General features: G+C 40.1%; 3 protein-coding genes across 10 annotated transcripts; 2 read left to right on the forward strand and 1 right to left on the reverse strand.

Annotated features, from left to right (window-relative positions):
* Positions 1-18,166: 18,166 nt before the first annotated feature.
* Positions 18,167-51,442, reverse strand: mpp7a (MAGUK p55 scaffold protein 7a). 5 transcript variants are annotated; one of them, XM_061666502.1, is made up of 20 exons: positions 51,217-51,442; positions 32,890-33,051; positions 32,605-32,723; positions 31,238-31,315; positions 30,029-30,109; positions 29,462-29,593; positions 28,775-28,856; positions 28,414-28,499; positions 28,036-28,110; positions 27,135-27,331; positions 26,773-26,837; positions 26,027-26,047; positions 25,886-25,900; positions 25,030-25,062; positions 23,723-23,893; positions 23,547-23,627; positions 22,412-22,505; positions 21,704-21,812; positions 21,407-21,550; positions 18,167-20,002 (listed from the first exon to the last, which is right to left on the reverse strand). In XM_061666502.1, the coding sequence occupies exons 2-20, from the start codon at positions 32,924-32,926 to the stop codon at positions 19,823-19,825; spliced, it is 1,800 nt and encodes a 599-aa protein (XP_061522486.1). In that variant the 5' UTR covers positions 32,927-33,051; positions 51,217-51,442; the 3' UTR covers positions 18,167-19,822. The 5 variants fall into 5 exon arrangements, with proteins under 5 accessions (XP_061522486.1, XP_061522487.1, XP_061522488.1 ...); XM_061666503.1 differs by lacking the exon at positions 51,217-51,442 and adding an exon at positions 36,776-36,813; XM_061666504.1 differs by lacking the exon at positions 25,886-25,900 and having other exon boundaries at positions 51,217-51,441.
* Positions 51,443-53,550: 2,108 nt separating this feature from the next.
* Positions 53,551-78,541, forward strand: waca (WW domain containing adaptor with coiled-coil a). Of its 4 annotated transcripts, XR_009767346.1 has the most exons (14): positions 53,551-53,826; positions 54,008-54,038; positions 54,698-54,890; positions 60,129-60,220; positions 60,770-60,885; positions 60,991-61,106; positions 67,322-67,570; positions 69,581-69,703; positions 69,861-70,012; positions 71,631-71,755; positions 74,879-75,077; positions 76,379-76,552; positions 77,662-77,814; positions 77,973-78,061. XR_009767346.1 is itself a non-coding variant. In XM_061665929.1 (13 exons), the coding sequence occupies exons 1-13, from the start codon at positions 53,786-53,788 to the stop codon at positions 78,256-78,258; spliced, it is 1,632 nt and encodes a 543-aa protein (XP_061521913.1). In that variant the 5' UTR covers positions 53,551-53,785; the 3' UTR covers positions 78,259-78,541. The 4 variants fall into 4 exon arrangements, 3 of the variants coding, with proteins under 3 accessions (XP_061521913.1, XP_061521914.1, XP_061521912.1); XM_061665929.1 differs by lacking the exons at positions 76,379-76,552; positions 77,662-77,814 and adding an exon at positions 78,189-78,541 and having other exon boundaries at positions 69,864-70,012; positions 77,973-78,100; XM_061665928.1 differs by lacking the exons at positions 76,379-76,552; positions 77,662-77,814 and adding an exon at positions 78,189-78,541 and having other exon boundaries at positions 53,552-53,826; positions 77,973-78,100.
* Positions 78,542-85,472: 6,931 nt separating this feature from the next.
* Positions 85,473-91,162, forward strand: bambia (BMP and activin membrane-bound inhibitor (Xenopus laevis) homolog a). The gene is made up of 3 exons (XM_061666326.1): positions 85,473-86,065; positions 88,370-88,648; positions 90,133-91,162. Exons 1-3 carry the CDS (start codon positions 85,990-85,992, stop codon positions 90,549-90,551), a joined length of 774 nt encoding a protein of 257 aa, XP_061522310.1. The 5' UTR covers positions 85,473-85,989; the 3' UTR covers positions 90,552-91,162.
* Positions 91,163-144,179: the final 53,017 nt, after the last annotated feature.

A 144,179-nucleotide genomic window follows, 5' to 3' on the forward strand; every position in this document is an offset into this window, starting at 1 on the left:
GCAATGACAGCCTTCAGACTGCTGTCAAGTCTCATTACAGAATAGACAGGGACAACCGGCAAGGCTATAGGTCTGAATGATAGCTGGGCTTTGGGCCTAAACTTTAGCTTGATGTCCCAGTAAGCATTCCAAAACAATGGTGGTGGAAGGCCCTCTGGCTGAGGAAAGGAGACACACACGCAGCATGAAAATGTTGCACATAAAACAAATATGTTAACATAGGATAATCATGTCTATTGATAAAAATATAACAGAGCTGTTTGTTCAATATTTCTTCATATGCATAAAATCAAGTACTTACACGCTACTTTAATAAATCCTGGCCTTGTGGCCTGTGTGTTGCCCAATAATGCTGTTGTGAGTATAGTGGTTACTCAATACTTTGATGATGTACCTTACATGATTCCTCAAGCTTGGCACACATATCTTTGGGCAGTGTTGCCCTTTCCTCTTTACGGCTCCTTCCTAGCATCAAGTTGCGTCGGTGTACAGCCAATTTCAGCTCTCTCCAGTCGGATTCAAGTCTGTGCCCTGTGTGGTGCACTCGAGGACCTTCACAAAATGCCCTGAAGCCACTCCTTTGATATCTTGGTTTTGTGCTTAAGGTCACTGCATTGCTAAAAGATAAACCATCCCCACAGTCTGAGGTCAAGCATGCTCTGGAGCAGGTTTTCATGCAGGATGTCTCTGTACATTGCTGCATTAATCTTTTCCTCAGTCCTGACTAGTCTTCCAGTTCCTGCTGCTGAAGCATATTCCCTCAGCTGCCACCATCATGCTTCACTGTAGGGATGGTATTGGCCAGGTGATGAGTGGTGCCAGGTTTCCTCCAAATGTCTGGCATTGACGCCAAAGAGTTCATTCTATGTCTAGTCAGACCAGAGAAGGTAGTCTCATTGCATAGGGGTCCTTCAGGTGCCCTTTTGGCAAACTCCAGCTGGCTGCCATGTGCCCTTTACAAACGATTGGCTTCCTTCTGGCCACTTTACCATTTAGGCCTGGTTGAAGGATTGCTGCGGAGATGGTTGTGCTTCTTACTAAAGCCCTGCCATTTACAGATGATGGAGGTCACTGTGTTCATTGAGACCTTCAAAGGAGTAGAAATATTTCTGTACCCTTCCCCAGACCTCTGTATTTAAGACAATCCTGCCTTAGATGTATCCAGACAATTCTTTTGACATTTGTGTTTCATACCTTTCATACCTGGTGAACCTTGTGTGCAACATATAGAGGCCTACAGGCTGATTGAAAAGTCCATCTATCCATCCATCTTCTATACCGTTTATCTTCAGTATGGGATGCGGGTGTGATGGAGCCTAACCCAGCTGACTTTGAGTGCGAAGCTGGTTACACCCTGGACTGGTTGCCAGGTGACTTTGAAGAGGATTGTGGGTCCACTAACTCTTCCCAATGCCATGAATATTGAGCGATGGATGAGTCGCCGTGGTCCATATGAGAGACGAGCTCGGAGTCTAGATTTAACACCCTTTGACTTTTTTCTGACTGGTCTATGGTGAAAGGACCAAGTCTCCTGTAGCAATCCAAATCCATGGACGAACTTGAATGGCACATACAAGAATCTATGTTTTCCATCCCACAAATGTTCCTGGTGAAATTGTTTGACGCAATTCTTGAGTGGCGCGAAGAGCTTGTGGAGAATTCTGGTGTCTATATCAAATGGGGAAAGAAAAAAAACTTTTGCCATATGCTAACTTTCTGATCAAATTTATTTGTTGTTTAAAAAAAAAACATGAATATGTCCGACATTTAATGGGGAAAAAAAATCAATAAATAAACAATTTACAAGAACTTTTAAAATTTTGAGTTTCTTTTCAATCACCCTGTAGACAGGTGTGTACCTTTCCAAATCCTGTCAACTGGATTCACCACAGCATGCAGCTGACCTCAATTCTGAGCTATAGTACTGTTATCAGTTAAGTCATAGTACTGTAAGTGGACTCACAGTACATTCAAAGCAGTAAAACTCGAGCATGCTAAATTGATGTGTCCAGCTATACAGAGTAGTTCAGTGCCATGCCAACAGGAAAGGATGTGACATTGTGCCAGGAGGTGAACGACATTAAATTTGGAGATCAGAGAGTTTACCACTACTGTACTTTACATTAGTGATTCGCTAGTTTTTGCTCCCACAATAAGTTAAGCAATAACGTGTGAATCGCATCTGCGATCCAAATTGTGCCTCCTCATTCGTCATTAACGTGTGTTCAGAGGTTGTTTAATTTAAACTTTGTTTTTTATATCGGGAGGACTTAAGAATGTTTAAATTTTACTTACAATATTGCCTGTGAAGTTCAAGGTTTTATGATTTTTATTATTTCCTAATGGAAACAATTTCTTAGGAATCCCAGCATTCAGCAGTCAACCAGTTTACCGGGAATAGATTGTGTTCCATGTTGTATTTTTTTTTTTTATGTTTTATTTTATTCATTTCTGTATTAATGCAAATATACTGTACCCCTTACATGCTTATGCTGCATTATAGTCAAGATGAAGAACTATTGAGGACATGAGAGGGGTGATGGTTTTTCAGTTTGTCAGTAAAATCTACTTGAGGACCCTGCAATACAATGCTAGCAATGGTCTTGGAAGAAACAGGAACTTGCACAAAAGGTGGCGATGGAGCCAGAAATGAAGATCAACACTAGACAGAGCGTGAAGGCGTGTTGACATGGGATTCCAAGATTGGACTCCGACATTGAAGTGGTGCTGGGTTTTGTTCCTCTCTGTATGTTTCATGTTTTATGGCATCAAATTTAAAACTGCCAGTCGATAGCGATTCTTGGAAAATTTCATCATCGTCTGTTTAATTTCACATTGCTACGACAAAATTCAATAGTTACTCTCTACTATTCATGAAGTCCCAAAACCTCCACCCAGCGCTCCAAGTCTTTTCTTCAATAACATATTGGTGTAAAAGGACAGGCAGGCAGTGCTGGTTAGTTCATCTTTGTAAGAAAACATCAGAAACAAAGGAGAACATACCATGTGGCACATCTGCTTTGGTAGTTGTAGTTGCACACAGCTTACTTAGAAACTGTGGAATTTATCTGGTGCTCAATGAGCAAACCCACCATTTGAATTACTTTTATTTACAGTTCAGGACATTTTCCAAGAGTGGGTCCATGGCGTAGTAATGCACTTTTAATGTATTTCTCCTCATTTTGCATAGAAAGTTCTTTGTGCTTTAGGTGAACAAAGTAGTGCTACTGGAACGTATACAGTAGCAGAAGTGGCCTTGTGGAACTAAAATTGAACGGGCAAAAAAAATTGCATGAAGTTGTGAGCCCCAGCCAGTGAGTGCTTAGTCCTAATCAGAACATGACTTCAGGAGGCATGACCATATCAAAAACTGGAATACTGATAGCGCTCTAAATTAAAAATTTTAGCATTTTAAGGATTTGACTGTAAAGAATTAGCAAAAAATGTACAACAAGAGCATGTATGAATATGGAACTTTGCTAAGAGTTGGGGGAAAATCATGCTTACAACAAAGAAGCAGTGTGTGTTCTGTCTCCACAAGGCCTCCGTGTGCGTTATGTTTGCTTCCAGAAATACCCTACTGACATAAAATACACAGAACACTGTGAGGAAATATGTGAAAAACATCACTAACATGGGTAAAGACTGAAAAAAAAATTGAAAGGACAGAAAGAAAAACATAACATCCATCTTAATCCTCTTCAGACACAACTAATAAGAATCACACCGAAAGCTGGGAGGCTGCAAGTGCTCACTAAATGCACTCAGGAAATTCAATTCTGTCTTTGATTTTGTTTCTGATCACAGACAAAAAGTAGTAACAACAAAAGTACAATGATATTCTTGAGCTTTGATTAACAAGAAAAAAAAGTAGGATATACAAATCATAATCCGCACAAATCCAGACACACATGAGGAAGCACAGTCTGGCAAAGAGCGAAGGAGAGTGTGTGCTAGTGACTAAACACTTGATAGATGGAGCGGTGTCCTGATGGAGGGAGAATGAATGGTTTGGATATCACAGGGTTGGATAGTGTTTCTGTGTCTGACTCCTGAAAGGAGGCTTAAGGCATCTGCTCACTGTCCACCACCCAGAAAACATCACGTCAAATGAGTTACAGTATGTCTGTTGCTCCTTTGTCTACCCACTGCATCAGATCCAGTGTCAGACCTTGGTTAATCCAACCGGGTGTACTTTGTCTCTTGGTCTGATCCTGTATAACTTGTAGACTGGCAGGGAGGGAAAGCATTTAAATTTGGTTTTATTTTATTTATGTATTTTAAAGGTAAGTCAAGTAAGTTATTGTGTAGCTCTAGTTACATTTTGGCCCTTTATCTGATTAGAATAATAAAATATGGAGCATCTAAAGCCCTGGAGTACAGCCGTCGGTGGCCTTGGATGTTATGACCTTTCAAACAAACAAGTCTGTTGGATTTGTCTGACTGGACTTTGGGTGCCTTTGGTTTCTACTTTCTCCCTCAGGGGTAGGTCCACACTCAGTTAGGCATGCGTCCTCTCTGCTCTGGGTGGATCTGCATTTTGGGGTTCCCTGTGGTACTGTGGATCCGGTGTCCTGCAGACTGGGTGCCTCGGAGATAGCTTAGGCTCTCGAGTCTAGCATGTTGGTATATGGAGGTTTCTCTGTACCAGATACGGTTGTGCTGCATAATCCAGGCCAAAAGCATCAGCAAACTAGATGAACCATAGTCAGTTGGACACAGTGGCCAGTGTTGGTGGCCAGTGTTTCACACCGACTCATCAGGCTGACAGGGGCTTCAAGCATGAAATATACAATAAGTTAATTCACAGACTAATTATGCATGTTTTATTACTGCCTATTCTGTTTTTGTCTCGACTTATGTCATGTTCTACAAAAGTTGCATCACACACTTTGAACAAGATTCTTGAATAAAATAAGATTTAGGTTCAAAGAGGGCTGGTGTAAGTCATGGACACATGTTCACATGGACTTAAATGACAGGAAAAAAAAAAAGTTAAAAAAAAAAAAAAAGACAGATATTCACGATCTTTAGACCTTGGTTTACTGTAGATGTCTTCTCTTGTGAGTGTACATTTTGTATGGTAGGTTTTATTGTGACATCATGCTAAATCACACTACAACAGCATGGTAAGGCTTCAAACAACTTGATTTATCATTTTAGTCCAGTACCCTGTGGCCGAAGAGGATAAAAGTCTGAAACCGTTACTGTGATTCATAAACCTAGAATGCTACATAGACTGCTTGCAGTTTTTCCAGACAAGTTTAGTACACAGCGAATGTCGGCCAGTTTGTCCAAAAATGAACTCATTCATTAAATACGTTCCATTAAAGCACAAGTGTTGGATGCACCACCTTTAGATGTAGTAGTACAAACTGGCAGGTCCACGTCGTAATTGCAGTGTAACTATGCAGTGCCAAGCCTATTAGCTGCTAACAGGAGCAGACAGGAAAACTGACTAACCACAAAATGAGTGATCTTGGGGACTGGGTAAAGGCCTGCTGACAGAAACTTGGTCTTCAAGCAGAGTCCCACCTGAGGCAGGTGGAAATTGAATATTGGATTCAATTTCCTGCGGCTTTTTTTAGTGCAGGAAATTGGCAGGGTAACAGTGACAGCAGTGGAAGTTACATAAAGAACACTAGCGCAAACGCCTTTAATTTAATAGAGAGTAATTGTTGCGTTTAAACTCTGACGGGACTGAGTTTGCTTCCCAGTCCCTGCTGGAAGATTATATTTGAACCTATTTGTGAACGTCTGCTAACGTTGTGATGAATTCAAATGATTAGAGACATACAGACAAGAAGTCTGGTTTAAATCTTCAAGCAAGTCTGAACTCTTCTTTCCCTTTTGTCTGTCATTCAGTCCCGGACACCTCCATTGCGGTTCCTGTCAGATTAACATGATATTTGTGCTTGATGTGTCTATTTTCACTGGGACGTATCCTGTGGAATGGTATGGTCTGTGTATTAAAACGGATTCTATTGGGAATTTGTGGTGAGACATTGGAGGAAGGAGATGACAAACGTATTAATAATGATGTGCCACTGATGGTAGCCATGTTTGTCTGAATGTGCATGCACATTGCTTTGCAGTAAGGTGAGATGGTTGTTGTATACTCTTGTGGATTTGCCAGTCGCTCCATTTGGCTCACAATGCGACAGGCTGCCTCATGTCTCTGTATCAAGTAAAAACTAGAGGAAACGTTGTTCTGCTTGTTTGGACCAAGGGACCCTATTTATGGCAATAGTAATAACAGACGCTCAAGAAACTAATACAATGATATAATACATTAAGATGACTAGCATAAAAATCTGGTCAATAAAGTGCTTTTTAAAAAATAAAATCTCTCTGAGATTAAGTTATTGACATTTTAAGTGAGACACATGATGGGAGTTTGATCTCGAAGCTTAGTTTTACTGTAGAGGCATATTTTTCCAGTTAAATTTGACTGAACTCCAAATTGTATGACTGCTAACCCGTTTTACTTTAGGTTTCACTATAGTTTACAATTCTGCAGTTGTGCATGTAGCCACTGTGACATGATCCATAAATACCCAGAGCCTAGGTGACTTAAAAAAAATTATCCATTATTTTCTGTACCGCTTATCCTCACTAGGGTCACGGGTGAGCTTGCATCTATTAAATAAAATTAGGTTTTTGTGATATAAAAACAAGACCAAGATAAATCATTTCAAAACGTTTTCCACTATTAATGTGACCTCTAACCTACAACTCAATAAAAAAAAGTTAAGCTTATCAATAGGGAAAGTAAAAATAAACGAGTGAGCTAATGTAATTGCACAAGTGTGCACACCTTTTCTGACTGGAGATGTGCGTTCAGAATTAAACAATTACATTCAAACTCATTTACAGTAAATGGAAATCAGCAGAACTCTGCCACCATTTAAAATGTCTCTAATTAACCCCAAATAAAGTTTAGTTGTTCTTGTAGGCTTTTTCTGACTTTTTTTTTCTTGGCTTAGAGCAGAAGCCTGAAACTTTTGTGCTAACACTAACAACTATTTGGAACTAAGGCCCCAGTTCCAGCAGAGGAAAAAGAACCCCAAAGCATGATGACGCTACCACACCATTTCAGTGGTGGTATGGCATTCTTTTGGTGATGAGCAGCGTTTTCCATCCATCCATTTTCTGAGCCGCTTCTCCTCACTAGGGCCGCGGGCGTGCTGGAGCCTATCCCAAGTATCATCGGGCAGGAGGCGGGGTACACCCTGAACTGGATGCCAGCCAATCGCAGGGCACATACAAACAAACAACCATTTGCACACACAGTCACACCTGCGGGCAATTTAGAGTCTCCAATTAATGCATGTTTTTGGGATGTGGGAGGAAACCGGAGTGCCCGGAGAAAACCCACGCAGGCACGGGGAGAACATGCAAACTCCACACAGGCGGGGCCGGGGATTGAACCCCGATCCTCAGAACTGTGAGGCTGACGCTCTAATCAGTCGGCCACCGTGCCGCCGAGCAGTGTTGTGTTTACGCTAAACATACCTTTTGCAGTTATGGTCAAAAACCTCATGAGATCAAAAAGGTTTTTTTTTTGCACCCGGTCCCTCCCACCTCTTCCTGACTCGATTTTGAGGTCGCTGTCTGCACAGAGCATTATGCTGTTTTTCAGTGATATACAGTTGTGGTGTAAGCACCTGCCTTAAACCACAATATGTCAAACATTTCGTTTTCTTCCACCCTGGGCTAATCATCGATACACTACCCACTTGATGACCCCAATGAAGCCAATGTTCCTCAAATTCAGCACGAAGTCCCTCTCAGCGAGAGATTTGTATGAGAGAAGCTAGCTGCTGTGTCATGTTATATTTTATTAATATGCTTTACATGTTGTGCATTGCATTTCATATAAAAGTTCATAAAAATACATAAACGGTAATTGTTTTGTTAGGACTCACTATAGGAGGCTAGTTTGCACACACACAGAAAAATCTAACTGTTAATGTGTTCGTATGTAGAGGTGCTGCTGCATCAAAATGGTTGTCTTCTCCAAGAAATTAGTTAGGTTACAATATGTTTGTTTGATAAATCCAACCTGTTCCTGTTTTCCAGTGAAATTTATCTTGCCTGGCTGGGAGCTCAACACTCCTAAATCTCTGATCTTAGAATCGTTCCTGGGATATGGTATCAATGCGTTTACTGTGTGGATACTGATATTTATTCACATTTGGAAGAGATCAGACTCCGATCTGATGCTATCTGATTCCATGTGTTTTTTGTTTTTTTTTCTATTTATGCTATGACACATATCCGAACTGTGCCACTTTAGAGCAAAAAATAAATAAATAAATAAAATTGGAATCGTGACACTTGAACCATGCTTACACATTTCGAGATGACCCATGTTGCTGACACATTTTCTTTCCACATCTACACCCTATAAGTGTATCGGTAAAGACAGGAGTGAACAGCAAATACACACACTCCACTTAAAGATTAGTTAGGTGCAATTAGGGTGGTGTCCAGCCAAACCCTGAGGATCTCTCTCAAATGGTTTTCTATGCAGCATAGAAATACGATGCCGCCATCATTACTACAATTTTGTCTGCCCCATGCTATGTGCAGTTTTCTTTATGGGGCCAACAAGGACAAGAGCCTGAACATGCACAGACTCTGAACATCATTATCCATGTTCAAAATGTTTCCTTGGCCTTTCATAACATCCCAAGCAGCAAATGAAAGCTGTCAGGTTTCCAGCAGTAGGCTTTTACTTCAGCATCTGAAGTATACCATAATTCAAACACTTGCACACAACACACTTGATCCTAAACAAACACAAGTACGCAGACACTATTACCGTAAAGGGAGAGGTTGAAAATTACAATATTTATTTTCTTTCGCTCTCAATCACTTCAGTGATACATGGATTTTGTCCAAAAACAGACCACCAAAGGAGCAAATATATTGAGAACATGAGAACGTAGTTAGGTACATTTAAAGATTTTTGCCTTTAGTAAATTGATTTATGAACTGTTTTTTCACACAATCAATGACTAACTTTCTCAGATATATACTGTATAAATGATGAGCAAACAATCTGATTTATATCAGGAAGTGGGGGAAGTTGGCTACACATTGCGGAGATTCCCTTGTGAAGATGAGGCCAGACAGACAGAATGTGTTTCCTCCATTATCTCTGTCTGTCTGTAAACAAATAAAAATATCAGGTGTTCATCTCAGCATTCAATCTGCCTTGGCATAGATTGTCAAAGACTCTGGGACTCTAACGGGGAGATGGAATACCCTCGAGAAATCACAGAAAATGTCCATCAGGTGCTAGATTGAATAAAGACATGGTGAGTTTGAGAGTAAAAATTCTCATTATTATCATGAATCATCACCATCAAGTGACCCCTTGTGCCTTATTTTAGACAAAATTTGAAATACGCTATTTACAGCACATCATTCCTACCTGTCTACATGTATCAATTCAAACTTTGTTTTTAAATTATTGAATTAAATGTTTTATTTCTAGATTTTTAGTTATTAACATCAATATTACAAATACAGCAGTATATATTGAAACATTGGAAATATAAAGGCTTGTAGAACAACAACTTCACATCAACAAGGTGAAGAAAAGAAAGAAAAATAAACATTTTAATAACAATAGTAACAACAATTATGAGGGAGCATACTCGCATATCTCTGGATTTATGTTCTAACATGTGCACACATACAGACAATCAAGGTCTGATTGTCCAATGTCCGAAAGATTATCATGAACAAGTAACCTGTGGTTTGGAGAGTTTCGTTCCTGATCTGCTCAGAAAACAGTCAGGGCCGACAATATTTAACATTAAACTTTGCAAATACTTATTTGGGTGGTCAACACCAAACTTGGACTAACCATGGACTCAGTGATTGACGTGAAAAAGTAACAATAGCCAATTCGCAAACAACCTGAAGCTCAAACAACTGGTTTCGTGGAGTGTTTGTGTAACCTGTGTCCCCCACAGTTCTACTATGTAAATAAGCCTGGCTTCTTCTATTTCTTCTTCTACACCTCATTGTATTTTTTGGCCATCTGCATGTCCTGTGGCACCATGCTGTCCCTTACCGTACTTACACCACACACACAATGTTTGTCATAGTACCATGACTGGCATCGTTTTATTTGTGACAAGCAAGTGAGGCGCCTTGTAGTATGCTTATTTAAAAAAAAAAAAACTGAAAAAAAACACATAAAATAAGTGTTTCCTCTTTTATTCCCTGAATAGAGAATGTTTACAAATAGCAAATGCCACCAAAGCAAGAGAGTGGTTTTCCACAGAATACAAGTGCCAGTCTTATTACATCAAGCTCTGTGGTTTTACTTGAGCATAGTGATGATCTTGTCCCTATTATGTGATTATCCAGCAACTGAATCTGGGATCCTCATTAGTACTTTAAAACTGATTTTCTGGCTTACTCAAGACTGCCTGAGGTCACTTGGTCCCCTCGGTCGTTTACAGATTGCAACTCCCTATAGAACATCTCGCAAAATGTACATATTAATAAAAGATTTAAAGAAGCATAGGATATGGCTAATGTATATAGGAAGTGAGGGGGAAGATACAGGACAAGGTAATGTCATTACCATTGGGAGTGCTAATATGCTTGTAGGAGGGGTAAGAAAAAAGATCCCTGTCGGTTCTCTTTGAGCTTATAGGGTCTTCATGATGTCAGTTCCTCTCACTTTGGTGCTGGAAAAAGTTAAATAACTTTGTCCATTACAAAAAGCTTCATCGAGAAAAATAATGTATAAGCGGGAAAGAAGTGCCATTGGGGTCACACAGTTTCAAATAAAAAAGGCTGTGAGGAAACCATTGGCTAAACAAGGACTACTCTGAGTTGAAATTAAACATAAGAAAGTTTGTGCGACAAAGCGAGAAGAGGAAATTCAAACGGTCTGAGAATGAGCCAAGCAAATAACCATGTGGTAGTAACTACTGTGTGTGCACATTATAAATAGTGGACAGAGAAATAAATCCAGATTGAAATGAAGGGAAACGTGTATGGATATGTAACATCAGAAACCATGTCCAATACAGAAATAAAAAATATAAAAGGGACAAGGGAAAGAAAAAACAGGACTGGGCCAAATTCTCACCACGAAAAAGAGGGCCAACTTGTTTCGTGCTGGGTTGGTCCACGATTCAGTTGATTTGTTTTGCCTGGACTATTCTGGATCCATCGTGTGGAGGCCGTGTGAAGCGGATGGGTTGGCTTGCAGTGGACCACGATGTTTTGTTGTGGCTACAAGTGGAGCAGCCTAACCCAGTGCTCCCCATGACCGTCGCGATGTTGTACATACAAATCTTGAGAGAACTGAAAAAAACTTCCTGCACAGAGCAAGGAACCGCTTTAAATGCCAAGCAGCCCTTCCCCTTTCATGCTCAATCAGTCTGAGAAAGAAAAAGTGTTTTCCACAGATTTTTTTTTGTATGTAAAACACACACACAAAACACAAGCACAGATACAATAAAATACTTTAAACATGATTCTAATTGCTAGTTGCCGAGGTCAACAACCTCTGAGGCTTTCCTCGAGGACAGAAAGACGAAGAAATTACGGGGACTAATCGTAAAAAAAAACACATTTATAATGCAAAATTTGACCAGCGTCATGATTCATCGGCAAGTTTAGGAGTGTTCACTGACACACCACATCAAGGGCACATGGACTTGCTAGAAGATAGACTTGTCACTCTGATGTCTAATTCTATGTGGCAAATTATACATCACAAACATACACTGTCAAAAATGTGAAAATGTGAAATATATGTTTCCAGCCAATAAATGAATCAATCTCACTCATAAACCTTTCAGGAATAATCCGTGGGTGTACATTTGTGTTTTTGTGTGTGAGCATTTGGAGTACAGTGTATGAGTTTGATCATGTACACTCAACTGGCCACAACATTGGGTACATCTGTACACTCGAATGACATCCGATAAAAGAGCTGGATATTTTTTTTTTTTTAAATGTCTATCCAGAGATCAGAATACTCAGTTCTGATTGACAGTGTCCGAGAATTATGTGTCAATAAACTCCAATATGGCAGTACGGGGCGGCACGGTGACCGACTGGTTAGAGCGTCAGCCTCACAGTTCTGAGGACCCGGGTTCAATCCCCAGCCCCGCCTGTGTGGAGTTTGCATGTTCTCCCCGTGCCTGCGTGGTTACCTCCCACATCCCAAAAACATGCATGAATTGGAGACTCTAAATTGCCCGTAGGCATGACTGTGAGTGCGAATGGTTGTTTGTTCCTATGTGCCCTGCGATTGGCTGGCAACCAGTTCAGGGTGTACCCCGCCTCCTGCCCGATGACAGCTGGGATAGGCTCCAGTACGCCCGCGACCCTAGTGAGGAAAAGCGGCTCAGAAAATGGATGGATGGATGGCAGTACGGTGAACGAGTGATAAGCAGGTCTGGTTTGAATCTCAGTTCTGGCCATTGTGGGTGGAGTTTGCATGTTCTTCCTGTGCTTGGGCCCCCCCACCCCCATTCCAAAAACATACATGTTAGGTCAATTCAATACTGTAACTTGTCCACAGGCATGAACGAGAGTGTGAATGGTTGTTTGTATCTCTCTAGTTCACCCGTAATCCTAATGAGGACAAGCCCTATAGAAAATTAATGGTTGAAGTATTCCTACCTCTCTGACAGTGTCAATCAATGAAAAGCACAATATCACACATTTAATGTTAATAACATTTAATATCTGTTCATTCTAATGTACATGGGAAGAATGGGGTCGAAATAAAAAAAAATTAGAAACACCATGACAAAAACAGAGAATCATGGTTCGAACATTTCCGGTCAAATTGATTCCCACACATATGCCAAAACAGTTTTGTCAGTCTCCACAGACTGTGGGTGGGACAGATGGGATTTAACATCGCTCAGGTGTAGCACACAGAACAGAGTTCATGACAGAATATTCGATCAGTCTCTGGTCTGTGTGGGAGATCAACTGAAAATGTTTTAATGTTTTGTGCATTGGACAGCACGTGTGCTGGTCCGGATTCTCTGCAGTTTCCGCCATCATCAGTGTGCTCTCAAGAACTCAGCAGGAGATGACAATGTATGGATTAAATGACAGGGACCATTGTCCTGCTAGTAGCTCGTTAATTATTGGTGCAATGTAAAATCTCAATTAAAAGAGAACATTTTCTGTAAACGCTTATCCTGATCAGGGTTCCAGGAAGCTTGAGCCTATACCAGCTGACTAAAAAAAACAAAAAAAAGCAGACCATGTGCACCCTGTACTGGTCACCAGTCAATCACAGGGCGCATAGAGACTGACAATTATTTAGACTGAGTGAGAACTGAAGACACACTGTATGCACAGACGTTAGTTGAATGAACCACGACACCATCGGTGACAATATTAATTGTAATATCAATAATAATAATAAGAAGAAGAATACCTCTCCTAGGAATCTATACGTCACATGATATGTATTTGTAAATCAATCAGCACTACACATACTATAATACACATTTTTCGACTGCTAAATTAAAGATCACAAAATATTAACCTGTCAGTATTTTATATTGGTGACATCATCATTGCTAGGAACATACCTCTGGAAGTACAATGCAAATCACAGTCCTTAAAAACAACAATTAAAGTTAGGGATAAGTGTGTGCTGACACTTGGTGTCGGTATTGAGCCTTATTTCAAAGTAATGGATACTCGTGAAGCCTGCTGGTACGAGCCACCGATACTTGAGGCAAAACAATCTGACATCAAGTAAGTCCTCCTCGCCAGTAGTTGGCGCAACACTGTGGCAGTTTAACACATGGGAGAATCATCATGTGTGTCAGAAAGGAAGGTTTTTGGTTTTTGTTCACAATTATCAGACATTGTAATTTTAATGTATCAAAAGTGCCTGTGGTATTGGTAGTCTGTACTTCAGAGTGAATACTCGTACTGGTATCGGTCTGAAAAAATTGGTATCGAACATCCCTAATGAAAATAAGGCAAGACTATAGTAAAATTATTTTTATGACACACTGTACGTAATGCATTACATTTGACAAATGGTAAACTCTGCACTTGAACCTACCACAGAGAAAGTTAGTATTCCAGTCAATGCTAGACAATAAATGACTGAACTGTGGATGAATTCATTGTAATCCAACAAATAAAAGTCAATAATTTGTCTCTCAGTCACATATACTGCTCCTTCCATTTTTTTTTTACCTGCCACAAAACTCCAATGGAAATTTCACTCCTGAAGTTAAGTGGAAATGCGGAGCTCTTCCAATGGCAACAAATCCTTGGCTTTTTGTTCTCTATCAATGTGTCCAATACGGAGACTGTTGGCAACACCGTCCTCCAGGCTTCCCTTGAGTCTCGGACAAAACTCCAAAACATCTGGGTAAAGATGCTCGAAATTCTTGAAATCGAGATGGAAAAAAGTCACTCTGACACACTGAAAGATAAAAAATACAGGTATGTTCAGCATGTGTTAGTGCATGAATGCGACAAAGAAGTATGTGCAGTATACTGTACGCACATCTAATAGAACGCTGATTGTTTTGCCATTGTATCTCCATCTCATTAGTCGGTGTCATTGCATACTCAAGCCGACAGGAAATGGTCATGCTTCGATAGAATAAAATGGCATAAATCCTTTATGTTAGGTTAATGCACAAACATGCAGCCAGGAAGTTATTAGCAGATCTGGTGAAATCATTGTCCGATCAAAAGAGATCCATGCGTAGTGTTTCGTGTGAGCGTAGCTCATCTCCTCTGCAGCTGTGCATGGCTTAAACACTCTCCACTTTAAGTGCTGTGCAGGGGCTGTTAACTTTGATAGAACATGCAGGTCCAGCTTGGAAAAACAATGTTACTTTAACAGGGTTATTAAAAGGGCATAGATTATTTTACAAGTTTGAGGAGACGGAAGTTTGACTGTGTGGAAGTTTCAAACCCTAAACCTCCTGAGGCAAACTTGAAAACCACTACAGCACAGTCCTGCCTAGCACAAACATGCCCATCTTTAAACTTTAGAAGAATGGAAGCCCAGTGTCCAACATCTGAATCAGTCTTATAATTAACTGTCCTACATTACAGAGAGATACAGACATTCAAGCCCAGAACCTTTGACTGTGAGTCAGCTGTGCTATCCGCCTTTACCACCACCCCTCACCCCCACCACCAGACCATTTGTCAAAATATAAATGATCTTTGCACCTGCACGCAGAGCCTCACATCACCATCAAGAAAGACACACAACTCTTAACATGTTTTGTTTGGAAACACGAGCCCTTGAGGTAATTGCCTGAAAATAACTCTAATCGTAATTGGTGGTCTGGCGTTTTACTTTGGTCTTCACTCAATGTCCAGGCTTCAATAAATAGGTTTCAAATTCACGCGTAGAAACGAACACACTCTTAATCCATCAATCTCTGCCCTCTCTTTGTATTCTTGCTATCATGAGCTCTCTGCATGTGTGCATGATGATGTATGCAGCCCTGTGACCTCACTCTGATTTGGACCGTGTTAATCCCGAGGGGCGAGATGGTCATTTCGAGTTCTTCATTCTGACATCACACGTACATCAGCAGGCACACACGCACATCCATACACGCGCGTGCTCTCTCACGCACACACACATACAGTTTGGTCTGCAAGTTGTATTCTGCACTTCTATGTTGGAACTAAACACTGCAGTGGTTGAATTTTACACCTCAACTCAAATAAAATGTAGTAGATGCAGCATCGTAGATGAGAAAGAAAAAACATTATTTTTGCTGCTTAGGTCACTTTCGCAAGGCCAATATGGCATCAGTTAAAATGGCAAATAGGTGCTGACACACTTAGAAAGTAACTCCAAAAACAACACTTCAGTATTCCCCGGCATATTCCTGATTCGCTATTTATGAATTCCCCTTTTTGCATATTTTTGGGTGGAACCTATTCTCCATTATTTGCTGAAAAACTCACCTATAAGCTGTTTTTGTATTTAGGCTGAAGCCTTGGCTGTTTATTGCCCAGTATGATGAATGGTCTTTTTCCACTCGGCAAGCTTCCCAATGTCCAGTGATGAACACCTGGGACGTTTTACAAGGCCGAAAGGGATCATAAAGGACAAACCTAAAGAAACTCAAGGCTCTGTAAAAAAAATCTTCTGCCATGTCAAATTCAGATTATACAATACAGCCATGGGTCAGTGGGGACCCTTCACCAGGTGGCTACAATACAACTGCGTGGTGGCAATCAGACTATTTAAAAAGACTCTACCGCCACCTAGTGGTTACGTTTAATTGAGCAGGGAGAAGGGGCCTGGAAAAAAAACACATTCAGGCAAACGTACTGTGCGAAAATGTAGTAGTCATTCTGACATAGTAAAACAATAAATAGCAGGACAGATACAGATATTGCTATGACGTAATTGGGGTTCCGTTAAAAGACAGGTACCTAAAAAGAGTTTGTTTGTTTTTTTTCCCCCAGGCCCTGTACAGTATTATAATAAAGAGACTGGGACATACCCATCCATCAATTTTCTGTAGTGTTTGTCCTCATTTTGGAGCTTATCCTAGCTGACTCAGGGCAAGAGGCAGGGTACACCCTGGGAGCAATCCGGAATACCCAGAGGAAGCCCATGGAATCACTGGAGAAGGTGCAAACTCCACAGAAGGAGTGAGCCGAGATATGAACCTCGAACCTTAGAACTGTGAGGCAGAGCAGTGCTAGGAACTACTCCAGTGTGGTGCCTGGCTGAGAAGTACAGTAATTAAATTAATGAACATCATTTTCAATAGTGGCGTAAGCCGTGCACAGTACAGTGTTGCTGTTGTAAACCGTAGGGTGACAAATTCATTTTTGTCACAAGCCAAATCGTAATTATGTTTTTTCTCAGAGGGCCGTTATGACTGTGAAAACTATCAAATTAAAAAAGAAAATGGATGTAATATCGTGAAAGAATTAAAGAATATGTTTTGTCATGATTATTATATCCAGTACATCTGTACAAAATCCTTGTATCTTCAGGCACTAAATCATATCGACAGTAGTGAATCTAAAATAAATGTGTACCATCAGACAGAATGACACAGATACAATTACAGCCATATGCCCACAACCATAAGAATATAATTACAGTGTATTAAAGTGTGGTAACGGGGAATATTAATTTGCACATAAGCAAACAGTGGCCCTCCATTTCAGCGTTTTGTGCATAATTGCAGAATATTAAACTGTGGCCGAGGCCACTGTTCATCAACATGACACTTTTGAAATGGAAATACAAGCTTCAAGGAAAGAGAAAATTAAATATCCCCCCTAATGCCGGACATTTTTTTTGTGGGGGGTTCTCCTGTGGAAAAACACATTGTTGAATAATGTCTTCCTCCTGCCTCAACACGCCACTGCCAAAAATGTCACCACGTCCATTCCTATTAAATGGAAGGCTGCAGCGACAGGGTTGTGTTTTCAGGCGCGTGCCGTGCAGCTTCTCACTAACAGATGTCTGCATGATGATTTATGAGGGATTGTGCTGCTTCAGTCAAAAGCAGTGTCTCAGATGGCTGAAGTAGGAGGAAGAGGCTCAAAGCTAGAATTTGTTGACGAGGCAAAACTAAAGATGGTACAAGCAAGTCCCCAAAACCAATGGAAACAGATAAGGGGAGCAATGTGGAATAGGAATGAGTTATCAACAGGTGTGAATCAGGCAAACTACACAAACAGATGTGAATCAGGCAACTACACCCAAGGCAAAAGTAGTGCTTTGCCGCTATAGCATACACAGGCAACTCTAAACCGATTTAAGGGGGCGTCAGTTATTCACAGATTTTCGTTATTTGCGGCAAGGGCTCAGTCCCTATCCCCCTGCATCAGTGAGGGGGGGGGATAATAATAAAAATTGTTTATAAATTGCATTATTCGTCTCCTTTAATAGTGCTAATTTTGTAGACATTTAAATGATTATTTACCAAAAACTGTTCATGTCAATTTAATTACACATCCTTTTAAAGACTAAACCTCACTTTGTGGCTTAACACTGTCAAATTGAAAACTGCTGTATGTGAAGTTAGACAATATCTTATAGACTACTCCAGCAAAGCATGACATCTTATGTATATTGTTACACTTGTGCTCTGGCACAAAAGTCAAACAAGAAGCATTCAATGGTTGTATATTCTTTTAATATAAAATGTCACCATTACCCAGTAGAATGAGCAATCTATGTACAACAAGAAATGTTTTCTGGTGTGTGTATAGTTTCGAAGTGAAGTGACCCAGATTTAACAGGGCAATATGAAAATGTAATGACATGTTCCTTTAGTTTTAAGAGTGTGATTATTACTGAACAGCAGAAATAAAACCTCCAAAAATAAATACGTAAAAAACAAAGAAACAAAAAAATCCCTTGCACCCCCCCTTGCGGGGATAGTATGTCTTTCGTCCTCCAGCTGAGGCTGTTAAGAAACCTCGGATAATGTCAAGTTAACACAAAGCTACTATCAAAAGCTAGCTAGCTTAGCACAAAGGCTGTAAACAATCTGCAACCCTAATCATTAAAAGTTGAAAACATGAGCTGGCACATAAAACACTTTTGTTTTTCCCCTCTTAAATAAGTGAATATAAAACCTGGTTATTGTTGGAGCAAAAAAGATTAGCATTAACAACTATTCGTCATTAAGGTCACAGGTGAGCTGGAGCCTATCCCAGTTGACTTTGACCTAACATGCACGTTTTTGGGATTGTGGGAGGAAGCCCGAGTACCCGGAAAAAAAAACTTACACAAGCACGGCCTCTGTGCTTAGAAAACTAGCTGTCGACTACAGCCAGGCACAAAAGTGGTAATTGTTAAAATATCATCTTTGTAAGACAACATTTGCTTTTGCTTGTAGGAATTGTGTCGATTTCTCTTACAAGAATGAGGTTGATAGTCAACATATGGTAAGCTGCGCCACGTGTGCAATGTAAAATGCGTAAGGCATTAGAAGAAAGGGGTCGTTTAGGCGATGAAGAAAAGGAAAATTAGCAATAAACTCTAAATACAGTAGGGAGTGGCTCCAATCCCTGAAAAACAATTACTTGTGGGAGGAAAAAAGATATTTGTGAATACACATTCTAACATAATAGTTAAAGAACAGTTGAGATCAAGTCTCTCTAAAAATGTTATGTAAAATGTTAAAAAAAAAGAACCAAGAAGATATTAAAAATATATATATTAATTTTTAATAAAAATTAAACATATGCTGCCCTTTAGGAGAATGTACCAAAAAATGTTTTGAAGCGGAAATGATTTCGGAAGCATAAAAATATAGTAAGACAGAAAAGCAAAAATCTTGAATCCCCCATTTCCCTTCCTTTTGCATTCTTTTACAGACATGTGCATGTAAGTTGCCAAACCAACAAGAAATGTGACAGTTCCTTTGGTTTCAAATAGTCTCATCTTTGAAAGACACTCAAGAAAGGCTTCTGGTTGGCGGTGCTGCTGATGCGCTGGCAAGGTTGCTGGTACTGTGACGGTCCAGGCTCATTCAACATTCTGGTTTGGAACGAAGCACTTCATCTTGCATCCAAGAATCTAGATAAGTGCCCACATCCTGGAAAAAACTCCTATAACCTCAACACAAAGTGCAATCCTCTTAAACGTCAAAAGATCAGAATTGAGACCTTACTGGAAGTTGAAATTCATAATACAGATTCCACAAACTGCATTAAACTGCACTGATAGCACAGCAGCCTGTTGTCTTCTTCTCTCTCCACACAAAACACCTGCTACAGCAGAGATACTCCAAAAGCCTTCATGTTTCTTTTTCTTGTTTTACTGTCCTTGTAACTCTCAGGAGTGAGTCCAGCTCACTGGAACCCACTGTGTGTCCATCTCCACTTTCTTTAATGCCGCACGGAGTTCGCCAAAGGCGTCCAAAAGGTTATCGTTGATTATGACCTTCTCGAATAGATGTCCGTACTGATTCTCCATTGTCTGGGCAGTTGCCACCATCTCCTGAAAGTCCTCCTCCTGGGGTAGGTGTGAAAACAGTGAGAGGATTAAACAAAAGCACAGATCGGTGTACACTATACCAAAAATCGGGGCGAATTTGAACATTTCCCCCCTTCCCGATCAAAGTTAGCAAAGGTGCGATTATCGGGTCTCGCTAAAAGTTTATCCTAACTGATTATTCTGTGGTGTAGGGTGTGTTGCGAGTGATTTTTACTTGGAAAACTGTCAGGCCCGACAATCATAATTGGTAAATATGTTCAATATTTATGATCCCAAATCCTCATGTGTGTGTTCAACACCAAGTTCAGCCGAGCAACGGACTCCGTGGCTGTGACATGAAACGGAACGATAGCCAATTAGGAAGCTACCTAAAGCTGACGTTGATGTCGGACACAACTAGAGAAAGAACTGGCAGTGTTACTTGTGTCTCTCAAGTATGGTTGCCAGCTAAGCTAAGAGTTAGCCTAGTTTTTGCAATTTCTTCTGCTACCACACTTTCTTCTTCTTAGTATTTTCCAGCAGTCTGGATGCCATGTGGCAACGCAAGTCAGTTGGTACTCTGGCCGACATCCGGTTTCGGGGAGGACAAACACAATTGTTAGTGGACAATCATTCCGTGTGATTCATCTCGAATACACCAAACACTATAACAGCTGTAGGCATGTATGGCGATTTTTTTCCTTTGTCATGTGTGGGGTCTCTCACATTTTCAAAATCTTTTAAAATATTAATAAGCGATGTGTGTAGTGTACCTGTACCCAATTCAAGCAGTCATAAACTAATTGGCAATGAACATTTCACACTGGTATACACGTGTAATTTAAATTGTATACTGTACAATGTTAAAGAAAAGTTAAACATTATTAAAAATGAAGATAAAATATAAGAACAGCAATAGACATTCAAAAATGTTCCACTTCTAACATACTCCTTGCCTTGTTGGAATGTTTAAATTGAAAAGAAGTATAAATACTGAATTTATATTGTTTATATAGGTGTTTCAGGTAAGAGACATTTTGGAGTACTATTGAGGTTAGCATATTATTGTGTATTATTATATTATTATAGTATTCATATTACTTTTGAGCACGTACATAAAAGCACGTGTAACAAACTATGTGTTGTTGAAAAGAATGTGTTATGGCTAAATTAATCCTTTTACTATAGAATTTCTGTATTTTGTAATTTTATGCCCAGCACTTTTTAGGTTTCCCTTTAATTCTTACGGAATTGGATTTAATGATAATTGCATTTGAAATCTGTTTCAAAACAAAGTTAACTACCTTGTAAAAGCAAAGACTAGCTCGGTCATATTCCACACGACAGTCAAACAAGCAGTAAATTATGTTTAATTGTTGTTTGGAAAGAAAATGGAAATGAAATAAAATCACTCCTCCAGTCTGTCATGTATACTGCACTCACCGTAATTGGCTTAGCCAATCCCTTATCATCCTTGCCTGAAATGAGTTTTGCGTTCATTCTCGTCTCCCTCAGTCTCTCAATCGTAGGAGGCTTCACGAAAACTACAAATGGTTTAAACTCTGCTGTCCGCAGGTGCTTTAATGTCTGCAAGACAAAGAAAAGCTACTAAAACTGCAAGACCACAGAACTGGTGTGTAAGCATGTGTTATGTAGGGCAAAAAAAGAAGTAGAACAGGGTAGAACATAAAACCAAAAATAGAGAGGATTTTTTTGGGGGGTGGGGGGGTGGGCACTCACATGAGGCTGAACGTCCAATAGGCACACTTTGTCCTTGGAAAGGACCGACCGTATTGAGTCTAAACTTGTCCCATAGTAATTCCCTTTGTACTCGCCAAACTCAATGAACCTAAGAGGTGAGATGGAAAGAAGAAAGATAAGAATATTGCTGGGAACATCTCAGTACTAACAAACAGGAGGTCTTCGATTTACAACGGAGATCTATTCCTACGGCAGCGACGTAACGTAAATGTGTACATAAGGCAGAGCAAAGTTAGCATTTACCACTATATATATATATATTTTTTTGTTGATAAATTCAATTGAATATCCATCCATCCATTTTCTGAGCTGCTTACAAGGGTCGCGGGAGTGCTGGAGCTGATCCCAGCTATCATCGGGCAGGAGGCGGGGTACACCCTGAACTGGTTGCCAGCCAATCGCAGGGCACACATAAACAAACAACCATTCGCACTCATATTCACAACTAGGGACAATTTAGAGACTTCAATTAACCTACCATGCATGTTTTTGGGATGTGGGAGGAAACCGGAGTACCCAGAAAAAACCCACGGAGGCCCAGGGAGAACATGCAAGCTCCACACAGGCGGGGCCAGGGATTGAACCCCGCTCCTCAGAACTGTGAGGTAGACGCTCTAACCAGTCGTCCACCGTGCTGCCTCAATTGTATATGTGTTTCGTAAATGTTTCCATTGTGCAGTGATGTACTTATTGTTGTGAATATCCGTCTCAAAGAGATGTTTCGAGATGAAATGGTATTCTATGCCATCATTCTCCACGTTCTTCTTGGGCCGACTTGTGTCTAATAGAAAGAGAGAGAGACAGAGAGGGTGAGAAAGAGCGTTGATGACCTCAATCTCAGACTCTGACTCACTGGTGGGCAAGAAACCATAAGCCTCTATTAACATTGCTGGAAGTCTTAAGAAGGCTAAAGTATGGTTGTCCACGGAAAGCCCTGTATGTATTACTGTGTAATACAAGAGCAAATAGACTTTGACATTAGCTTTGTCTCTACAGGTAATATGGCTACAGAAGTTAGTGTGTTACCTGTCAGTCTTAGAGTAAGGTAAAGGATCAAATTCCATTTTTACTCTTTTCAAGTACAGTTAAGATTTTCAAGATTTTCCACCACATTACTTTTGTTCTAAATTGCATATCGACATTAGTACAACAGTACAAACAAAACACGTGGACGGAGCAGCAAAACTAATTTTCTTGAGTAAATCAGGAAAATGTGCAATTATTTGTTAATTTGTTACAGTAATTGTTGACTTTGAGATGGCGGAAAATGTTTTCTAAGTGTTTGCTTTTCAACAATCACATTTAGCCAGCATATTAGTGCCTCAAGATTTAGCAACTACAGAGTGTAACTGCACTGATACAAACATTGGACCGATCCCATTCCACATGAAAAAAAATTTTGACAAGCAAAAAAATATACTTATCAATTACATACGGCCTTCCTTACAATAATTATTTTATTTTCAACAATATTTGTGCACTCTACTTGGTCAATTTGCCTTCTTTGCTTAAACATAAAGTGCAATAAACCAAATACCATTTTAAAAAGGGTAATATGCTATGACAAAGTTTGTTTTGTCATGGCACAGGAAAGGAAATTTCAAGAAATGTTTTATGAGCAGAAATGTATTGTTTCAAAATATGCCTCAAGTCTGATCATCCCACTTCTCATACAATTGGTCAATGAACTCTGAGGAGCAGTAACAACAAGCTAGATTTCAACATTGGTCTCTTGCAGTGATTCTCTAAACGTGGTACGCAAAATCTGAAAGATTAATATTTTTCAAAAAAAAAAAAAAAAAAGTTAAAAAAGTCAATTTACGTGGGATGGTCACACTGAAGTGCTGTGGATCAGAAATCAAAAGTTTCCTCTTCAGCTCATTCAAGCCAACTCCAGTCGGTCCTGCAGAAAGGCAAACACATAGATGACCACCTTCTCATGCTCTATCACTAATGATCCCCAATTCAACTAATGCTGTCTACCACCACACTACTCACCAACTAGGATCGCCAGCCGGTGTTTAGCTCTACCCTGCCTCTGGTATTTAGTGACCTCTTCATAAGTGGGAACGTCAGCTGTGTCATAAATTTCACTCTTCTTACACTCGTACATGGACTTGTTGGTCTTCTTGTCTTTCCTGCTGAGACGGAAGCTTCTTCTGAACCCAACTAGCATCATAAAAAAAGAAGAGAAAGAAAAGGGAAAGGAGAATAAAAAAAAAAAACGTAATTATACAGCCTAGATGAATTAAATATTCATCTGTAAGGTACACAGAACAAAGTCAGTGTCTCGATCCCTGTTGGTGTGCCAAAACATACAACCACACATAAGCCTGAAGCTAAGTGGTTTCAATGTTCTGGCCAATGTCTCCATGGTTTAATGTCCAATACCACAAATTGCAATATAAAGCTCAGCTCGTGATTGTTATCGTTGGCTTCATCATGTGTGACCAATACAGTCTAAAAGTGGATAAAACCATGAACAGTGCTTTTTGTAGTGTTAAATGCAAACACCTTGGGTCGATAAAATAAGCAAATAGTTTGATTGGTCATAAAAGTAGATGAATATGGAGAAAATAGAAAATCAGTTGAGGTTCAATTGGGGAGAGGAATCTGCCGATGAGAGGAAAGATGCTAAGACGTAAGTGAACAATTTCAGGACAGGACATCCATCAATTTTCTACTGTTCTTTCCTGTTCATGGCTACGGTGATTGCCGCTGACTAGGACCCGGGTAGCCTTCACACTGGTTACACATTCACTAACAGGGCACATATAGACAAACAAGACAAATGTGAATACTGTATAACTATAGAATACTGCAATTGAATCTGTCACTGGTCATCAAAGGGTGAGTTAAAATTATTGTATTTACAGTTTACGCTAAACATGCAACGTGTGTTCAGTATTCATGGTTCCACTGTATAGAAGGACATTGTGGTAACCATTGTTGTACTTTCCCCTTTCCCCACCGTTTTTAGAAAGTGGTACCCAACAATGCCAACCACACTCCATACTGTACATCATCAAACTTATGATTTAGAAAACAGGATCAAAGTAAATTTCGACAATACACATACAATAGCTCTGACAATACCCAATTCTAAATTTTGCACATTTGTAATGAGAGGATTTCCACACTGAGCTTAAACTAACTTCAATGTCTTCTAGAGTGAAATAATACCATTAAAACATTGCAAATGGAGATGAAAACTAACATGGTCTTAGCTGCTATTTTCACTGTTGGAACAACAAAAAGTAAAAGGAGTACAGGAAGAGAAGAAGAGAAACGAATAAATCTCTCACCTAGACGACATCCGCTAATAAAGTCAGCATCCTCTGGTGATGAGAAAAGGAAAAAAGGAGGGGCCAGAGGAGAGGCATATTACCATATTGGAAGAGAAGAGTCAGAGGGGACAGAAAAAGGGACCCAGCCCTCCAAACTAAACACTGGGTTGTTCAAAGAAAAGTGTACACATTTCTTTTGGAAGGAACGCACACGACGTACTGTGTATGCAGCAAGGAAAACCAGGCTTTATGTTTAAGTTTACTTGAAAAGCAAAGTTAGAACTTTTCATCTGGTTCCAAGGTTCAAGACTACAACTGCCATATCCATGTCCATTGCTTTGGAGGTTCTGAGCTAACATGAATGAATAAGAGACAGTTCTGACATCTCAAAAAATAGAACACATCCCAATCTTAATTACAAAAACTAATAATAAAAACACTTGCTGATCTTTTTGCACAATTGTTTTTTGTCAATGTCTTTATATCCCCAAAGTGTTCTGTAAATTGACTGTCTGTTGTATTAGAGCGGCTACAACTACCGGAGACAAATTCCTTGTGTGTTTTGGACATACTTGGCAAATAAAGATGATTCTGATTCTGATTACTGTAGGTATAAATATTTGACCGAAGTGGCACAGTGTCATTCAATAAATAATGTCCAGTAAAAAATATGTTCATGAAAAATGATGGTTTGCACAACACAAGGGGCAAAATTTATGTTGTACAGTCATATTGACTCTTTCTCTGTTAATTAATAATACATTGATAAATAATTAGTTCTGAAGCAAATGTGATGTTTTTCTTATTGCACGATCATTATCATATGATTAATAATTAAAACCCTATTTAATGAGAGGTGTTAGATGAGTTGTACCTTCAATTTCCTCAACTGTGAGAATCAGTGAAAGAAGCAAGAAATGAAATTGAGTATGTTAGCGAGAAGGTTGGATTACAAGGTGAAAATATACGGTAAAAAAGAATTAAGAGGAAAAGAAAACAGGAGGAAAACACCTACCAAACTCTACAGCCACATCATCTTAAAAAAGCAAAACAATCTATTAATAGCCTGTATAAATAGTAATTTCACCAACAAAAATGGGTATATACGAGTACGTAGTCCCAAAATAATTGTTTCTACAAAATGACTTCTATATAATAACAGTATCAGCCTATGTTGCAGACACAAGAACAAACAGAGACTCACAGTCCAACACGCATGGCAGCAAGAAATGTGGGATGGGCAAAATAAGCGATTACTTAATTGTTAAGAAATTTGATCAGTTGTATGAAATTGATTGTTGTTTTATCCTTTATCCTCTTTTTGGAGCCTAATGGACGGCACTACATTGTTGCAACCAGCAACTACAGGTACATTCACACAGACCTCATTTATGGAATCTTTTCCATACGTCATTATTTTGCTCAAAACAACACAAATTTTGAAACAGAAGTTCAGAACATTCATAGCAAGATCACACAGAATAATTTTGTTAAGGGGGCACTTCTATGTAGATAAAAATCATTGAAAACAAAGTTGTCGTTTTGCATTTTACATTATAATAATTGAGAAACGTTTAAAAAAATGGCTTTCGTCATTGAAGTATTTTAACTGCATGATGTGTGTGCACAAAAAGCAAAAAAAAAAAAAAATGCATTCCATCTTTCCATGTATTTATTTTTTATTTGCGTGAGGCATACGACAACATTGAGTTCTCCCCCCCCAAGTCATACATTTTCTGATCTCATTCAATAAAAACTTACTTGATCGTCGAAGAGAAGACCTCTGGGTTGGTAGAATTGCAGCAGGACTTCGCAAAACTAATCTCCTGTAAAATAGACAATCACATGATAGGGGTCATAAACATTTCTTGCAACAAGAAATATCAAGAGTTGGGAGTAGTTATGGGGAAGAGTGGATAAAGCAGTAATGTAGTGTGGAAGTGAAACAAAACAAAACAAAGCATTTACTTCTGCTTTAATCTGACGATTATTTTTTTTCACATTATGTACGGCCACATGAGGACACGCTGATGTCCAATTTTCCATAGAGTTGTCAAATATAGATTCACTGATCATTTCAGGGCAGAGGCGTGGAGATTTTTTTTTTTTTTTTTAATTCTCACCTCTCTTGAAACTGCTTGGACGGGATTAAGCCAGCACGGGGGTTAGCGTCTCCTTCATGTTTGGCTTGCCACCAGGTTGCATCATCTTGGCTCATGATCTGAAGAATGGAGCCCTTTTTGAAGGCGAGTCCAGCCTCCTTACATGGGATGGCTTTGTCGTCTTTTGGGTCATAGTCAAAGAGTGCCTTCACAAACATCTGAATGTTATAGTACAGATGGCAAGAGAAAGAGGGAACAACAGGAAAAAATGGCTTTTTGTTACTTTCTTGAAAGTCTGAAGGCACGTATTCTAAAAAGGTAATTCCGGTCACAAACCACTGACGCATGTGAATGCAAATAATAAGATGGAGCGCCAGCTTGCTGAAAGTAAAACTGGGAAGTTACCATCCTTGTTGAGCAGGGATTGAAAACTTTCTTTTTGTAAGATGTGAAGATACTGTTCAGCATTAAGACTTCCATCAGGGTCCTCAGTATGAATTCAATTCACTGCTCTTTATTCGAACATTTATTATGGTATCGCAAATATAATGATTAAAATGTTAAAAACTACATGCATGGAAACTAATTGGACACCCTGCATAGATGTGTACTATAGACTCAACAAAGTGGCATAGTCAATTGACTTTTAATCATTCTAAACACAAATAATATGATCATATTTACATACACAAGGAACAAAGTCATGTCATAAACGGTTGTTTTGTATGTATCTGACTCTGAAGGTTTAATCCAGTATGGGAGTACGGGTAGCATGTCACATACAACCCTTGCATGATAGTAACTGGCTCACCTTTAGAAAGTAGGTTGTGGAATGACAGAAAATGTATTGTGCAAGCAACAATTTAAAAATTATTCAAATGTGAGTCAATTTACAGTAACAACTTAATCAGCTATGGCGCACCTTTGGCTCCTTGGTTAATACATCCTCCTTGACCCCAGGAATAACTTTAAAGGTAATGGCCCCTTGGGACTGGGCCTGATTATGAGGAGAGAAAAGATAGGTACAGTGGGTTATGTGACAAGTACATATCTAATTTGAAGACTGCTTTACTCGGTAAATCTACAGGACATAGCGTCACATTCCAGAGGCATGGTGTAGCTCCATGCAAGCGGTCAAAGCGCCAAGAAAGATTACATAGAGGGAGGCAAGTGTTCAGTTTAAGAACGGATATGGAAGTCACAGATTCCTGGATGAGTGGAAAGGAAGTATAATGCCTCACAAATGAGAAGTGCTATTTTGGCAAAGGAAATGGAGAATTCACAAAAAGACAAGTCGCACCAGAATACGAATAATTTCCTCAGGTTTCTTGTTATCCACGGGGATTCCATTGACCTCCTTCAGCTCATCTCCAACATGAATAAGGCCTGTTACACAAAATAAATCACAGTCCACACAAATCGACTTTTAAAATAGACAAAATCAAAAAAACAAATTCTTTTTTTTTTACATTCACTACTGTGTTGTCTTATTAGCCATAGAACTGATTTAGCTCACCTACAATTGACAAAGTACACGGTAGTTATCATGCATATCAACTGCATGTTTGTTTCCACAACATACATGGGAAAAAACATGCTGGCTGTTGTACTGTCAATGGCTGATCACAATCCATAAAAACAGATACAGTTTTGAAACAAACCACTTCTGTCTGCTGCCCCTCCTTTCATGATTCGGGCCACAAGGATGGCTCCTGTGAGATCATCTTGCTTTATCGTAGCTCCCTATATAAAGTTAATGAGGAGAATTCATATTTAGCTAACGAACATCATATCTCAGCTTTGTTGTTACTTCAGTAGTATTACAAGTATATTCCAGTTGTCAAAACAGTTCAATTTGGACCGTTCCAAAAGTCGTACCAATCAAACTTGATGGCTAAAGATGAGTAACAAAAAACATCTAACCTTTAACGGACACAAATAAGAAGTCCCATTTCCGTTGGAATAGATAAAAATAAAATAACTTAACTAATGCATGAGATTTAAAATAATAATAATAATGGGAAAAAAATGATCAAAAAGGAAAAACAGGAAAAAATAAAGTTGACTACATGGGCTTTCTAGCATAGTAACAACACATACAGTAAAACAAGCCCTTTAGAACTGTTGGCACATACAATATGCCAATATGTATGTATGAATTAGTTAAGGTAAGTAATACAGGAAGGGACCATTGAAAGTATATGTCCATCAAAGTACAAGAACACATGGCTGCCACCAGTATCTTGTAGGTTGATTTAGATGGACGCCAAGCACAGGATTTTGCATTAAATAATGTAAAGGTTTAAAATGATGAGGACAAATAATAGTACAAATAACAAGTAACTTACGAGGGGCTCCTTGTTTTTAACCAGTCTTATGATCTTCACAGAATCCTCATCATCACTGATGTCTTCAGGCATTGGCGGTAGTTCCGGGTCATAGCTTTTCTGTGCAACGATATCATGGACTGACAGAAGGCTCTAAAGAGAGGTGGAGAAAGAAGAAGAATACATAGCAAGCATTCAACGAAGACTTCACATCTCTTTATGTAAAAATCACCTCATAATGAAGACGGTGAAACTGAGTATTAAGTGGGGCGTTAACTCAAGCAGTTTAAAGCCCCAATTCATGAAACTTAGATATGTACTTTATGAAAGATGAGACCGTGCTAGGGATGGAGTGCGTTTTGTTTTAACATGTTTTAGAACAACCAGTTCCAATTGCTAGTTTGGAATATAATACAGGTGCATCACTAGCAAGGACATAATAATGATGTAATAAATACTTTTAATGCAAATGTGTCATGAGAGAGTAAAGCTGCTGCAAGCTGAGGAAGTATATTACATGTAATCGCTACAATGTAGTAAAAATTGAGTAAAAGACAACATTAAGCTACTGATCGTAAAAATGCTCACCTTCAAGTGGGGTTTGTTCAATAGCTTGAGAAGCTCATTCATTTCTCTATTAACTGGTTTGCCTTGAAACTCTTCAGACAACTGAAAAAAGAAAGTTTCTTCATTTATAGCCATTTGAGAACATACATTCAAAATTCATCAATAGTACTTAATTTTCATTTTACCCATCTACCTATCTATCCAGCTACACTATATTGCCAAAAGTATTTGCTCGCCTGGATTGACTCGCATATTAAGGGATATTCCATTCTAAATCCATATGGTTTAATATGATGTTGGACTACTTTTTGCAGCTATAACAGCTTCAAGTCTTGTAGGAAGGCTTTCAACAAGGATTAGGATTGAGTTTATGGCCTTTTTTGCCCCATTCTTCCGGGAGCATACTGTATTTATGAGGTCACACACTAATGTTGGGCGAGAAGGCCTGGCTCACTGTCCACTCTAAATCAACCCAAAGGTGTTCTATCGGGTTGAGGTTAGGACTCTGTGCATGCCAGTCAAGTTCATCCCTACCAAATTCTCTTTATGTCTTCATGGAACTTGATTTGTGCACTGGTGCACAGATATTTTGCAGAAGGAAGGGGTAATCCCCAAAATGTATGCCAAAATCTCTTGGTATGCTGAAGCATTCAGAGTTTCTTTCACTGGAGCTCAAAGGCTAATATTTTGGACATTTACAACTTTGTGGGAACAGTTTGGAGATGGCCCCTTCCTGTTCCAACATGACTGTGCATCAGTGCACATGTTAAAGTTCATAAAGACATGAATGAAAGAGTTTGATGTGGATGAACTTCAGTGGTCTGCACAATCCTGACCTCAACCCTATAGAACACTTTTGAATGAATTAGAGCGCAGACTGAGATCCAACAACAGTGTAACCTCACAAAAGCGCTTCTGAAAGAATAGTCGTTAATTCCCAAAAAACACACTCCTAAACATTGTGGAAAACCATTCCAGAAGACTTTAAACTGTTATAACTACAGAGGGGGGACCGATCTCATATTAAACCCTATGGATTAAGAATGGGATGTCACTTTAATGCATATCTGAGTCAAGGCAGTTGAGCGATCACTTTGGCAATAGTGTATTCTAAAGCTACACAAGAAATGAGTGGAGGTGCTTTTTGGAGAAGTCTGGACAAACATTTTAAAGGCATGCTACATGCATACTTGTGTGGTGTGCCTTTTCAGTTGCTTTTCAACCACTTACTTGACTGCACAGACTTGCAGCGTTGCTGAAGACAGGAGTGGGTTTGCTCTCTTCATAATGCTGCAGACGTTCATGGATCTGAAAGATTGTGTTTTTTAGTAGGTGAGAATGAAAGGGATGCAGAGTGTCTCATGGCTACAAACAACAGTGTTCTACGACAAAGTTTCAAATGGCGGCCATACACATATGCTAAATTATTCTAGTCTATATACCGGGTGATTGTAAAGTAACTCCCTATTTTTAAGTACTTGGAATTTATTTGAACTATAATTCTTTCAAGAAATGAACACGAGAAGAAAGTGTATTGCATTGAGTTTTATTTAAAATTGGATATGGGCGCCAGCATTAGCCACCAGTTTCTCAAGCTGCCTGGGAACCACATGAACTGATTTCACAAGGAACTCTTGTGGGATGTAAGACATAACTTCTCGTATTCGCCCTTCATGTTCTTCCAAAGTCGTTGGTTTGGTAGAATAGACTTGCTCCTTTAATCATGGAACAAAAACAAAAAAACTGAGAAAAATATTACAACATATGTAAATAAATTATAAGTATTTTAAAATTAAAGAAAAAAAGTTCAAGGAAAGACAACCCACAATAATCACTGAAATTGCTTTAAAGGTATAAAAGTAATACAAATTTAAATGTAGTAATTAGGAATGACCTTATCAGGCATTTTTGTTGTTGTTGTTGTTGTTGTTGTTGTTGCTCAACAGAATTATTTAAAAAAACAAGCTAATGGAAGTAGCCTGGACAAAAATCATGATATCCTTAACTTGCAATCAAATGATGCATCAATGAGTCTAATACCACTGCCAGTAGGTATTTTGGCCTATATTAGCAATGAGGAAACTACTCCAGCTGCCTTCTCCAGACTAAATGTTTCAACTACTTCCACAAATGGTCAGTACAATTTAGAGCAGGGCTCAATCAATGGCAACTTCATAATAGTTTGATATTTTGTTCTTAGCCATTCTTGGGTGTTTTTAGCTTGTTTATGTTTTGGGCAGATGTCAAACTGAAGGCCCATTTTATGTGGCCCACGAAAGCAAATCATGACTATCAATTTCCATGATTCTTGCTCATATCTGTACCAAAATTTCAAATTATCAGATTTGAACCCAGTTCCTAAGAACAGTGAGGCAGATGTGCTAAACAGTCAACCACCGTGCCGCTTCAAAACTAGTTAGCCCTCGATTTGTTGTGTGGATGTAATAATATGTATAGGCAAACATATGGTTTTACTGTCATATTGGCCCTCTGAGGGAAATTGTAACATAAATTTGGCCCACGACAAAAATGGGTTGGACACCCCTGTAAAGGTTATTTGAGAGACAAACAAAATGTTACTTAAAGGGTTGTTTTACCATGAAGAGTGAATGGAGGCTTTTCTCCCCAAACATGCCCTGGAGAAAAGCGCTCTCCTCAGGGTGGCTGCCATGGGGCTTCAGTTTTGAAGGTAATGCTGCTAGCAACTCATACAGCCCTGTAAGTAAGAGGAGCTGAGGTGAGTCTTTCATACACAGTACTTTACCACTTTAAACAAATCAGGTTCCAATAATGTCAGCTCAAGCAAAACTGTGTGACATTACAGCCAAAAAAACATTGCAGAATCGTTCAGATTTCGGTGAATCGGAATGGTTGGTTGCTACCTGGCTCGTCGCCCACTCCGGTGGTCAGGGCAGGCATGGCTTCTGCCAATTACCTCCCCTCTGGCTTTGGAAAATGGCAATGAGGCAACAGGGTTGTGAGTTCCTCAGCAGCTTTCCCCAAAGACCAATTGCATTTGCGGACAGGTTTTATGGCATGAAAACCTGCAAGAGGAGATTTTAAAGTATAATTACAGGGTGCAATAGCTGCTAACACATTTTAAATGTCTACAGTGTATCGTTTGGGTGTTTGAGTCAGCGTTATTGGATCTTATAACTATTTACAGCCCTGTAATTGACTGGCAATATGTCCAGGGGGTTCCCCAAGGCATCTACACCCTTGGTATTTGCATCATTGGTATTTCTACCAATGGCTGGGCAATGTTGGCCACATACTGTACATGCATTCCAAGTTTCCTGTAGTCTTGCCCTATGTGTGTACAAACATACTGTACTCAACTTTATTGAAATCAGCCAACTAGACAACATGCAATTGTCACAAAAAATAAACCATTTGTACCGGCATTACCAGATAACTAGCAACCCTTTATTGCTCAGTGACTGTTCTTGTCAATGTCTATATGTCTCAAAAGTGTTCTCTGTCAATTGATTGTCTATTGTCGTACTAGAGCGTCTCCAACTACCGGAGACAAATTCCTTGTGTGTTTTTTGGACATACTTGGCAAATAAAGATGATTCTGATTCTGAACTGTTGAAACATGTCGCATGTCTAGTTTAGTGCAGTTAGCAAACTTTGTGCTTATACTTGCATCAGCACATTCCAGTAGATGCCCAAGGTAAAAAAAAGTGTTTCTCCAAATGAAAGATCTGAGGTGTACACCCCAAACCCATTAGTGTTTCAGAGAGAAGGCCATGGGCAAGGCCTCATACTGTACATAGTACTTTGTAAATTGAATAACAGACAATTGAAGTGGGGCAAGCATGCTCTGTCTCATCTAAAGGTACACTGCACTGTAATATGACCAGTGTGCCTTTTGTTGCGTGGAAAGAGAAATGACTCGATACTGTTCAATATTATAAAAGGTCTTTTTTTCCATTCAGGAAGCTTTCCAATGCCCAGTGATGCTGCAGAGTAAGAACACCTGGGAAATTTTAAAAGGGCGAAAAGGGTCATAAAAGATGGACATAAAGAAAAATAGCTCAGTAAAAAAAATCTTTGACCATGTCAGTACAGATTATACAATGTTATTGGTCAGTAATACCGTGTATGGACACTTTCTCATGAGACTAAGATCCACTTCTCTGGCATGCTCCTTCAATCAGGCGTCTTAAAAATGCTCTATCACCATCTAGTGGATTTACTGCAACAGGGCCACTGCTAGGACAACTTGGAAAAGCTTTACATGCCCATTGCTACTTTCCAATATTTACATTTTTGCACACCTTAAAACACTAGTAGTACTAGTTGTAATGCTACATGAATCATATGTAAACACCTGTCTATCAGCAGAGCATTATGTATGTTTATTCAGCCCACAGGGTAATATGTCAATCACAACAGGTTGGCCAATAAAAAACACACACACCACTGATACTACCAGTCCAACCTCTGATACTCCAAATGCCAGAATACACACTATATAATTACAATAAGAAAGTAGCAACATGTCCACTTAAAGGTAAGTTAAAAGGGTTGGATGTTTTTACATGCAGTATATTTCGGTTTTAGTTCATTTTCCTTGTTTTATTGTGTGGTTTAAAAATAATGTTACTAATTAAGTATTAATTTAAAAATTGAGCTGAGCATGAGAAAACTTTGCAGGTTGATGTAAGGTTGAATGGTCAAAAGTGGGAAGAATAAAAGAGGGAAGAGTTGGCATATAGGGGTTTACTATGTTAAAGATGAAAGAAAAACGATTTACTGGACTGTTCAACTGTTTATAGAACTGAGAGCAACAAAACCATAACATATCCCTGCAGTGTTGACATCAAGGTGTTTTCTGTCCGGAATTGCTTAGTATTCTTACAAATGAAACTGATATCCTTATCACATGACAGTCCCGTTAAAGGACACCACTACTTCACTTGTTACGTCTCGATGGAGCCGTTGGCTTTAAGTAATCCACCAGCTTCAGGATCTGCAGGTACACTCAACTCTGATTGGTTTATCTATTCTGCACTAATCCTCATTGAGATTATAACCTGCACTGATAACACTTGCTCAATCACAATTAAGAAACCAATTACTGTATGTACGCTATTGTGATGTTTGCACATGCTACCATAGCGCATTTATCATTTCGTAAAGCTGCACTTGTCTTCAAAAATGTCGTTGCCGTTGTCTTACGTTTTGAGGTTCATGTAGGCATTCACCCATGTGTGTTTATTAATCATTCCACTGATCCTACCAATAAGCACATCCAGTCAGCTACTGAGCACTACCTCAAACCATCCAATTTGGAACTTGACCAGAATTTTCATTAAAAATATACCTCTGAAGTCAAATAAAACCTTTGAGTTTTAAAAGTTCCATCTCAGTGTACCTCACAAGACCTCAGTTAAGTGAGCAACAAAGGGTAAAATGCATGTGTTTTTACTTTTTCTTCATATTGTTGTCATAGCAAAAACAAATTTGTGACGCGGGACCAGCATCAAAGAGCTGTGTTCTTTGAAGAATAATGTGTGAGAAGAAGATAATACAGTGAAGCCCTAGCTATTTGCGATTCACCAGTTGGTCACCAACTCGCAATATGTTGAAAAACTCCCATGTACACGTCTATCCAAATGTATTTTTGTGCTCTTTCTGGAACACGTGATGCCCATCCTCTGTGCTGAGTGCTGCAGCACATATTAGTGTGCTGTCAGGGATCATAAGGTGTGTCGTGGGAAATTATCCTGTTTCAATTAATTGGTTCAAAAATTATTTATTAACTTACTACAATTAATGTATATGTTTTATCCTCTCTATACCAGCTATTGTACAGTATGTAAAATAACAAGCAGAAACTTTAAATGCCCCTCCACTAGATGGCAGAAGGACAAATTAACCTGTATATCCACCTGTTGCCATTCAGACACACGGTGGCGTGCCATGAGATTTTTGGGAATGTAAAAGATGTGTCTTGGTTTAACAGGTTGGGAAACACTGATATAAGATGCCACCCAAACGCCCTGCTCCTTCTAACGCTCCATGTTAGTAGAGGTTTGGTCACCAGCTTGGAGATACCAGTAGAGATCCGAGAGCCAGGCGAGGCTCCTTGTGGGTATGACACCAGAGAAAGCAGGATGGTGAACTTCTCATGCTGATGCAGAAAAAGGGCCTGATCACCATTGCAGTGGTAGAAGTTAACAGCAGATCAGCTGGTAAAAGTTAGCTCATTATTTCCCTTTATTATTTTACCTTTATTAAGCCAAGGCACCCACTTTACATTTGATTAAGAAAATAGCACAAACATTATGAATACTGAAATAATTATGATTTTGTTTCAATTTACTTAAGGAATGGACTTAATTGGACTTAAAGTAATTAACTTCTTTTCACGCTTTACAAGTAAAAATGATATTTAAAAAAAATTAAAGTGCTTTTGTGACACAAAGAACCTTTACATTAAAAAGTATCTTCAGAAGTAAGATTTTCATGTTCATGCTGAACACAATAAAATCATCCTTTTTACAAAGTCGAACATAACACACAGTAATGAATAATCAATTACACGCTGCCATAACAAGCTTCTGTGGTCACAGAAGGAGGTGTGTTACAATAACGCAATGCAAGACCAATCAGGTCAATTGTGAGAACAAAACCAAACAAGTGAGGGTGTAAACAGTCATAAACAGATGATCTCACATATTAGATTAAGGAAATTCTCAAATCCAGATATGATAACAATCAGGAAAACAAAATTGGGAGACACAAAAGAACACCAACCTGATCACGTCCTTCCTGCAACTGAAACACAGCTTGACACGCATGTGCGGGCACTCCCACTCAACTTAAGAGTGCATGAAAACAAAATCCTCCCATACAGGAAGTGGCCTGCCCACCAGGTATATCGGCTCACCTGATCAGACCTGAAACTCAAGTCTCTCTCACAAACGGCCTGCAGATCTCCACCTTCTATTTACTCTTATTATAATTTTATTAGGACCACAAATATGAACTACTAACTACTAAACCACTGGAAACTTTGGTTATTAAAGTCAAACGTAAGTTTCTGTTGTTACTCTTTAACAAACTCTGTGTTGGGGGGTATAAAACTTTTCAGATGAGTTTTCTAAAGCTAGCTAACAAAATTAAAATCCAAGCAATGACCATGTTTGTATGTTAAACATTTGACAAAAACTATGTTTGTGCACAATACCTAAAGAGGGGGACATACTGTTTAGTATGAAGTACCTAAAATTACCACTAGATAGAGCTGTCACAATAAGTAGAGAGCATGAAGCACTTGCATAGTGAATAGTGTGCTCCTCAGCAGCTTTGTGTAGTGGGGGTAGTAATAGGAGTAGTACGAGTAGTAGTAGTAAGTGTAGGAGTAGGAGTAGTTTCTTTTGTTGAACCAATATCCATATTTGTAATATGTAGGCTTAAAGTATAAACTGATGTTTTGAATGAAAACTTAATAAAAATCTGTATATCAAACTATATATAAAGTATATAAAATATCAGATTAAATGATAAACAGGAACAATTTTAATTCTTTACTGAAAAGGTGGGAAGCATTTATGACCTTATTAACCCTGAGGTGGGAAATGCAAACAGTGTGGCAAGCGACCAATGTGCCATTCAAAAAGCAATGTATTTATGATCTGTATCATCCTTGTTTAACACCTACTCTCCTGGCCCATATCCTTCTTCTGGTTTTCATACAAGAAAGCAGCTCATTGTCTCTCACTGACCCATTAACAAGGAGAGAAGGCCCCAGTCGGTGTCAGTCACCACTCACACATTCCTCTCTCAAACACATTCATTAGCATGACGGGTAGTAGTCATGAATTAAAATTTCATCCATCCCATTGGGGGGTGAGCAGGGGGGCAGGGAATTCAATATCATATGAGGACAAATACACATGGATGGTAATGCAGTGAATGAAAACAATGTTCTCATGAAAAAAAAATATGGTTTGCTCCTTTATTTAAGACATCCGCACACGGGTTGTCTATACTTATACTGTACGTATCCTGACATTAATCTGAGGATAGTGGATTTGTGCAGCAATGCAAGACAGGGAGAGAACAGCAGCGAGACATAAACTTCACTAATCTGTAGGTCTATAAAATTTCAGTGTTGCGTGGTAACCTTCATACTGTCGAGCTATTAATAGAGTGAATTATACTACCTGTGGAATGTAGAGGTAGGGATGAGATATAATATACTGTACATACATACATAGAGTGCGTATATACAGTAGATACATATTGATACACAGGCCAAGTCGAGTATACTGTACAAGGTGCATGTTTCTGCACACATGCAACAAGAATCTGTGCTTTGTATGTGTGTCAACAGCATGCTTTGTATGGAAGTCGGCTCATTAACAGATGCATAATTAATAGAGTTGAGAAAACAATAGAGAGGTGTGGCAGAAAAAAAAGAAGAGAGCAAACAAAGTAGGATAGAATTTTAATACATTGTACTATAAGGGCCAGAGAAGTTCTTCTTCTTCTTCTTCTCGGTATTTGTACAAATTTATTTCATAATGATGTTAAATGACATAATTCCCTATACTTTTTCTGGATACTAGTCAATTGTGTTTGTCCCACTTGGAATAAATCCACAGTTTATAAAAAAAAAAAAAAAAAAAAAAAAAAAAAAAAAAGTTCCACTCCTCGGCATTCCAACCAGGGTGCCAAAATTCCTCTAGTGTTTACAAATGAAAAAAGATAATTTTGCAGAAAGCAAAATACAAACCAGTATTTGGCACATACCAACATTGTGGTTCCTGGCCCATGAACAAATGCCCTCTGCACTCTTAAACCACTACCACTTTGCTCCCACCACGTGGATCCTCAAGCGAGTTATGATGAAAGCCAGTCATAATGACCCAGACCTGACCCTTTCAAGATACCCTAACGCGGATGGGCTGCAGCAGAGGGCAGCATAGATGTATAGCGCATAGGGCATACATGTAGCATGCATGAAGCAATTATACTGTATGTCCATAGCAACACACCTCATACAATTTCAACAAATACACAGATACTCTGCTAAAACAAACAAACAGTCAGACATCTGTAATGAAATGGGACATATCGAGACAATCAAGTAATCTATTACTGGACTAGGGAGAAAAAAAGAGGTAAAGTGAAATTGAACTGCAATCGAGGTCAGTGTTACTACTTGCGACATCTCGGGGCAATCGGTGTACTCTGACGAAGAAATCAACAATGACTGCATCCGTCGTGAATGTACAGTAAAAGCTCAATGAAATAATGAAATTTTATAAATTTATAAATTATAGATTATTGGTTTACCAGATACCGGGTGTACAAGACCAGTAGTTCATAAACTGGACTCCAAAGGGGTCAGCAAGCTGATAGCTTTTAGGTCTGCAAAATAATTAGCAATATATTGTGTAATGACACAGACAAAATAAATCAATTACTCCTCCTTACCTTTGCTTTCAATTACTCCTCCTTACCTTTGCTTTGATTATATTGTAATGCTATTTATCACATGCATGTGTTGTTGCGCATGCATGCATTATTACAAACTGATCTCTAACTATTATTGGCATGAATATTGCAACATTTAAGGTAATTTTTACAGGTCCATGTCAACAGGGATTGTTTCAAAAATAGAATAAACTAGAATGGAATAGAATAGAATAGAATAGCATTGGACTTTATTGTCACTATCACAGGAACAATAACAATAACAAATGTAGTCATTGTAGTGAAAACCAAAGGGGGAAAAAAAATCATTCCTGTTTTTACTAGGTCGTTGTGTTAACGTAGCCACAATGTCTCACCCTTCACAACACTGGCATTAAACCCGCAAGATTTGTGAGGCATGAGACAAGCATATTCTTTTATGGTGCTTGAGTTCATGGTTGTTGAACTTTCAACCTGATAATACCCTAATCCAATACTGTATCATGTCAAAACATGATACAGTATCAGCAAAGAGACAGAGAATAACTAAAGCTTCCAAGGGAAATGGACAGTGAAAAAAAAGAAACAGGATGAACCAATGGCATAAAAGGCAGGAAAGGGAACATTTATCTGCTCAATGTCCCCAACAGAAGGCCTCTGTCTTTGCACATCATTTAACACATTCCACCACCTTTCCATGATGTGGACATGATAAACTGAAAGCAAGGGTGTGTGTGTGTGTGTGTGTGTGTGTGTGTGTGTGTGTGTGTGTGTGTGTGTGTGTGTGTGTGTGCGTGTGTGTGTGTGCATTTCCTGGTATCCCTAATCATTTGCATGGGCTTTACATGGGTTGCTAGGAAAGTGAAATTGGCACGAAGAGGGGGTGGGAAAAACAATGCGGCAATTGTGCATCCCTGAATTACACCACAAAATCTAAATGAGTAACATTACTTAAATACCACGTGTCTTTGGGTGACTAAGGTCTAACAATGAGACGGAAAGGGCCATCAGGGGACTCAACTGCAAACACACCCAGTCACTCAAATTAATCCGATGTTGGTGGAAGTCTGTTTGTCTCTATTGTCTCTATACACTCACACACTTTAGGCACCCAATTGCAACTCACCTCTTCGTGATTCTGCTGATGTCTGGCTCCCTTTTACATTGCTTATTTACAGTAGGTGCATTCTTTTCTTCACCACATTCCACGCCTCAGAGGAAAGAATATTGAGATCACAACATATTGAATCATGATATCTCAAAGTACATAATCGATACTAATTTAAGTACGTGGAGTTCCGCATTGAAAGTCTGACTTTTAATGTGATTGGAATCTCAGTACTGTACAGCATTTTTGTCCATGCACTGTGAATGCCGAGTACCTAAAAGACCAATGGAAATGTGTTTTATTACCTTTTGTTACTTTGTTTGCTATTGTCAAAAACTGAGAAAAAAACTTGGCTTGCCCTGTTGTTTGAATTTGTTTAAAAACATAAAAAATAAATGTACACATACAACATACAGTGATGACTGTGAAATAATAATTTACATATTCAATGTTAAGTCTATCTAGGTTGTGTTGTTGTTTTATAAAATACTTTGGACCTGATTTACGAAGATCCCATATAGCGGGTACTAATTTCGTGTTTGTGCTAAGAGATTGCGTGTGCTGTTGGTGGGCATGTTGCGCATGATCTACGAAAGGTTTGTGTATGCCAAAATGGGTACAAGTTGATTGCACACACAAACAGATGTGAAAGCTGATCCACTAACCGCTAACCAGGCATGCCCAGGCATCTTCCATACGGCCAAAATTGTGAGGAGTTCCCTTTGCAGGTTGTGGAAGGAATATATGTATATAGATTAATTTAGCACGTACAACGTAATTTTTGAAACCTCCGACGAATTACACTGGTTAATATTGTGTCTTTAAATAGTGCGGTTGAAAGGCTCGTACAACCTTGGCGCAAGGCTTACCAGCGTAGCGCAGGGAAAGTGAGAAGCAGAGGGGAGACTTTTTCCACTCATGCAATCATTTTTGAAAGGCCAATTTTTAATTGCAATGTTCCACAGTATATACCGCGGCTATAACGCGGTTCCAGCCAGACCTATTTGACAAGTCCACTGTATCACCGAATCAATTATTTTAGAGTTTTGCGACTTCATGTCACGATAGCTTAGCAATTAGCTCCCATCTTTTTCCTGTTAATTATTCCTCGTCCTCCCTTTGTGATCATGATCCTTGTCAGAAATATAGCTTATTTGCTGCCATGGAGGTGATGATTAGTGACTTATGCTGTGTTGACAATGGACGCGAAGCAAACGTTCGCCTCTGCGGCTCGGCATCGTATTTAGCCAAGTTAGCTGTCGATCGTAGGTACCTGGGGTGGCGCATAATAGCGTGTAACAAGCATTCCCCTTAGTACCCATACAGCGGAAAGCAGCAAAGTTGGGCGACTATTCAATGTGGACATGCCATTATTTATTTATTCACTTTACAATATGGTGTTTGTGACCGCGCACTGGCTGCGGTTTTTGCTTGCATCATAACAAGATCCTGTTTTGGACATTTTATTTTGGTGACAAAAGACTTTCGGTCTAAAAATGAAATGCACTGTTGGCCCATTTCTGCCCGAAACATTTCAGAAGCTGCAATTTCACGGCAGCACTAGTTTCTATGGTAGTATTAGGAGATAAAATGTAGTTTTAGTATTCACTTATCTGTTTATTATGTATGCTACATGTGGCAAAAGACTGCAAAACATTTTCATTTTCAGTTAAATGGACTTTTTTGCGATATATACACTGTATTTACTGTATAGATACCGATTCCCCCAATGTTATGATTTGTATCATCACAGTCTAGTGATATCATCGTTATCGTTGTTGAAGAACACACATGCACCACTTCAGTATACAGCCTTTGTGACATGAAAATATATTCTCTGGTGGAGTTCATTTCATAATGTGTAGAGCAAAAAACAAAAAACAAAAAACCATTTTGCACACACTTTACTGTGACCTCATTTGACCCAGACTCTTAGTGACAGGGAAACTACTAATGGTAATGCAGCACTACCAGGGATACTTGTTTATTTCTGTGAATGACAGTAACACTGAGTCACTGAAGACTTCATTACACAACAACTCATTCACTGGTGAAGTTTATGGCTGCAGCTGGCTGCATCACTCTGAACTACAGATACATTTTCCACACTCTATTAAACCCAGTTGACCTAAAAGCCACCTTTGACGGTGATGGAAACATTACAAATGCTCAGAGGTAGCACGTACAGTATGATCGACACACACACAGCGCAAATGCATACAGGTGAGCACAGAGATGCACTCAGTCACACAGATGAAGGCAGCATTTCTAACACCATTGTTGAGATTTATTTGTTTGAGTTAAGTGTCTTAGTTCTACCACAGTTGAAGTGTTAGCAAGTCTGCAAAAGCCTTGAAAAGAACATAAATACGATTAGATTTACACCGATTTTATTGTTGTTTTATTGTAAACATGCCGCCGTTCTTTCGAATCATGCTCTAAAGTTTCGGTGTGGGTGAAGTAAATTAATTAAAAATAAAGTAATTTAATTACAGTAAGTTAGCATTCATTATTTCTGTCATGTTGTAATGTTGGTTTGACCAGACTGATTAGAATACACGATCTGACTAGAGCAGTGATTTCCAACCTTTATGGAGCCAAGGAACATATTTTACAATTGAAAAATCTCACGGCAAACCAACACAAAACGTGGATACTTTAATTACTGTATTTACTTCCTGCCATCTAATAGAACACCATTCATTTATTCTGTCTGTCACTATGCCTCACCGGCATAAATAGAGGAACAAAGATACATTATTTATTGTAAATGTAATTTTTTTAGCAATTCAGTACACAAGTATATACAGTAAATGAACAGGTCATTTAAATAGACACATTCCTCCATCATGTGATCGGATTGGTGATCGGTTATCGTTTTTTTAAACTTGATGCTCGGCCCCAAAAATCCTGATCGTGTAAAGCCTAAATACTATATATAATGTAGGAATAACAAATGAATCATCACAAACTGTGTTTTCTGGCACAGAAATCTAATATACTGTACTTCAGAGGCATGGATTAATGTACTCCTTATTTCTCTAAAAAGCAGCTGTAAACCAAGACATGCAAGTAGAACCTCTGCTAAGGCAGTGTGTCTTGGGGGAAAACTAAATACTGCACTGGTTTCAATTATACACTATTCAACACTGCCAAATTGGGCTCGAAACATATTGCTCCAAACAAGACTAGACAACAAATTGTCAAAATAATTTTGCAAGAGCTTTTGGAGTGAGCATGTAAAAAAAAAAAATAAAAGGCAAAATATTGGAACTGTTACGTTCCTGTGGTGGGAAACTGTCTTAAGGTTTTACAAGGCAGTGACATTCCAAGTCATCCATCCATCCATTTTCTGAGCCGCTTATCCTCACTAGGGTCGCGGGCGTGCTGGAGCCTATCCCAGCTGTCATCGGGCAGGAGGCGGGGTACACCCTGAACTGGTTGCCAGCCAATCGCAGGGCACATACAAACAGACAACCATTCGCACTCACATGCACACCTACGGGCAATTTAGAGTCTCCAATTTATGCATGTTTTTGGGATGTGGGAGGAAACCAGAGTGCCCAGAGAAAACCCACGCAGGCACAGGGAGAACATGCAAACTCCACACAGTCGGGGCCGGGGATTGAACCCGGGTCTTCAGAACTGTGAGGCTGACCCTCTTACCAGTCGGCCACCGTGCCGCTTACATTCCAAGTCAAAGATTTTAATTCCAAACCAATTGTTTAGTCTGGATTTTTTTTCAATATCAGATTTCCTTATTCTAAACAGAGTGTCTGGTCCATAAACCTGTACATTCATTGATATGTGTAAGCATTATGACGAAAAGGAGATACACCACAACATACTGCATAGACAATTGCAAAATATATAATTGTGAATCCTTGGGAATTACCTTATTTTTCGCATCAAATGGTCACACAATTGTAATCTGATCATCTAAGTAAATCACAACAATTTTCTTAAACTAATGTGCCCTGCGGCTGGCTGGCAACCAGTTCAGGGTGGATCCCGCCTCTCGCCCAAAGATAGGTGGGATAGGCTCCAACACTCCCGCGACCCTTGTGAGGTTAAGCGGCTCAGAAAATGGATGGATGGATGGATGGATGGAATACCACACAAGCACGTTTCCATGTTTTCACTGAGTATAACATGTAGACATCATAGTGTAGGTATGTGAAGCCAATACGTTTTCCAGTTTGCATGTTCTCCCCGTGCCTGCATAGGTTTTCTCTAGTAACTTCCACAAACATGCATGGTAGGTTAACTGAAGACTTTCAATGGATGGATGGATGGACAATGTAATTTGCTCTAATTGCATTCAATGAGAAGCAAAGGACAAGACTAAAGGGTAGGCCTTGAGGTAAATGATTGCCTGTCCGTGAAAAGGCTTGTCCAATGTATGCAAACACACACAGTACACTCATACTTTCAATTTCAAATAGAAGTCCATCCATCCATCCATTTTCAACACCGCTTATCCTGGTTAGGGTCGCGGGACGCTGGAGCCTATCCCAGCTGACTTCGGGCGAAAGGCAGACTACAGCCTGAACTGGTCGCCAGTCAGTCGCAGGGCACATATAGACACAGACAACCATTCACACTCACATTCACGTCACTGAGTGGGAACTGAACCCACGCTGCCTGCACCAAAGTCAGACGAGTGTACCACTACACCATCAGTGACTCCCAAATAGAAGTCTATTATGTGTATTTATGCCTATGTAAAGCATGTCTGATTTAGCTTATTGATAAAGGCAGAGTATCAACAGACAGCACCAGAAGGTCTATAGACCGTACTACAGGTCCTACATGGTGAATGACAGGCATTACTCGGTCTTCCAACATTATTGTTTTGTCTTTTGTATTATTGTCTTTTTAAATTAATTTTTTTTTTCTTATTATTTTGTGATATAGATCCCCCTGGGTCTGAAATAAAGAATAGTAAATTGTAGGAAGAAGTAACATTATCTGAGGATCTTCATTCATATAAGGTCAGAGAGCACCACAAGTCTACAGACAGTATCGGATGATCTACAGACGGATCAGAAGTTTTACACACAAAATCAGAAGGAGATTCAGTAGTGGAGGGCCTACAGACAGTATCAGGTCTACAGAATGTCTGAAACAGTACTAGAGGGTCCTGACACAAGGTCTGCATGTGCTACAAGAAAACTTTACTCCGATCTGATCGATGTTATCGGCCGATAATTAGCATGTTATGCTGATCGGCTGATCGGCTTTCATGTCATAAGTCGCCGATCCGATCAATGACGTCATCGATCGGCTCCGCACAAGACATTTAACTCCACGTCTTCATTGCGTATGAATCCAAAAGCTAGTTTATTGTTAGCCTTGTCACGTGTCTTGGTGCGCAGTACTGTAAGTATCTGACGGTCAATAATGTTTTTTCAATCTTGTGGGTGAAAAAACACTTCGTCGGTGTGGGACTATTTTACAGTGTCTCAGACAAACAACACAAGTTATTTGCAGTTTGTGCACAACTGAAGTACGTCGTGTGGAAAGTCATCTAAATGCTTCAACACAACAAATTTGATCGAGCACCTGAAGAATGTTCACGAGGAGCATGCTGCGTTCAAGCAACGCAGTGTGGGGTGTGGGGGGGAGTCAAACGGACTCGAACTCTGGACAACACCCGTCCATATAGCTGGGACAATGAGAAAGTTAGAGTTAGCATGTGATTAACAGTATTTATTAAATTAATTTAATTACAGTAAGTTAGCACCCATTACTTCTGTCATGTAATGTTGATTTGACCTAAACTTATGTCAGTGGCCAATCCTCGAATGCCCCCTAGAGGTCATTGGTGTTTTAACTTTTGTCTAAAATGCTAGAGAATAATTTGAGCTGGGACGGACTCCAGCATGCCCGCAACCCTTGTGAGGATAAGCTGTGCAGAAAATGAATGGATGGATGGATAGAGTGTACAGTACACAAGTATAAACAATAAATGAACAAGTCATATAAATAGACACATTGCGCCATCGGATCGGTGATTGGTTATCATTATTTTAAACTTGCTGATCGTTGATCGGCCCCAAAAATCCTGATCGTGTAAAGCCTAGTTACAAGATGGTCTGCAGCACAGGTGTTACACAAATTTATTTATTTTGCAGGCAATATCGTAGTTAGGGTTTCCCTCGGAGGGCCGTTATGACTTTAAGCCCATATATAGTAAACGTATGATTGCCTCATATTACATATACAGTACACAAAAAACTAAACTACTTATTTTGAAAGGGGGATTAGTAACACAAAAATGCTTACAATATATTGTTATTAAAAGTGAAGACAATTTTGGTATTTTAGCAAGAAAAATGAAGTTGGCGCACATGATTTGCTTTCCCAGGCCACATAAAATGATGTGGTGGGTCGGATCTGGCCCCCGGGCCATGACATTGACACTTGTGGTCTACAGGCAATATAGGAAGGGCAAATACCAGTAGGTCTACAGTGTGTGCAGGTCAGACATTATCAGAGGGTCTTTGACCATCAGGAAGTGTACTTGGAGACATTACCAGATGATCTACAGAAAGATCAGGAGGTTTCTAGGAGGAAATACAGTAGTGGAGGGTGTACAGACAGAATCAAATTTAAAGAAAGACTTATGGGGTACACAGACAGTAACACAGGCTCTTCAGTCAATATCACATGAGACAAAAACGGTTGTGCTGAATGTGTACAAACAGTATCAGAGGGTCAAAGAGACTATCTACACAGGAGGTGACACGACAGTCATAGTGTAAAGAGCAATACAAGACACTCCTTGAGATGCCACACATACACTACGGAATTTAGCCCATGAAGGAGTTTCTGCTGACTGACAAAACACAGGCCACTAATGAAAACGCCCTCAAACAAATGGGCACTGTTTCAAAGGGCACTTGGCCTCCATGAATGAATCATAAAGCACCCAACGTACAGAGATTGTCTGTTTTGTCCTGTTACTTTGAGCTTAGCTGTATGCTGTGGGCCGATGGCCCGGTTTTGTTCAGTACATTTCACTAAAACACTCCGATTATTAAAATATTCTGTCAGAAGAAATGCACTGCTCTTAAAGATCAGATTGAAACAAGGTGAACTGAATTATTAAATTTTAAATTTGAGACATGCCTCTTCTGACCATAAAATTTGATTAATTTCAGTACAACTATTCAAAATCAAACCATTGCATCGACAAGATAAACACAATCAATTGGCGTTCACCCACAAATGCTTCTACATAATCAAAACAAGATCAAATGTCATTAAGCAAATAACACCAATTTACTCTCAATACCCTTAGATTAATTATAGTCTATAGCTTATCTGGAATGGATATTTTACTGTCACACAAATTAATTTAAAAAGAAGGCACAAAAACATCAGCCAGAAGTCTGGGTTTAACCCAGTGGGTTATGAGGACCAAGCTTCTTTTTTTATTATTCCAGGTGCACCAGGCATTCATCACCAAAATATCATAATCCATACTGATTGGAAAATGTGCATTTTACAGAGCTACTGAATGAAATTAGAGGCTCAGGTAAAGAGGTAAGAAAAATAAATTCTTCGTTCAGCCTTGCCCTTAGCTACACCCAAACTTTTACAAAAGCGATCACAGAATCCTCACCAATGCACCAAGACCTGCAGGGTTGCTGTGATTTGCTGGATAACTAAATATCAGTGAAGTTAACCCGCTACTTGTTAAAATTATACAGCTTCAATAAAAACTTATTTAACACCTGCTAAAGTGTCATACAGACAGGTTCGTGTCCAAATTGAGTAACTTTCATTTTAAACTGTGTTGGGGGGTTTCGATCATGGGACGTCGCTTATCTTTGTCAACTATGGGCCTGTGAAGCCCTTTGAGACTTGTTTGAGATTAATGGCTATACAAATAAACTTGACGTGGTATTTTCTTATATGATTTTGTTCGCAAAAGCTTCCAAAAACAAATCAATGACAAAAATTAACAAAGTGCCATAGCTCACATTGGACTGCAGCTATTCCCAGTAGGGATACTTATTATTAGCCAAGCGGTTAACATTTGAATCTGGATTAAAGTTGTTCCAAATACATACAAAATGTATGTCTATGCTACTGATTTGCCTGAGGATACTAGACTGATTACCTATCCGATACCCCACTGATACAACATATTTTCATTCTTATACTGACAGCTTCAGGCTCGATATATTTGCAAACATAATACAAAAAGAATGTTGGTGTATTCTCTGTGAGCTCACGCTAAACAAAGTGGCGGCGTAGTGTGTACTGAGAGAAATCCTTACACCTCTTTGGGGCTGGCAAAGGCACCACAACCAGTGTTGTTCATTCACTGTGACCCCCGCCAAGAACATTACATGAATCTCTCTGTCCCACAGTGGGAGTGGGCTCACAGTTTCATTGGGGACTCGCATCGGGGATTAGTGATACCGTGGAGTAATACAGAGATTAAGCAGGATGAGTATCTGAATGGATGGATGAACAGACATGAAACACACTTACACAGGGAAATAGTGAATGATGGAATTAATTAATGAAATGTTGATGAATGGGACAGTGTGTGGTTTAACATCATTCTAACACATCCCTCTTATGTATGCTGCTCGAGCCATTTACATCATCGTAATAATAATTATAATGATCATCTGTTTTGCTTTGCCTTCCCTGGAAGAATGAAAAATAAATAAAATTTGCAAGCCCAAGTTATAACTAGATATATGATACTGTATTATTCAGCTAGTATTACTGAATTGCGTTGCTGCAACTGGATATTAGGACAGTATTCAGATTTCATATGTTGCCTAATTTAGATGGAATCAAAACACGTTCACCTTAATTTGTCTGGCATCTCAGATGTGTGAAACCCAGCAGATGATGTGAGCCAACTACAAGCTGATGCTCTTGAAAGTAAAACACAAAGTATAGCCTTGTTTCAACAAGGTTAATCACTTTTCAGTATTGATTTGTGAAGCCTGATCTGGCTTGCGTTTCCACTACAATGTATGTAAGCAGGATTGTAATTCTGTAGCTGCATCAGTTCATCCATTATGAACAAAGGCGTACCAAACCATTCAATCAACAGACAGCCATGTGTTCAGCTCATCAAGCATATCACTGTGACCAGAGAGAAAAACTGCAAAGGGGTACTGAAAAGTGGGGCAGTTTAGGCAGGCTATTTTAGAACTGTTTACAATGGAAATAAAATGCTTAGTGTACAGCTTGGTGCACACATGGCTTATTGAGAGAGGCCAAAGATGCCATCTGACAAACCCACTTTACAATCTTCTGTACCTGAATGACTACATTCCTACAGAAGCTGAAAGCTCATAGAATTCTACATTCCCACACATTGCTTGGCCAAGTTAGTGACTCTCCAAGCCAGGAATAAAACCTTTGGAATGCGAACAATGTAGGGAGCTTAGGAGACACCTGTAGAGACAACCAAAACATCAGGCAAAACTTGGGCATCGTCTGAGCCACTATATGACCTCCTCCCGAAGCTTGTCTGCACCTGCTTCTGTCTAGTGTCCTACACTAATACGAATGAGACAACAACACTCCTGCCAGGTATCCAAAACAACAACCATAGAGAGAGTAGTCACTCGGTCTGTAAAGACTTGGCTTGGAGACAGGAGAAGGGTCAGTTCAAGCCCACGGACCAAAGTATGGAAATTGGTCCTGGTTGCTGGAGGTGTCAGTCCATGCTTTTAAATGTACAATATCATGAATTGATGATGGTCTTGACGCTACTGCAAAATTAACTGGGCCGATTACTTATTTCCTGAAGGGTGATGACAAAACAATGTCAGACATTTGGATATCACTTTCTCAGTGATTGAAGTGCCGTCCTGTTTTCCCACAACCACATTTCAGTTTGTGTGATGTCATTTTGCAAGACATTTTGGCCTGATAAAATCTACTAATTTACTTTATTGTTATGATTATGAATTACTAATTTACCTCTTTATAAAGGATTATGGACAACTCTTATGTAGATACACACTATAGTTAGAACTAAAAGCTGGTTTATTCCGTATTGTACCATCAGACAAAATTGTAAAAATGGTGTAAGACAAAAACCCACATGGATCCTGTTTAATTATTATATACGAACTGAAAGTATGTAAATGACTGAGTTGGGATGTGGGGGAGGCTGACCAAGTGCTGAGTTTTCAGCACTTGTGGTTTGGCGTGTCATGCTCCAGTCACTACACTTGACTTTACTGGGCGCAGTTACTTTTTTAAGGTCCAGATCCCTTCCACAATTTACAGTTGGTCATTGTAGATGTATGTGAGTTAAGTATTATGTTACAATGTAATGTGTTTGCAGTTTTGGTCAGATAGCTTACACTGTAGGACAGGTCATTTCACATTAAAAACGGATATACATAAACACATACATGCTTTGTAAGGGGAAGTACGTCTTGTAATCTTACTAATGTTTTAGCATTCATCAATCAACTTGAAATCAACAAAATGATGGCATGAAGGCAAGCATGAAGAGCTATATTTCGTCTGTATTTAACATAAAACGATCCCAGCCTTGTCAAATGATAGCACTTCAAAAACAAAACCAACGCGAACTTATTCTCTCACCGACTTGGGAAATTAGTAAAATTTTGGAATATATCACAATACAATGTACAATACTGCTACTTACTTTCTATTTGAGGTCGGAGTCGAATGGTGCCTCGGTATGCTGTATTCCAACCATTCTTTTGATAAGAAGTTTTTAGTTTCGACTTTAAAAAAAACCTGTGCTTTGGTCTTTCAGAACTCTTTTTTCCCACAACATTCAACGCGGGTATCTGCTAAAATTCCCTTCCAAAACGTTCTGTCTTGGCAGTGGCACTCGCCAAGGATACAATTATATTTCGGTTACTGATTTGGAAGCAGTTTGTTTATTTAGATACTACAGTCTGTGTTCAAAATGGGGAAGAACTTGCTGATCTGCGGTCTGTATCGTGCAGGCGCTGGCAACAGGGACCGCCCCATCTGTTCGTTCATTGGCCTGTACCTTTAACAGGCGGGTTGTTTACTTAAATTCTTTATTTTCATTGGTGTGCTTTTATTATCCAATCCGAGCCAAGCATCTTTGACATGAATTTGAATGTCATCGCGCTTGGGTGTACATTTTGTTTTCGTGCCTGATTCATAAAAACTATGTTAATGAAGTATTAAATTCCTGCTCCCATGACAAATTATTGACATCATGTTTAACATAACTCGTGCTCTAAATACATATGGCTATGTGATATTATGTCAGTTTCAAACCGGTGTAAAGACAGTTAGATGTCTCCCCCTAAAGGCCATGGAAAGAAAAGACGAGTGTGTGTGAGGGGGGAGAACGAAGGTGGAGACAGAAATACAAGCAATAGAAGTCTTCTATATGCTAAAGCATTTGTATATAATCCTTCAACCTTTTCCATAATTAATTAATATGTAACTATGTCATAACTGGCTTAGTAAAGTGGAATGATTAGCGATATCCATGGAACTCTTGCAGCAATGGCAAATATTGACCACCAGATGGCAGTGCACAACAAGTCACTGCTGAACATCAAAACGTGTAATTATAGCTCATGCCTCTAAATTGACACTCTGGAATTATTTTAATCAATAACACAACAACAACAATATTTTAATAATTTAACAATATTTTAATAATTTAAAAACACACTCGTCTAGGTGGCCAAACCTCACATGCGAAGAGTTGTAAGGTTTTGATAGGAGTTTGACTCGAATGTGTGAGTCATGGAGCTTCTGGAAGGGGGAGGAGAGACTCTTCCGGGTAGGGTTGCCAGGTTAGGACACTTCCACTCTTTTTGTTACGTGTAAATGCTTCTCGGTTAAATTGTAGAACATGAATGGTTCACACACACACAAAACAACATTCTCTCAATAAGAGAAAGCAAAATTCACTTGTTTTGGATCTAATATGGCAAATGTCAATTTAAAAGTGTGCTGGAATATCACTGAAAATTAACGGGGTCTATGAGTTTTTGGGGATCAACATGTGGAACATGGGGATGGAAGCCAAAAATAGAAAACATTTTATATATGTATATTTACATATTTAAGTATCAAAAAAATCAATTGGTTTACTGTACAGAACAAACACAAAAAAGGGTTTACTCAATTGTGTTTATTGTTTTCAGCAACTGTATCACCCATTTGACCTACAGCTCTGAAATCTGGGGAAATCCATCTGAAACATATCTAGATCCATTAATTAAATTGCAAAAGAGGGCAAAAAAAAATAATACATAAAATGGGATTTCAGGAATCTAGTAATTAAAAAAAAAAAGCCCAAACCTTAAAACCTATGGACCTAATTAAATAAAAAATTCAGGAATTTTATATCATACAAAGAATAAGAACTTTGGGCATTCATTCTAATATATATATATATATATATGTATATATATACCTGCTGGAAGGGGGGGGGTTAGAAGTATAAATGGATACAATATTGTAATACCCTCGATGTGGTCGCACGAGCGGTAACAGTATTCATACAAGAGCTGCTATCGGCTGCAACTCACCCCCAAGCACCCTGTACACATGCAGACTCCCTGATGAGCTAACGTTCTGGTTGTTAATGTTTCCAGATGGGTGTGGAAATGTATGTTAATTTAAAATAATTTCTAGACCTTAACAAGTCATTTTATTAAAGGTACTACAATCCACTGTGATCTGAAATTTGCAGTTGCACATGCAAACACTGATTCATAATAGTGTTAAAATTACATTCATTTTTTTAAAGACATTTCAGATTGGTCATGCGACTTGCAACTGGATAATAATCAATAAATGTGAATATTTCCCCAAATGCACTTATTATTTGCACCAAAACAATTGGGAAAATGTGGAATTGTCATTATTTATAGTTTACTAGGCTATGACCCCCCCTCCCCCAGAACAGAATGAGTTTCACGCCCCATGTATCTGCTGGTGAATTTCGCCTGATGTGGCAACCCGGCTAGCACCGCACTGCTACGTTTTGTCGTGTGATCGGGAGAAACGTTGCTTGGCTGTGCGGGAGATGGACTGAGGGAGGGAGGGCGCTCTTTCCACCACTGCTGCCTATAGCATCGAAATACCTACCAGCTAGGCTCCAATTGACGATTTCAGGTCCCTGAATTCTCAAGGAAAAAAAGAAAAGAAAAAAAAGACAGTTCCGTCATTAGTCTTTCACATCCCACTCCAAACACACTAACACGGCATTGATGGTAATGTATGCGAGGAAACAACCGAGACTCGGCGATGGGTAAACATATTTTCACGTTACTTCTTCACATTTTCCTTTCGCCTATAGCTACGCTTGACAATCCGCCATTTTTACTGAAACCAAAATAAGTGTGGAAAGTTGCGCGTTGACTTTGATGTATTTCTCCAACGTTGACACTTTTAAAGGCTTCTACTCACGTCTTGTTTGTTTCTTATTGCAGGTGCGACCGAAGAGATTCTCAGCCCTATCAGGTACTTGGAAGCTAGACGTAGCTTGCTAGCAGCAAATCAGATTAAAATGGAAACTCCGGTTTAGGCTTCTGGGCAGCTCAACAGGCCCCAGTCAGTGCGGAAAAGTCAAAAGTAGATATTTGTTTCAAATTGCCCTGCAAGATTACTCTCTGGAGACTGCCGACCGATAAACATAGTGAAAAACGAGTCTAATGATTGGAGACTGTCGTTGAGGGGAATATTTAGGCGAGTCTTACACTTGTCCAGGTTGTTAGCGCGTTACCGTTAGCTCGCTTGCTAGCCAGTCTGATTAAGGCCTGACCGTAATTTCTAATCCAGCAAACGACTCGGAACGTTCAAATGAACATTCATGTGCGAATAAACATTAAAATGCCAGTGGCAACATTGAAACGTGGCATTAATTTAAACCAAACTCCCACACCGCGCGATGTTACAACGTAATCCGAATTGTTATTTTTGTCCTCTGACGTTATCAAGATGTATAATGGGATATAATATCGAATATAATTAATTGATAAGAGTCTTTGCAGAATTAGTCAGGCATAGGTTAAGTAGTGCATTTATTAAAAAAAACAAAAAAAACAGATACAGTAACGAGAGCTACTGAGAACAATTGATGCATGTCAGTAATAATGTGTACGGTGTTTATTTTATTCCAGACTCTCAAATATTCATCCAAGAGCCATCCAGGAGGGGATCACCGACATGAAAAGATGCGAGACCACTCAGATGTCACCCCTCCCTGCAAAATGCTTCGGAGGTCTGACAGCCCAGAAAACAAACACAGTGACAGCACAGGCCACAGCAGAGCAAAGGCTGTCCATGCACAGAGGGCCAGAGATCGTGATGGAGGTGAGAAACGAAGAATTAGTTTAGATTTTAAACATCATGCCGAGTGTAATCAGTTGGCAATTGTAATATTTATCAAGAACTTTTGATAGTGAAACTGCTTGCTGCCTGTATTGCTCAGCATCTTTATGCAGTGTCATCCGCTTTATAACGAAGTACAGGTACACAATTGTTATGTTTGATGAGTACATTTGTACTTGATTGAGTTGCCCCCCGCCCGCCCCACTTTACCCTCCATGTGCAAATGTTTGCTTGTATTGATATTCACTGTCGTTACATTTGAACAATGCAGAATATATTATGCTGAAAATTAAAAAGTGACAGCCGTGATGCTCAAGAGGCCTGATTCTGCAATATCTGGTGGAGAAAATAAGTACTTTTTTGATTGGGTTTATACTGGTTTTGCCTCCCTAATAGGACAGTTTGTTTCCATGGCAGAAAATCACTCGTCAATGTTTTTACTTGGCACTACATGGGTAGTTTAAAAGGAGTTACACATTTGCACTGTCTATATTTAATACAATAAGTATAACCTTACCAACAACTGGAATGTGTGCATTATAATAAAGTTCTTTATTGGTTGACGTGGCTGCCGCAGAAACTAGTCGGATTTTGTGTACAAGCAATGCTTTGACTTACTTTTCCTTTGGGCTTGTCCCATCAGGGGTTGCCACAGCGTGTCATCCTTTTCCATGTAAACCTATCTCCTGCATCCTCCTCTCGAACACCAACTGCCCTCATGTCTTCCCTCACTACATCCATCAACCTTCGCTTTGGTCTTCCTCTAGCTCTCTTGCCTGGCAGCTCCATCCTCATCACCCTTCTACCAATATACTCACTCTCTCCTCTGGACGTGTCCAAACCATCGAAGTCTGCTCTCTCTAACTTTGTCTCCAAAACATCGAACCTTGGCTGTCCCTCTGATGAGCTCGTCTAATTTTATCCAACCTGGTCACTCCAAGAGCGAGCCTCAATATCTTCATTTCCGCCACCTCCAGCTCTGCTTCCTGTTGTCTCTTCAGTCCCACTGTCTCTAATCCGTACATCATGGCTGGTCTCACCACTGTCTTATGAACTTTGCACTTCATCCTAACAGAGACTCTTCTGTCACATGTGACTAATTAATGCATATTACAGACTGCTTGACTACTAATAGTTGTCATGAAGTTCACCAAGAGGAATGGTTACATTGATTGCAAAAATGTTTTGTCCGCACCATAACGTTTTTTTTTTTTTTTAAATAAAAAAAATAATGACACCTTTTTTAGAGTAGAATATTCTATTTTAATAACACGGTACAGTGGAATATCTGTATACTTGGTGGAAGTGATTTGGAATTTCCAGGGTAAGATTAATTATAAAATATTTAATTTCAATGGCAGTGACAGGTAATATACTTAATTGTCAAACCAATGCAAAAACTTAACTGAACTGATGATATTAAGACAAAAACAGTTTTGACTTAAATGTTGAAAACAAAGCAGGGCATCTGTAATTTAATTTGGGCGTCTTGTTTTTTTTTTTTTTTTTAAACATTCTTAATTGTCACAATTGTATAGTAAAAGGTAAACTAGTGTTAATAGTAAAAAAAAAAAAAAAAACTCTTTGCTTTGGCTTTGTTTACAAGTGACTTGTGGTTAAGCGGCAGTCATTTTGATTGTCCTTCACTTACGGTCGTCTGTCAACACCCTTTTGGAGTAAGTCACAATGTCCACTTATTCAATTTACGTAATATGCGCAGACCTTCCGTGGCGTTGCGTATGATGGCGACTCAAATTCTGAATTGTATGACACAAATATAGATGGAGTAATCAACTGTGTGACATTAGAGGGATAAGTATTTATCAGTTTGAATCAAACTTAAAACTGCAGTTCTTTGGTTTACAATGGTCTTGGCATGGGACATTATGAACGACGCGCAATGAACTAGCGTATTTTCACGACCGTAGGGCGCACCGTATTAAATGGCACAGTGTCAGTTACGGGGTCTATTTCTCTATTTAACACATACATAAGGCACACCGTATTATTGGGCGCAGGCATGGTAAAACATACGCTATCTTAAAAGATACAGTAACGCGCATGCACGCTAAAATAATGTTTTTAAAAAGGCAGTGGGATCAAAACTGAGTTCGGTTGTACTTTATTGTAGTATTTAACAATGTACTCACGTTATTTTTTGATCAGTCCTCATCCACAAAACCATCAAAGTCTTCATCTTCTGTATCCGAAATGAACAGCTGGGCAAGTTCTCAATCAAACACGCCAGGTTCGAGTCAGCCTCGTTGCCGTGCGAAAGCTCGAACAAGCATCCACAATCCATTCACAAATTGTGTGCGTAACTCGCCCGGCGCTGCCTCCTAGTCTTAGTAAAGCTGTGTTCGCCATCTGTCATCCATGGCTCCCACGCCGCTCACTTCACTTTGAACGCCCTGTTTACACGGATGTCCAGCGGTTCGTCAAGCCTCCCGGAATGATGGCAGGCCCCGAGTTATTGCACTCAAGTCGAATGGTGACTTGAAACGCTTCTCCTGGCTGGTCTTTGCCCATTAATCCATTGCTCGAGTTGGTCTTCCAACTCGGGCCAACTCGCCTTGTTTTCGCGTTTTCTTTTCTTCCGCGGAAACTCAGCTTCGTCTTCTTGACTTGGCGGAGCTTGTTTTCCTGCTTCCTCTACTTGCGAACCATGGATTCATTGATCTTGAATTCTCTCGCGGCTGCTCGATTCCCATGTTCTTCCGCGTAACTGATAGCTTGCAGTTTAAACTGCGCTTCGTAAGCGTGTCTCTTCGTAGGTGACATTTTCGGGGTCCTTAGCCAAACCGATGTTGTTTTGCACAATGCACACCCCGGAAATGCTCCCAGTCAGTCAAGCGGTTAAAAAAACAAAACAAAACAAAAACACCGCGGGGGCGTGGCTTTAGAGTCTTCCTTCATGCACCCTCCCCTGTCCTCAGCCACGTCCACTTTTCCTCTGTGTAAGCAGCGTGTCGGCAGGAAATGCTCCAAAAAAATTAAATGTCAAGCGGAGCGCTCATCACACAACAACATTTATAGATGGATGGACTCGGTGCACACACAAGGCGCGCCGCATTATAAGGCGCCCCGTCCATTTTGGAGAAAATTTAAGACTTTTACGTGCGCCTTATGGTCGTGAAAATACGGTAGTTTGCAAAGCGGCATGAGGATATGTTGTGCTGCGTCACACGGCACGCTCAGTTACTGCAGGGTGCAGTGTTTTTCATTTGATTGTTTAATTTTTATGACCTAGAAGTGTTTTTCATACATTTAGTTAACATAATTATGACACTACTGCGGCATTAGCATAGGTTAGTGATAGACTATGGTATGGTGCGTTTCAATTTGCATTCAACTTTAGGTTACGCCATTGTAAACCGAGGACCCCTCATCCTTTCTTTGCCTCTTAAAATATTGTGTGTGCTTCCAAAGGAACTCTAGCACAGTTCACATGTGATGTGAAAGCAATCCAAGCTCGGTTCAATATAACCAGCATATTAGCACATCAAATTTTACCTGAAACAACTTGCGTCTTCTCTGCATTCTGAGACCTTGCATATCCGCAGTAGCACAACAACATTAGGGATAGCTTCGGCCGCTGAGAGGACGACCCGATGTGTGTGAGTCCAAATGCATCTGAAAAGTAAAGAATAATTGTATTGTGTATGAACCCATAAACAGATTGGGAACAATGACAGAAACTCCACGATGATTAGGAACAATGACAGAAACTCCAAGGTGAAAGCACCCAAAGATGCTTAATTGCTTATGTCCCTCAGTTTGCCAACTGTCTCAGTTTTGGTTAAATAATCACAGTGACTAGGAAAGTCTATAGCTGCAAGCACTGACACACACACAGCTGCTCAAGCAAGCTGGGCATCCCTGATATCTATTAACTGTTACAGTCATTTTACATATTCATTTCGCACATGCTTTTGGTGCATGGTGAGTCAGCCCACCTCAGCAGAGATAGATGCTAGAGGTTCTGTGGTGGTGATTAACAGCACTGTTCGCAGATGTCATTACCAGTCGTCATTTGATAAACATTATCAAGCAAAGTGTGAGTTTACCAACAACAGCATTTCTCAAATCAACAAAAACTGCAAGTAACATCAGCAGTAACTTCATGTTACCCAAACACCTCAAAGAAACCAGAGACTGAAAAATGGGAACATGAGGTAGAAAACAAGCATTCAATTACAATTAGTTATCCTACCAAGAGTTGAATGTGTGGACTGTCTATGGACATTTAGTTAGATTAAACTTAATTTGCTTCAAAATTGTTCTCACATTTGTAATGGGCTGCAATTATAACACACAACAAACATAACAGTTTGTACCTCAAAATATTTCCAAGTATTTTTACAGTGTTGTCTTGTTCACGTAATGATATTACCTGCCGTGGAAGGAGTTTGACCACCTGACACACTCATGATGAGGCATTTGGAGTACCTGGTCAGGTTCTCAAACATTACAAATACATAATGTTAAAAAAAAAAGTGTCAGTAATAACCCCCAATTTATTAGGATATTTATTTGTATGCACAAAATGGTTTAGACTGGCCAAGTGTAACGTCATAGTGCTCACTTAGCAGGGAATGCATTTTTGCCAATTATAATACTTCCTTTATAGCTCATATTTGTTTTGTATCTGGTAACTGGATCTTTGTTTGGTTCACTGTTGATGCACCTGTGGTGTTACTTTCTGCTGCATCACAGATGTTTTACAGTCAGTGCCAAGTGACTTTTAGCTTCACTGTAAACCACCTCTTTACATGCATTCATATGTGTATGGTTGCTAACATTTTAAAATAAGCAAAATAGCACAAGTTGTTGGCATTTTTTTTGTAATTGGCCATCAGCAAGTGGACTGAAATACAGTGGCTTCCTTGAGCCAAGGGGAGGACATCGCTTAAATAATTAGCTTTTGGGGGTGATAAATTGCATGTTCCATTGAAATTGCTCCCAAAAGTGCAGTGTGTATCTGATAGAATGAGGTTGATTTTCTATATTAAAAATGAGAGAGAAAGCTGCATGCGAACCTTTGAAAACACAAAGTATAAATGCTTGTATGAGGGCTCCACAGTGAATACAATTTTAATGGTGATCGTGATTTTAGTTTTGATCAGCATTCTTTATCAGTCAAATGAGTTCAATAAACAAAAAGCATTCATTACTTGAGGAATGTGGATTTTGTTTTTGACAAAAAAACTTGTGTTGCAGGGACCAGTTATTCGCCACATGAAAATTCTCACAACCACAGCACCCTTCAAAGCTCCAACTCTCATTCAAACCCCAGCAAAACCTCAGACACAGTAAGCCGCCTCTGACATATGTGACTGAAACAGAATGTAACTGCTTGAATTGTGTCTTGACAATAACTACTGTTGAGTGTTTCTATGTCCCATTGTCGCACTGTTGTCTTTTTCACTTGGTGGTGAATAGCTACATCTGATCCTTTCCTTGATTCTTGTTTTTCATTGACTTGTAGTCAGTGGTGTGTAAACACATTACTGTTTGCTGTTGCAACTTTTGCTACTGTTTTGAAGATAATTATTGTGGGATTCCAACTTAAGGTTTGGGCACAAGTTGAACATTTAAGATGGGATAAAATGCATGTTTGCTAGGTAAATTGTAGATACCAGTATTGATTTAAAACAAATAATAAAAAGAGGTATACAACTTGTATTTCTCATTTATTCTCAACACTGGCTAAGCCATTAATTGAATATTTATCTGCACAAACTACCCAGCTTTGCCTGTATTATAAATATTACAACCTCTTCCATCAGACCTTTTATAATCATTAATTGCACTCACTTTTGCTGTCTGATTCTGTTCCTTAATTCCATTCTTTTTCTCAGACTCACGAACCAAGTGATGACTGGTCAGAGCACATCAGCTCATCTGGGAAGAAATACTATTACAACTGCCGAACAGAGGTGTCCCAGTGGGAGAAACCCAAAGAATGGCTGGAGAGGTAGCAATTATCCAGCCACCAAAACGCTTGATTGTTTACATTTTTTTTTTTTTAATGGTCTCTCTGATCCATAACATTATGAATGTATGCACGCTTATTTGGCAGAGAACAGCGGCAAAAAGAGGCAACAAAACAGACTGCAGTTGTCAACAGTTTCCCCAAGGACAGAGACTATCGAAGGGAGGCTATGCAGACATCAGTGCCCCCTGGGTTTCCAGCAAGTAAGAACTACATAAACTATTCTAGTTTTCCTCACTTGTCTGCTGCCATTCATCATGGTGATGTCGCCATTATGCTGGACTTTTCAGTCTATGTCCTGATCAAGTTCCAGTTGTTCACTATGCCTTATTGCCTCAAATTAACCATTTACCTTTTTGCATTGAGTATTTTTATTTACCTCAGTTCATGGGTGCTATTCGTTCACACACTGACAGTTAACTGCTGAGTCCAATTGAACTCCATTGCTAATCCAGACAGCAGCACCTACTGAGGCACCTAAACATTCTCTCAGATTAAGTGTAGTCTTGCAACATCTTGCCAAAAAGTTCCCTGAAAATTATTAGGGTATTATGTTACTTGAAGATCTCTTTTCTGGTGATTAACATAGTGTCCTCTGTGCTCGCTTCACAACATTGTGTGAGTCTTATATTTATGTTCCGGGGACCTACGGTCCTTATAACACTGTTCCAAATTATGCATGTAGAATTATAGTTAAAAAAGAAAAAAACATTGGAGTTTGAGCTTTTTTGTGGAGGATATTGCATAGCATGCTTTGCCTGTGTGTTTGCATCACTAATATCAAACTTGTTTGATAATTAGTTTTCCCGCTGATCCTAATTAAACGGAAATTACTTAGGGAGGTTGATTAACTCCAGAGCTGCAGCTTTGGATATTCTTATCTATTATTTTACCAATTATCCAATTTCCAAGTATTTGCATAAAAATAGATTTTGCATTATTAAACAACAATAGCAATGCAAAAATGAACGTGAAGTGCTGGTATTATTTTTATCCATTTGGGGTCACCATCCTAGTATCTTTGAATATATATTGCTTTAAAAGATGGGGCTTGGCCTGGTGAGTAACATGGGAAACAGCGAATGAGAGCGTAGTTACCTGTTATGATGGGCCGTTAAGAGACATTATTCAGGATTAGCTCTCACATTTACTATTCAAATGCTTTCACACACACACAAACTACTGAAAGGCTCTCATAAGGACTACTCAAACACTCTCATGCGCACAAGTCTTGCTCTCATTAGCACTACTCATGCTCTCATTAACACTACTCAAATGCTCTAATTAAGACTAAACAAATGCTCTCATTTACACTAGTCAAATGCTCACATTGACACAAAGCTAGAGGCTATGAGGGGCTGTTAGGGACATTTTTCAGGATTAGCTCTCACACTTACAATTCAAATGCTTTCACACACACACAAACTACTGAAAGGCTCTCATAAGGACGACTCAAACACTGATACGCACGAGTCTTGCTCTCATTGACACTACTCAAATGCTCTCATTGACACTACTCAAATGCTCCCATGCGCACGAGTCTTGCTCTCATTAACACAAATCAAATGCTCTCATACGCACGCGTGTTGCTCTCATAAACACTACTTCACGCGAGCACGTCAATCACATTCTCGCACATGACTGGCATTCACGAGTTCATGTTCATTTAATTCACAGACAAGATATTTAATGTTCAAACTGATAAAACTTTGTTTTTAGCAAGTAAACATGACCTTAGAATTTTATGGCTGCAACACGTTCCAAAAAAGCTGGGACAGGGTCATGTTTACCACTGTGTTATATCACCTTTTCTTTTAACAATATTCAATAAACGTTTGGGGACTGAGGACACTAATTGTTGAAGCTTCGTAGGTGGAATTCTTTCCCATTCTTGCTTGATGTACAGCTGCAGCTGTTTCAACAGTCCGGGGTCTCCGTTGTCGCATTTTACGCTTAATAATGCGCCACACATTTTCTATGGGAGACAGGTCTGGACTGCAGGCAGGCCAGTCTAGTACCCGTACTATTTTACTACGAAGCCATGCTGTTGTAACACGTGCAGAATGTGATTTCGCATTGTCTTGCTGAAATAAGCAGGGGCGTCCATGAAAAAGATGTTGCTTGGATGGCAACATATGTTTCTCCAAAACCTGTGTGTACCTTTCAGCATTAATGGTGCCTTCACAGATGTGTAAGTTACCTATGCCATTGGCACTAACACAGCCCCATACCATCACAGATGCTGGCTTTTGAACTTTGCGTCCATAACAGTCCGGATGGTTCTTTTCCTCTTTGGCCCGGAGGACACGGCGTCCACAATTTCTCAAAACAATTTGAAGTGTGGACTCGTCGGACCACAAAACACTTTTCCACTTTGCATCAGTCCATCTTAGATGAGCTCGGGCCCAGAAAAGCCGGCGGCTTTTATGTGTGTTGTTGGCTTTTGTGTGTGTTGTTGATAAATGGCTTTGTCTTTGCATAGTAGAGTTTCAATTTGCACCTACGGATGTAGCGCCGAACTGTATTTACTGACATTGGTTTTCTGAAGTGTTCCTGAGCCCACGTGGTGATATCCTTTACACGTTGATGTCGGTTTTTGATGCAGTGCCGCCTGAGGGATCGAAGATCACGAGCATTCAATGTTGGTTTTCGGCCTTGCGGCTTTCTCCAGATTCTCTGAACCTTTTGATATTATGGACCGTAGATGATGAAATCCCTAAATTCCTTGCAAGTGTACGTTGAGTAACATCGTCCTAAAACTGTTCGAATATTTTCACTGGTTCACAAAGAGGTGAACCTTGCCCCATCTTTTCTTGTGAATGACTGAGCAATTCAGGGAAGCTCCTTTTATACCCAATCATGGCACCCACCTGTTCCCAATTAGCCTGTTCACCTGTGGAATGTTCCAAACAGGTGTTTGTTGACCCTTCCTCAACTTTCTCAGTCTTTTTGCCACCTGTCCCAGTTTTTTTGGAACTTGTTGCAGCCAAAAAATTATAAGTTAATGATTATTTGCTAAAAACAAAGTTTTATCAGTTTGAACATTAAATGTCTAGTCTTTTTGTATTCTATTAAATATAGGTTGAACATGATTTGCAAATCATTGTATTCTGTTTTTATTTATGTTTAACACAACGTCCCAACTTCATTGTAAATGGGGTTGTACACGTTTTTATTTTGTTACCTTTTGTTCAATTTGGAAAGTGCACCGGAGGCTGTGTCTCCCTTTTCACTACTTGTATTGTCATACGTTCACAACTTGCAGTGGCAGATTAGGTTATATTAAATTAGCTAACAATCTTTACGTTACTTTATCGTAGACCTGCTGTTGTGTAAAGGCTTCTTTATACTCGCGTGGACGGCGACCATGTTTGTCTTTGGCGATGTCCTGCACCAGAGAAGCAAACACAAATTCAACACTAGTGGTCAGACTCACCCCCTAAAACCCCATTCGCTGTTCATATTGACAGTAACAAATGACTAGTGAATCTCAATCAAATTGTTACTAATTGTACTATTCTGAAATAATAGTCCAACAAATTAAAGATACAATTTATTTGAAAACTTTATATGATATATTAACCGGTAAGAGAGTACGCTGGCACGCTTTAGCTGTTTTAAATGTAAAATGGATTACTTTAACCAGTATACCTTGGCAACAGGTAGAATCCCAGGTCTCTTTTGTGCTCGGCGGTGCTATAAATCCTTGTGGACCGGACCAAGCTGCCACCTTTCCAACTAACCTGCTGGCTACCCAGCCACTCTAGTCACCATTCCCGCTGTGTTGGATAAACCTTCTCCTCTTCAATCTGCCGCGGTCGCCCACTCCCAACGATGGCTCCTTTTCAGCTTCCATTTTGGCACTTCCATGTAGCAACTAATTGGAGCTAGGCTAAATGCAAGCGTCCTTCAGCGGGTAAGCTCCCCACTACAACAAACTTTATGTAGCTCTCAGTGGAGATACAATGCGTACATGCACAGGACTGATGGGCACTAAGTCCAAATGGCTGCATCCGTAAAACAATGAAAGTGGCAGCATTGCATCTCTCGTCAGAAAAAAAGTATGTTAATGTTTGATTCGTTTTGATACGAATGGGAAAATTCAGACTCAGGATTTTTTTTTTTCATGGTGATTCCCAAGTCAGTCGGAATCACCACTGATTAGTTTGTAGCTCAACATAACGTGCAATGTATGACTTATGCATACATTGATGCTGCTTTTTGATAAATGAATGAATGCTAGTGTTGTTGGTGTATATGTATTATTTTTGAGATCTGTCCTTATCCTGTGAGTTCACCTCAATTTCATTGTAGAGTCTCATATAATGACAGTAAAGTACTGTATATTCATCTTACTGATACATCAATTGACAGGTGTATTTCAATGGCTTTGTGATTAAATGTTGCATCCACAGGTGGTAACGTAACAAAATATCTGTCGTTTTAAGTTTGTGGGAAGGAAATGGTTAAATTAGCATTATCATAATAAAAGGCGCCTGATTGCTTTGTGAAGTTATTTGCGGGAGGGGGGGGGGGGTGTTTGACGATGTTTCCATGCGCTACAAAAATGCTTTTCTCTGTCTTAAGGAAGGGATCACTCTTTTTCCACTCTCTTGGCTCTGCTTCCATTAGTCGAAGCAAGCAACTGGCCGCCGTGAACACTTGTGGCCGACCGCGACGGAAGAGGAGACGGCCAAAAACCGTCAGGAATGCATCCGCGAGTTCCAACCCACTGGTTGTCATTCTAACAAAAGCTTGCCATTGGCCCAGCAGTATGTAGGACAGGATGAGGGCTGACTCATTGCATGAGCCAGATCCACCCCTAAAACAAGCTGATTTCACCATGGCAGGAAATATGCTGTGAAAATTAAAAACAATATCTGATGCTTTATATACTGTTTATATGGCTTGAGTTGGCACGGCGGCGCGATTAAAACCCGGAAATATATTTTCAACATGAGGGAAAGCTTCTGTGCATTGAGACGTAAGCTGTTGCTAGATGTGCAGCAGCCTTTACCTTGGCAGAGGGCAGGAATGTTTTTTTTTTTTATTAATACTTCAAACAACTGTGGCAGTAGGGCTATGCTAGCTAGCTCCTCTACTAGCCTCACCAACAGTCGGGATGACCTTTTATCCAAAATGAATAAATCATCCATACGATCAAAACAGCACGGTCCAATCTCATCGCTTTTAAACTGGCCACCTTTGGGAAGCCAGCACATACTTCAAATGGCCTGTGTCATTTTGGCCAACAACAATCTATAGGCTACATACGTTCCATTAAAGCCCATTGTTTCAATTCACCCACTTGTTAAGCTGCTGAACTCCTGAAAATGTTGCTCGGCCCAGTTTTAGTTTGTAAACGAGAGTTTATTTTGCTTCCCACAGAGTCACGTGACTAAATCATGTCTGCTGACTCTGCGAATGAGGACTTAAAGGCCTCTTTATACTCCCGCACTCGTCGACAGCGCCCGCATTCCATCACGTGACCGACGCATTGGGCCTCGCGACCCCTATGTGTCACGACGCGCACACGGCACAAATTGTCGCCGCGTGCAGAATGCCGTGAAGATCTCTCGTGATTGGTCCGTTTTAGTCACATGCTGTGATGACGTCCTCAGCGTTCCCCTTGGTTCCACATACCACCTACACCGCCGCCTTCTTGATCGATTTTGCAATATAATTTAACACATCATCTGGTCATCTAGGTCCGATTGTTCTAGCACTGTTCCGCAGTCGCCATTGTTGTTGCTTTTTCCGGAAAGGAAAGTAAAATCAGCTACCGGAATTGGCCATAAAATGCAGAGGAAACCAGCCAATACCAGCTGCCGCGACACCCCCCCAACTTGGAGGAGAACTGCAGCACATTTTCAAAACGTTGCGCGTGGGTTGGGCTCGAATATAAAGGCAAACTGCGCGCGGTCACCGCCCGCATGAGTATAAGGAAGCCTTTATGCACTTCCTCCTTTCTGTCTTCCTCCTATGACATCCATGCACCAGTTTGGTTGTTTTCTTTTAGAGACCGTATGAATACTCGATAATGTAAAATTGCAAATCGGTAAAGCAATGTTCATGATTGTATCGAAGGTGATATATATTGCCCACTCCTATTCAGTGGGAGTAATCACATTTCTGTCTTTGCTACCGCTGGTATTAGAATCTCAACAAAAAAATACAACAAAACATTTGTGAAACAAGCTTACATGGTTACTGAACAGAAGTATCACAAAATATGCCAATGTCTCACAAGATTCGCTGAGGTCTCTGACATCACCCATTATGGTGGTTCAAGCATTTGAATTTAGAAGTTTCACTGCATATTGTGAATTGGCAGTGCAGGAAGGGTAGTTAAAGCAAGACATCTTAACAAACGGACACCAAACCGTTACAATGCCAACCTCCTTTCTTTCTACTTCAGAGTCAGCACAGTCGGAGAAGCCCGCGACGACTCATGCGACGCAGTCATCTTCTGGCTCGGGCAGCTTGAACCCCTCATCAGGCACCCCGGGGACATCATCCTCTTCCACAGTCCCTGTCTCCCCAGTCCTGCAGTCCCCCGCACCTCCACTTCTCCAAGATCCTAGTTTGTTACGTCAACTTCTCCCTGCACTTCAGACTGCCCTGCAGCTCAATCATGCCAGTGTGGACATGGCAAAAATCAACGAAGGTGCGTCCACTCTTATATTTATGTCGCGCTTTCATTGGCTTGCAATCACATCAGAGGTTTTTGTGCATAAATGACTCTCCATATACACCACGTGTCAAATTCAAGGCACGGGGGCCAGATCCGGTCCGCCACATCATTTTATGTGGCCCATGAAAGCAAATCATTTGCTTGAAACGCCATGATTCTTGCTAAAATCTGTACAAAAAAATGTAATTGTCGTATGTAATAAATAATAAAGTTGTGATACTGCAACAATGGTTTTGTTACCAACACCCTTTTTACAGTACAGTAACTTGAATAATAGTTGAACAAAGTATTACCCTTGACATTTTATTTCAAAACTAGTCATCCATCGATTTGTTGTCTGTAATAATACAAGGAGGTGATTCAACATTTATATTTCACAATCATAACGGCCCTCTGAGAGAAACCGTAACTACGATGTGGCCCGCGGCAAAAATGAGTTTGACACCCCTGATCTACACTAATGTATATTGCCATATTCACTCACCTGCCTTGACTCGCATATGAACTTCATTCTTAATACAATTTTTAATCCATAAGGTTTAATATGATATCAGTAAAGTCTTTGCAACTATAAAAGGTTGAGCGCTTTTTGGAAGGCTTTCAATAAGGTTTAGGAGTCTGTTTATAAGAATTTGGCTTCCCGAAGCACGTGTGTGTTCACACACTGGCGTTGAATGAGAAGGCTTGGCTCTCATTCAATTCAGGCCCCGCTCTAATGCATCCTAAATGTGTTCAATTGTGTAGAGGTCAGGACTCTGCAAGCCAGGCAGGTTCATCTACACCAGGTGTAGTCATATTGGAACAGGAAGGGGACATCCCCAAACTGTTCCCACAAAGTTGGGAGCATAAAATTGACTGGTATGCTGAAGCATTCAAAGTTTCTTTCACTGGAACTAAAAGCCCAGTATTTTGGACAGTTCCATTGGTTCCACCGTGACTGTGCACCAGTGAAAAAAGCAAGATCCATAAAGACATGGATGACAGACTTTGGTGTGGATGAACTTGACTGACCTGCTTGAGTCCTGCAGTCACAACCTGATTGAACACCTTTGGGATGGATTAGAGCAGAGAATGAGAGCCAAGCCTACATCTCCAACATCAATGTGTGACCTCACAAATGAACTTTCGGAAGAATGGTCAAAGTTTCTCATACATTCTTAAACCTTGTGCAAAGCCTTCCCAGAAGAGCTGCTGTTTTTGAATGGGATGTCACCTAAAGTCAGTCAAGACAGGTGAGTAAATACTTTTGGCAATATAGTGTGTGTCTCTGTGCAACCTCACAATGTTGGGTGTTTATTGGCTTTGGCATTAAATTATTCTTCAGGCCATCAGAATTTGAAATATATTTTCATTAGTGTCCTCGTTTGTAATCTAAATAGTTGTACACATGCATTTGGTTTACTGAACTCTAAGTTCTCTAACTCAAAGTAAGGGAAGTGTGGTGGGAGGGGGATAATTATTATTTTCACACAGGGCCTGATGGGTTTGAATTTTTTTCCCTTAATAAAAAAAAATGTAGAATGTGTATTTTGTATATACTTAGGTTGGGTTGTTAAAATTGTTAAAATTGGTTTGATGATCTGAAACATTTCTGTGATAACTAAGCAAAGAAATCAAGAAAGGGGAAGTACTTTTTCACGGCACACTACATCATCATGCAGCACAAGAAGGCATGCTCAGTTTCTGCCGTATTTTAATGTAATTCATTGACTGTTTTATATTTGTGGCCTAGAAGTGTTTTTCTGACAAATATTTACTGTCCTGCGTTTGCATAAGTTAGTGACACACTACAGCACGTTTTGACTTGGGTACAAATTTGTTAATTTGATGCCGTAGAAATGTAACTGTCATAAACAGGTGACCCCTTGTACTCCCCCCTCCAGTACTATATTGTGCGTATACAAATCCTGCATGTGAAGCAGTGTAGGTCCTATTTTTTTCTGTGCCTGGAGGTGACTTATTTTAGAATGTTTTTCCTTTTAGTACTAACAGCTGCCGTCACACAAGCTTCATTACAGTCGATGCTTCATAAGATCCTTACTGCTGGACCATCCGCTTTCAATATTACTACTATTCTGTCTCAAGCAGCTCAACTCTCCAGCCATGGTAAGAGAAACCTATGGAAAGCTGTGCAATGTGATGTAGATATTTGTAGGCATTTAGTCCAGCATGCTGCTGCAGCAAGGACCATAATAACATTTTCTGGTGATTAATAACTTTTCTATGTTGTACTTGGTCTTTGTATTTTTTGTTTTGTCATTAGCAGCTCAGCAGTCAAACCAGTCACCAATGTCGTTAACGTCAGATGCATCATCGCCCAGATCCTATGTTTCTCCCCGTATCAGCACACCACAAACCAACGCTGGTCCCCTCAAACCCCTACTCAGCACACAGCCGGTCATCTCACTATCAAAGGTAGGGAAATGAGATATAACTATTTGTTTATTCAGATTTTTACATCCATAATGAATACCAACAACTACATTACTTAACTACTTTTACATGTCAACAATGTGCCCAAAGCATGGATTTGATTTGACTCATGATGCAGCTCTGTAGCCCATCTATGATTAGCTCTTCAGTCAGTCCCCAGTGGTCAGTTAATTCCCACAGGCCTTGTTCTAATTGTTCTTACCTTGGTGTTGGCTCTTTTGGGAAATACTGATGTCTGGGTATTATATCAACTATCCTGTACATATTTATCATTTTATCATTTATCATGGTGAAATAAAATAGAATTGCATTAGTTTACAGTTGTTTGCTTTACTACTCCCACACTGCCTTAGAAACCTAATCTTTGTTCTTTTTAAAGTCATGGAATAGTCAATCCATTTAGTTTCTTTAATAGATTTTTCATTGTCTCCTGATTGCACGATTAGTCTAATAGTGCCAAAGTCTAAAGGTTATGCTCAGCCTTGTATTGTGAAGACGAAAGTGGCCGGCAGGTTTCCCAATCTGCTGGCCTCGGGAAAAAAAAACTATTTTCTGCTAGTATCCTGCCATCTGCTCAAGTAAAGAAGAAATGTCACGATGCTTGTTGAAAGCCACAAACTTGCAAAGAACCACACTGCGAATGAGCTCTGTCACTGAACGGAAACACTGCCTTCACTCCAAAATTAAACACTTCTCTCGACTCACCTTTCACCAATACACAACAATGTTTAAAATAAAAATAAAAGAAAAAAGCTGCAAAATCCAATATTTAGAAAGACATGGATTCAGTCAACTGATTTTTCTCTGCATCTCTCACATCAGTCACCACGACGTTATTTGACGCCCATTGTGGTCTGCAGTACAGTAATAATTGTCTGACATGTAATGCAACCTTGATTGTTTCCACACTAAAACAAAACATTGGTGTGATATGAAAAGTTCATTTGAAAGCTTGATTTTTTTAAGCACTTGAGGAGCTTTTACCATTTTTAAATTTTTGCCTTCAAGTGCCTCCATAACCACACCAGTTAGTTAAGGCAGATCTCGTTCATGGAAAAATTCAAATGTTAACGCGTATGTGCAGAGCTGAAAGGTTATACCTTTTACTACTCGTACCAGTTAGAAAGTTGACCCAAGCTACTTTATTGAACCCCCACTCCAAATGAGCTGCAAGGAGCATCGCTGCCACCTGGCATAGTGGATGTAGACATAGTTTGGACAATGATCAAATTTCACTTGGTGCATGTAAACTGGGACTTCGCAAAGATGTTTGGAAAAATTGTAGAGAATGAACTATGTCAGTTACCAGTTATTTGTGTGTAAACGTAGACACTGACTCCTTGTCTCATCAGCAGTTTTCTCTCACTGCGTTCTCTGTGATTTGGTGCATCAGAGGTGTAATAGTAAAGCTGGGATTTTTTTCGCACATGGCTTTCAGACAGCTAACTGAGAGGAATGAATTGTTTTCACAGTGGGTGGGTGGGTGGTTAGGGGTGGGGGAGAAGTGGACATAGGCATTAAATCAGAATTGAGCACTTGGACCTGCAGTGAAAATCCAGTCTAAAATCATCATATTGCATGTTGGGTGATTGTTGTATAGGTGAGCACACCAGCAGTCAAGCAGTCATCTCATCCTCAGCAGACATCCCAGCAGCCCCTTCCCAGTGATAAGCAGCACACTCATGATGCTACCACAGCATCACCACGCACCCTCCAGCGCCAAGGGTAAGAGCACCTCCACCACGTGCAGAAGCCATTCAGAATAATTGAGGGTTTGTTGTCTTGTTCCATGTGATGGAAGAAGCATGTGTTTTTTTGTTTTTTTTTCCCCCCTCTACATTTCTCTACATACATTTCTCTACATTCTCTACATAGTTTTAAGACTGAAACAACAAATCTTTGTCTCAGTCTTGTACTAAAATTCTAACTAACCATTGTAAGGAAATGTCCTTGGTTTTCACATTTATGAATTCTGTTGGCTCCCAAGACATAGTGGCTGTTGTAAGGCAATGCAATGTTGTCTCGCCATCTGCTGGACATTGACAGAAACGTGGTTGACTAAATGTTTTCAACTGGCATTAAGCAGGCCCCAAAAATGGCATGTACACACCACAGAGAAGAGTAATGATAACAAGCCTACCAAATTTTAATGAATTAAAAAATATTATCTGTAAGTATATAAAATCAGGTTTCAAAACTTGAATAATAAGGGCCACCTCTCAGAAGCTGTGGGCGTGTCGACTGGATGCGCCAAAAGGAATCAAACATACTGAGGGGGTGATAGCTTTTATGATATAAAATCACATTAGGAGGTACAACTTCAAAACAAAAATGTTATTGTGTACTATAATCATAAAATAAGCACACAAAACAATTGACCCTCGTTGTTGGTGACATAATGTCATAGCCGAACACAGCACCTGACGACAGCGGGGTGGTAGGAGGAAGCCCAAGTAGTTAGTCGGCACTGCTCCATTCACGAGTATCAAGTTACCCACAAAGCCATGTTGTCTCTTGTGAACGTTTACAAAACTATGTGTCGTAAAATGTGCACTGCTAGTCGGCTAGTGGTGTAGATGTTCAGCTCGCCATTTGTGTGTGCCTTTAAAAAGTCAGTCGATTGCTTTTTTATTTCATTTTTTGGAAGCTAAGCACAGCTAATTCACAACTGAGCAGCATAGCCAATTGAAATTACGTCACTTTGTTCTTATATAGTGAAGGAGGGTACTCACGCTAGAAAGTATACACCACAGCCCCGGACATCACAGGGCTGTGTTTTAGCCCCACCCACAAAATCAGGAAAATCCAACCGGTGTAAAAGATGCTTAAGCTATATCTCAGCAATTCAGCACTATATATTGGTCTTTGCATATATTTTCAGCACTTCAAACATTTAATGTATTTAGAAACAAAACACTGATATCTGCTTAGAGCATCGTTCAGTGTTTTTGTGGCGCAATTTCTGAACATGAGGTAAATTTGTTAAAACCAAGTCCTGGATGCACAGTGGCTTATTTCTTTGCATAGTTTGTATATATATTGGTTAAATCAATGGAAATAGTTGTGAGCAGCTAATGTAAGTTACAAAAAGGTGCATAATATTGTATGGGTAATGAACAACTGGAATTCAGCCAGCTTCCTTTGTTTATGGGCACTTATTCAAACTAGAACGATCTAAAAATGTTGACTTATTATTTGGTCAACCATTTCCATACAATTGTATTTTCTTCAACACACAAAATATTCCGGTCACCTAATAACCTATTTTTGTTTAAATAACATACTACAATTGTATTAAAAATTGCTGTTTGAAAAGTCATTGTACCAATTTGCTATAATCATTTAAGTTCATTTTTTTCCTCATTAATGTACACACAGCACCCCATATTGAAAAAAATGGAATTGTGGATATTTTTGCAGATTTATTAAAAAAGAATAACCAAACTATCACACAGTCATAAGTATTCAGACCTTTTGCTGTGACACTCATATATTTAACTCGGGTGCTGTCCATTTCTTCTGATCATCCTTGAGGTGGTTCTACATCTTCATTGGAGTCCAGCTGTTTGATTATACTGATTGGACTTGAATAGGAAAGCCACACACCCTACAGCTCACAGTGCATGTCAGAGCAAATGAGAATCATAAGGTCAAAGGAACTGCCTGAAGAGCTCAGAGACAGAATTGTGGCCAAGGTTACAAAAACAATTCTGCTGCACTTAATGTTCCTAAGAGCACAGTGGCCTCCATAATCCTTAAATCGAAGACATTTGGGATGACCAGAACCCTTCCTAACCCGGCCAAACTTGGCAATCGGGGGAGAAGAGCCTTGGTGAGAGAGGTAAAGAAGAACCCAAAGATCACTGTGGCTGAGCTCCAAAGATGCATTCGGGAGATGGGAGAAAGTTACCCTTACTTAGTTACCCTGCAGCCCTCCACCAGTCGCGGCTTTATGGCAGATGAAAGCCTCTCCTCAGTGCAAGACACATGAAAGCCCGCATGGAGTTTGCTAAAAAAAAAAAAAAAAAACACCTGAAGGACTCCAAGATGGTGAGAAATAAGATTCTCTGGTCTGATGAGACCAAAAGAGAACTTTTTGGCTTTAATTCTAAGCGGTATGTGTGCGAAAACCAGGCACTGCTCATCACCTGTCCAATACAGTCGCAACAGTGAAGCATGGTGGTGGCAGCATCATCCTGTGGGGGTGTTTTTCAGCTGCAGGGACCGGACGACTGGTTGCAATCAAAGGAAAGATGAATGCGGCCAAGTACAGGGATATCCTGGACGAAAACCTTCTCCAGAGTGCTCAGGACCTCAGACTGGGCCGAAGGTTCACCTTCCAACAAGACAGTTACCCTAAGCACACAGCTAAAATAACGAAGGAGTGGCTTCAGAAAACTGTGACTGTTCTCCCTGACTTTATCCCAATTGAGCATCTCTGGAGAGACCTGAAAATGGCTGTCCACCAATGTTCACTATCCAACCTGACAGAACTGGAGAGGAGCTGCAAGGAGGAATGGCAGAGGATCCCCAAATCCAAGTATGAAAAAACCTGTTGCATCATTCCCCGAAAGACTCATTAGCTCAAAAGGGAATACTGAGCAAAGGGTCTGAATACCTATGGCTGTGTGATATTTCAGTTTTTCTTTTTTAATCTGCAAAGATGTCAACAATTAATTTTTTTTCTGTCAATATGGCGTGCTGTGTGTACATTAATAAGGACAAAAAATAACTTAAATGATTTTAGCAAATGGCTACAATATAACAGTGAAAAATTTCAGGGGATCTGAATACTTTCTGTACCCACTGTAAACTCACATTCTGATATGCTTCTGTTATCGATCACAGCAGTCAGAGGAGTCCCTCTCCTGGTCCCAACCATGTCGCACATGGCAGCAGCAGCAATGCCCCTACATCTGTCTCTGCTACGCCCACCTCCTCGACAACCCGGCCGTCCTGCTCCTTCACACCCACCCTTGCTGCTCACTTCAACGAGAATCTTATCAAGCATGTCCAAGGTTGGCCTGCTGAACACGCAGAGAAACAGGTTTGTACCAGCTGCTCAAATTTAATCCTGCTAAATTCATATTGTGAAGCCTTGTAGAATAATGTATTGGTGCACTTATAAATTAGGACACACAAAAGGGCTACCGCAAGTACAAGTCATGAGGTGGGATACTTATTTAACATAAACTTCCAATATAATTCTAATTTGTACAATGTACAGTATGTATAATTTAAGCAAGATGTATTTATTTAGCCTTTATTTATCCAGGTAAGCGGACTGATAACTTATTCATTTGCAATGCCAACCTGGCTGTTGACAGCAGAGTACAAGGCAATATAAAAGCAAATAGAAATAGACGTAAAATGTGATGTTCGCAAACTGTATACAAAACAAAACGTATACATATTCAAAACCCAACACAAAAAAATAATAAACCATAACTTCCTTCACGCAACCCTTAACACTTAATAGTTTAGATAAGTCTCCTTTGACCAGTATGAAAGTGCTGGGATCATAGATGTTGTGATGGCAGTGTGCATGACGTCACTCACTGGAAGCTGAGTTCGAAAGTAAACGAGCAACCACAGTCCGTCAACAGCCGGATTGTTTTTCTGTTGGTGAGTGACGCACACAGACAAAGTGGTTAAATTCTCCAATCAATACAAAAATTAGGGATGGGCTCGTACCGATACCGGCCTTATTTCAATCTATCTGGTACTCGTGAAGTCTGCTTATACCAGCGATACTTAAGTCAATGCAGGGCTGCTGATATTTTGTTGCCAGCACCTTTGACTTTTATGACGTGTAGTCTTTATTGGGAGGAGTTTACAGTGCCGTGAAAAAGTCTTCTCAAATTCTTATATTTTTACATAGTTTCCCCACTTTAAGATTGCCAAACAAATGTAAATCTCAGACAAATATAACCCAAATGAAGTGAGTTTTTAAATGAATAAAAGTTTAAAGTTACCTGGCCCTGTGTTAAAAAATAAATAAATAAATAAAGTAATAGCCCCCTACATCTAATAACTGGTTGGGCCATCCTCAGCAGCAATAACTGAAATCAAGCCTTTTCTATAACTGGCAATGAGTCTTGCACATCACTGTGGCCATATTTTGTCCCACTCTTCCTTGCAGAATTGATTGAATTCAGAAAAAATGTAGGGTTTTTAAGCATGACCGGCCATTTTAAGGTCATCCCAGTGCATTTCAATCAGATTAAAGTGTGGACTTTGACTAGGCCACTCCAAAACTTTCTTTTTATTTATTTAAAAAAAAAAAATGTTTTTAAGCCTTTGAGAAGTTGACATGCTGGTGTGTTTTGGATCATTATCCTCTTGCAGAACCAGAGTGAGCTTCAGCTTGAGGTCACAAACTGATGGCTTGAACATTCTCCCTCGGGATTTTCGGTTAAAGAGCAGAATTCATGGTTGCATCAATCACAGAAAGTTGTCCAACTCCTGAAGGACCAAAGCAGCCCAAGACCATCACACTACTACCACCATTTTTGACTGTTGGTATGATGTTCTTTTTCTGAAATTCTGTGCTACATTTACGCCAGAAGTAATGAGACACAAACCTTCCAAAAAGCTCATATCCATATAATATTCTCCCTAAAGTCTTGGGAATCATTCAGACAATTCTTTGCAAAAGTAAGACGAGCATTTATGTTCTTTTTGGTCAGCAGTGGTTTTCGCCTTGGAACTCTGTTGGATGCCATTTTGCCCAGTGTCTTCCTTATTATGGTGTCACAAACACCGACCTTAACTGAGGCAAGGGAGGCTTGTATTTCTTTAGAAGTTCCTTTGTGGACTCTGGATGAGTAATTTCTATTTTCTTGGGGTAATGTTTATTGGCTGGCCACTCCTGGGAAGGTTCACCAGTGTTCCATATTTTCTCCATGTGAGAATAATTGCTCTCCCTATGGTTCGCTGGAATCCTAAAGCTTTAGAAATGGTTTTTGTAACCCTTTCCAGACTGATAGATGTCAATTACTTTATTTCTCGACTTTTATGGAATTTCTTGGGATCGTGTCATTTTGTTTCAGCTTTTTTAGATCTGTTGTCTGACTTGATTCTTTTCGGGACAGATTTATTTCTTGATTGAACAAGTCCAGAGGTAATCAGGCTTGGGTGTGATCAGTGAAAGTTAACCAAAAAATATGATTAGCCACAATTCATGATTTAACAAGGACGGTAATTACTTTTTCACACAGGTAACTTTGTGGGTTTATATATATATAGTTTTTTTCCTTAAAAAAAAATTCATTTTCATTTAGCATTTTAAGTTCACTTGGGTTATATTTGTCTATTTACCTTTGTTTGTTGATCTTAAACATTAAATTTGGAAAACTATGCAAAAATATTATAATTTGAGAAGGGGGGCCAATACTTTTTTGCCACATCAATGATGTGGCCAAACAGATACGGTGCCATGAAAACACTACAGAGTTCTCAAATTTCATGGGAATCTCCTGTGCATAGCCCTCTTCAGGTGACCCCACAGATGTTCGATTGGATTCCGGTCTGGACTTTGGATGGGCCATTCCAAAACGTTCATGTTTTTCTGGTGAAGCCATTCTTTTGTTGATTTGGATATGTGCTTTGGGTCACTGTCATGCCGAAAGCTTTCCAGCAGCAGTCTTGAAGGTTTTGTGCTACCACTGACAGCAGTTTGGAACGCCTCATAATTCCCTCTACCTTGACTAAAGCCTTCCTAGTTCCAGTTGAAGAAAAACAGCCCCAAAGCATGCTGCTGCCTCCACCATGCTTCACTGTAGGTACGGTGTTCTTTTGGTAATAAGCAGTTGTCGTCTTTGTGTCAAACCTGGTATTTGAACAAGGGTTTTATGGCTCTTTCTCGTCATTCTTTTTAGTTATAATGTGCAAGATAGAATATTAGTTATTTTATGCATTTTTCAAACCATTTGTGGTACAGGCATCAAGATTACGTGAAGAGGCTCACACGATGGGGAGCATTTGCATGTCTGAGAACTGCACTGAGCTTAAAAACCTGCGTTCCTTGGTCCGAGTCAGTGAAATACAAGCCACATTGCGCGAGCAAAGGTAAGTACACTTTAGCACATAAGCAGTGAGTCTTGTAGTCCAAAAAGATACAAAACTAATTTATCTTCTTGATTTCCTTCTCCCACAGGATACTGTTTCTAAGACAGCAAATCAAAGAACTTGAAAAGCTGAAGAACCAGAATTCTTTCATGGTCTGAGAACTTCTTGTCGGAAGTCAAAGCGGGCGTCCAAGGAGGGTTAAAAGAAAAAAAGGGTATAGGAGGAGGGAGACCCATTGCACATAGCTGGAAGCCCAGAGGCAGAGCGGTTGTTCAGTTCTTCTCGAGGCCCATCTTAACACATGCACACAGCAGCTGTTGTTGGTTTAGCTTTGGACCATTTGGGCGGCGAAGAACCAAGAGAAAAGAGGAAAGGAAGAGCTGTTTGGAGAGGAGGGTTGATTTACAACTCTGCTTTATTAAAAAAAAAAAAAAAAAAAAAGAGAGAGAGAGAGAGAAAAAAATGTAGATTTCTTGTAGATGTTATCTGTTGTAAATATGTTTTGTAGAATGAAGCCATGGAAAGCCATGTCTATCAAAGCTTTTGACATCCAAACTAATCAGCGCCTTGGCGGCTACATTCTTTAGCTAGCCTTTCCCTCATGTTAACTCGTCTGCAACTTCCTGTTGTTAGTTCATAGATCACAGAACAATATTTTGAGTCGTTACTTTACACCGAAGCGATACAGAGGAACACTGATATAATTTTTCTTTCCTCCTCAAACCTCAATGAACTGATGACTCTTCCCTTCTCTGCCCTCTTGGAGTGAAGTGCACTCAGGCATGGTGAAACATCTCCTTCCAGCAAAGTCCAACACAGCTGCTCCTAATAGTTGGGTGGTGTATTTGCAGCTTCTGGTGGCCCTGCATCTCCCAGTCTTGACAAAATAGTGCCTGGTGGTTTGGTTGTGTGTGAGTCAAAAAAAAAAAACAAATGTTGGGATGTTGCTCTGAATCATTCCCACACCCCTTGACTGGCTTCAGCTTGGTCCTGCCACATCCTCCCACGTTCCATAGTTTTTTTTTTTTTTTTTAAATATGTTCCCTTTCAAGATGCAGGTTCATTCCATTGTACAGTCAACAAAGGGGACATCATTTAAAGGGTTTATTTATAGAGTTGTGGAGAGCAACACTTTGATTTGCACTCGGTGTAGGAAGGAACAAGAAGCAAACAGGCAGGTTTGGACAGAGGTGTGTGTGTGTGGTCACAAGGTTAAAATATTAATTATATGTAAGATAGTAAATGTGTTAAGCTAAAGAGAGCCCTGATTATTTTATTGGAGTGTTGGGTTTGGTTTGATATGATGCTAGTGCCTTGTTGAAAGTCTCATTCACCTACACACCCCTCTCCTGTTGGCTTTCGTTGACCTGTTTGACTAAATAAAATGAAAAAATAAAAAAAACAAGATCTTCAAAAAGCATGTCCCATCCTTATTGTTTGCCCTCCACTTTTGAATCACAGGGTCCCCAAGCTGCAAATTTTTGTTCCACCATGCTGTCATCTTCAAGGCCAAAACTCGACTCCACCACACGTTCAATAAAAGTGACCACATCCTTGCTTTGTATATTGTTTCCTGAAGTATATGACAGATGTAATAAAATGTCTCTCCAGGGTTATGTCTTCTTGCGTTCTTGAACTTCATTTGTGAATACCCCAATTAGCTGATTTTAACTTCATTGTAATATTTCTTTCCACACACCTACAGTCCTCTGTCCACTGAGTGGTGTGCAATACTGCAAGATTTTTTATCAATAGAATTCCAAGACTGTCACTGAAACTGTTGGGACATAAATCCAACCTCTTTAGCTCATCCAGGGTTGGGTCGCGGGACATTTCCAGGCCAGCCGAGAGACAGACAAGCATGTCCTGGGTGTTCCCCACGGCCACACCCTGATTGGACATGCCTTAAACACCTTTGCAGAGAGATGTCTTGGAGGCATTCAAACCAGATTCCAGAGCCAACTCATCTGGCCCGTCCCGGATGACTGAGCTTGTCACCTTCTCTAAGGGAAATTTGGGACACTACGGCGATAAGTCTTTTCGGCCGCTTGGATCTGTGATCTTTCGGTAATGATTCACAGCTCTTGGCCATATGTGAGGGTGGCAATTCGAGCTTCACTACCTCTTGGACAGTGTTGGGAAGAGTACTTTAGAAATGTAGTTGGTTACAATTAGCAAGTTACCCTGTTGAAAAACTTAGTATTGTAGCTATTTTAATCTCAAGGTAATACAACCAATAAAATGTTTATTACTTTGAATGAATGCATCAACGGGACCCTTGGAAGCTTTCTCTAAAACATCACCAAAAAAATAATTATGGATCATTATTTTAAAGACCAAGTCCGAAACCTTAGTGTTCTGATAGATTCTGACCTGACTTTGAACAGTCATAGAAAACCAATTACTAAAACTGCCTTTTACCATCTGAAGAACATATCTAGAGTGAAAGCTTGCATGTGTCAAGCAGGCCAGGAGAGGCTCATCCATGCTTTTATCAAGTAGACTTGACTATTGTAATGGTCTTCTGACTGGACTCCCCCAAAAGGGCATTAAACAGCTGCAGCTCATTCAGAATGCTGCAGCTCTGGTTCTAACCAGAACAAAGAGGTCAGAGCATTTTACTCGAATTCTAAAGTCTTTACACTGGCTCCCAGTCAGCTTTAGAATAAATTTTAAATTTCTGCTACTGGTCTATAAATCACTAAATGGTTTAGGTCCTGAATATCTGAAAGAAATGCTCATAGAATATAACCCAGTAGGGCTCTGAGATCGACAGACTCAGGTCAAATAGTGGAGCACAGAGTCCAAAGTAAACATGGTGAAGCAGCATTTAGCTATTATGCTGCACACAAATGGAATAAATTGCCAACAGAAGTGATGTCAGCCCTAAGTGTGAATGTTTTTAAATCCAGGTTAAAAACTTTTTTTCTCATGCTTTTTAGAGTATTTTCATTTCTAAATAATATTTATTGTACTGTACGCTGTTTTAATTGTACTTTTTTTGTACAAGACATCTAGAAATCTTGTTTGACTTCAGCTCAGTGCACATCTAAACTACAAGGGTATTTTCTGCTTTGGCTTTGTGTCTGTTACCAGTACCAGTGACGCAAAGAGGAACATAGTGATTCCCATAAAACCAGAAATGGAACTGGGCTGGCTGTTTGGATACCGAGATATCGCCAACAGACAATCAGAGCGCAGTTATTTTCCATATTTAAATTGAGAAGCTCAACTATCCAATCGAAGCAAAGCTTATTTATATGTTGCATATTAATGAGAAATACGGCCAGGTGAAAAAGATCAACTACAAAAGCTTGCAAAACTACAACTTGCAAAAAGGGTATCCTGGGTATTTTAAACCCAAATTATCTTGCAAACCCGATACAAAGACATCGAACATTACATTAAAAAAACACTAATGTGATATCATGTGCGACCTCTTAGAAATGTGAGGGAGGGGTGAACACTTACTAAAACCCCTTATATTGTAGACATTCTATGCTTTTATTGTTGTTTACAGGTTGATTCATTGGGCACTGGTGGCACATTGGTACATGGAAGTGGTGGCTGGTGCCCCACCCACCAATGGCCAGTCCTAAACCTGGATTTAAAAAAAAAATAAAAATGTGTGGGTTGCATCAGGAAAGGCATCCAGCATAAAAACAGTACCTAACAAATCGTGGTTGAGTCGCTGTGGCGAGCGCATGGGAACAAAACAAAAGTCACAATTTCATTCCGTTTCAGTTTAAGATGGAAAGCACAAATTTCACAATCTCTTTTGATATACTGTGCCACCTTCACAGTACAATCCCTCCTGACGATCATACACAGATAACCTACAAAAGCCTCACTTCATTACAAAACCGGAAACACATCAGCGGATGCATCAGTTACCTCTCTCTCGAAGCACTCTAAAGATAAAGACAGCATGAAGGCTTTGGGATGCAAGAACCTTAAAGTATGTCTTTATCATCAAAGCTGCTGTGAACCATCTTCCTGCACCACAAACTGTTTGCATGCACAATAGTGTGGGGTCTAATGGAGGGAATATTCAGTCCATTATCACAAGCAGCGTGGAGACAGTCTGCCTGTCTCTTGTTCCATCCTTGATATGGCTGACATCAAAGTGAGGGGTGGAAGCCAATGAGGTGTTGGAGGAAGTTTGTCTGCCTTGGTGTGACTCCATGTGAAGGCCACATCTTCAAAGTGGAGATATCTATCAACTTATAGCCACTTTTAGTCTATTATGAAATATGTAAAGGGTTGTTTTTTTTAGAAGTTTTGGCTTGCTCATAATCTTAGGTAGATATTACCTGCTCACCCCCACCCTCCTCACCCATCATGTCAACAGACACAAAGTAGCAGGGGGGCTTTTGTAGCACAAAGCCTTCACCGTCTGTACCGGGTCACACCTACAAGTGTTGCCTAATGTGTGAAACCAGACACAGCAAATGTCATTTGCATCACTACCCACCCAGTGCTGAAAGCTTGTTAACGCTCATCCTCTCAGCAGGAAAAAACACACACATTATTTTCTAATTCACGGCTAAAATTTTTGGCTAAAACTGTGCCTTTTCTTAAGTGCTACAAGTATAGTCATGTCAGCCAACTAAAGGTACATAACTTAGATGCTGACACAGTAAACTTATCACTTAGTAATACAGGTGAGTATCAGTCCATTAAAATACGCGTCATTTATTTCAATAGTTTAAATGCAAAAGTGAAACTCATACAGATTCCTTACACACAGTCAAATAATTCAAACCTTAATTTTCATAGATTTGATGATGATACAGATTTCAGCTAATGAAAACCCAAACATCCGCATCTCTGTAAACACCACACAGGAAGGCCGCAGCAGAGATTTAAACCCTGAGGGCTGTGAGGCAGATGTGCTAACCACTATGCTACTATGCCGCCTGCACCACTAAACACTACAACCATTATTAAATATTATTCATGTGATAGTATCAACAGCATTTGTGTCTGTGAGGTAGTTAAACTCCAGGATAGTACTGGATCGGATCGGATCGGGGACTGAAGTTAGTGGTTCATGCATAGGGACGGTGCTGTTACCAACTCTTACCACTAGATGGTAGAATACAACTACCAACGAAAATCGATTGCAATTACAAGTAAAGCGAACGTGCTGTCCACGTTGCACAAATAAACACGTTCTATTGCATTAAGATCTATATCTAATATATGCGAAGAAGCAATAATACTTACGAAGGTATAGTTGTAAGACATAAAGCTGACTCTGGTTGACTCCAGACACTTCTATTTGCAGCAGTCTTCTTGCATAGCTGACACAGCTCCGGACTGGCGCCTCTGTGAATTGCAGATAATTGCTGTAATTGTCATGTGTATTTTTTTCCCCACTAAAGCTGTATACTCATTTGCAGTAGGCTGTTGGCTTCCTGTACAACGCGTAAAGCCTTATTTCTTGCAGTGATGCAACTTTTTTTTTTATATAGTGCATGTAAATCACTTTTAAAACACTTTCATTAAGTTAAATAAACATTTTTTAGGATTTTTTTTTTTTTTTTTTTTTTTTTTACTGCTACATCCGTGTCGTCGATTTTGCATTGCAGATTGTGACATCCAATCGCGTGTGTGCGTGTGCGTGCGCGGCGCGTGCGCGTGCTGTCGTCTCAGTGGCGCCATGAGCCTTTTTGGATTGCTAATTTCTCTTAACGACTTTCCGCTCCTCCCTTAAGGCGGCAAGAGCAGCCTTGCTTCGCCTGAAGGCTTGAAGGTTCAGTACAGCGTCAACCTGGCTGCCAAAGCAGGGATGACGTTGCAGGTACAAACACTGCGGCCACATTTAAGTGACAATAGCCCAGCGATGCAGTAAAATGACTCAGTCTTGCGGTGACCTCAAACATTCAGCCAATGTTTCACTTTGCAATTAAATAAGTGCACCCACGGTGATACATTCTTTATTGAAAAGTACTGGTTATAATTTGCAGTTTTGCATAATAGAGGCTCATAGAGGGATGTATTGTGCAATCTGTAAAACAGGACTTGGACAATCGGTGGTGCATAAACACTGGCAGATAATTAAACCTTATGTATAATTCTAGCATTTTCGTATTTACTCAAAATATCACATAAGTTACATCATTTTATAAACTAGAGAAATAACGTAAAGTAGTAAACCGAACATTAACCAGATTTCCCTATCATAGGAAATATGTAGTTGAAGAAACTGTAGCTTTTGAATTAAACAACCCATCCATCCATCCATTTTCTGAGCTGCTTTTCCTCACTAGGGTCGCGGGCGTGCTGGAGCCTATCCCAGCTGTCATCGGGCAGGAGGCGGGGTACACCCTGAACTGGTTGCCAGCCAATCGCAGAATTAAACAACCCCCTAAAACAAAACAAAAAAACATTCCAGCATGCACTGTATGAATAAAATGTCCCAAAACACAAACACAAAGTGAAATTACATATTTTATTATTGTTGCCTGAATAAAAAAGTAAAATAAATACAAATCCAGTAAATCAATCCATTTAACACAGGGGTACATAAAGACAAAAAGGCATTCACAGCCACATTCGTGCCTATGAACAATTTATAGCCTTCAATGACTTTAACAAGCATGTTTAAGGAATGTGGGAGCAGGATGGAGTACCCTGAGGAAACCAAAATGGAAAATATGGAACCGCCACACGGGAAGGCCAAAGCCGAGATTCGAACACACAACCTCAGACCACTGTATCGCCCAGTGAATAAATCTTTTACACACATTACATTTCTTCTTCCCTCTCATGATAGTATTTACACTAAAAAATTTATATACTATATATATATATATTATACTACTTCAAGTACACAGCATGAAAAGACAAAAAAAAAAATAAATGGAGGAAGAATTCAGCAAAGTTTGTTTATGTGCCCTGCGATTGGCTGGCGACCAGTTCAGGGTGTAGCCCGCCTTTCCCCCAAAGACAGCTGGGATAGGCTCCAGCGCCCCCGCGACCCTAGTGAGGATAAGCGATAAAGGAAATGGATGGATATTGTATATAATTGATTTATTTCTCAAACAAATTAACTCCCTATATTTTATTTTGAAAGGAATGCACCGGGTCCGAGATATTCACAAACTTTCCTGGCACTGTAGACTGCCTCTGGGTGTTTCTTACACAATAAATGTGGTCTTAAATGTGTGTGTGTTTTTTTTTTAATCATTCAGCACTTAAATTGAACACATTGCCAACCCGTATACTCCAAATGTACTACCCAAATACAAAGATTTTATTTTGAAAGGAAGTACACCGGGGTAAAAGATTGTCACAAACGTCCCTGATGGCCTGACCAATCAGCTTAAGGGGGCGGAGTTCTCGCGGCCTACAGCTATTTCTTCTGTTATATCTTGACTACTTCGAGTTCGGTCGTACTGTCTGATAAAACGGGTTTGTCCGTCACTTTCAACAAATTATCCTTCCAGGAATACTAAGATGATGCTTCAACATCATCGCTAAGAGGGAAAGAAATAGTAAACGAGGAACCAAGGCTTTCAATTTTCTAATTTGACACTCTTTACAACAGGACTATATCGTCTCTCTTTTTTCTTCTTTGGACTTGAAGTAGACTCAGTGCTCTGAGTCTCCTGTAAATGTGGGGCCGTTTTTAAAAGCAACTTTTATATGCTTCCATGCTTGAAAGAAAGCGTCTCGGAGCCCTTTTCTACTACTGGCGGAATTGCGAGCTGACGTTTTAGCAATAGGAATGGCCACTTTTTCTCCTATGTAAAGCGTGTTTTATATATATATATATATATATATATATATATATTTCCCCCCCCCCTCACGTCCAGCTCTTGGCTTACAGTGCTGCTAGTTGTGGACACACGAGCGCGTGTTGCGCATCAACGTTGGCGTCAATGGATCGTCACTTCAGTTTGATTTCCATTTGGCTCCAACTGGAACTGTGTGCCGTAGCCGTCCTTCTCACGAAAGGTATATTATATATTTTGCTCTGTGTTCCCTGACACGTTTTTGCTTCGCCGCTAAGAAATGCCTGAAATCAGTCGTAAAACGCTCCCATGGTGACTCGTGACAACATTTTCCCAAATGCACAAACTGCTAAAACAATGTGACATGAAGCCTTTCAGTTATAAGCTTCTAATTTTTTTTTTGCTTTACAAGCAAGTTTTCCACTTGAGTTGGTTTGTGGAGTATTAGACAACAATAATGTAACTACGTCGAAAACACTTGCAATGCGCACAACCGCTGTTAATTAATGACAGTTAACTAGCTCAAGCTAACTGACGTTTGTTACACTCAGCGCCAAGCAGTTCTCCACGCTAAAGCCTTCATTTCTATAAATATAAAAGTCAACGTAGCATTTAGTTGTATCGTCTCCTCAGGGAGACCTTCAGTGTAACTCTTAAAGCTGCCATTCATATAAAAAGTGAACTGGGCCCAAAAAGCTTCCGTGCCCAGGTCGACCCCCCCCCTTCAGCCCACAAAGGGGCCTCTCCTCTCTAATGAAATATTCTCCAAATGACCTGCCGGGCCCTGCTGCTCCAATCATTCCCAGGCAAAACACTGATCTAATGAATGTGCTCCTCCACTGAAACTTGTTGCATTCAAAGAGGGAGTACTGGCACTGAGATACACTGAATTGTTTTTATTCCCCCCCCCCTTGTTAACAAAAGAAGATCACGACCTGCAAAAAAATGTAAAAACACATTTATTACCGTTTTTGTAGTTTGCAGCGATTTAAAACTACTGCATCATACTGAGCAGCTGATATTGTGGCTAAAAAAGGTGTCAGTAACATTAGAAGTTCCCCTTAGTATGTTGGAGTCTAGTGGCATATCTTACAAGATAAATTGTATTTTATTAGATCGTATATTTAGTAATTTCAAACTAATGTCCAATCAGAGATCGTCAAGTGTGCAGCGGAAACCCATCCAATTCCACATAATTGGTCCAAAAATGAATTATTCACAAAGACAATGTATCTTTGATCATCGATCTATGCCAGTGAGGTATAATGATAGGCAGAAGGTCCATTAAATGCTGACACACTAGATGGCAGAAGGTATATAAACTATCTCTCCACTTTTTGTGACATTTTTGTATGGTGGTGTACCATGAGGTTTTTTTTTTCCAATGTAGAAAAAGATGTGCCATGGCTCTGTAAAGTTTGGGAAACAGTGGTGTAGGAATACCTAATGTGGCTTGTGAGTGTATGCTGTGAAAGAAAAGATGTCATGGATGAACTAATGACTGGGTCTGGTTTAGAAGCAGCAAGGCAATCGTAATGATAAGGTAGCTGCACACTTTTAAATCGGGACCTCGGCGTCTCAGCCCCCCTCCTCCTCGACAAGGAAGCCACAAGTGAAGCTTGGTTGCGTGTAAATGGGAAAAGGAGCCTCTGCTGCCACTCAGAACCCCCCCCCCCCCCCCCCGCCCCTTCCTTCTTCATGATTTTCCATTATAGTTGAAAGAAATTGACTTTAGTGGACAAACCACTAATTATATACGACCTAGTTCCTGTTTAGTAAAAATGGCAAATGTAGCTTAATTGATGCAGGAATGTAATATTATTGCAAGAGTGATGTCAGTAGAGTTCTATCAGAGTAGTGTTTGCCAACATTTATTGTGCCAAGGCACATATTTTACATTTGAGGAAATGTCATTTTACATGACCAAACAAAAATCTCACCAAAAGCAGATACACAGGTTAAGTCTGTGCTTTCTGCCAGTGAGCGGAAAATAATTTACTGTAGTTGTTCTCACTGGCTATACATCACTGGCACAGAACAAAGATGTAGATGTTAGTAGTAAATAATAATATAAAAATAAATCATATTTGGCATAATAGTTTTTTTGAATCACTGTATTAGTGAATACTGCTGATACCTGTTTCATAACGGTGGTTAATGTAACGTCAAACTAATGTCCTTATAGCAAAATAATGTAGAGTCAATTGCTACTTTAGGTAACATTCTTAACTGTCATGCAAGAAGAAAGAGGGGTCAACAACTGTAAAATAAAGTAAAACTACTCACCATTTTCAGACGCCTGACGGAAGGAGCAGGAAAGATTTGTTGACACTCTTGGAGCTGTAGTCGTGATGATGCTTTGAACAACTCCACAATATACAACTTTGGAGGTTCTTCTGTATTTTTTTTATGTATGGGGGGGCTACAAATGGCGGAAGAACCCTGACAAATGTTAAGCTGAGGATGTGTTATACATGTCAGTTCAAGGCCTCAACTAATCATCATCTCGAATTTCTGCCACCACCAGGAGAAATAAGGTGTTACTGTGACGCGCCGCACTGTGTGGCCACAGGCTACATGTGCAAGTCTGAGCTGAACGCCTGCTTCACCAAGGTGTTGGACCCTCTCAGCTCAAACTCTCCCCTCACACATGGGTGTTTAGACCCCATCAGCAACGCCGGCGACATCTGTAGCAACCAGAGGGGCTCAGACGCCCTCACCGGTGCCGCCACTCTGGACTGTTGCCACGACGACATGTGTAACTACAGAGGCCTGCATGACCTGGCACACGCAAGGGACTCCACAGGTAAGAGGAGTAGAAACAGTCACTGTTGGAAAATGTTTGTTTATTTGCTTTGCCTTTCAGGGGAGTTAAACATAAAACCCATCCAAGTGAATTAAAAATTGATCTCTCTGGGGGAGTTTTATGATTCCCTCCAAGTAAATATTCATTTTTTTTCTGCCTTCCTGTCCCTGAAGCAATAAGTGAAGCTGTAGGTTTCTTCAAACAACTTTTTTTTGTTTATGGTTTCACTGCCCAGCCTTGTCCCTCCCCTTTACGTTTTTTTCCTCTACTTCCCAGCGTTACAGAACCTCACTTTAAAATTTAATAGGCTAAAACCTCTGCACCTGAGAAAGAGGGGAATGATCAGTTTACCTTAAACACGTGGATATTTGAACTCATGTTCACATTGTAGTATTCCCACTCAGAAGGACTGGATATTCCCTGGCATGTCTGCATGCAGTGTGCTTAATGAGCCAGAGAGGGGAGGGATTTTCTTTCCTCTAACAGTGACCCCATTTTCGACAGAACCAATTTTTATTAAGTCAAATGAATTTTGGCTCTTAGTTGGGACAAGGTGACTCATTTGTTTTTGTCCCGTTCCTGGTTTACTTTTTTTCACTTTAGGGGTGGGAGCCTGCGGCCTGTCAAGGGCATATGATCCAGCCCACCATGCAAATCTAAAAACAAATAAAAACACTTTGAAATATATAAACTAGGGCCCGACCAACATGGATTTTTTTTTAGGCCAATGGCAATTCAGATATTTGTCAGAATAAAATAAAGATAACCGATGAGTCAGCCGATTAATTAAAAAAATTATATCCATCCATCCATTTTCCATACTGCTTATCCTCACTCGGGTCGCAAGCATGCTGGAGCCTCTCTCAGCTAACTCTGGGCAAGAGGCGCAGGGTACACCCTGAACTGGTCGCCAGCGAATCGCAGGGCACATATAAACAAACAACCATTCACACTCACATTCACACCGACAGGCAATTTAGAGTCTTCAATGAACCTACCATGCATGTTTTTGGGATGTGGGAGGAAACCGGAGTGCCCGGAGAAAACCCACGCAGGCACGTGGAGGGCATCCAAACTCCACACAGGCGAGGCTGTATTTGAACCCGGATCCTTAGAACTGTGAGGCAGATGTGCGAACCAGTCACCACTGTACTGTGCGGAAAAATGTATGAGGAATAAAATAACTCATTTTTGGTCCCCTTAATTAACAATAAAGATATGAATTTCAGCATTACATTTGGAAATACTTTGTCCTTGAAATTTTTTTTTCTAATGTTTGTTCGAATGTCATTATTTTTGTCTTATGTTGTAATTTGTTAATGTGCAAAAAATGGCAAAAATTCAAAGTGCATACAAATTAAGAGGTAATAGGGAAAAAGATCATCAGTGGCTTAAATGCTATAAAGCAGAATATTCACCATAAAAGATTTTCATCAAGTAACAAATGGGTGTTTACCATATTAATTTTCAATCTCTGTGTGCAGATCATAGCCGGTACCAGCCAGAGAGCAACAACAGAAACTTGGTGACGCGAGTTCAGGAGCTAGCCTCAGCCAAGGAGGTGTGGTTCAGAGCGGCGGTGATTGCCGTGCCCATCGCAGGTGGCCTCATACTAGTGCTGCTTATCATGTTGGCGCTGCGTATGCTGCGCAGCGAGAACAAGCGGCTGCAGGACCAGCGGCAACAGATGCTGTCGCGGCTTCACTACAGCTTCCACGGCCACCACACAAAGAAAGGCCACGTGGCCAAGCTCGACCTGGAGTGCATGGTGCCCGTCACGGGTCACGAGAACTGTTGTCTGACTTGTGATAAGATGAGGCAGACGGACCTCAGCAACGATAAGATACTATCCCTTGTCCACTGGGGGATGTACAGCGGCCACGGCAAGCTGGAATTTGTATGACTTCCTGTCCAGGAGCACACCTCAAGTGTGGCAGACGTTTTTATTTTTTTTTTTACTCTGGAAAAAAACATTCCCATATTTTTCTCCCATTGGACTGTTGGGTCTGTGTTTTCATTTATTTTTACCAGTGGCAAAAAATACGAGACTGATCTCATGCCGTGTGGTTTTTGCTAGAGGAGCACTTTACTTGAAAAATGAAAAGGCAAAGCAGTGAGGAGCCGTGTTTAAACCCAAGAGGGCCGGGACTGTGAGGTGGAGTGAGAGCACCCGAAGATCCTGGACTTGTACACCGAGCGCTGAAGGATTCCACACCGATCTGAATTTTGCACATTTGGATTAAAAAAAAACAAAAAACAAAAACTTTAACACTGACACCAGGGTACAAAGACTTGTTTGAGGCGTTAAATTGACTGTAGGTGCGCACACTCCTCTGTGTACGTTCAAGCTTATTGTAAAGATTTTGAAAATATATATATATTTTTTTGTCTGATTCAAAACTGACCAGTGTGTCTTGTTTTAGAAGAATGTTCAGCATTGCTCTGTGTGATCAGACTTTAAGCTTGATTGTGAGCGTGAAAGACTTCATTAAAAGTGACTTTTTATTTATTTGACTTACTGGATTTTTTTTTCCCTCGTAGTTGATGCCTTAATACGTATTATATTCCAGTATGGGGGGTTACACGTGCTATTGCGGTCATATTTCTGACAGGTCAAGATGTGTAGAAAGCAGGATGCAAAGGTATGCCTAGCAGGATGATGTGCGAGGGGTGCGGGGGTTGGGGCAGTGCTAAACAGTAAGGCCTTGTTTTTTGTAGTTGAGCTGATCCTACTCAATCTCGTTCTTTCACCTCAGATTTTTTTTTTCTCTTTCTGCACTGCTTATAGTTCTCCCGGTGTTGGTAGATATATGTTAGCCTCAATCTCCTAGCCAGACAGCACTGTCCCTGCTGTCGCATAAATACATTTCTCACCTCACATGTTAGAAATGTATTTATTTATCCTTTCTTAAAAAGACCCTTGTCTTCAGTAAAAACATTACGCTTGGCTCAGGAGGGTTGAGATTTTTCAGCAGAAGGTTCACAGTTGTACCATTAAGCTTGTCACACACTTTTATGTCCTTGGGAACCTACTTTTTTTGCACTAGAAGAAAATGCAAACTGCAGTATAACAATCAGCCATATACAGTACATACTGTAAGGGTACACTGTACCATGAGGAATAGAAATGGACTATACTCTTATTTCTGTCAATGTGCTATTCAGGATAGCTTAATAAATTCCAAAAAAAGGAACACCCTCAGGATTTGTCAGTCGCAATAGTAATACTGAGTCGGTCAGTTAGTGTTGATCTGTGTCTTACTGAATATGTGCTGAGAACTGACCCTTGTTTCGTTGCATTAGGACAGGAAAACTCTATTAGCAGCTAACCACTTAACGGCAGCTTGTATTAGTGGGGGCTTAGCCTGTAGTCGGGGTTTCCCCCAGGACTATTACACATGTAATCATAACAATGTCCTCTGCGCAACCTGCCTAATGTGACTGCTGTTTGCTTTAGCATCAGCCCACTTTGCTGACTCAACCTTAGGTGTCAGGTGGCAGTGAGACGAGTCAATGAGAGTGTCCACCTTAAGCTGGGGGAATGTTTACATGACAACAACTGAATAAAACAAACTTTTTTGTCCCATTGTGTTTTTGAAAAGTTACACATGCAGGGAACAATGTTGAAAAGTAGCTCTTGAACGGGTTTGTTCCGATAAAGGCGTATTAAGGAAAGCGTATGTGTGGCAAATGCATCGTATTAAGTGAAAAGCTGTGAAAAAGCTATTGAGCAACAAGCTGGTATTTGAAGTTGCTGGTGTCTCTAGAGTCGGAAGACCTCGTTTTCGGATCCTTTCAGTCATGCAAATATTTTTTTTTTCCTGATACCCTGATTATTCTCCCAAGGAGAAACGTTTGCAATGGGTTCAGAAATACATGAAAGCTAATTTTCCTACAGTTTTATTCACTGGTGAATGTTGTGCTACTTTGGATGCTCCAAATTGATGTTTGGTGATTGGCCTCCATCTCCTAACAAGGCTTTTGACATCTGCTATCCATCATTGCATCATTCATTCATTCATTTTCCGTACCACTTATCCACAGTAGGGTCGCGGGTGTGCTGGAGCCTATCCCAACCGACTCTGGGCGAGAGGTGGGGTACACCTTGAACTGGTCGCCAGCCGAGAAGCTTTGGAGTGTCAATGTACTCTGCTGGACATTATGAGCACACACTGTTCTGTGTTCTACTATTACTGTGACAGACTCACGCATGTCCTCAATATTTACAGGCTACTGTTTTTAGTGGGGATGAGACGATACTGGCCTTATTTCAAGATATTAGGTACTCATGAAAGCTACCGATACCACCGATACTTACGGCAAAAAACAATCTAACATCCAGTACGTCCTCTTCGCCAGTACTTGGCGCTAGACTGTCACGGTTTGACACATTGGCGAATCATCATTTGCGTCGGAAAGAAAGAAAGTTCTTTTTTCACAATGATCATTCATTGTGTTGTTTGAAATTTTATGTATCAAAATTACTAGTGGTTTTGGTACTTAGTATTGGTGAGTACTCAATAGCGAATACTAGGGTTGGGCATCGTTCGAATTTGAGCGATTCCGGTTCCTCATTTCGATTCCGGTTCTTTTAGGGGGCTGGGTCAAAAAGGTTTGCGGAGTTTAAATAAAGAGTGTCCAAATTATGAACATCAATTTTCTTAGCAGCCCGCAGCATAAACTAAAATGAACATTTGACTTGGGGTAATGACTGAAAGAGTAATGAGTGGAACCAAATGCTCTGTGAAACGTTGATTCCTATACCTACCCACCGATGAGACACAAAGTTAGTGTTTGCGATACTGTGAGATGTTTTTGTGAATTTTGTCCCAATCCATTGTGATGTTACGCCACTAGTTTGACCTTTGGGAAGTTTTAGCTCAATGTTAAGATTGTAATGTGACTGTTTCTGCTTTCTTTCCAGTATGGTAAACTAATTTATATTTTATTTTTGTGTTTGTCATCAGCTGTCACGTTGGTTTAGACTAAATTAAACGCTAAAAACCATCAGTGCAAGAGTGCAACCCCCATTTAACTTGTTAGCTGCCTCAATGTTGGCATAGACGTATTTTATTGTTTCACTTGCAAAAACTGACATTTTTAAACATAATAATTAAAAATATAATATAAATATAAAATTGAAATAGAAAAAACAGCTAGAGGTAACCCTTTGAAGCTGGCTGAGTTGAGGTCTCATGGAATATTGTCACATTTTTGGGTGATGACATATTTCCCTCCAATTTTGGCCAATTTCCAAAATGTATGACCTTACAAATGTCATTGTATGTCTAAGGATGTTCATTCATTCATTCATTCATTCATTCATCTTCCGTTCCGCTTATCCTCACCAGGGTCGCGGGCGTGCTTCAGCCTATCCCAGCTATCTTCGGGCGAGAGGCAGGGTACACCCTGAACTGGTTGCCAGCCAATCGCAGGGCACAGATAAACAAACAACCATTCGCACTCACATTCACACCGACGGGCAATTTAGGGTCTCCAATTAATGCATGTTTTTGGGATGTGGGAGGAAACCGGAGTGCCCGGAGAAAAACCACGTAGGCACGGGGAGAACATGCAAACTCCACACAGGTGGGGCTGGGATTTGAACCCCGGTCCTCAGAACTGTGAGGCAGACGCTCTAACCAGTCATAATTTTTTTTGTGCGTTACACCACCACCTACTGTATACCACCAGACACATGCATGCACACACGCACACAATCCTTTCACCGACTTCCAGCTGTCAGTTGGGTCGTGACACTTGCCGAAGCCAGCAGCCACGGCAAGGTCATTAGCATCGGCCATTTTGTGCAACACTCGGCAGTCAAGCTCTTTGTATTCACATGCAAATTTAATGAGGAAACCAAGCGGCTGCGGTCAAAAGGGACCCAATTTGTTTAGAAGCAACTCTGCTGCGCCCGACCACGAGAAGCAGCACGACACTTTGCTACTGGATTTGCATTGATGCTGGTTTTCAACTCCGAAGTCCCCAACTGAGTCACTGAGAACTGGAGTGGGATAACTCAACTTTTGTAATTTTGCAGCAGAGTGATTCAGATTTATATGGCTGCAATAAAGTATGTGGTACTTTATATCTTGCTGCTTTATGTGGCAATGATTACTTGTCGTGGATACTTGTTTTTCAGAAATTGTGGTTTTCCACAGATTTTTAAATTTTTTTCCCCCCAAAACATACGTAAAATCTTTCAGTTTGTCACTAAAGACGATAAATAACATTCCCTTATACTAACATGCAGATGCACTGGTACACAAGCTCAAGCACTACCTTTCGAATCTTCAATCAATCTCTGAATGTCACTTTCTGGGATGTTTTTGTGGGAGGTGAAGCCCGGTTTCATGGGTTCAGCCATCTTGTAAATGGGAGTTGACCCACTTGTTGCATGACAAATCAGGAAAAGTGTAATAATAAGTTCCCACTCTCTTTCAAATTTGAAACTAAACCTTAATTTAGACAAATATTCATCTGTAACATGTCTTTGCTCTATTCATTTTGCCACTTTAAAAAAATTACAAAGGGTGATTTTTATTAAATGCAGCAGTTTGCATTGCTGGCATGGCATGATCCTAGCAGTAGTAGCCCAGGAGAGGCCTCATATGTTGCAGGTCCATATTGGAGGAGTATATGAGGTGTAAACACACATGGAACTTGTTAACACTTACGTATGGGTGTACACCTCCCACAGTAGGTGCAGCCATTTTTCTTTTGACCTGACCTGAATGTCACTGTTTGAAAGATAAAGTTACCTTAGAGTTTAGTGAGTTGTATGGTGTACTCTGTTCTGTCTTGTATGACAGAAATTGACAACTTGTGTATCCTTAATCTGAAACTGTGTTGTTTTGGAGAGGGTTTCTAGGATTCTCAAAGGTTTTTTTAAAGTATAACTTTTTTTTAAAGTGAGTCCTCGTAGATCAGTGATTCTCAACCAGTGCCGGGACACATTAGCGTGCTGTGAGCGCTCTTCAGGTGTGCCATGGGAAATGTAAAAATTTTTACTTAATTTCCCAAAAAATTATATATTTCCAATAAATAATTTATTCATCTATTTATGCCAGTGAGGCATAGTGACAGACAGAACAAATAAATGCGCTTCTATTAGATGGCAGAAAGTACATACAATAATTAATGTACGGTATCCACTTTTTGTGACATTTTTGTTTGTTGGTGTGCCGTGAGATTTTTCAAATGTAAAATATGTTCCTTGGCTCTATAAAGGTTGCAAATCACTGTCATAGATTGATGTATTAAACTGTTGCTGTTTTTGGGCTAAAGTAAGGTTTGTTTTTGAATTTTTTTCCAGATTTTAACATATCATTGACACATCTCCACACTAATTTGGTACAATAGTTCTATTCTATTGAGGCCTTCGTGTGAATATCACAGATACTCTAGGGCTGTTTCCCCATACCGGGGTACAAACAAACAAAGAATTCCGGGAAATAAACACAGCTTGTCATTCTGTTGGAAAAAAAAGTACTTATTCTTTTACGTCAAAATTGCGTGACTGCGGAAACAAATCTTCCCCTTCTTAAAAAGAAAGAGGATATGCTCCAAATATTTAGCTAATTCACTTCTTACCAATGGATAAAAGTGTCTCTACGGTGTATGTCCTCATTTACCTCATCCTGCTGTTAACAGTGAGATATAAATTATGCCCCAAGAGAAAATGTTTACAGCACCACAGGGCCTATTCCAGCAAAAGGTTTCAATATAATGACATCTAATTCAAGCTCTATATATGGATATGTATATATATATATATAGGTGTGCTGGTGCCTATCTCAGCTGACTTCAGGCAAGAGGAACACTCACATTGCTTAGGGCAATTTAGAGTCTTCAATTAACCTACCATGCATATTTTTGTGATGTGGGAGTACCCAGAGAAAACCCACACAGGCACAGGGGAGAACATGCAAATTCCACACAGGAGGTGCCGGGAATTGAACCCCAGTCCTAAGATCTGTGAGGCAGATGTGCTAACCAGTCAGCCACCGTGCCACCCTTACTAATTCATGTTTTAAGCAAATTTTTTTGCATAATACTTGGCAACTACAAACTACCATGGCAACTTGAACACTTGTACACTTGATAAACAAGCCTCAGGAGCAGGACGAAGGGCACGCGGAGGTGTGGTGACCTCCCAATGCTTGTGTGCGTGTTGGAGGCCGATGATAATAGCTTTCACAGTCATTTGGCTTGGCAGAAGGCCAGTGCCTTTCTATGGAACAGAGATGTGCACCTTGAGTTGACAGCCTAGCCTTGGGACTGGATACTTGCTGCTTTACTCTGATGTGTGTTCATTGTGGCTGTAGATCCCAGGGATTACTGGGCCCGGAGCAAAAAAGGCTCTCATGCCTCCATACGCAAGCCTCAAACTACATTTTGAGACAATTGGTATTATACTGGCACCGTTTGTTTAAGGGGATTACTTCCAAAGTTTAAGTACAGTCCATTTGAAGTTAGTGTTACGTCTATCCTGTTATTAATATGTTGAGGCACTTTTCTGATCACATTGTACGTCATAAATATGGGGAAAGTCCTTAAATAGGATAACAGTAACAGAAATTGCACTTAATTTTGAAAACTGAGGCTCAATTTTCACTTTGAAAGTCCATAAACCTAAAAGGTCATTTACAGGAATTCTAATTAAATAGCCAAGTTAAGACATCAATGTTTTGTTCCCACCCTCCCCCCATTTTACAAGTAAACATACAAAAAAAAAATACTGTAGATGTACGAGGCAAAGTCACATCGTAAATGTGTCACATTTGTGTGTGTCTGCATTTGTCGGGTTTTACGATGGAACAGATTCATTCCGTTCATTTCAAAAATAACAGTTTGATTAAATGGAGCGGAAGACACTAAGAATAGAAGCCTTCATTGAAAGCTTTGAGGAGGTTGAGTATGGTTTGAGTTAAAATTGTTGTGATTCATTGCCACATGTATTCTTGTGCCATGTTCCTGCCTTGCTAATTTTTCATCAAAAGAGGTCAGAGGTTCGTAACAGATCCTATTTCCGAGAGCAGGGATGACGACAGCCAAGTATTTACGAGTCCCGGTTATCTCCTGCAGTGCAACTGGTAAATTAGACTTAAAGAACCGCACAGACTAAATAGTAAGGCCTGACTGTGTTTCTACATATTTTATAGCCCCGTCTTCATCTGGTGTTTATTCTGGCTTTGTCAAGTGAAGCCATACAACATGTTGATGTATTTTGCCAGAGAAGACACATTACTTTATGCTGCCAAAGGAGTTTAGATGTGATAAAAGCAAACAAAACACTAGAATTCCCTCCTCCTGACAAACTGAATGGATCTATTTGTTTATGTTCAAGCCTTTGTTTAGTGATGCCCCGGGGCATGTCAAATCACATGTATAGGAGCGGCTGTATGTTAGGGAACGGGTAATTACTCTTTTGCTGGATGACATTTACTTGGGAATGTTTTGGGGAAAATGTCTCTATAGCTATGTGAAATTGGGAAGTGTAGTCAATATTACAGTGTCTAGTGACAGATAACTAAAGCAAAATGCGTGGAAAATAAACACCCATCCATCCATTTTCTGAGCCGCTTCTCCTCACTAGGGTCGCGGGCATGCTGGAACCAATCCCAGCTGTCATCGGGCAGGAGGCAGGGTACACCCTGAACTGGTTGCCAGCCAATCGCAGGGCAATCAGAAACAAGCAACCATTTTCACTCACATTCACACCTACGGGCAATTTAGAGTCTCCAATTAATGCATGTTTTTGGGATGTGGGAGGAAAGCGGAGTGCCCGGAGAAAACCCACGAAGGCATGGGGAGAACATGCAAACTCCACACAGGCAGGGCCGGGGATTGAACCCGGGTCCTCTGAACTGTGAGGCTGACGCTCTAACCAGTCGCCCACCGTGCCACCGGAAAATAAACAGATAAATTAAATGAAATTAATGTTTAGATGTTACATGTGCGCTTCTGTTGAATGTGTATTTCACTGGGAAATACAAAGAAGACAGATAACAGCATCACTTAACTCTCTGTTAGGACAAGCCTGGCTCCCTGCGGGAACTACCGGATACGTGTTAACGTGATCCACTGATCCTACACACACAGCACGCCACAAGACATGATGTCACATACACAAGTTACTATCACTCATTGTACTGCTTTCCCGCAATTGAAATACTGTACATGCACACTTTCATTTATTCTCCTATAGACTTTGTATGCATCTACATTTGCTGTGCAATTTCCACTCATACAATTTACGAAGAAGTATGACGTACTTTGCATTAGTCAATAATATGAGAGGTCGTGGTAAAGTGTAACACAAGTAACACAACTGCAAAATTGGCAGACATTATCAAGGATTATAAATACAAATTCTATGTTCAGATAAATTTAAAATGATTCTTATTATATATAGATGGAATCATTTGCACGGATGCCATCAAGTATTAACTGTTTTGTTTTGGTGAATTATACATAAAGCTCATAGAGCTTTACATATAAGCTAGAGCCAAACTAACTAAACAGTTAGACTAGTGTTTCCCATTTACTGAGCCCAGACATATATTTTACAGTAGAAAAATCTTACGGCATACCACGAAACAAAAATATAAATACTGAAATAATCAGGGCTTGACGGGTCGAGAAGCCACTCCCAATAGCCGTTTTGGCCGCTCAGCCAGCGCCCACAATGCCCAACAGGCAGCTTGCTTCACAATTGAAATTACTCAGGCCAGTTTCACAAACGCAACCAGTCAAGTGGACAGACTTACCATGTCATTGAGAAATTGAGTCAAAAATCCAACCAACAAAATCACAGAGTATTTATTAAGATACAGAAGTCTTAGACTAGATTGACGGCTCCAAGTGTAGGTGCCCAATTTCGTTTACTGCAATTTTGATTTACTGCTGAAACCTTTATGGGTTTATTATACTGTCTATTCACGTGTACATTTCAAGACACATATATGTTCCTAGTAGACATATTCGTAAACATTTACTGAACACCTGAGCGACCGCCTGCACTTTATAACCTCGTTAGCACAGTAGGCAGTGTGTCAGTCTCATAATCTGAAGGTCGTGAGTTCGATCCTCACACGGGTCAGTAATGATTTTGGGGAGCGGCAGTAGCTTATCTTTAAGGACTTGGTCTTTGAAACGGCGAGTCCAGTCCCATTGCCGACGAATGAGAAATTGCAACTAGTTGTTAGAGAGATGCTAGTATGCTTCCTCACTGCTCCTGAGTTATGTATTTCAATGATGATTGCGTGTTTTCCTTTCTTTAAAAAAAGGGTGCCAACAATTTTAAATAATTTACATTGAATGGCAACAAACAAATCTTCATTGAATCAGTCTATTTCCAATACAGCATGTCCTCATTTGGATCATGGTTGAGCTGGAGCGTATCCCAGCTGACTTTAAGCGAGAGGCGGTATTTACCCTGGTCTGGTCGCCAGGCAATGGCAGGGCAGCTAAAATCAACTCACAGGTAAAAATGTAAAAAAATAAAACTAACCCAAAAAGAGGTAAGTAGCGGAGTGGGCATGTTAGGTCTGATAGAGGCTGACTGGATAAGAGGCACATCATATAAAAATGCTCTTGAATCAAAGCCCCAGAGAGCCTCTTCTCCTTCCCTCAGAGGGTAGGAAGTTGACTTCCAGACGTAAATAAGTTAAGGCAAAGACTTGTCTCAGAAGATTTCATCTGAACAGAAACAAACAGAGAGCTTCCTCTCCCTGCTTTTTGCTATGGCTGAACTTGCAATGGCGACGTGAGCTTAACAATGAATGTACTGTACGACAGGTCAAATTAGATAGTAAATCATGTGACAGCAATAGATCATCTCTGAATTGGGTTTCAGATAAAAAAGGCCAAAAAAAGGAGCAGATAATTATGCCTTGCCTTGGCTAACTAGGAGACGCCGCAGACAACAACTTGGGCTCCAGCCAAACATACTGTAACTTTCTGTCTTTCATTACAAATGGGACATGTTATTAATTGAGTATTCATTATTTAGCAGCTCCAGTGAACTCGAACACTATGGAGTCAGAAGCCCACGAGAAATCGATCCAAGCCGGGTCCTGATCTGCTATTCATCATCAGGTGGAAACATTGTTTACTGCTGGGGTCAAGATCTATGCACATGGTTACAGCCTCTCTGAGAAGAGCCATTGTTGTTCCAACACACTATGTGCACGCCACAGCTACAGCGAAGATCATTTTTAACAGGGGCCCTCTGTCCTCGTGCTAAAAAAAAAGGCCCATCTTTGTCAGATTCTGAAGTTCAAGCCACAAAAGTACTTTTAAAGCCCTTTAGAATTTCAGATAAGACATCTGCCATGCTTTGTTATCGATATCCTGGAGCTCTTTATGCTCTTATGGCTTATTTACTCTGAGTGTAGCCTAAATGTCACTTCATTTGCCCCCTAGTTATGATTGAGTAAACATCACATCATGCGTTTGTGACTATTTGATACCACTCTTTAACATGTGAGCAAGGAGAGACAGTTTTGGATTTGATTAGTTGTTTTCTTTCCCCCCAATGCGGGGGGTTTGTGGCTGCTCTGAACACCTTTTTTCTTGATTCCCCCTGCGTCCCTGTTAAAGAGATCTTTGTGATAATTCCCCTAAGCGCTTGACTCATTTGACTTCCCTGTGTACAAGAAAATGCTTTTATTGCGGCTCCCACTTAGTTTCTCAACCTGCCACTTTTCTACTCTCGACATTGGCAAAACTTTTTGTAGCCCAGACCTGCTCCTTTCAGGAGCCAGGAACGTCCTGTGTGGTTAAGGCGACTGTGGCATCCTTCATCTGTGGAGCATTAGAACAAGAGGCAAATTCAGGCTGTCTCCCCAACACTGGGCAGACCTCTGTCGTCTGCAAGTCAGGACCAGAGGGGGATGAGACCACAGTCGAAGAAACTGCATTTACATTCCTTGCTTAACCCAGGATATATAGATATATTTTCTAGCAGTTGACATACTCTATTTCAATTAAAAAAAACAACAAAAAAACAGAAGATTATTATTTTACTGTCCATTTATCGCCACTGTGGGGATTGTCCCGAATGTTTCAGTATCTGAAACATAGCAGGGTATCTGGTACTCTGTAGGGGCATTGTGATAGGATGGGGATGAAGGCAATGTTGAGAAGGGGGGTGAGTTAGAGGGTGAGGGTTGGTGTGGCAGTTTAGGACAGACAGACATAATTTGGACCAGAGGTGGAACCTGAGATCCCTGACAGGAAGCACTGGCTTAACTCCCCTTCCATTTAGATGACAGGAGGCCCGCATGGCCCGGCCTGGAATGGCGTTGCTTATAGCTCAGACCTAATGGGACTTAACTCCTCACTAATATTTTTGTGCCCAGAGATATTCTTCTATTTTATGAACTTGTGCAACCCCAGATATTTTTGTTTAAGCTTGAATTAGTGTTATGCAGGGTGACATTATCAGTGATGTTCTTGTTCATACATGAAGGCCATGTGATCTGGACGTCTACCGGGCTGGAGCTTGTAAGGGCTTCTGTCTGATTCAGTGTAAAGCCTATTACACCACCTCTGTGTTTAATATTGCGTGTAAGGGAGAATATAGTCCCACGAAATTGAAATGCTGCTATTACAACTTGAGCTGAATCCAATCCAAAGACTCAGCAGTCAGTCTGGCTTCAGGGACACGGGGTTATATAAAACCTGGTTTGTGAATGTAAGTGGAGCTTTGTTAATGTTAGAAGTTCGTATAAATGCTTCCCCGGTGACAGCCTTGAGCGTGATGTGATGTTTCCCCCTCTTTAACTTCCTCGCTTGGTGAGTTTATGTTCATCAATGAAAGTATAGAAAACGGACCTAGGGCCTACATACTGTAGAAGAACATTCATCATTCAGTCAACTCATTCAGTGTGTGTTTGAGCATTCTCTATTTCTGCAAGGGAGATCTGTTGTCAACATATGAAAAAGACAAGCGTGCCTTTCCCCACTACATACGCGCATTACATTTCACATATACGGCAGGTTCACACAGCAAGAGTCCAGAAAATTTTCATCACCCGCTTCAATGTTACTTTGACTGACAGATTGTGGTTATGTGTGGACACTGATATTTGTTGTACACACATCTGTTAAACCTATACAGGCTAATGCTATCCAATATAAGCCCTGTGTCATAAATTCCTTCTTATATTGATAACTAGATTTGTGCTTGGTTGAGCACAGACCTCTGCCAAAGCCAAAAAAAGTCTACTCGTCTGACTCATTTGACGTGTATGATCCTACTCTAGACAGACACAGCAAGCTTTTTTCACCACAGCTCCATCTACTGGATTTGATGGTTCACTGACTCACTTGGGCCTAATGCAAGCATACTTTACCTCCATCCATCCATCCATTTTCTGAGCGACTTTTCCTCACTAGGGTCGCGGGCGTGCTGGAGCCTATCCCAGCTGTCATCGGGCAGGAGGCGGGGTACACCCTGAGCTGGTTGCCAGCCAATCGCAGGGCACATAGGAACAAACAACCATTCGCACTCACAGTCATGCCTACGGGCAATTTAGAGTCTCCAATTCATGCATGTTTTTGGGATGTGGGAGGAAACCAGAGTGCCCGGAGAAAACCCACGCAGGCACAGGGAGAACATGCAAACTCCACACAGGCGGGGCTGGGGATTGAACCCGGGTCCTCAGAACTGTGAGGCTGACGCTCTAACCAGTCGGCCACCGTGCCTGCCCATACTTCACCTATTCATCAAATTAATATTCCTCACTGAAATGAATTTAAATTCAACGAATCCAGTCGAGCCATCAAAAACCACCGATTTTGATAAGACAATTAGCACTTTATTGTTTAAAAAAAAAAAAAAAAAATAGAATGTAAAGATATAAAGTGATTTTTATTTAGCGTGATTACTATGTGTTGGGACAAGTCGGAAGTCACAACAACAACTTTGCGCCTGAATTTTATTTTAGGGGAAAACTCATAAGTTGGGGCCGTCATAAGTGAAGGTACCACTGTACAATGAATTCAGAAAAATGATGAACAACAAAAAAGTTTTTTTTTTTTTGTGTTTTTTTTTTTTGCTCTGGACCTTAGATGTGTGCGATGAACAGGGCATAATTAGCATCATTAACATTTCATCTGTTTGTGTTTGAGCTCAATGAAGACCACATTGTCTCGAGGTTGTCTATGCTCGTTTGCTTTGGCTGCAAGATGGTGGAAGGTTTAACTGCATGACGGCCCCATATCCTCTTGTGGTATTCTAATGAGAGTGCATGTTTGTGCAGGAAAATTAATGTGTGTATGTGGGTGGGGGGTGTAGGAGGAGCAGTGCGTGGGATATTGCAGCGGCCCTATAAAGCGGCAAACAGGAACCAGATGAGGCGCGATTAACACGGACAGGCTGACAGACAGGCTTCCTTCTGCGTTTCTAAGGAGAGACGAGGTGCGATGTGGTCAGACCACAGACCCGAAACTACCCCCTTAAAGGACTTAATCTAGATCCGATATCCCCAACGAGGATCACATTCGTTGAAGTAAGGAAGTGTTTAGATGGAGATATTTTATATTTTAGAGTATATTTTATGAAGTAGTATCCCGAAACCAATGGTGTTTCCCTTCATTTGAGCTCACTACACGAGTGTCGGCAAATTACCAAAATGAAACATTTCATTCATAACCAAAATCTAGATCAATTTCCACTTTTTTCCTCTCAGTTCCCATGACCTCGTTACAGTGAGGTTGCTGCATTCTCTGAATGGTGCGGCAGTTACACAAAGAGGAGAGCAGGAGTGTGGTCCAAAGTGCTTTGGCTGGCTGGTCCAAAAGTGAGAGCTCCCGCACAGCCAACTTCGAATTCATTAGATTTGAGATGCAGGCACAAACACGGCCAGGATATGATGACTCTCATGACCTGCTGCTCAGATCTTCTGATGCGTAATCAGAAAAGTTGTTTGCTGATTTAAGATGTAATGAATGTCAATGGTGGTTCGGCCGAAAAATGGACTCTCAAAGGACAGAAGACTATCTGTCTAATGCACTACATGCAGTCTTCCTTCTGAAGTGGCTGAAAGTGGTGAATGTGCACATTGACTTTGAAGCTTGTTTTTCTTGCCGTGTTGTTGATTAGGCTCCCTCATATTTGTCTGCTCCATCTCGTTCTGCTCCAGTGGCAGAGTAACTGACAGGGGCCCGCTGAGTGCTCAGCTAATGAAAGTCATTCCCCTGCATGTCTGTCTCCACGGTAGCATGACCCCCACCAATCCAACAGCTACCCCCCAACTCCCCGACCTGACTAAACCCCCAGGTCGGCCGCCAAATGACACATATCACAGCTTCAATCAGCTTTGACCGACTTCCCATATAGCTGTGTATTATTTTCTGCTCTACAGTAATTGCAGAAAATAGAGGCTAAAACAATTCAAACATCTGAAAATGGATAACAAAGTTTGTGAATATGACACCAACAATGTCTCTGTGAAAACAAAGGACACACATGAAGTTTTCATTTATATTTGTAATGATATTTATTATTTATATTACATACTTAAATACGTCAAATTCATGAAAACAAAGTGTGCCTGCCTATCGATCTATAAGGTCCAGGAGCATAAGCACATTCTCACTTGATTAACTACAGTTTGAATAAACAGATACACTTTTGTACTTCTTGTGGGTTATCACTCTCACTTATTATACCATTTTACTTTTAGGGATATTTAATGTTCAAACTGATAAACTTTATTGTTTTTAGCAAATAATCATTAATTTAGAATTTTATGGCTGCAACATGTTCCAAAAAAGCTGGGACAGGTGGCAAAAAAGACTGAGAAAGTTGAGGAATGCTCATCGAAAAACCTGTTTGGAACATCCCACAGGTGAACAGGCTAATTGGGAACAGGTGGGTGCCATGATGGGGTATAAAAGGAGCTTCCCTGAATTGCTCAGTCATTCACAAGCAAAGATGGGGCGAGGTTCACCTCTTTGTGAACAAGTGCGTGAGAAAATAGTCGAACAGTTTAAGGACAATGTTCCTCAACGTAAAATTGCAAGGAATTTAGGGATTTCATAATCTACGGTCCATAATATCATCGAAAAGGTTCAGAGAATCTGGAGAAATCCCTGCATGTAAGCGGCAAGGCCGAAAACCAACATTGAATGCTTCTTCGATCACTCAGGCGGCACTGCATCAAAAACCGACATCAATTTGTAAAGGATATCACCACGTGGGCTCAGGAACACTTCAGAAAACCAATTTCAGTAAATACAGTTCGGTGCTACATTCGTAAATGCAACTTGAAACTCTACTATGCAAAGCAAAGGCCATTTATCAACAACACCCAGAAACGCCGCCGGCTTCTCTGGGCCCGAGCTCATCTAAGATGGACTGATGCAAAGTGGAAAAGTGTTCTGTGGTCCACATTTCAAATTGTGGAAGTCCTGTCCTCCGGGCTAAGGAGGAAAAGAACCATCCGGACTGTTATGGATGCAAAGTTCAAAAGCCAGCATCTGTGATGGTATGGGGCTGTGTTAGTGCCAATGGCATGGGTAACTTACACATCTCTGAAGGCACCATTAATGCTGAATGGTCCATACAGGTTCTGGAGAAACATATGCTGCCATCCGAGCAACGTCTTTTTCATGGACCCCCATGCTTATTTCAGTAAGACAATGCCAAACCACATTCTGCACGTGTTACAACAGCGTGGCTTCGTAGTAAAAGAGTGCAGGTACTAGACTGGCCGGCCTGCAGTCCAGACCTGTCTCCCATTGAAAATGTGTGGCGCATTATGAAGCGTAAAATACGACAACGGAGACCTTGGACTCTTGAACAGCCGAAACTGTACATCAAGCAAGAATGGGAAAGAATTCCACCTACAAAGGTTCAACAATTAGTGTCCTCAGTCCCCAAACGTTAAAAGAAAAGGTGATGTAACACAGTGGCAAACATGACCCTGTCCCAGCTTTTTTGGAACGTGTTGAAGCCATAAAATTCTAAGTTAATGATTATTTGCTAAAAACTATAAAGTTTATCAGGTTGAACATTAAATATCTTGTGTTTGTGTGGTACATTAGTGTATATTACATCTTGAGGAACAGAAATGTATCTTTACTGTACCAATTTGTCGATGAGATCTTTGGATCAAATTGTTGTTTTTAAAAAAAAAAAAGTAAAGTGTGTTTTCACTGAAATAGAATAGAGGAAATGAATGACATACCAAAGAAAATGTTGAAATGAAGTAAGCAAACGAAGTGCTTGTGGTAGCCTCTTTGAGGCAGAGCAGAGACAGGAAGAGATGCCCAGTGGGAGGGCTCACTCATTATGATATCCTGTTACTGCCTGAAGCAGCCTACCACTTACAGTTTAGTTAACATTACAATCTCTCTCCTTTGCCCTCACTATGCTTCCCTCTACAAGACACACATCGGGTCTGTACATTCAAAGAAAAATATGATGAGAAACAGATTAATGGTTTAAAGGGTATATTTTTCTTTTTCCTTTTTTCTTTTCCTTCGCATGGTGATTCAACATCACAGTCGGAGCCTGACCTGTTCATTTCCTTGCAAGTCAATAATGCTCATCAAAGATGGGCACAGGAGGAAGGGCGGACTCCGGGGCAGATGTATTGGTTTGGTTACAGTTTGCTCAACTTCCTGCTGCAGAGGAAGAGAGCCGCAGGAAAGCTGACATGTTTTTTTTTCTTTTTTTTCCTGACCAAATGATAAAAGAGTGTTCTCCAGACATGACATGCAAAATGATTGGTCAAAGAATGCAGTAAAAGTCAAAACCAGATGTGCCCAGTTTTTTCTTTGAAAACAGCAGACACATCATCTTTTTTAGTCGTGCAAAAAAACATTGCATTTGGACAAAAACAAAATTTAAACTTGAAGATGTATTTGGTTTTGTCCTAATACAACTTCAGGATATAACAGAACATTTACATATTAATGTGAATGGCTTTAAGAAAGCATCACCCTTTCTGCGCCATGTAAACAATTTTAACCAAGAGCTCCTGAAAGGCTAAAAACGTGACAACTTTATGACTTGATGATGTACCACACATTGAGAAAGTGGGGGACTTTTTATAGTATGTGTTGATCTGTGCATTTATTTGGAATGAGTATAAATTCCATTCCCCCTCCCCTCATTTGTTACCACAGACGCCATACTGAAGTGTAATTGCGTTCAAGTTTATGAGGTATTTGGCACGGTGGGGGATTTTCCGACGGGAATATAAATGAGTCTCCTTATCACAAATAAAACACTACATACACACAAACCCACTTGCATGTAATGAAGCGCTTACACTGTCTTTACTTTATAATGATACTTCAGTAAAGGCATGTGGGCAAAATTGTGGCTGGCCCATTTGTGTTTTTTTTTCTCATTTGCTCCCAAATTCTGCGTAATAGTTGAGAGCTCAAAACATGACTTGAGTCAGTAAAAGTCAACCAACAGGCAATAAAATTCACTGCAAACACTTGATCTTTTTATGAAATCAACATTCATATTAGACTGTCACACATTTGCTTCTGAGGAATGTACTGTAAATTAAAACGCGGACAGTAAAAAATGTGTCGCTAAAATGGTGAACCAACAGATTTATTTATTTGTGTTGTAGGTTTGCCAATTCTCCCTTTTTGGGTATGATGCACAGGTGACATGAAAATTGAAATTAGACACAATTTGAATTGAGTGCATTTGTAGTGAGGCCAAAAATGTTATCTCCTTCTTTATCATCCACTATTTTTACTACTAGTACTCTAGGGTGCTTGGACAGAGATACAATGAGGATGGCAAGCAGCATACATTATGGTCATATACGAATGACCATCCACTTATAGTTTTTGTTGCCCTCGGTTCCAATACAGTGGCATTAAATCAATTTAGATAGATCTGATCAGAACCCATGTTCAGAAGTATGCACCTGTGACCTTTACCTGTGAATAAATTCACTTTTGCAATTTGTTTTGCACCAACACCCATTTATTCATAATTTATGCATCATTTGCTTTAATCAAAAATGGAAAATTAAATATAAGTAAAAAAATGACACCCCATGCATTTATACCCTTGCTCAATGTGAGAGAGGAACAACACTGAGTTCAAAGTTATGGCTACATTGTTCCCTGCCCCTTCCTCCCTCTCTACAAACACACCGATTTTGTTTACATGCACAAATTAATGAAGCAGTTTTTTCTGTAAAGTTTCTCTGTTTCTCTGTTTCTGTTTCTGTTTCTCTGTGAAGTCCCAGTTCACATTTAATATGCTAGTACAGGTCAATTGGTGAAGGGAATGTTGCACAATGGAGATTTGATTTTCAAATGAATAGTCTTGGTGTGTTAATGTCACGTTTAAAAAGTCAAACACAGTTAAATTAAGGTGTTTACATGCATTTTACTCAATTTGATGCGATAGTTCATAATTACATAATTACTGACTGAGGTGTGAGAACAGTGACTTGTCTGGTTTGGGATTTGTCTGTTTGGACCTGAGGAAGCTGACTGTGCAAACACTTCCAAAAAATAGAAGGCATTTTCTTAAATAAATCCCTTTTTTTCTGTGATACTGTAAATAACAGAAGTGTCTCAACCATACTGCATAATTCCTGCAGCCTCAGACCAGTCATTTAACTCTCAAAGCTGGTTTCAGCTCGAAGGCATCTTTTCCTTTTTGTCTGCAGTCAACTTTTGCAAATTATTAAACAATATATTACCAAATCTGTGACCACACCTTCGTAATCAAATGAGACCCAATGCAAGTACTGTATTAAAATGTCTGGCTGCACGTCAATATTTATTTAAAACATGTTCATCGTGGCATGTAACATGTCGTGTAGTGTAGTGCGAAACTGCTGGGTCGCATTGGGAGAGTTGACTTCTTTTTTCAACAAAAACAATTTTATTTTGACTCTAGTATCTGAGTTTATATATATTTTTTCAAACTCACCATCTAGTCAAAACATGTTTAGCTGGTTAGTCCGCTTAGACTTGTGAGCTGACTGCAGTTCAACATGGGACTGATTTTAGCCGCTCATTCCTCTGTTGAAGGGGGAATACATTTTTAAGTGATTGGTTTACAAGCTGAATTTGTGACATCACCTCAAGTCTGGAGCCAATTGGTACCTCTCCACAACTTTGAAAGAGTCTGACGAGGAGATGAAAATGAAAATTCACTTTTCACCAAGCATCAGGTCCCCTTGTATTGGGAATGAAAGGGAAATGTCATTTGTGTCACACTAGAAACCTTTCTGTGGAAAACCAAGAGAAATATTTTTCTATCACCGCATAGGTGATTGTTGAATACTAAAGTTTAAAAATCCGAATAAAAAGTCTAACGTTCATCCTCTGCCACAACTTGCAGACTTGGAGTGTGTCAGGGTGAGCAGTTGCATGCCGCGTCACCCTGTCATTTGTGCTTCTCTGCAACCCTCTCATCTTCCTTCCTTTTTCACCATTCATTCTTTCCAAGCTTAATCCCAATGTCGCCACTAAAGAGAGATTCTTGATATTTAAAGTGAAAAGATAAAAGCATATTTGGACAATGACATGAGTCTTGGTGGTGGCTTAATAAATTCAAGAAGAATGGAGGTTATACTTTCATATGACATTTACTATTCAGGAATTATAGTTACAGTACTTTTCCGGAACTTTACTGAAACCACTTTCTCTTACTACTTGTTTGCAGGTCTCACTGTTTTTATTTTCATCTTCAATAAGTGAAAAGAATACTCAGTTTAGTTGAGATCAGGCCACTGAGTGGAATAGTCAATTTCTTTATATTCAAAAAGTCCCAAGTAGCTGTATGTTAATGGTCCTTATTCATCTGCACTGTTTTATAACTTTTCTTTTCTTGCTCCACACGTTTCTCTTATTCTGATACAAATTGACATTGGAGACATGTTTTTGTTTTTTTTTAAATCCTAAAAACTGTCATTGTCCAAATACGTCTGGACCTCAGTGTCAATGGTTCTGATAATGCATAGAGACTACAGGCTATGTTGACTGTCTGATTCCTTCAGGCATGAAGCTGTTTTCTCGATGAGCAAAGCCACAATTCCACTGCACAGAGCATTCATGTCATTTCAGAGAATGACATGCAAGTGTAGATGCCATTTATTCACTACGTAGGACATGTTGGTGTGTAGCGGCCAGTGACGTGTGTGCCCATATAAACTCAGTCTTTCCATTCCAGCAGTGTGGGATGATGTCACCCTGAGGTGCCAAACATAAACATTAAATCTTTTAAATCAATTATCCCCTCTAAAGCAGATGTTGGCTCTGACACTCAAACAAGGAGTCACATTAACACTTCCTGATGAGTGACATGTGACCAGCAGACTTACATATTTAAATCATTCATGTCCGATTCATGTTACAGAAAGTGAATGTGATGATGATGTTGATGATGAAGAAAATGAAAAAAGATTGAGTTGGTTTTCAGTTCCTGATCACCCAACTGATTGCGCTGATTTCTTTCATACTGATGAATGGAAAGGAAAGTAAAAACACTTCTAAAATAATTGTGCATACTTTGTATTCAGTACTTGTCACTTCTTTAATGGTCTCATGATTTTAACCACTTGATTAGGACACACTCAATACAAATAACATCACATGACCCCCATGGTTCTTTTATTAACACCCTTGTTGATGCTGATACTTGTATTGGAATTGTTGGAAGAAAAAAAAGGAACCAAAAGCCAAAGAAGAAGCTAAACACGCAAAGTTAATTCTTTACAATAGCTGAAATTTGATCTTGAGCAGGTCTTGCTTGATATCACGCGATGGCGGACATGACTTTTTTTTGAAAATTTTGGTTAAAATTACGACCAGAACAAGCTCGGGGGCATTCCACTTTAGAGACTGATAGAGACCCTACGGCAAAAGTCCATTTGATAAAATTGTGTCCTGTTTGGGGTAAATAGACTTTGAGTTGTTACTGACATGTCACCACCGCAGCTGTTTGGTGTCGAGACCAATAACATAGATCAGAGAAAAGATGTACAAACTAACCAAACGTAAGTAGTATATTTGAACAAGAAGTCAAAAGATTAAAATCTTTCAACAAACAACATTTAGTAATAATTTGAATAATTATGTTACGTGATTTTTAGCATAATTTGTTTTTTAACTATGATGAGAGAAAAGTGTGTTTTTGATTATTTGGTCTTTAAAAAGCATGAGTCAGACAATAAGTAAACATTTTTATGTCAAAACAAATGTAGCGCAGCTGCTCTGTTGACAATGCTCAGTTTGTGTGTAAGTGTGTTTTTGTGTCTGTTGTGTGTGTGTGTGTGTGTGTGTGTCATTGACAGTACATCTGTGTGCGTGACATGCATGTAAGATTAACAAGCAGCTCTTTAAATGTTTACCTACAGCGTTTTGTTTGTCCATACTGCTTCCTCGTATTCATTCTCTGTTTGTAGAAGAAGGGAAAGAAGAAGAAACAGATGGAGGGATGGGACTGGAACTGTTTTGGCTGCTGGGGTGGGGGTTGCTGGGAGGGCTACTTTAGAAAGACCAGTGTCAGCTTGTGAGAAGACAGAAGGCGATAAGGAACAAATATTTACCGCTGTTGTCCGGTCGACTCCCCAGGAAGTGTGGTTAATGAAAGGTGTGGGCTGTTTGGAGAAGGGTGAGGCTACTCAATTAACAGACAGTAGCTTGTGTACAAACACTCAGCTACTGACGTGGGGGGTGGGGGAGCAGTTGTTGGGTGGGCGGTGGTGTTGTGTGCATGTCTAAGAGTTGTCTAAGAGAAAGTTCATCTTTCATATCATTGTGACTGAATGGTGTTTTAAGTGGTTGGTATTATAAATGGTGCGTTTGTAGGATTGTTTTTCATAAAACAAAATGGTAACCGTGTTGTCAATTTAGAGCACTCAAAGGTAGCCTTGGTCATCATTGACTTAATAGTAGAGCCACCCGTTAACTTTCTTAAACTGGGTACACGTACCAATAATTGGGCTATATTTGAGGTCGATTCACCCCCTCCAATCAAAGTCAGCAAAGGCCTGATTATTGGATGTCGCTAAAATTTTATCCTGACTGACTTGTTAAGGTTTTGCGGTGAGCTTGGTGGTAGAAGTGGAGGACCCAAGCACAAGGATGCAGGAAGGCAAGGCAGGATGCATCCAAAATATTAATCCATCCATTTTCTGTACTGCTTATCCTCACTATCTTCGGGCGAGAGGCGGGGTACACCCTGAATTGGTCGCCAGCCAATTGCAGGGCACATATAAACAAACAACCATTGGCACTCACATTCACAGCTACGGGAAATTTAGAGTCTTCATTCAATGTACCATGCATGTTTTTGTGATGTGGGAGGAAACCGGAGTACCCGGACAAAACCCACGCAGGCACGAGGAGAACATGCAAACTCCACACAGGCAGGGCCGGGATTTGAACCCCGGTGCTCAGAACTGTGAGGCAGATTTGCTAACCAGTTGCCCTCCGTGCCACCCAAAATAATAATAATTATTATTATTATTTGCAAAAGCTAGAAGGCAAACTGCATGGAAAAATCTAAATACAAAATTAACCAAGCCCCCTCCCCGAAGGGGAAAAAAAAAATCAAGATTCAAAGTAGCAAAGAAACACAAGGAAACAAAACATTCACAACAACAGGAAACATGACAAAACTAGGGAAACTTGACTTACAACAACAATGACCCGACACAGACTGAAAGAAACCGGGAACTAGATACAAGCAAACTGACGAGACAACGAGGCACACCTGGACAAGACGTGAGTGGCTTGAGCCGATTTGTAGACACAAGGAACAGGGCTGACGAGAACAGATGTAAATGAAAACCAAACAAGCAAACAAGATGTGAAGGACAACGAACTAACATTAAACAAAACTAACTTTAATCCGAACAATGTGAACAAAAACACTGATCATGACAATCCTGCGTGCACAGAAAATAATTAGGATTGACAATCATAAATGTTAAATATGTTCAATATGATCGCAAATCCTTATGTGTCGTCTCCACTGAGGTCAGCCGATCCACGGAATCTCTGATTGTCACGTGGAATGAGAAAATGACCAATTTGGAAACAACACCACCTATCCAAGCAGATGGGGTACTCCATGCAATGGGCACACGGCAACTTGAAAAACTAGGCATGGTGTAATGCCTACTCAGATTTTACAATTAAAGGGAGCAGTTACATGAATATATCAGGCTTTCAATTAGCAAAACTTAATACTTTTTAAAGGGGACAAACAAGACAAAATGAGCTATTTTATGCCGAAGCAATGATATTTTAATTTTCTTTTGTCTTTCATTTGCGACAATTAAAATATAGTTTGTTACCTTCTTGATATATATGAGCTGACCAAAATAGTAAACATATTTCTGATGCAAAGCAAACCATTCATCCAACCATTTTCTTTATCTTGTCCTTATTAGTGCTGAGGGTAACTGGAGCCTATCCCACCTGACTTGAGAGGTTGGGGCAAAGCACACTAAAACTTCCATAATGAAACAGCAACAATCAAACGTAAGCTATATAGGCAGAAGTTGGAATACAGATCTTGCATCTAATCTCATAAGATTGTTTGGGTGTAACTAACTGTTGGGGCTTGCGGTGTTCTATGCTCCTACTGCATTTATACTTAACTGTCATTACCCTCAAGTTAACAAAAATGTAACAACCTAGCAATTGACACAAGAAGATGCACAATGTACAGCATGTAATCAAAGGCACCCTAAAGCCGGAAGCGGCAAATGAATGAGTGAACGGGAGCCAACGTTTGAGGTATAACAGGAAGAAAGAGACTGAACAAAGCATGTCATCGCCTCAGGGCGCAATTAGACATCACAGTGCAGCTTCATGTCTTTGTCCACTGTGGTTATAATTTTAGCAATGGTTGCTCCTATTGTTGGCACTCCCGACAAAAAGGTGACGTTGAGCTGCTGCCATAGAGAATGGAGACAGGAGGGAACAGCCTCATATTATTGGATTTGCTGGCGAGACTTTTGAATTTGAAATCGTTATGGGTGTTTTTATTAACGAGTTGCTTTAAGAAGAAACCCTCCAACACATTGTTGCGTCATCAAACTATCTTTATTGTAAACTGCGCTGTCAGTGTTTTATAAAATGTGTTATATCTCAGCACCAAAGTTCGTTGTCATTGTTTCACACAATACAGAGTATGAACACCTTAATGTGATTCTGTGAATGGAGACTGAAACATATTAAACTGCACTGACTGAAATCGCCGCTTTTGTCGGGTATGTTTGATCATCGAACTCAGTGGTTCTCAAACATTTTACACCAAGTACCGTCTAAAAAAAATTACTTAGCTCTCCAAGTACCCCCATAATGACAACATTAAAATAATGCAGCGTAGTAGGTGTTAAGTGTTCATCAAAAATGAGACAGTGGTTTTAATCCTAAAAAGTACATTTAATATTATTGTAAGCCAATGTAACATTATGCAGTCTGAACATTAGGAAGTTGCTTAAATTTAGGAAAATGATAAAACAACTCAAATAATGACAGTTCAATTAAAATTATTACTTGTACTCGTATCAAACTTGATCTAACCAGTATTCTTAACACAGCTTTAATTCTAATAATTAATATAATAATTTTTTATACCACTTCTCCACCTAAGGGCCAGGGGTGAGCTATCCCAGCTAGACTTTGGGTGACAGGCATGGTACACCCTGGACTGGTCGCCAGCAAATCTTAGCGCACATATCGACAAACAACAATTCACACTCGCATTCACACCCAATGAGAATTTAGAGACTTCAGTTGACCTAACAAGTATGTTTTTGGAATGTGGGAAGAAGTTGGGAGTACCCGGACAAAACCTGCGCAAGAACTGGGAGAACACGCAAACGGCATACAGGAAGGCTAGAGCCCGGATTCGAACCACCAAGCTCAAGTGTGAGGCGGTTGTGCTAAGCACTCTTTCACCGTGCCACCCACATTTAGTCATACAGTATTCCACAATTCATCTAGGCAGGTCTCTAGAGAGCAACAGCAGCTGTTTATCTCACTGTTGTGTCTGAGTTCGTGACATTCTTTTGTTAAAATTCATTTCCCCCTTCAAATAAAGGTGTACAGTAATGGACAGCATGGTAAGTGAATGGTTAATATTTCTGTCTCACATTTCTGAGGTTCGGGTTCGAATCGCAGCTGTATCCTTCGTGTGGAGTTTGTTTCAAAATATGCATGTTAATGAAACACTGTAGGTTTTCCATAGGTGTGAATGTGAGTGTGAATGGATGTGCCCTTTGATTATCTGGCGGCAAGTCCGGGGTCTACCCCGCCTCTCGCCCAAAGTCAGCTGGTATAGGATTCATTTCACTCGCAACCCTAATGGAGACAAGCGCTACAGAAATTGAAAAAGTAAAGGGGACCATGTAAACAAATTTCAGAAATAAAATTGCTTTTATATAATATAATCAATGAATGTTTGACAATTTTGGATGTCCCCAACTTTAGGGTGTGCTTTGTGTCAGATTTATTTAAAAAAAAAAATGTGTATCACCCGTTTTGAAATGTGATGTACAGTATAAAGTTTTACTGAATTGAAAGGACAATTGGCCCAATTGTTTTTTTATTTATTTAATTAAATTTTTTTATTTTACATTTTTTAATCTTACTACCATCAGGAACTCTTCTTGTTTCCTTCTTGAATCTGCAGACTGCACCATGTTTAGATTTTTTTTTTTTTTTTTTTTTAAAGCTAGTGACTCACCGGCACACAAACACACACACAAGTACACACTGAAAAACGCAGTCTGAAACCCTCAGGTACTCTAAACACATACACGGCATGTTGCGTGCTCTCAATGTGTTAAGCCTTAAAAAGTGCAGAAAACACCCCTTCTTTGAAGCCTGAGTTTGCCCTTCAGCGCTTCTCCTGCACTGACTTTACTGCTGCTGTTTCCTATATGGATCCACTTAGAGGTTCACTGTTACAATGCTCATGTCTACAGCCCTGTACAACATACTATTTATGTTAAGAATGCACCAAATATGGTCTTTCAGCCATAATAGATTCCCTTGTATATCTATGTATGAGGAATAAAACTAAAAATGTATGTACTCATCTCGGTTCCACTAATAGAAAGTGCAGTGAGGGCTGAAAGAATCACTTAAGAAACTTGAATTGGATTAGTTGTATAGAGCCCAGAGGCATTTGTCAGGTTCATTCAGACCCTTTCAAAGGGTAGAAAGTAGCATTCTGTCTTTCCTAAGACAGTTTAATTGCCTTACTGGACTCTTAAAGAGATCTGTAGTCTGCTTTTAACACAGGACTAAATATATTGAAAATATTCTGTGTCAACGCTGAATTGATGGTACATGGTAATGTAAATAAGTTGATGCTGTAAATATTACACTAGCAAATACTCCAGCTCAACCCTACACATCAATACTGTACTCTTTAATTAGCTGTTGCTTATTTATCTCCTCGGAGGAGTGTACATTTAGATCTTCAGCTTCGTCTGAAGATAAGGTCTCTAACAGTCTGCAGAAAATTAACAATTTCACGTCTGTGTGTTGGCTCAAACAACATCCATCCATCTATCCATCCATCCATCCATTTTCTCTAACCAGTCGGCCACCGTGCCGCCGCTCAAACAGCATAGCAGAACTATATGAGTTTTATCATAACTATCACACACAGAGAAGAGCGAAAGAGAGAAAAAGAAAAAGAGAGAGGGAGGGTGGGGCTCCAAAGTGCACCCACAGGGCAACCAATAGCCTTCAGGAGTGTGAGGGTGAGTCACTTTGAAAAAGAAAATTATAATTATATGATATGTGTATAGATAATGATGATGATGACAACATATTTGAACTCTTTGAATGTTGTTGGATTTTAAGAGCAGTGCTCATATGAGAACAGAATGTCTAAATATCTTTCCATTCGATTAATATTGAAATATAAAGCTCTGTACTTTCCTGCTGAGGATAAGCAGGATAAGATGGATGGGCGTATTATTTATGGTATTTAAAAATTATATATTTTTTAAAAGTGAGTGGGCAGAGTTTTAATTATGCTTTTATTTATTTTAATTATATGTATTTAGTTCAGTTCAGTTGTGTAATTAAAGATTTCCATGCTGGCCAACGAACAAAGTTATTGAGCACATGATAGCCTCACCATCACATTAACCATATGTCTAAACAAGCTAATGATAAATAAAAGAACATTAACTTAACCTACGTAGTTGGGTGGGAAGTTTTTTGAATGATAATATTTCTGTCACTCTAGGTAGGCATGAGAGGAACTCCATCCTAGGAAGAGGCTTTAAGTACAATGCACAAAAATAATTCCTGTAAATCGTTGGCGTCTGTTGGAATCCTCGCATTTCCAAAACCATCACTTTTCAGGAAACCAAAGAAATGGTTTGTTGAGCTATTTACATGGGATCATCAGGACTTTAGATTTGCTAATAATTTGTAAAAGTAACATACCCAGGTGTGGCACGGTGGACGACTGGTTAGCACATTTGCCTCACAGTTCTGAGGACTCGTGTTCAAATCCCGGCCCCGCCTGTGTGGAGTTTGCATGTTCTCCCCGTGCCTGCGTGGGTTTCGTCCCACATCCCAAAAATATGCAGGGTAGGTTAATTGAAGACTCTAAAGTCAGATGAAAAAAAAGAACACTCTAAATTACCCGTAGGTATGAATGTGAGAGACAAATGGTTGTTTGTTAATATGTGCTCTGTGATTGGCTGGCGACCAGTTCAGGGTGTACCCCGCCTCTCGCCCGGAGATAGCTGGGATAGGCTCCAGCACACCCGCAACCCTTGTGGGATCACTTTTATTGTTCCTAGTTTTCTGCAGTTTACATCACTTCTTTGATGGATCATAAATGCATCACACAGGGAATTTTTACATTTGGCCATCCAAAAGCTTTGGAACATTCCCAAAAGTCAAATGTTTAATTTCCTAACTTTTTTCTCCTCCATATTTTTACATGCACTAAGTCCAAAGAAGAAAATTCCCTATAGAAATCTGTACTGTTAAAAAAAGGGTTTGTTTAACGGCTACAAAACATAATTTGCTTTCTTTTCTGAAGCAAAAGCTGTCCAACTTGAGAATTTATTGTCTTGTGTTGGCATGAGAAATCCATCCATGTTTTTTCGGTTAGGCTGGAGGGCCTTGAGATCGATGACCTCAGACTCAACTCTCTGGGCCCACTCGGTCCTGATAATGAGATCATTACCAGCAGTTAATTAAAAACGATGCGTCTTCTTTAGCTTTGCCCCATATCGCTTTGTGTCCAAACAATTGCGTCCCTTGTGGGTGTCCGAGGATGAAAGGGTGAGCCAAATGGAGGAGAACTATTGTCCTCCTCCTGAGAAACTGTCTTCCCTCGCTTGTTGCCTTTCAATGAATGCTTTGTTTGCATGTTGGGGTAAGGGGCGGTCCGATTGAGTTTCGAGGACTGCACTGTACAGTAACTGGACTGAGCTTTACCAGGCTGCTATACCCGGTCTGGAACTTGGGGATGGACAGCCATGCCCCTTTTCCATTGTACCGGTTCTACCCCCAACCAGCCTCACTCTGCCCCATGTGGTCACTTCTCCATTACACTTTTTTGAGGCTGAGCAGTGACAATGGCACCGCTTTTCAAAATCGCCTCTGACCTGGTTCTTAAACGCAGGCCGAGGAGGGCTGTGATGTAACTGTCATCTGATTGGCCGACAGATGTAGGCGTTTCTTTAAGCGCGGTGATTTGTCTCTTTCACAATCATTGCGTCAAAAGGCTGCCGCACACCGAGTGCCGCCCTAGAACCCGACTGAACTGTCGTGTAGTATGTGTGTTTTCATGAGTGGCCATTCAGCTTGCAAGTGGTTTCGCCGCGATTCAAAATTTGAATCGCCGTCTTAATGTCGCCACAGATTTCTCTCACGGGGAAAATACATTTACAGGTTTAGGGAGTAGTAGTAAATAGTATATAAAGCATCAAATACTCAGATTTAGATCAATACTTAACGATATTAATGTATTAACTTATGTATAATGTGCCTGTGGATATAACAGCAAAGTTTGTGACCAGAATGTACGCGAACGTACGTACACACTGGGCACGTTCAGATGAATGTAGCCGATGAGCCTTCTTCCAGTTGGGTTCGACCACGTCGCGCAATGTGCAGCAGGCTGCAAGCAGCTTTCATTCTGTGGTTGACTGAGGAGGTGCGCCCATTTTTGTCCATTGTGACAGAAGATAAATACAGTGAGATGGAAGCTGCGACAAGAAACAAGCGCGTCACTTTTGTCTTGATCCCGCTCCAATCCCTTTCACTTTTGATTGGTGACTGTTATGATGGAAAAGCAACGGAGGACAGGCCAGGCCAAGCGAGGCTGGGGCAGAGCGGGGCAGAGCGGTGCAGGCTGTTCTGGAACTTCTAATGGAAAAGCAGTATTAGTCTCGACCAAAGTCAGCTGGGATAGACTCCAGCTCACCTGATTCTGAACAGGAAAAATGCATTGATGGTTGCCCATTCTTGGAATTTGAAACAAAAGAAATGATTAATGGTGTGGTTTGCATAACACGTCATGTTTCACCGATTTTTCACATTTGGTCACTTTGACGTTGCACCAAAAGTTGCTGAGAAAAAAAACCAACCACAAACATTTAAATAAAGTCACAACTTGATTGAGTTTTATTGCTCAATACCTCATAAAAGACAAAGTTCCATAACAATAATGCTGTCCTGCTGGATTACTTACATTTGAAGGATTTGTGTTTACATGGAGCTATTTTATACATAGTATGATGTAACAAAGTCCTTTTAAGGCAAACAAAAGTGCCATTAGTTCCTCGAGTATATAATCATGATTTTCTTGTCATTTCCATTGTCATTTTAACATGGTTATGTGTCTTTGGTTTCATTCGAACTGTATTAGAGTTTGTTTGCAACTGGACTGAGACCAACCTCATCAAGCGGACTCATTCGGCTTGTTTGGTCTGCAACAGGGTTTGGATGCTAGCATTTATTTTAGATCAACTGAACTGTAATCGAAAAGATTTTAACCAAGCCAAAAAAATAAATAAAAAATGTGAACATTTAATTACACACTTTTTGAAAATGATTTTTAGCTGTGACTGTCAAACCTTTTTCCTTTTAGGGTATTCCTAACACTGTATTAGCAACCTGACCAGTATCAGTATAAACTATTAATACTAGCTTGCAATAATTAATGTTCTCTCGATGTTTGCATTCCAGACTTTGGACACAATCTGCCCATTTATTATCTGCTGTGTGTATATTGTTGATTGCCAAAAAAACGTTGAAAGGGTAACATGCCATCTAGACATTTTTCTTTAAAAAATATCTTCTGGGCTGCTGCCACCGATGTGTCTGTGATATTACATGTGTTTGACCTTCAAAGGACCCTGGAAGGACACACATGCACATCTATGAAAAACGAGGCCTTCAGGAGATAAGCAGCAGGAAAAAAGTATCACAAATAAACCACTGTACCGGTAATAGTTCTTTGGACAAACGCTTTAGTGGTTCTTTATCAAAGACTGTCATGTTGAAGTCCAAACATTATTTACACGTGTTTACCTTGACCCATTCCGTATTTTCACATTGCATATTTGGTGGTTTTGGAAGGAAAAACCTAACCATCCAGTCCTTTTCTATTTTTATTATGCTATGCAGGGTCAAAGGGGGACTGGATCTTAAGATGCTTTACTCTGGGGAATAACACACTAGACCGACCAAATGTCAATCAAAGGACTCGAAAGGGTAAATTGCAGGCAAAGACAAGCTGCTTAGTCCACAACTTGACCTAGAAGCAGAGGAACAACAATTCCCAAAACACACTGTTTGTCACATTAGACAACCTGTTCCTGCGTAGAATGATGAGGTTTCCTCCTTCGTAAACTGTCGTAGACTTTTGTCATTCCTCGCATTCTTCTTCATGGAAACTCAGCTTGGCGTCTGTTCGCCCCAAGCAGGCCTGAAGGTGTGTAATTAACCAAGGCATTGAAAAACAAAAATCACACCGATATAGCCGAACAACAACACAAAAAAACACAAGTAATTAAGCTTAACTGTCCTCTAGTTTGTGGAAAAGAAGAGACAACATCACGAGTGTTTTCTCAGGAATTAAAAGGCATATACACGTTTGTCTCAATAAATTAGAACATCATGGATAACTTAATTTATTTCAGTCGTTCAATTCAAAAAGTGAAACTCATAGATTCACTTCGCACAGAGCAAAATATGTTATTACTTTTTTATAACTGGGATGATCTTAAGAAATTTTACAAACAAACTTTTTTCTACAATATTCTGATTTATAAATATACACCTGCATTTGACTAAGGAGGAATTAATATAAATCCAGTGTTTGGTGAAATACTGAAATCCAGGTAATCACACTTATGTTTTGTTGCAACTGGTTATGATTTTAATGTCCCAAAAGCAGATGCTTATTTCACCTTTTGTGATGTTCACACCTTTTTCCACAAAACACACTCCCTTAAATAATCATTTAAAGTGGACATATTTTGCCAAACCAACTTTTTCTACTATTTAGGATGCAATATTGTCTCTATGGTGCCTCAGTAAACATACATCCATCCATCCATTTTCTGAGCCGCTTCTCCTCACAAGGGTCACGGGCGTGCTGGAGCCTATCCCACCTATCATAGGGAAGGAGGCGGGGTATACCCTGAACTGGTCGCACTCACATTCACACCTATGGGCAATTTAGAGTCGTCAATTAACCTAGCATGCATGTATTTGGGAAGTGGGAAGAAAACCGGAGTGCCTGGAGAAAACCCACGCAGGCACGGGGAGAACATGCAAACTCCACACAAGGGTGGCCGGAGATTGAACCCCGGTCCTCAGAACTGCGAGGCAGACGCTCGAACCAGTCGCTCACCGTGCCGCCGCCTCAGTAAACGTGAAATATAAATGAAAATTTCTGAGTTCCAGACGTTTTTCTGCAGAGAGCCCTGAAATCAGGTCATTCGAATTTCTTAAGCTTATCTACATCACTAGCGAAGATCTCCGCCTTCCCTTTCTGCTCCCGAGCCAGCGCTGTCAACATAACAAACACGTGTGCGCTCACAAGTGGGTCTTCTACGCAGAGGCAACCAATCAGAGGAAAAGGGGAGGTCTTAGCCAAGTATGGACAAAGCGGATCCAAAACTGGATCACACATAAGTAGCTGTCAGTAGCTGGGGCTTTTTCTGGTCATTCATATGACAAATCCAATGTGTTTTTTTTTAAATCAAATTGACACTTGTCCATGTTAGGGAGTCACTCTATGGAGGTCTAAATGGCCAAAATACGGGCACTTTAAGTGAAATACAATGTTATCCAATAATGTACAATGGACTTCTTTCAATACATGTTCCTTTGGACTCTTGAGCTCCTTTTGACATACAGTATGATACCATGCACATGAATCATGTTTCCATGATAAATTATGACATGACCTGTGTTAACATTCGCCCAACTGGTTTGTTATCACCTCTTCTTAACAAGTTGAAGTATGTTGTGACTATCTCCTATAAAGACTTAAGACAGCATATTCCAGAACCCATACGGATCCCTGGTTGACTTTGGTTGGGTCCTTGTACTGAATGCACATTTGGTTACATTCAGTAAGATTTAGCAGGATATTGCAGATAAACCTTTTACATCTGTAAGTATTTACATATGGTTCTATTTTAAGCACATTTACTCCTAGACTCAGCAAATCTCTCACCTCTGTATCACCGGCCTTAGAGATGACATACAGTAAACTGCTATTCTGAGATTTACTTCCAGGTGGGGAGTGACAGCAGCAAGAAACACTATTTTAACATGCCTCAAGTTAGTTGATGAAAGCTGAGAGTATTCCGAACCCATATTAAGAGAAAATAAACACAGAAGTGAACATATTTTTGGTTGTATGGGACAGTAAGTTCTCTTTTGTTTCATTTAATGTTGTCCCTTGTCCTTGATTAAACATCCCGTTTCCATGAAAATCCCTTTTTTTAAAAAAAACTTTCTAATCACGGTATTTTTGTTGTAATTTTTTGTTCCTTTTTAAAAGGACATGCATTATATTATTTACCTTCCACAACATCTCTAATTGGACAAAAGACAATGTGCCCTCGAGTCATGAATATGATGTCACGTTGTCCTAAACATGTCATGTTTGTGATAATCTCTCATCTGCCATGGTTTGAGCCTGTTGTCACACCCCATAACCATTAGAAATGAGCTTTGTAAACAGACAGTGAGATCTTTTTATGAATCAATTCCTGCATTCAAGTCTGAACTCTAATAACCAAGTGCTTATTGTTCAGGATATATTAGTTCGTGTGAGTCAATTTTTTTTAAAAATTCGATTGAATTCTATTCTATTGAAGTCACTGACATCATTTTATATTTAGCAATGACGTTGACACGGATGTAGAATAGGAGTCGTGCAAAATATTGAGATCATGACACATTCGTTAGTTATCGCTTGCCATTCAATATTTTGGTGTTCTTATAAGTAACTGAATGGGCCATTGGGAACAGTAAGCAGAATCAGACGACAACATTGCATACTGTTATTCATTACACAGTTCAGTTTGAGTGGGAAGGCAAATGCATTGGTGCAGAGGAGGGGGTTCATAGGTGAACACACAACCCAACCTTTCCCCTCAAGCCCAGAAAACCTTTTGGTTGAACCCTTAATGTGTGGTTTATGTTCCAAGATAGCGACTGTAGTTACAGTTTGATGACAATGATGCCAAAACAGCTCAAGTCGGCGTGATTGATCTGGAGAGGCACAGCAGACAGCTCCAGCTGGAGATCAAAGCACAGCGTCTCCTGTGCAGAAGAAGAGGAGGAAGGAGGGAGGGAGCTTGGAGGTGCGTATACGCCCCCCCAGCCCCCTTCCACTCGTGCCAGATGTTCTCGTCTCTCAGTGTCCCATCAAGCTTGATAATTGCAAAGGGCACCCTCGGCTCTGTTCATGCCCCCTTGACATTAAAGTGCAGTGCCTGGCGGGACGCTCGGTCCAGTAGAGCTTTGAATTAGTGCAGCAGTTACACAACCTTCAGGAGCTCGTTGCACACATGTACTGTGTGCTACCACATCCTTACCTGCAAGTGGGCTGCAAACTCAAGAGGCACCATCCTTGGTCAATTAATAATCAGCACGATAAGATGCTGGGACTGTATTTGTGTGATTACCTGCCACTTTTATGTCCTCAAAGTCCAGCTAGGGTTGTGTGTTCATGCCTCGTTTTTGTATGGTGAGTCACCATCATTGCTGGCCCCAGGGCCTGTTCCACTGACATCGTCCCTCCTCTCTGCCATCATTATAGGTATACTATGTCCGTGAAGCCATGGGGGCTGACATTAGTGCATTCGGGGACAGATAATAACAAGGTACAGAGAGGCTGCAGACATGACACTAGCTTTTAGTGAAGCAAACTGGCTCCATGTGTCCAGAGTCAGTCGACTGTCTCCACCATCCAGCACTCCGTCACCTGACCCCCTCCCAACCTTTTTTGTTAGCGCCATTGTCTGGGATGTCTGGGGGCGAGTCAGGTGCCTCCTCCCATCTGTCCTCCAGAGGCCAGATGGGAGATAAGTGGCTGCATGCAGCAGGTGGTGCACGTCTGCACACATTGGGATCCTACTATCTCTGTCTATGTGTGCGCGTACGCGCACGCACACACACTTGCTCATCTGTCATCAGTAACCTTGGTCAGATCCAGACAGGCATCCTATCTCCCTCCCTTTGACCTTAACCCCAGTGCACCTGTACTGCGGAGGATACAGCAAGAGATGGCCTTGCTATTTGTTCATTCATTAACTTGTGTGTGTGTGTGTTTGTGCGTCAGGAAGGAGGAGTGCACAATGTGTCGTGGCAAAAGTAAGACCATTGAAAATATTGTAGATCCATATGAAATGGTAAATGGAGTGCACTTACATAGCACTTTAACTAGACCATTTCGGTGTCCAAAGTATGTTACAGGTGCTCACACATTCACCCAATTCAGGCACATACATATACCAATGGGCGGGTTCAGTGTTTTGCCCAAGGACACGTCACTGGAGCCATAGATGAATGGATGGCAGAGCATCTTGCAAGGCAAAAGTGGTTGGACACGGCACAACACAGCAACAATAAACAACAATAAAAACAACAACAAAAAAATGCCGTTGTACAGGAGATCCATCTTTGTAAAGACTTGTTCTAAAATACTACTCATAATTCTCCCGGTCAGGTCAACCAGAGCTGTTCCTGTTCCAGTGTAACATGACACGGTGCTTACCGACAACCTGTAACCATAATCCAAATTTGTGAGCAGGAGTAGGAAATGTGTGAGTTTACAGACCCTCTTTGCTGGAGTTATATTTTGATATTTTCCACATTGCTTCACATATTGTGTTCCCAAGGTCATATTCCCCGTTAAAGCATTAACAGAGGCCATAAACGCTGGCTAGGAATCTAGCGTGAACACTTTTCTGCCAACTCTTGGCAAGTTCCTGCCTTCCAACTCATGAATGGATGCTAATTTAATAGAAGAGTACGAAACAAGCCCTCCTTTTACTCCCATTCTGTTCGGTCTTTTCCTCCCCTTAACATGTTGCGCTGACTTGTGAATGGCAGAGGTGCACGGGAGCCAAATGTGGGCCAGCGGCCGGAAGAGCGCCATAAAGCCTCATCTTCTTGGGCATTTCCATTCAATATTTGATGATGTAGTGTTGATGTTCCTCCCGCTGAGCGACATTTTGAAGAAATCCTATAAATTGAGGTCTTTGAGTATGTACGCGTGTGTCAAAGCTAAATTGCTTTTATGATGTGTCTGATCAGTTTCCCTGCATGTGTTTGCCCTTTAGAGTGTCCCGCAGATCTTTTCTGTGATCATTAGTTGATCAGGAGCTAAAAAGAAATGCTTTTAATTCACTGTTACATCAAGAGACTTTGTTTCCTTTCTAGATTTGCCATGTCAAGTTGTAAGCACTTAATTTGTATTCGTGAGAGCGTTTCGTTCCACTGTCCTTTGCATAAATATGCACCCTTTGCCTTTGACCCAATTAGCACGCACACTAGCTCTCTTGGTCGTGGCTGTCTGGATTCCATACACCACGGCGTCTGAGGCTGTGCTGGTGTGCGTCAGCGTTGCATTGTGGAGTTCGTGGTGCGACTATGTTTTTGAAGCGCTGGAGGGAGAGATAGGAGCTGCTCTCTGATCTCACCATAATCACATTAGTGGCGTTTGAACTTTGTTTTTCTTCCCTTTCCAGGGAATCGCTGTAGGCAAATAAACTTGTATGAAATATATTTACAGAAGATGACAAACTGTTACACAGAAGATAGAAAACAGATTGTTTTTCATGTCAACCGCCCACCTCCGCCAACCTTTGTCTCTTTCCATTCCTCTCCTCCACCACCATCCAACTGGAACACCTCTGTCTTTCCGTTGCTTTTTTTGTTTTGTTCTGGATGAAGTTCACAGATGAAAGACACTAACCCTATTCCAGTAGCCAAGGACATTTTAGTCAAATTTCTTCTTCTACAATTCATGTGTATATGAATTTTGGGACACACAATGAATAATTAATAATTTTTGGACTAACAAATATGAGCGTATAATTTCAGTGATCCTAGAAAACACATTCCCTGTGTCATTCTCACAGGAGGTTACACATTTTAGGGGTACAAGGTAATATTCATGACATTGCAGCCTAGAGTTAAGTATTAATTTGAAAATGTGATGTCTTAAAGTCAGTGGTAATAACATAATCAATTCTGTACGTATTATGTAGGATATTCAACAAAACGTAACCTTTGTAGAAAATGGACAAAGGTTTGGGATATTTGACAAAAATGTTTACTTTTTTTAAACATGATATTACATTTAATTTTAGTCCTTTAATAATTAATAATGTTTAAAAGAAACATAATTTTCATCCTCTAAAACACTCCAGCTAGGACACTCAACCTTTTGTACAATTTTCTACGAAATTCTCATAAGATCATGTTGCAGCTTAATAGATCAACCTGGAGCCACCCCCGCCCATAATTCCCTCCATTTAGAAAAGGCTCTCCAAATAGTGCGAGATAAAATATCAAAAGGATACTCAGCAAAGGAGAAACACATCCACACAGTTATAATTTAGCCTTCAGAACAAGCCCAGCTTTATTTACAAAGCAGAACAAGGGGGGTGAGGGGAATAACAGTCTGGAAGCCAAAACCCTTTCTGAATGATTTAGAAGTCTCTCCATCTTGGTGTGGCCATAATTATGGCTGCGTGAGATTGAAGGTTAGGAGGTAGATGCCGGAGCCTCAACTAAGATTATAGTTTAGCGGGACAGAGGGAGCGAGGGTGAAAATGAAAGAAAGAATGGAAGGATGAGGGTTACAAAGCACAAGAGATTTAAATAACATAATTTGCCTTAAATTAATCTGCACTCCTTCGTCATTTTCTCTTTACTCTCCCTATACTTTGGCATAAAATAAAGAAATATCCGGTCTGAGGGAGTGACTGCACATTCAGGCTGTGGCACGAGAATGCAGATGATTTCTCCACACTGGCCAGAAATGAGATGGTGTCAAGCCAGCGTTGTCAAGGAATGCTTGAATAATGTTTACTTTGCGAGGGCACTCCGTCCCACGATCTGTACATTCCTGGTCCGCAGTTACACACGGCAATGGAAGCTACAGTACTAACAAAATACACAGTCTTTCACTTCTTACGAGCGCAAAACACAGGTATTAATAAGGCTCCGGTCGGGGTTATGTTTTTGGACATTGTTGGGTGATTTTATTTTGAAAGGAGGAGTGGCTTCCCTCTTATATGGCCTCCTAATGAGTCCAGGTTTATGAAACCCTAGAAGCGCTTTCCTCTGAATTACCGTGTTTCTGAAATAGGGGGAGAAATAGAGATTCTTGCAGACTTTGATAGAAGCCAGGACAGCGAGGCCTTCTGCATTGTTTAGGATTAGTTTAGACAGCGCGACAGTGACTAATTATCGAGCATTCTGACACTGAAGGAAGAATTCAGGGGTCATGGTGTACAACAGCAAGCTGAAGAAGAGAGGAGACTTGAAAAATGTGAGAGGAGCTTCCAGGAGATTATCCTCAGGTAACACTTTGAAGTTGCATGTGCTCAGTCACATACTGTAAGACTTTTTAATTTTTTTTTTAGAAAGTATTACATACGCGCGGTGCAACCAACTTGTAAATGACTAATAGAGAGATTTTTCTTTGTACACCTCCTTTCTTCTTAGCAACATTACATTCACGCGTTAAAAAATTTACTTTTGTTGGGACACTTTAGAATATTGTTTTTGTAGAGAGTGCAAACCATAATCATTCATGTCTTTAAAAGCACCATTCATATTGTTTTTCTGTCCAACTCAGACGCAACTAGGTTGATGTACCTCCTGCTGCCAGCTCTGACTCCCATGATGCAGCTCTGCATCAGAGTCAAACTTTTGAAGTTTCTTTGTGATTTTGAGGCAGTTCGATGATTACTTGATGGATGTGTGATAATAGTACACTAAGGAAATATGAAGGGGGGCAGAGGATGACCCTAACATTAGACACGACCTGACATTGTATAACGAGTAATGCAATGACTATCAAAAGGCAAGGCAAGCAGCAGCAGGACATACAATTCTGGAACAATCCTCATAACGCTGCTTAATGTGTTTGATGACATCATCATCAGCATTCTGTTATGAATGCCAAGTCAGCTTTACTCTGTTTTCTGGTGAAATGAATGGAGATCAAGCCGTTTTGTAAAAAGTGTGCGTACCAGTATTGTAGCACTGAAGTCTTGTAAGGACAAGAAACTGTTTATGTTACAGAGAAATAATTGCTCTTCTCTCAAGAAGGAAGCACACACTGCTTGTGTCATCAAATGTGGAAACTGTCACTGAACTTTGTGTTTTAACATTAGAGTGGCTGACACATGCACTGGCTCCTTTTGGTACAAGTTTATGCATCTGCACCATTCATAACAGATTCATGATTGCAGGTCTAATAAAACCCACCCAGTTATTTACAATGACAATTCCACACACCTGATAAATCTGTTAAGTGGAGGGGTCGGCAGGTCTCAAAAGAAGACCCAAAGGTACTGTATATGCACCCATGGAATCCAGTGCTGCTGACAGACCTGCCCAACCTGAGAGAGAGTGAGAGAGGATGTAAAACCACAGGTTGGAGAGAGATGGAGAATGTTACCAAGAAGAAGAAGAAGAAACTGGCTCAAGAAAGGGAGACTGAGGGCAAGGCCTGGGACAGGGGAATTACCAGATTGTGAAAAGCCAGAGAGGCCCTGCAGGTAGTTCCATGTGTTTTTGTCAAGCATAATGGCCCATTAGTGCTGTGTGTGGCTCTAGTTTCTGGCTGAGATTAAAGTCTTAGCTGAGAGATACCTGAGCGACAGCACTAAGTCAGCATTGCATTGAAGGGAATGGGCCTGAGGGTGGGACAGCATCTGCGTGAAGCTGTACAGTAACTCTTCTTCACATTACTCATCACTGTCTGAAAAAACAATTTCAATACCAAACAAACAACATGAATCCATATTATTATGATGACGTGCCAATACCGAAAGCTTGCCCCGAGCGCCCCGTAGCCATTTACAATTCATTTTATTTTATTCAATGTCTAATTATTGCAGACACTGATAGTGTAGTGGTACACTTGCCTGACTTCAGTGCAGGCAGCATGGGTTCAGTTCCCACTTAGTGGCAGTGTCAGTGTGAATGGTTGTTTATCTGTATATTTGCCTTGTGACTGACTGGTGACGAGTCCAGGGTGTCGTCTGCATTTCTCCTCAAGTCAGCTGGGATAGGCTCCAGCTTCCAGAATAAGTAGTATATTGTGAAGGCTGTAATACATGTGATGAGGGTAGAAGAGTGGTGACACATCAGTTAGGGTCACACATTCATGGTGCACAGGATTTGAGGTACATGAGCACCAAGTTGAGCGCCCACGAAGGGTATCTCCAAAATATAAAATGTACTATATATTTGTTCTATTTTCAATCATGGAAGATAATGTTGGCAGCCATTTATACTTGTGTGTGGATGCGTGAATGACTTTGGTCCTCTCTGTCTGCAGTCAGAGGGAAGTATCTACTACTTTGAAATGTTCTCTTGTTTTACATGCGCACTGCTCCATCTTATATGTGGATGTATGCCCACACACACCTACAGAACAAACCCAAATAACCCCGTAGCAACACCAAAAGAAGTAGCACTCGAGAAGTTACACTCTCTGCTGTTTGGACTTAATGGTGACAAACCTTTTGACAACAACCAGGACACTTTTCGGTTTTTGGAAAATGATACATTTAATCAGGTGATTATAAAAACCATTTCAGCCAATAACAGAATTAGATCAATGTCCAGTGTTCTAGTCTATGGAAGGACGTGATATGGATTCTCAAGGGAATTTGTTGTTGTTGTCCTTGGACCGCTATGGTCTGGATACTGGCTAATTGACAGCCGATCAGCTATGAGTGTATCACTCTCACCCTCAATCAGCAGGAATGGGCTTGAAAGGCCTCTTTAGGGCATCCAGAAGTACTAAAGTATATTGCATGATACACAGGCTTGTAAGAACAACAGAAATTCTGTTACTGTCTACTTGATTTCATACTTTGGCAACATTTCAGTCAGTTACTTAATATTTACAGTTTTGTCCAAAGCTTGCAAAACATTGCAGAAAGGATTAAGCAAAGTTTAATTCCAAGCACAGGTTATTAGGTGTCAAGTTCTGTTTGTTGTACTCATGTACTGTACTTCATTGGCTTGGATTCTTCTTTCATTGCTGTCGATTTGTATTTACAATGGTGGCTTGAAAGGATAATCCCAAAGTACAAACTGTATTTTGAGGAGGACTTGATGATATCATGTGATGGGGAAGAGATGGAATTTAAGAGGTGGCAGGGACATACACACACACACACACAGTCACACATACATTCCCATGCGTTCATGAAGCTCTTCATCCATACTAACCTGACATTAAGGCAGCAGTGTGGTGCGCTGCAGAGGTGTCATTAGAGCGTCTGCTCGCACAACACTATGAAAAAGAGGTTTCTGTTAAGACTGCAAACACTCATCTTGAGACCACCATTCAAAATTTATTATGATGTGTCAGTGTGTGAGAAGGCTGTGCTATTTCCAAAATGCTTCTTTTCTTCTGCTTTTGTTTGTGACGTTTCCAAAAAGCATTTCAGACATATTTTCACAAGAGCAATAATCTTGGTAAATCTTAGCATTTTAGGGATGTACTTTAATTGCGTCTCTTGCATTAGTTCACACATGCGGCAAAATCCCTACCTGAACCCAATAACACACTCACTTTTACTCCAACTTTTAGCATGGCTGTAGGGGGACTACCAGCTCCTTTGTCTTGTACCACCAGATGAAAGCTAACTCTCTCTGGCTCCCCCACATCCTGCTTCTGGGCGGTAATCCTCCATAATCCCGCTGCCGGCAATTTTCGCCCTACAGTTTTCCAATTTCTTTTTGCCTCCTCCTTCCCGATGCACCTTTTCCCCTTGAGACATCGGCTGTCTGTCCATCACTGCCTGCACTGGCCTGTTTGTAACCTTTGTAAAACAAGTGATTTTAAGAGAATTTATTGTACACATATAATGCACAGTGACCCTCTGTTTATCACGGTGGAACCGTTCCGGACTCAGCCACGATGAAAATCTGGGTTATACAGTAGAGAGAACATATTTCTTTTTTACTCCCCCGACACGCTTTAAACAAAAGTACATTTAAATATATTTAAACTTAGGAAAGCACACATGCACTTATTACAAAACACTTTTACAGTATTCCTTAGTGCTAGTTCTCACTCTCGCTCGTATAATATCGGTTTGAGAAAATGAAAAGAAGAATCTCCCACTTGCGCAGGTCTCCCAATGAGGCAAAGCCTGCTTGCTTCAAGATGTTCGCAGTTGAAGTTTACTGTGAAACTGACACATAAAACAAAAAATAACTAAACATTGTTCTGTATATTATATACAGGACATACAGTATAATTTAATCTAAAGAAAGTCTTAATGCTAACACATAATGTGCCCAAAGTCACCTGGGATAGGCTGCGGTTCACTTGCGACTCTAATGAGGACAAGCGTTATAGAAAATGGATGGATCTTGTCAAGTACAAAAATACTTATTCAACAGACGTTCAGTACTAATGAGATACAAGTGACACATAATAATGTCAGGGAGTTTTACTACATGCCGGATTCAAAGTTTTGTTGAAGTTGTTTGTGTGAGTGGTCAGGATGTGGGCTTTAATGAGGAAATGCCGGAGTGGTTGTGGCAAAGATGATGATGTTACCCAGAAGTAAATCTTCTGTGGCTGCTTGTGTCTTAAAGTGACTTTCAAAGGAATTAATAGGGCTCCACCTTTAATGCGGTGGTCACTTCTCTTTCATTCATGGTGTCTGTGGTTGACCTGGGACCTCAGCCATCGGGGTAGGGTCCGTTTACACAACTATAATCTCGTAAAAAGGGCTCTGCTTACAGAAAGCAAAGTTTGTTTGTCAAAAACAACAGTAATACTGCAATACTGTAACATAGCAAATATATATATATATATATATATATATGGCCAAAATGAAAGCATTCAAGGCATATAAAATCCACCCTAACCCTTGGCTTTAACGATCGTGGTGGCATTAGATATATTTTATCCACAGACAAAATCTCATTGAATATGGAATGTGTGGGGCTGTGGTGGCCACTGTGAGATCAGGACGAGAGCCAAGAACCAGCACTGTCATTTTCTGGAAGACACTTTCCGAGAGTGAACCTTTGTAATTAGCCGTAACAAATAAAGCAGATACCATTAGCAGTTTCCTTGTTGTGTTACTAAATCAGCAACATCTGCACCCTCTTCCCTCGTCCGTTTGAAGTGCTCCGAGCTTACCAGCTAATGGAGCCAGTCCACATTCAACTGTGGCTTAACAAGCACCGCGACTCCCTGCATGTACACGAGGGGCTCTATTTTAATAAACAGTGTTTCTGCGGCGGGGAACAAATGCTAGAGGATCCTGATGCTCGTGCAAGCGCAAGGTTCGCTGCCCATGTTTGCCAATTTGTCAGACCGTTCTGTGCCAAGATGGGTATTTAGGCACGCAGAGGAAATGTCCTTAGAGATGTGTCAAGTCAATATTGACTGAACAATAGTAGGATGTATATAGGTGAGCGGAGTCCAACCTGGTCTACTGTAACTCTCAAATGTCACTCCACATTTGCCTTAATCTTCTACAAATTTGGAATGATATATGAGAAGATGATGACTGGTGGGTTGTTTGTGGTTTAACAAAAAATCGAAACGATAATGCAAACAGTACCCAAATACTCACAAGCCCCACCCCACACGCCTATGCATGCTTGCTGTTTCATAGCCATACCTTCCTGTCAATGCTGCATTTCTCTCAGAATCTTCATGGTATTCAAGCCTGCATGCTCCACATTCCCAGCTGTACGTCTGCCCGGAATGAAGCCATAACACTGCTGTCTCCAGCAGCCAGTTAGTGGTGGAAATACTGCCCGTGTGTGTGTGTGTGTGTGTGTGTGTGTGTGTGTTTGTGTGTGGCTCAAGTAGTGCGGGAATGTATGTGCATCCCTATCCAAGCTTTGATGACTTCATCCTCACACCAATCCCAAGCATTAGGGCATATTTTTTAAACAGCATGAGAACAAGAGTGTAATGTGTTTGTGTGTGCGTGCGTACCTTGGGAATGAGAATTGTTGGTGGTGAAGGCCAATGCTGTTTCAAATTACAGGTAAACTGGGGTTAAATTCCCGTTGACGGATGGGATGGTGTGTGGATAGAAATGGGGGCGGGACACTCAGCTGTTAAGGAGGTAAAACTACTGGGTGAAGTGTTGCATTAAATCTGAGGGATTAGAACACCATGTCTATAGGTAGCACCAATAGTAGGAGCAGGCTGGAAAATGGTTTAGAATATTACAACAATGCTAGCAGTTGCCTGGAGAAAGTTTGCATGGATTTCTAATTGTTATTAGAAATTGCAATTCCCTCTGAAACTGCTAAGAAATGTTCCATCACAGCCTGTCATAGGAAGCTACCCCATTCTCTGATCACTAGCCATTCATTTTCTATATTGCTTGCTCTAACGAGAGTCACAGGTGAGCTGGAGCCTATCCCAGATGACTTTAAGTGAGAGTTGGAGTACATCGATTGGTTGCCAGCCAACTGAAAGGCACACATAGTAAGGACAAACAACCATTTAAACTAACATCCACATATTTTGTAATGTGGGAGGAAGATGGAGAACCTTGAGAAAATCCACACAAGCAATAGAAACATACAAACTCCATAGCAGGAGCCCTGGGACTTGAAACCACGACCTCTCGACTGTAAGGCTTGCTGCAGTACAGTATGCACCAAATTGTAACACATGATGGATGCTATAATGCCATCATATATTATGACATATTTAATGACATTCATGACTTTAATGTGGGGCTTTGCAATATAGCGAGGAATGTTCCGCAGACAGCACAGAACATTTAATTAATTTCTACTTAGTCTGTAGTCCAGGAGACGTAGGAAAGGAAAGAAATAAAACATGTTATTGAAGTTATACTTCATTTTAAGGTAAGTTGCAAATCAGCAAAATAATGACCCAAGTTACTCAGACTGGAGCTTTAATGTGGTTGCATTTAAGTGTGTGAGTGTGTCTTTGTAAGGCGTGTGAAGCCCCTGTCTCCATTCTACTAGCGGTGTTAACCCACAGTCTCCACCACACTTGGCCCACTGTCTTGTCTTCCTGTCTCCGTACCCTTCCTCCATTTCTTATCCAACAGCTTCCTCCACTTCCCCCACATTCCAGCATTTCTTTGCCATAAACAACCATTAACTTAATGGTTACAAAAATCGTTAAAGATGGAACATCTGTGCAACCATTGTTGCCAATCAAGGGAGCCAGAGGGTTGGCCAGTTGGGGGAGGAAGATTGTGGTTGGCTGCCTGAAGTGCCTGCCCCCCGTTTAGTCCATCCCACTATAATTGTATGCTCTTTATAGCTGGTATTATGGCAGGAAGAAGCAGTGGGACAGCCTGGAAAAAAACATAAAGCGAAGGCGGGGTGGGGGATTTAGTAAAGACACACAGACACATGGAAATGTTTAGCATCTCCATGGTGGCAAGCAGCAGCCCACTCTCTTCTCTCCCTCTGTTCTTTTGCTTTTTCATTTTCAATCTTTTTACATCTTGAAATAAGAAACAGATTGCCACTGTGGCTGCTTAATTTGGCTTCCTTCATCATTTAAGGATGTAACTGGAAATTGAAGTGGAAACTTTAAAGACAACATTTAAATGGGAACAGGTATAGTGGCGGAGGAACAGATCTCATAATTACAGGCATGAATGCTGCTTTTTGAACCCAGTCCCAACCTGCAACATTACATCTTCAATAATGACATTTTCAACTGCACGATGGAAGTAAAATTGTGTCAAAGGATAAACAAGTCAAGCTAAAAAAAATAACTTAAAGCACACTTAATTTCTAACTAGTTTGACTGAAACGAGACTTTTATCACATCGCATTAAAATATATGGATGTAGCATATGATATGACCTGGCCTTTGTAGACACCAAATCATTGGTTGCCATGCTAACATTTTGTGACCCATAGATCATTTACGTATTTTAATTGACATCTGCAAATCTTAGGAAAAGTTCTAAAGTACCACTACTAAAGTACTAGTACTAAAGCTTTCCCTGGAGCGATACAGTTCAGTTCAGTTTGCAGTAGTACAGAATAAGAAACCTGGATTTTCACCGCAGGCTGGGATGACGATTGCTTCAGTTTTTAAGTACATGGAGTGAAATCAGAGGAACACAAAAATGTATAACTCAACAATGAATTAAACTGTACAATGTGGCATATAGCATTTCCTAACATTACAATAGTATACATTACTGTACTTAGAATATCATTTGTTTTTCGTGTTGTTGAACTATAGTGGTTCACTAACCATGGGCCTTTAAAAGTTCTGTTTTCACCCACATGTCCACCCTCGCTACGTTGGGAATAGGACATGAAAGGTAAAATAAATACATAATTACAAAGACAGCACTGTGACTGTTTCACATGTGCAAGGGACCTGTGGCCACCGCTGCTTTCCCTCATCCTAGATTGGCCATGACATGACCTTCGTGTCACTTTATCTGCATCACAAGTGTCAAACCCATGTCTGTAAGCATTTTTCAACTTGTATAACGTACGAGACCATAATACATGTACTGTGGAATCGGAGTGCTGAAACACTAGAAATGTGTGAACAAAGAAGTGATTGTGCTGTTTAGTGCAGTATGCAGGCCACAAAGCCAAATACTAAAAACATGGAGAGTGGTGTTTCTTCAGACCTGAGGTGATTGTAGGATGTTGTCCATTTTTCGTGACGGTTTTAATGGCTTGTCAACGTTGCTGCTGCAGGTGAGGAGAGCTCAGGGAGTCGTGTGGTTGTGTGAGGGTTTTTGTGTTACTGCGTGACCATATCCCTATAGTGAATGAGTACGTGTGAGCGATACAACCTTTTCTTTCCAGCATCCGTGGTTCATTTCAGGATTCCCACGCTGCTGGATAAAGATTTTCCTGATGTGTCCGATGGGAGAGGTTAAAGCAGGAGAATTGAAAAAAGGCTGGAAAATGGCAACTTCCTTGACCAACATAAACAGATCATAAAATGGCTCCTCAGTTAGACTGTGGAAGCTGAGTGTAGTTCAGGGACAAGTGTGTCACCTCTGATTTGGGTCACATGCATGTCAGTATCTGTTATGGTACGTTTAATCCAAAGTAGGACCCCACTGTGCCCTTCGATTGACTGGTGACCAGTCCAGGATGTACCAAACTGCTGGGCTAGGCTCCAACGCACTTGGGACCTTCACGACTACAAGCAGTACAGAAAGGTTCTTGTTTAGTTGTACATGTAGTAGCATAAATACTGTTATTGAATTAAATGTATAATTGTGTGTGATTTTGCTGTCAATTATTAGAACTCGACACCTAGAAATGTGTGGCCACTCCACTGCGGATGAGATGTTGTTTTGCATTAAATTGGTTTAATCCATTATTCAAATAAGCTTTACATAATACCCTGGAAAGAAAATGTAGACACCAATGAATTTTAATGCAAACATATGCAGTTTTATTTGTGCATGAAATCCTCAAACTCCTCTCTGGAAGTCATAGCAGGGGGATTTGTCATTGCTATTTAGCTCTATGAAAAACAAATTGAAGCAAACCACAGCAAAGAGCCAAATCCAATTTGAATGACAGAATTCTGAGATGGGCAGAACCCAGAATGTAATTAAATCTAGTGAGGAAATCCACCAGGTCAGGACAACATGAAGGCCTTCCAGGACACATTACATCAGTGAAGGAGTCATAGTCTTACACATCGCATTAAAAACGTCACTTAACATTAACATTTGCTGACCTTGATCTTTGATTTGCATCAAGAAGGTTCATCTTTGTAAACAAATTCCACATAAAATGTTCTTGAGTGTGTTCAATGGTATAGTTTTGGAAGTGAAAGCAATGTGGTTAGGTTTGCAGGGCTCCACTATTGACACTGGCACGACGAGATGTAAAAGCTATACAGTCACGCTGCAGAATTTGGGGGTTTGTATTTTTGGAACCCGTGTATGAAATGTAATAAATTGACAAAGAACATCTATTTATGGAAATAGCAGGGGTTATGCAAAACAACATAAATACTGAGGAATAAAGCCAAGAGCTGTCCTTTCACAAATAACAAAATTGCTTTGCTCAGTTTGATATATTGGTTTGATTTGCAATAGTTTCTGTAACTGTGGTAAACTCTCAATTCTGCTATTGGGATACTTGTTCATACCACAATCAATCCAGTTTTATTACTGTTATACCGTTGAATCACAGCGCACATTTTCTCAAGGAACTTTCGTCTGGAGCTTGTTAATACAAGAGACAAAAGAGAAACTCACAAACTCCGGGGATCCAAGTATGAGAAACACTGACTTAAAGCTGCTCGTCACAAAATGGTTGAGCAGATTGTAACATTATAACATTCAGTGTTGGGAAGATTACTTTGGTTACAATTACAAGTTACCCTGTTGAAAATGTAATAATAGTGTAACTATTTCAATTACTTTCTAAAAGTAATATAAATAAGTACATTTGATTAAATTTTGATTATTTTTCTAAATTTTGAAAGAATGCATCAACATGTTTCCTCTTAAAACAGTGGATTGACCATGTAAACCTTTTCAAAATCTCAGACAAACTATTAGATTGCACCACAAGGTGGCGCTTCAAGATCATATTTGGAAAAATATGTTACGTTTGAGACAATGGCAGAAAGGCACATGACCAGAGAGCCAATCACAAGCGTCGGATTAGAAGGAGAAATTGATATGAAACAAATCAAAGTTTTTGCAGCTATTTTTCAACTGTAACAAAAATTGTACTCATGGAAATATCTAAAAGCAACTGTAATTTAACTACAGATTTTCTCCGAGTAATGTAATTATTACAATTACATACATTTTGTAATGAAATGATGTAATCTTGTCACATGTAATTAGTTATGCCCCAACATTTGCAACATTTGAGGACACAGAAAGAAATAATACAAATGAATCAATATTCAAATGCAGTCATCTTAATGGCACGATGATGTGTTAGATTTGGATTCCTTTTGTTATTATTTGATCTATGTCATCACCGGTCTATGTCATCACCGGTTTAAGCACCTGCGTGTGCGGCACTAGTATGGTTGCTGGACAACGCTGATCAACAGCAAGCTCACTCGCTTTCCTATTGATGGCCCGACTGCTGAACATGTGTTTACTCATAAGCACAGCAGTCTTATTACATTTATTGGACAGTATTTATTTAATAGAGAATCCAAAAACACATGCTCCTTCAAAGTACCCTGTTAGACGAGCGGTGCTCACGTGTCACTGGTGACGCCCAACTTCTGGATCCACTACAGGGGTTAAGTTCACATTTAATGTGTTGACATATTTTCCGAAAGGATTTCTATGGCAATCAAGTCTCAGGGAAACTCCACTTGCCAGTAATTAAAGCCACCCTGAAACTTCAGTGAGTCACGCCTCATGGGCGGTTGCACACATATTCGTTGCGTACGCACGGGGCTGTGTCAGAGGTCATCAAGGGGAAAATCGGCGCACCTTGACAGTGCGCAAGACAGCCGTGCAAAAAGAACGGGAGAATGTGGCTCTATGCGAGGAAGCGACTGTCTGCTAAACAGAGCTAGCTCGCTAATAATTGTTAGTGTAAGGCCCCTGGTCGCCATGTTCCGCCATCCCCTCTCAGCAACAAGAGAGTCAGAGGAGCCATAAAACAGGATTAAGTGAAGGAGCTAAGGCTATAAAGTTCATTCCAGTCACTTGTGGATGAAAAATGACAGTGAGGTAAATCACAGCATGGGAACGTGTCTCGAATCTTTGTAATGATTAAACCCTTGTTTTGGATAACCAGTACCAGACAGACTCATAGATTCTTGATAACAAGGAGAACAAACATCTGCTCTACACGGTCCCACATAATGAGTTTCACAGTAAATGATTTAAGATATACAGTATATACATGTTGTACATTATGAAATTCATGTTATCTTCACAGCTGCGCAAACATATGATGAGCAAAAAATTAAAAAATTTACTTTGTTGTTGGTTGAAAAATATGTAATGTAGAACAAGACACAACTTGAAAAGCTGTCCAGTGAAAACCACGTATATTCATGGGTCGTGTCCGTAAAACTCCAAAAGTGTTTTTTTTTTTTTTTTATAAATGTAAAAAACTAAAAATGATCTCTCTTGATTTGTTAATTGTTTTCATATTCACAAGTGGTTAACAGGTACTGTACATGTCATTGCTGTGGCTTCTTTTGCTTGCTGCTGACAATGTCTGTTTCATATTAACAATATAATAAGTTGCATAATTTACCATTAATTTGTGTAACGAAAAAATAAATTAGACTTCACAACAGCCCTGGAGCAAAAAAATAAATAAGTAAAAAATAAGAATAATATTAACATATTCATTCAATTCATTCGACTAATCATATTTCCATAAGAATATTTTGACAACATGCAAATATCTACAATGATTTTCTTTCTAAGAGCGATATTTTCAATATTGTATAGATGCATTATTTTTTTTCTGTGACCCTAGTGAGGATAAGCGGTACGGAAAATGGAATGGAATGGATGGATGGATTATTTTTAAAAGTTTTTATCAAATGAAAACACAACCAACAGTTATTTGAATATTTCCACAGCATTAGAGAAAAGATACGCAGTTGCGCACTTTTTTGGCTATGGAGATTCTCCCGTCCACTTACTACTTACTACTACTGCTAATATTTATCATAATCATAAAACTAACCAATTTGATTAATATTAGCGCATTTCATGACACCCAAGGATGCTTTACAAATAAACAAACAACAAAAATGGTCTTGAGCATTTCCCACAACTTCATTGTGTGGCCCATCAACTTTATTCCATTATATGCTTACCGCACTCTTTTTTTCAGTCGGAATCCAGGGGTAGCAATTAAACAACACAGTAAGATGTTGGTGGAAAGGAAAACGTCCAACATATCAAATCACATCTAAGGTGGAGAGTTCTTTTTTTTTTTTTTTTTTTTTTTTACTGATGTTTCTTTCCTCCATGCCTCACCCTCGCTATGCATTTCATTCCGATCTAATCAAATTAATAGAAAAATAGGTAATTGGTCTGAAGCCAAATCAAAGCTCCAAAGACATAAGAAAATATTTAAAGAATAATTGCGAGTAGGTTCCCAGAACGAGGAAGTGTAGGATGACACTTAAGCAATTGAATGGCTGATGTTTATTTCCTCCATGCCTCACCCTCGCTATGCATTTCATTCCGATCGAATCAAATTAATAGAAAAATAGGTAATTGGTCTGAAGCCAAATCAAACCTCCAAAGACATAAGAAAATATTTAAAGAATAATTGCGAGTAGGTTCCCAGAACGAGGAAGTGTAGGATGACACTTAAGCAATTGAATGGCTTATGCGTATGTTTTGTTTGACACTGTGAGCAAAGGAACAAAACCTGAAACTGCTGGATTAATTCGTTTGTCATTTTTGGCAGCACAACAGTTTCTTTCCTGTCGTCTCACTGGTGAGTTGTGGTTAAGAAAATGGGAATGATGGTGTTTGTGAATGATGAATTGCTAAAACTAGAACATTAGCCACTGTTTCAGTGTGTGAAGTGGATCAGTACAATGTACAGTATATCAATCTGACAACATTGATAGCCTTTCAAAAGGGCATACGAAAAACAGGACATTTAAATTGCGCCATACAGCAATTTCCTCACTCTTCCATAAGCATCCAGGCTTTGGTACATTTAGTGTATGTCAGTAATCACTTCATTATTCACCACTCTACATTATTTTACCAATCCCATCATTTGAATGTGGGCTAGTCTTTGAGCCATAACCTCAACAATGGAATTTGCTCTGACACATCACGAAGCCCCAACTGACCTGTACCCTCAGAGATAAAACCCAATAGTTTAGTACAAAGAGTTGAGGATTAGTGAATGGTAGTTGTTTTATCTTCACACCTATTGATTTGAATGATTATGTCATTTAATGATAAAATAACTTTGTTAATCCCTACTTCTGACAGTGGGTTCACGCTGACAAAAAAGATACAAAACCAAACGGTAAAAAGTAGCTAGAACGTCGCATAAAAGCAGCCATCACTACTCACATGACACCTTGTATTTCAGTCTTTTTTAATGTTTACTTTTTAACAGATGTCCTATTTTCCATCACTTTTAAGGACTTAAAAAAAACATCTGGCCTTGATTGTACATTTTCGGTCACTATTACTATTCATGTAATCATTGTTTGATCACATGTCAATCATTTACAGACCACTGGTCAAAATAGGGTGACCCTCCTGTTATAGATAAGAATGATCAACATGAAAATAGCCTGGAGTTGGTAGTGTGACTCAAACAGAATAACACAACAAACAGAATAACACAACAATGAATATCACTTTCATAGTTTTGCTGTATACAGAAGTTCACTGACCAGAACATTAGGTCAATCTCCTCACAGGTTGTGATTACAAATAAAAGCTGTCTTTTCAGTAATAATGAGAATGCCCAGTTTTGCCATTGTTGGAGTGACTGAGCACTATTACAGTATTTCATTACAGTGGAAGTTTGAGGTGGGGTAGAAATCCACTGCACCTGGTGTTTTATTTAATAATTTATTAATTATTTATTAATTATAATTAGATTATAATATAGTAATAATATTAATGTTATTATAATTATTAATTCCTTTTTTGTTTTTAAATATGGGGAGTATTTTAGATACGTTTTTGGCTATCAAAATATTGATAAAACCTCTTAGTGTAATGTAGTTTTACAACACTGCAAATTTAACTACTGAGCCAAAAGTGTACGCCCAAGTAGATTGATGCTTATTTTGATGTTGAATGTTAACTAATTCTGTGTGGACTAAAAAAATAAAAAAAAAAACACAAAACAAACCAACTAACAGACAAATCACGTATCCTCATCCATCCCAGATGTCAGCAAGCCAACACTGTGGGAAATGCGTTGACTTTCATTCAAACATTTTTCTATCTATCCTTGAAAACAAAAAAAACAAAAAAAAAAGAGAGGACACATTAATTACTTTCTGGTCTGCTACTTAGTCATTTCAAATTTAATGTCTGTGAAAAGAAAGTGCCAAGAGATTAGTAACGGTCAGCTTTCATGCCTTCATGGTTATGGATCAACACAAGCATGGAGACAGACAGACAAGGAGTCATCACGGCAATAAGTGTTTGGTCTTTCGTGACCTAAACAACAAGCACACACGTAGACACACACACAGTCCTATATCTGAAGCTGAAAGGTCACAGTGTGTTGCTCCTGTCACCAGTCAGATGTCACCAGGTCAGTCAGACCCTCTTCAGCCTATTTGTCTGTTATGTTAATTTTCTTGGAACAATAAAGCTACAGTTTGGACCCAGAGGTGCATTAAAGCCCACATGCACCAAGCAGAGGTGAACACATCTTGTACAATGTTTCTGTTTATGGTATGACATACAGTACAACACAGCATGTGAGGGCATTTGTGAATGACCAGTGAGGAGAAAGTACAGTAAGTCTTTTATTAACACGCTTTGTTTACTGAAGTCACGGACTGAATAATGGACAAAAAGCGCTTTTGTTGGAAACTCCTTCCCCCCCCTGTCTTTGCAGCAACAGTGCACTATCATTTGTGGTGAAGGACAGTGAAAGCAGCAATGAAAGGAGGCCTGTGAAAGCTGCATCAAAATACGGCTGATAAACTCGCCATGGCTAATACCGAAACCTATCTCTAAACATTTGAAGCCATCTGTGGGAAAGAGACAGGACTCAGTGTGGGAAGCGACCTTCTCTTGATACCAAGCAGCAGATCAGCAGTTTTCCATTATCTGTAATGGAAAGGTTGAGCCTGGTTTATAAAAGG

This window comes from Phycodurus eques, chromosome 21 (genome assembly GCF_024500275.1).
Source record: "Phycodurus eques isolate BA_2022a chromosome 21, UOR_Pequ_1.1, whole genome shotgun sequence".
Classification (NCBI taxonomy): Eukaryota; Metazoa; Chordata; class Actinopteri; order Syngnathiformes; family Syngnathidae; genus Phycodurus; species Phycodurus eques.

Coding starts and splice junctions, on each gene's coding strand:
- mpp7a (XM_061666502.1), bottom strand. CDS start 32,926: ATGCCTGCCCTGACCACCGGAGTGGGCGACGAGCCAG. Junction 30,110..31,237: donor CTGCAAGTCTGTGCAGTCAA/GTAAGTGGTTGA, acceptor TTCTTTTTTCAG/TTGTCTGAAGAGTTTCAAGG. Junction 28,857..29,461: donor TTAAAAACAAGGAGCCCCTC/GTAAGTTACTTG, acceptor AACTTTATATAG/GGAGCTACGATAAAGCAAGA.
- bambia (XM_061666326.1), top strand. CDS start 85,990: ATGGATCGTCACTTCAGTTTGATTTCCATTTGGCTCCAACTGGAACTG. Junction 86,066..88,369: donor AGCCGTCCTTCTCACGAAAG/GTATATTATATA, acceptor TGCCACCACCAG/GAGAAATAAGGTGTTACTGT. Junction 88,649..90,132: donor ACACGCAAGGGACTCCACAG/GTAAGAGGAGTA, acceptor CTCTGTGTGCAG/ATCATAGCCGGTACCAGCCA.
- waca (XM_061665928.1), top strand. CDS start 53,786: ATGGTAATGTATGCGAGGAAACAACCGAGACTCGGCGATGG. Junction 70,013..71,630: donor CGGTCATCTCACTATCAAAG/GTAGGGAAATGA, acceptor ATTGTTGTATAG/GTGAGCACACCAGCAGTCAA. Junction 78,101..78,188: donor GCCACATTGCGCGAGCAAAG/GTAAGTACACTT, acceptor CTTCTCCCACAG/GATACTGTTTCTAAGACAGC.